The following is a 144,179-nucleotide window of genomic DNA, read 5'->3' as shown; positions in this document are numbered from 1 at the left end:
GCTGTTTTCCCCAGCTGCTTCTGCATTCACATTATTGACAATCAGTGGCAGCGCTGAAATGGCTTCCTTGAAGCTCCGTAAATAGATCTAGTACAAGTGAACAGGAAATACTGTTACAGTACCCAGGAACAAAACCAGTAGTAAAAAATTTTTGAATCCCACCACTAGGTTGAATTAGAGGACCTCCAAGGTCCCTTTCAACTCTATTATTCTATTATATTCTACCTCTTTGTCTAGAGAACTGGGTGGGAAATAGATAACACAACTGTTTTTGGCCCTGGGTCTATCATAATAAGCGGGTTGAGCAACTTCCCAGTGAATCACCATCATTCAAACATTGTCCAACATGTTCTGTTGTGAAACACCCTTTTGAAGCTGCCTCACAAACTAGTATAATCTCCCCCCTCCCCAGTTCTAAAAAACAAAGCAATATTGCAGCAGTCGGTATCTGTTTGGCTACTTTTAATCTTATTCTAGCTGGAATATGGATGTCCAACCTTTTGGCTTGCTTGGGCTGCACTGAGTGATGAGAAATTGGCTCGGGCCACATATATAATATATAATATTGTTAATGGCTGTGAGTTGGACATGCCTGAACTTAGAGCCTCTTTCCCAGTGGGGAATAAAACCTGTGGATTTCATTGAGACTGATTTCCTAATAGTCGTGCATAAACCTGTGCACTTAATAAAGGTGGTGAATCACAGAGCAATTTACCTGTGGCTCAGGGAACCTTTGCCATCCCATCCAACTTCAGAAAGGATCCTGGTGCCAGCGGTTTCTTCAATGGACTCTCTCTAACCACTGGGGGTGAAATAAAGACATCCATCATCCAGCAAGAGACAAGTTAGCATTGTACCAATAGACTAGACTAGAATACTTTATTGTCACTTTGAATGTACACTAATCATCATACATTAAAATGAAATTACATTGCTTACTCTAATTACTCTAATATAAACACAATATAAACACAAACATGACAACGTTGCTTACTCTAATTACTCTAATATAAACACAATATAAACACAAATATGACAGGATAAATAAATAAATACAAAATTATGCATGTACCCACATATATGACACAGAATAACAACACAGTCTACGCAAAAGAAACAAATATTGCAAGTTTACCAGACGGATGGCCTAGGGAACAAAGCTGCTACAGAATCTGAAAGTCCTGCTAGAAATACTTTGAAACCTCCTTCCAGAAGGGAGCAACATGAAATGGGTGTGTGGGATCTCTAAGAATGGTTTGAGCTCTAAGCACATAGCGCTTATAAGCAGTACCCTGAATGACAGAAAGCGAGCTTCCTATAATCTTCTTGGTTGTTCTTACTATTCTCTGAATGGACTTTCTATCCGAGGCAGTGCTACCACCAAACCAAACAGTGATGCAGTTTATTGAAACGCTCTCAATTGTGCCTCTGTAAAAAGTGGCCAGGATAGAAGGAGAAAGATGTGCTTTCCTCATCCAAGCAGGAAATGCAGATGCTGGTTTGCACGCTTCATTAAGGATGACGTGTGGCGAGACCAGTTCAGATTGTTAGTTATCTGCACCCCCAGATACTTAATATTATTGACCACTTCTACAGCTGCATCCTTGATACTGACCATGCTGGCTCTTTCTAAAACCAGAAAACTCCACATGAAAGAAGTGATGTATATATCCCCACCCAGCAGTGTGCAATTGTTGAAAACATGCATGGCACTAACATGTGTTTTTATTCCAGTTGCACCTGCAGGATGCCCCTCCCCCCATTTCAAAGGAAAACACTTAAGTTGCTGGCAGCTCTTTCTCTCTCTGTCTTTTCAGAACATGTGCATTTCTTCCTGCTTGTTTGCAAAAAATAAATACAATTTAAACCGCAACAAAAAATCTGAATGTTTGTAACAGGATGGAGATGCCTCACCACCAAACCACCATTCCTGCCTTAGTGAAGATCCCATTGGCAGCACTGAAGGTGGTGAGATTTCAAGTAATCAGTTCTAAAACCCGTCACTTTCCCTAATGCCCCTGGACCATGGCTCTGTGTTGCAGAGATAGCTGAAGTTTGAGAAAGGGAGCAATATGTTCCAAACAAAAGGCTATTTTTACGCAACCGGAACTTAGAAGAGGAAGGAAAAGAAAATTAACCCAAATAGGCAGGTGGGCTAAAAATGGACAAAACCCTCCTAAAGCAAGACAATGCAGGTAGCCCTCAAGGTAATATATGAGAATGTCCCTGGGAGCCAGGGGAAAGAGATGCTGCCTAGGGAACTATCAGATAAGAGCGGGCATAATCCACAGCTGCACCATGGGCAGGAAACAAAACTCAAACATGAATTCAGACTGAATCTCTACAGACTTTCAAAAATGAATTCTCCCCCTATCTTATCAGGCAGTAAAAAAAAGACAGTGGGAGATTTGTACGTTCAGACTTGTAAGATTCTGGTAATAGAGTCTGGTAAAATTAGCTCACCTGGTTGGTTTTCCTGGCTGGGAAGGCTGACACTCAATTCACCAATGGCCACTGAGACCAGGAACTCCATAGCTAAGCAATGTGATTGTAAGGTGTGACATCACACAACCCTGTTGACTTACAACAGTAATTGCAGTTAGGCAAATCCCAAACTGTGGTCCTTGCATCCCAGACTTAGGATTGTCATTTGAGACCTTCCCTATTGACTTTGCTTATCAGAAGCTGGCGGTAAAAGTTGCAAATGATGATGTTGTGGTGGCTGCAGGAGATGGCAACATCGTAATTGCAAACCAGAGGTTGTTCACCTGAACTGGATCATACGGTTGATGGGGTGCTGCAATGTCATAACTTTGAACGATTGAATGTTATATGAAATCTATCTGTATTCCCATTTTTCTCATGGCTGTAGACTCATAGAACAGGGATCCCCAACTGTTCTGACCCTGTTCTGACCCAGCTTCATCAAACTTAATAAAACACAAACTGAATTTAAAAGCAAAACCTATTTTAATGCAACGCTGGGAATTACTTGCATTCCCAGCCAAAACTCATTATACACAGTTCCTCCAGATAAGAGCACACTTTCAGTACTGTCGAATGCTGCCAAGAAATGGAAGTCCCATTAAGACTAACATAAACCAACCCAAAAACCTAGAAACAATCAACCAGAGTACAGAGCTTCAAGATGGATTTGGAGATTACTGAGCTGCTTTGCTTCCTGCAAAGCTCTTTGTCATTGAGGACTGACTTTTATCCCTTATGGGAGGGGCAATCACCTCCCAGCCTTACTTCCGAGTCCCCCCTTCTGCTTCAGCTGCTCTCGCCTTCTAACAGCTCTGTGCACATGCACTGGGAACAGGCTCCCCTGGGTCCTCTGCCTCACTGCTGCCAGACTCTGAAAGCTCCGAAGGCAGCACCCCATTCCCAGATGGTCCTGGCCCCATCCCTGCATTGGATGCAGGACCCTCATCCAAGTCCTCGCCAGACTCCCTGACTGGTTCTTTTTCATCCTCACTGTCCGATATCTCTGCCGTCCAACCGGCTGGCGGCGAACCACAACACCAACCTCCAGCCTCCAGCCCACTACTGGGCCATGAGCAACTGGGCTGCAGAAGAGGCAAGTGAGAGTACATGCGCATGTGTGCACATCCTCACTTGCATGAGTGGTGGGCGTGCATGCCCGCCACTTGTGCAAATGGAGCTACACGTGTGCATGTGCTTGCCAGCCACTTGCATGGAACCATTCCCTCTCCCTCCCAACCCCCCTCTCCCTCACAAAGCGGGAAAGTTTGGGGAACTCTGTCATAGAACCTCCACAGAATGATTGAAAGGGGTTGGAATGAGTTTTGGAGGTCATTTCCTCCAACACGGTATTCCTGGGGAAAAATAGTAAGCAAGCAAACTTTGCCTTAAATTCACCAAAGCCAAAAAGCGTTTGCTTTTATAATTTTGATTATTGCTGGAGTCAAAAATAAACTTAGCCAGCTGTGAAACGTAGCCAATATTGTAAGACCTTGGAGGTTTCATTCTGGATGGGGGAATCTTTACAGTATAAAGGAAGTACTGACACCCCTACTTTCTACTTAGAAAGTGCTGAATCAGTGTATGTCTACCTCTTGGAGGCCAAAGGTGAAGATGTTCATCCTGTGACCTGTTTCTCATTATTAATATTTTACTGCATAGAACCTACTTTCCTTCTTCCTTTCCTTGCCTTTGACTCAGTCTTGACTTCTGACAACCAGATAGACAAGTCCATGCAGTTTTCTAGTAATACAGGTTTCAAAAGAGTACAATAAATAACCCTGGATTATTTTCTCACATCAACTCATTCATGCCTACTAGCTTTTACTGGGCACTATTGATTCAAATGTCTATATTCAGCTTACAGAGAACTTACAGGATTGGCTGATTTTTCTTTTCCCACCCTACCAAATTTGTTGACCTGCAATAAAAGCAAAAATACCCTTCTACTAACCATGAAACAAAAACAAAGAGTTGGGTACCATTTGCATGGTTAAAGGAGTGAATAAAGCTTTTTTTTTAAACTTTTGCTGTCAAGCTAAAACGTGCCATTTGTTCTGCTGAGTTGGCAGAAACAGCTCAGCTTGGTGAATGAGCAGCTAATGAGAAATATTTCAAGCAGGAGTCAGCAGAATTCTAAAAGAATAAAATCCAAAAGGCCAGATTCTTTCTATCTTCTTAAATGCTCCAATAGATTTGCTGAAGTACATCAAACTCCTCTAACGTTAATCCAGAGAATGGTATACACTCACACTCATGTATGTGTGTATATATACACATGATCTGTGCTAAGGATACTTTTAGAAGGGTCACAAATACGTAATTGGGGTGGATAATTTCAGGAATTCTGTGTGGGAGATATGAGTGCAAAATAGGAATTGTTGGGCCACTGTTGATGATCCAGTGCCAACCTTGGCCCCTTCTTCTTCTAGAACTTCCTTTCACTTGATCAGAAGAACAAGAATAACTACTATTGACTATCTACTATTGACCTCACCCCTTTCCTAAGAGGTCTGTAGGGGGTGTGCATAAGCGCACCAATCGTGTCTGTCCTATTGTTGCTTTTATTTTTTTATTTTTCTTATATGTATCCATGTATTCATAACTATGTTTTTACTTATACCTATTATCTTGTAAGCAATTGACTGAAAGAAAGAAAGAAAGAAAGAAAGAAAGAAAAAGAAAGAAAGAAAGACTGACTGACTGAATGAATGAATGAATGAATGAATGAATGAATGATCGATCTTGGGGGGTCATAATTACTGAAAAGAGGCCAGGACAAATACTACCAGGCATCCTCAAACAGTTGTTTCTGGTTGGTGGTGTTAAAGAGGCAGCAGGAAAAGTCAGGGCTTGCCAAAATCCCAGGAATTTTGTATTATTGATCAACCTTAAACCAGTCAATTGGACCATTGCAAGCCCTTGGAATTAAGCAAATGTAATGGAACTATTTGCAACTTCTAAATCAGGGGTGTTCAAACTTGGCAACTTTAAGATTTGTGGGCTTCAACTCCCAGAATTCACCAGCCAGTCAGCCATGCAAGCTGGAGAATTCCAGAAGCTGAAGTCCACAAGTCTTAAAGTTGCCAAGTATGGAGACCCCTGCCCAGTGGTGGGATTCAAATATTTTTTACCACCGTTTTGGTGGATGTGGCTTGGTGGGCGCACTTTGTGCATGTGCACACACTTTGCATGCATGCACGCACACCAAATGCACACTTTGCACAGGCGCAGAGGCATTTCCACAGGCATAGAGGTGTTTGCCCAGATGCAGAGGCATTCCGACTCACCTCGTACAAGCCCGCACTCTCCCTGTCACTTCAGCAGCTGCTGCGCAGCATTCTGCTGTGCCGTGCAAAGGAGCTGCACTTCAAAAAGCAGGTAATAAAGGTGAGCATGGGAGACCAGGTGGGCAGGTGGGCCCAACAGCAGAGCCCGGAGAAAAGTAGTTCGGTCTCCACTGCTCATCGGTGCTACCAGTTTGGGAGAACCGGGTTGAACCGGTAGAATACCACCACTGCCCCTGGCCTAGAAGAATGCAAAAAAACATGGGTTAATTGTGCTCTAGTTCCCATTGTTGGGAAATTGTACATAGGTAGTCCTTGACTTACAATCATTCGTTTAGTGACTGTTCGAAATTACAATGGCACTGAAAAAACCGATGCGATCCAAATTTAGGCGCTTGGCAACTGGCATGTATTAACAACGGCTGCAGCGTTCTGAGGTCATGTGATCACCATTTACAAGCATCCAAGCCAGCTTCCAGCAAAGCCAATGGGGGAAGCTGGATTTGCTTAACCATCTGATTCACTCAACAACTGCACGGATTCACTTTTGTCAAGTGAAGGGGAAAACAGAGGTCCTTCACTTTTCCCCTTCTAACTTTATGATTCTAAGAATCTGCCTGTGGCTGGGCAGAGTTATGGCTGTATGTTGCTTTTGCTCTATTTCCACCACCCTCCACCCTGCATATTTTTTTCTCTCCAGATTTTCATTTTTGAATTCTTGCATTCAGGGTGTTACCAAGTGCTTTGTGTGTGCACGAACATGTCTAACTAGATTGCACTCCACCTCTGCTCCTCTTTTTCTAGAGGGCAGGTCTAGCTAAAGTCACACTGAATTTTGGAGGTGAGCAAAACCCTCCCCCCCTCTTCTGTCAGTCAGAGGATGAGAGGGGTGTCTTCTGTGTTGTCTCAGGAAAGCTACAACCTTCTGGAAAAGAGGAAGAAGGAGATAGCAGCAGACCGCTTGGCGTTAGCAATTAGATCACCACTTTACAATGCAGGGCTAATAAGCGAGGAGAAATGTAGCTCCTGTAGTTCAGAATTTTTTGCAGGAAGAAGAAATAGTCCTTGATTTATCAGCAGGGGTGGGATTCAAATTTTGTAACAACTGATTCTGTGGGCATGGCTAGGTGGGCATGTCCATGTGACTGGGTGGGTGTGCCCCCCCTTTTTTTGCAGCACAGCCCCCCCTCCCTCAGTTTTTGGGCCTTCTGGGCCTCAGGGAAGCCTCCTGTGGGGGTGTTTTTGCTCCCAGAAGGCTTTCCTGGGGCTCAGGAGGAAAAAAAACGGCTCCTGGAAGGGGCGCGCAGCATCCCCCTCCCATGCTCCGTTTTGGGCAGTGGTGGGATTCAAATAATTTAACAACTGGTTCTCTGCCAACAACCATTTTGACAAACTGCTCAGAAAGTTAACAACCGGTTCTACCTAAGTGGTGCGAACCGGCTGAATCCCATCACTGGTTTCGGGGCCTCCTGGGCCTCAGGGAATCCTCCCGGGGGGGCATTTTTGCTCCCAGAAAGCTTCCCTGGGGCCCAGGAAAGAAAAAAATGGAGAGGTTTTTTTTTCTGTGTTCCAAAAGCTCAAGAAACTAACAACACCTGTGTGATGGGACCCCTGCCCCACTTATGTTATGCACCATGCATGCACAATGCACATAAAAGGAGGAGGATCTTGAATAAAATGGGCACATGTTGACTTTTGACCCTCCTTCTTAGGGCCTATGGTTTTGCATCTCTGAGGGGATGCGAGGAGCATGTCAGAAACTCGGATGCCTGTCTTGATGTTTCTTTCCATTCCTCCCATCCTGCTTCTCTCTTTCTCTCCTTCCATTTCTTAAAACTGGGGACCCTGCAGGGTGTTTTTTTTTTTTTTTTTTTTGAGGGGAGCGGGGAGAAGCCTGAACCCTGCACTCATTCCTAGGGAATTATATAGCTTGAAACCTTCCTCGGGGACGTTTCTTTTCCTTGGTGCTCAGCTGCATTTCAGTTCTGTGTTTTGCTTCAGTTCCCATTCTCCCCTGATACTTCTGACTTCATTTACTCCGTTTCTTCACTTCTAATTGCAACTTTTCCTGAGGCGGAATTAAAGCAGATGTTGAATGTGTTGATGCAGCCTTCCGTTCGCCGTGCTGAGCTGTTTTCTTTTTCTTTTTCTTTTTTCTGTGACCTGCTTTTGAATTGTGCTGACGTAAAGATGATTTTCTTCTTGATGGGGGTTGTTTCGTTCACCCATTCAGCATTTAGTTACATCTTGAGACTCCTTCTCCTGGGTTGCTGATCAGGATGGGCTGTCAGACCTGGCTGCAAAAATCAAAGTGACCTCAAGATGGTGGCAAAGAGCCAGTTTGGGCCTAGTAGTGATTAAGGCAGCAGGTTAGAAACCAGGAGACAGGTTTCCTGCCTGAGCCAAACCTGGTTCCAAGAGAGCAAACATAAGACAAAGGCAGCAGCATAACCTTTTAATGTTTCATCTATGAATCCTGTTTCTTCACAGACAAAAGGCTGCTTATGACTAATTAGCTCTGAAAGAAAGAGCCTTGCCAAGTTTTTGCAAGGCTGCCAAAAAATAACAGATAAGAAATAGTTTACAATACAAGATAATATCAACTGTAATGTCCATGAGGCCGAGTTTCAAAACGTCTTTGCTTCCTACAAAGAATATTTGCTTCACAGCTGGCTTTTATCTTCTTGAAGGAGGGGCCATTACCTTGCAGCCTTACTCCTGAGTTGCCCATGCTGTTGTAACTGCTCTTTCCTCCGAGCAATCCTGCACGCACGCGCACTTGGCACAGGCTCCTCGGGAACCTCCTCATCACTGCTGCCAGCCCCCACAATCTCTGAAGGCAGCAGTCCACTCCCCAATGGTCCTGGCCCCTCATCTGAGTCCTCGCTCTCCTCAGCCATCCACACCTGCTGCCGGCTAACCACAACAAGAGGGTTGGACTACAAGACCTCCAAGGTCCCTTCCAGCTCTGTTATTCTGCTCATTAGAGGCCTGCTGAAATCTACTATTGAACATTCAGCGCCATCTGAGTCAATATGTCTTCTTTCAACTGTTTTCCGGGAAGGGCCTGTTTACCAGGGCTGCACTGAAGGTTTGAAAGCTAATTATTTGTGTGATTTATTTGCAGGCATGGCAGTTAAAAAAAAAGAAGAAAAAAAGCCTCGCAGCTTCTCTCATTTATGTCATGTGTCAACATTGTTAGGGCATGGCTAAAAAGGCATTCATCATCTCTTTCTGCCCCCTAGGCCCAGCCTTCCTCCTAATCTCATGCTTTCTAGATCTCTCAGATTAGACAAACCATTTGCAAGAGCAACCTGGGAGCTGTAGTCCAAGAGAATTTGGAGGGCACCAGGTGGGGGAAAGCCAACGCCTCCCTCTTCTTCGTTCTATTTGGTGGTAGAATCCTTTGATGTTGGTGTTGTTGCTTCCTCTTCCAGGTCTCCTTACATCCACCTTGTTTAATTGCACCCTCAAAAGCTCATTCAGAAAAGAGTCAAGCACAAGAGCTGGCAGGAAACGAGCAACATCGAATTCAGACCTAACAACAATACATTCCTGTCTCGATCAAAATTCGTGCTTTGCACTGCAGTCTGATTTGAATAAAACAGACTTTTAAGTTCTGGAGGTGGAAAAAAACATTGCATCCGTGTTGTAGTGGCTTAACGTTCAAAGTTTTTTTTTTAAACAACAGGAGTTGCATTGCAAAGCCCGGTCTCTTCCTCAGCCTCTCCTCCGTGAATCATCTTTTCTTCCTTTCATAGCTCCTGCCAATGGTGGCTTTGCATTCAGCTGAGCGCCTGGCCTCAAACAATGAAAAAAGGCAGATCGCAGTTGCAAATGACAGGAAAGGTTGAATTTCCAGCAGCGCACCAGGCTGTTTGTTTTGCAAAACTGCAGCTGGAGAAGAGTAACCTCTCCAGGAGGTGTTGCATTTGAGTCTACTTTTCTCCTGTGTTTAACTCAGTAACAGCTGGTAAAAACCTTGAGCAAGCGCTTCTTTTAATCACCCTGGGCCCTGGATGGCTCCAGCCACATGAATGAGCTGGCAAGGAATCCGAGAAGCAAGGGGTTATTTCTAACAGGTGGAAAGCCAATTGTACCGACAGAGGAGACTATCAGTAGCTCAGGGTTGAAATTGGTGGGGTGGGGTGATCCTTAGTGCTCTTTGAGCTTGTTTGTTTTGTGCACTGATGATGATGTTGCCTAATTTGGATAGATAACAACCAAGCTCAGAAAGCACCAAGGATCCCTCAAAGCGACTGTGGCTTACTGTGATACACACACCCCTCCATCATTTTTTCCTGTTCTTGCCAGAGCCCCCAAGACCAGAACATCAAAACTGTGTCTGTATGTGTGTGAGCATAATTACTAATAATTATAGTATGGTTTGGGGGTCATTTGCAACAAATAAGTGAGGTAGCATTGATCAACTTAATGAATACATGTATTAACACTAAAACGTAATCTTAGTTTCAATCCTTCAAGTCACTTTCTTGGGTCACCACTATGCTCCTTGCAGATCTTCACACAAACACACACCCAGAATTGATGGATCATTTAATAAATGTGTCTTCTGGCAGAAATTAAGTTTGTTCTCCCTGTTTTCTGCTAAAAGTATCAGCTTTTTCTCTCTCTCAAGACATTTCAATTCTCTCTCTCTCTCTCTCTCTCTCTCTCACACACACACACACACACACACACACACACTCATTTATTTATTATCTGTCTGTTGTCTTTTTCTGTTTAATTTTGCTTAATTAAATAAATGTGGATATTAAAACATACTTTACAGGTAATAAATAAATTGATGCAGCCTTTCAGCCTCGCCAGCTTAGGGCTGTGATGTATCCATCTCCCCAAAGCCTTTTTTCTAAATATTTTAAAAACATTTGTGAATTCAAAATTTCCTCCAAAACCAATACCATAATGCCTCCTTCAGATGAAAATGATGATGAAAGCTTTGTCATAATAAATGAATTATTTTTTAAAACTTCACTCTAGTCATTGATACAGGTTCATACAATATACTTACAATTGGGTTTACAAAATGCATTTCCTAGATCTACATAGTCTTGGGCCTAATCTATTAAGTCCACACAACATGTTGACCCATATATCACCCAAGACTAGGTTAGTCTAGGCCAGGGGTGTCAAACTCAAGGCTTAAATCTGGCCCACGGGGCCACCCTGGAAATAGCAAAGGACCCACCTGCAGTGCCTCTGCTAGCAAAAATGGAGTGGGGGGCAGAGGTGGCATTCAGCAGGTTCTGACCAGTTCTGGAGAACCGGTAGCAGAAGTTTTGAGTAGTTCGGAGAACTAGCAAATCCCACCTCTGACTGGCCCCGCCCCCATCTATTCTCTGCCTCCCAAGTAACAGCTGATCTGCTGGGTCTTCTTTTGTTGTCCTGCACAGGAGAACGGAGCTGGAAAGCAGGTTAGTGGGGTGGGGAGGGAATGGGGATTTTGCAGTATCCTTCCCCTGCCGTGCCAAGCCACACCCACTAAGCCACGCCTACCAAGCCATGCCCACAGAATTGGTAGTAAAACATTTTTGAATCCCACCATTGGTGGGGAGGGGGTGCCGCATTTTTGGCCTGGACAGCCTCCCGCAGCCCCCTGCCGGCCAAAATGGTTGACTCACTTAACAACATAAATTTTGGGCTCAATTGTGGTCATACATTGAGGACTACCTGTGAAGTGCTAATCGCAGAATAATGAGGTTGCTAAATATCTACAGCAGTGGCTTTGACTTACCTTGGAAAGTTAAGCAGAGTTGGGCAGCCTGGCCAGTTCCTGGTCGGAAAACTCTTAGAAAATCCCAGGGAAGTAGACTGCTTACACTGCAAAAACATATGGACGACACAACTCGACCAGGGCAAAGCAATAGACACAATCTACATAGACTTCTGTAAAGCCTTTGATTCAGTGGTACACGACAAACTACTCCTAAAAATAAAATCCTATGGTATCTCTGGACAACTGAATAACTGGATAGAAGCATTCCTGTCAAACAGACAACAAATGGTCAAAATCGGGAGCGTCCTATCAAATCCAGTACCTGTCAATAGTGGTGTCCCCCAGGGCAGTGTTCTAGGACCAACTCTCTTCATACTCTACATAAACGACCTCTGTGATCATATTAAGAGCAATTGCGTTCTCTTCGCTGATGATGTAAAGCTGTTCAATACCACAGACAATACTGCTACCCTACAAAAGATCTTGACTATGTATCTGAATGGTCAAACAAATGGCAACTTCAAATCTCAACAAATAAATGCTCTGTCTTACATATTGGCAAAAAAATCAGAAAATAAAATACAAGCTGAATAGTCAAGATCTTGTTGATGACCCAAGCTCTGTAAAGGACCTTGGAATACTCACCTCTAATGATCTAAGTGCTAGAGCCCACTGCAACTACATAGCCAAAAGGCATTAAGAGTTGTTAACCTAATCCTACGTAGCTTTTTCTCTGGTAATATCACACTACTAACCAGAGCATACAAAACATTTGCTAGACCAATACTCGAATACAGTTCATCAGTCTGGAACCCTCATTACGTATCTGATATTAGCACAATTGAGAAAGTCCAGAAATATTTCACAAGAAGAGTTCTCCACTCTTCTACTCGTTGCAGAATACCTTATGCCACCAGACTTGAAATTCTAGAACTAGAAAACCTTGAATTACGCCGTCTTCGGTCTGACTTAAGCATGGTATATAAAATCATACATTGTAATGTCCTACCTGTCAATGAATACTTCAGCTTCAACCATAACAACACAAGAGCACACAATAGATACAAACTCAAGGTTAACCGCACCAAACTTGATTGCAGGAAATACGACTTCAGCAATAGAGTGGTCAATGTCTGGAATACTCTACCCGACTCTGTAGTCTCTTCCCCAAACCCCAAAAACTTTAACCTTAGACTGTCTACTATTGACCTCACCCCTTTCCTAAGAGGTCTGTAGGGGGTGTGCATAAGCGCACCAACGTGCCTACCGTCCCTGTCCTATTGTTTCTCTTATTCTTTTATTTTTCTTATATGTACCCATTTCATGTATTCACAACTATGTATACACTTATACTTATTATCTTGTAAACAATTGGCAAATCAAATAAATAAATAAATAAAAATAAATAAAATAAATAAATAAATAGACTGGGGAGTTGGAAAAGAAAAACCTAGAAAAGGGCAAGAAGAAATAAGAACTTCAATATTGCTGCCATGAAAACTACATGGATACATCCAGGTGGCCATCAGGAATTGATCTTGACCTGAAGGGATCTTATCTTTTATTTGCATGTGGGATCTATGGATGTTTCCTGGCACTGCAAAGGTGGGGTTTGATAATGGGGCTTCTGTGAAATCACCTCCAAATGAATATCCCAAAGGTGCTTTTTCAAGAGGTAACTGGACTTTCTGTTTTTCTTTCTTTTGCTTCTCACCACAGCTGAAGAAGCTTCTTGGATGAGAAGCAAAATGTCTTCAAAACAAAACCAGAAAGTCCAGTTACCTCTTGAAATAGCACCTTTGGGACAACCATGACCTGGATGACTGAGAATCTCCATAAATACTCCAAAAGAGCCTGAAATCATTTTCAGCATTGTGAGAAATCCTTTCCCCTCTCACCTTGTGAAATGTTACCTCTTTTATGTATGATCTTGCAAAACTGCAATTTTTGCTAAGTCAGGCTTTCTGGACCAGAAAAATTGCCAACTATGAATGTTTTTCACTAGAAAATCAGGATAGAAAGACTTAGAATAAAACAATGTCAATGCCACTAGAGACTTTGAGAAATCAATTTTTCTCTGCACTGTAGTCTGCTGCTAATTTGAATTGAAACTTTTAAGAAGTACTCGTGCCCTGGATACTTTAAAACAATTCTTTAATTTATAGGATACCAACAAGATTAAATGGCTAGATGGTTGTAGAAAAAGATTGATAAAGGAAATACCACAGATTGACTGAATGGCTTCAGATGCAAGCAGGAAAAAAAGTGTTTATGAAATCAAAGCTGGGGAAAAAATAATAAGAGAGATAGAGAGAGTTAGGGATATTTTGAAGAAGATGGTTGCTGGGATTGATTGATATGCCAGCAAGTTGCTTTGGACTCCTAGCAATCACAGAAGTAGATTTTTCTCCATGACAATCTGTCCATAACCTGGTTCTTCAGCTCTTACAATGGTGTGTTATTATAACTTCATTTCCACCGCCACCCCTTCTCATTTCTCTTCCCTGGCATTACAGTCTCTACAAAAAGGAAGGACTTCAGTTGTGACATTGCTGCCTTCCAAATTTTTGACCTAAGAGAAGAGAATATTTGTAGCTTGTGGTTGATCTGTGGAGTCCCTGGTGCTTTCTGAGCTTAGTTGTTTTACTTGCAGACGTTTCATTACCCAGCTAGGTAACAGCTTCAGTGTTAGCACTGAAGATGTTACCTAATTGGGTAATGAAACGTCTGCAAGGAAATAACCAAGCTCAAAGAGCATCAAGCACAGATTTTGACCCCTCCTACAGATGTCCCTGGATGATTTGGGGAGGAGAAGGGAGCATATGGAAAACTACTGTATATCTAAGCTAATATATTCGAGAGAAATAGGCGTTCTCATTCATTCCGGTTTGATACAAAAGCATTTTTGTTGTCTTATCTATGTTGCCATTGAAACAAGCAAACAAACAAATGATGACAAGAATGCTTCAAAATGAGATTTTAATTTTAAAAAGCCATGCACTGGTGACCATATATTTCATCAGCTCCTTTTGATTTCAGAATGGAATAATGCTGCATTGAATGAATTCCTAATGTGGATCAAAATTGACTTTTTGTCAATGGCTGCACGTAGTATTTTCATGTGACGAACAGAATATCGTGGTGCTTGAAATTCATTTTTTGCAAAACCACACTCCTGTGTTTTAAAGAAAGCAGAGAGAAATAGCAGCTTTGAAATCAAGCATACCTAATTGTCCATTTTAAGTGTCCCAGCTTCCTTTGGGCTATTAAAACTTTATTAAAACTATTAAAATTCTAATCAGAAAGGATATGGCTCACTGTCAAGAATGTTACCATCAGTGATATTATTAGAAGCAGAACATGCCACAAAATGTGGCAGGATGAAGTCCTTGCCTTTAGCTATGTCTCCATCCAAAATATTCCATTACATTCTTCCATTTGCAAGTTTTCAGTGTAGATTCAACTTCTCTCAGCCACAAAGACAGTTTTGACTTCAGACCTTGTAGGTCATCCAAACATGTTGATATATAGTACATTATATTTGGGGCAGAATCATGGAGCCATTGGGACCAAGTACTATCTGCTACAATGTCCTACCAGTCAATGGCTACTTCAGCTTCAACCACAATAGTACAAGAGCACACAACAGATACAAACTCAATGTAAACTGCTTCAAACTTTATTGCAGAAAGTACGACTTCAGCAACAGAGAGTGGTCAATGTCTGGAATGCAGTACCTGACTCTGTTGTTACATCCTCAAACCCCCATTCCTTTAACCTCAAACTATCTACTATTGATCTCACCCATTCCTAAGAGGTCTGTAAAGGGCGTACATAAGTGCACCACCGTGCCTACCGTCCCTGTCCTATTGTCCCCATTTATTCGTACCTATTTATTCATATTCTTACTCATGTTTATACTTATACCTATTATCTTGTAAGCGATTTTATTTATTTTAAAATAAAATAAATACTATAAGGATCAAAAAACGAGTAATATATGGAAAGCAGAACCCACTATCATAGTTAGTTCTTGACTTGCAACCATTTGTTGAGTAACCATTTGAATTTAAGATCGCACTCAATTTGCAACCGTTTGTTTAGCGACCAAAGACCACGGTACTGAAAAAAGTGACTTATGACCATTTTCACACTTATAACTGTTGCGGCATATCACTTGATCAAAATTTGGACTTTTGGCAACTGGCATGTATTTATGATGGTTGCAAAATCCCTGTGGTCACTTTTTCGATCTTCTGACAAGCAAGGTTAATGGGGAAGCCAGATTCACTTAAAAACCAGGTTACTATCTTAACTACTGCAGGGATTTGCTTAACAACTTCAATCAGAATTGAGTTGGAAGGGAACTTTGATGAAGCAGCCACAACTTCTGGAGGCAAGCAGTTCCACTGGTTAATTGTCCTCACTGTTAGGAAGTTTCTCCTTAGTTCTATGTTGCTTCTGCCCTTGATAAGTTTCCATCCATTATTTTTGGTCTTCCTTCCGGTGCTTTGGTAAATAAGCTGACCGCCTTCTCTTTGTGGCAACTTCTCATTAATACTGGAATTCTGCTATTGTGTCACCCCTAGTCCTTCTGTCAGGATTCTGGCACTTAACCCCATTTAAATCATGAGTCTCGAGCCAAACTTCCAAAACTTCAGAAGGATTTATTGGGAGTTAACATGCTGGCACTGCCTGGGTGTAGCTGACTCTTGAGACCCATAATTCACTGTCACCCTTGACCCTGATTTTCTGTCCACCCCCTGGGTGTATCGTAATTCATATTCTCCAGTGGGACACATCCATAGCTAAGAGTCATCAATCACGCTCTCTAGTTAGAATTTTGCACGGCAGAAACTTCAGTCACCTAGCTACTATCTTTCAAAACATTTATGGAATGCAGTTTTGATTTTGCAAGCTGCCGCACTGCTCCCCCTTCCCTTTCTGTTGGTAACTCCAAAAGACCATAGAAATATTTTATGAGTTGACACCTTCTTTTCTCTAGACTAGGCAAACCCAACTCCTGCAACCATTCTTTTATAAGTTTAGGGTCTATGGTAAGAAAAAAATTCATAAAATGGAGCAAAACACACGTAACAACTGTCTTGCTTAGTAACAGAAATTTTGGCCTCAAGTTTGGTAAGTTGAGGACTATGTATCCAACAGTGCTGTCCGTACACTTACAACCCTTGCAGCCTTCCACTGTAACATCATCAAAGATCGGGCTGGGTTGTCTTGAATTGTGAACATGAAGCTTCTTTAACTGAGAATGACACGACAAGAAGAGACACAACCAAGTCTATAAACTCTGCAGAAAATGCCAGATTGCTGCATCTCACGAGGGAAGGGGGGAACAAGCAAGGAAAAAACAACTTGGGAGCATGGCCGGTTCCTCCCGATCCTTTTTACTCTTGCATGTAAATGATTAATGGGAGATATTGTGGAAGCAGATGTGGTTGCCACAGTAACCAAGGGGAGTTGAGAAAAAAAAAAAGCCATGCACAGAATACTAAGCTCGGCATGCTCCTTTGCAATGCAGTAATCTTAGGCATCCTGAGATCCTGGCTATCAACACCTAGTTGTCCTCACCCAAATGAGCACATTTAAGCATGTACATAGATCAAAAGCGGCCTAGTAGCACCTTTTCCAACCAACAGGTTTTGTTTCGAGGACTTTCCTGGGCTGCAGCTGACTTCATGAAATGCATAGAGCCAGGGTGTCAAACTGGATTTCTTCAAGGGTTGGACAGCACTGTGGTTCTTCTCCATGGGCCGGCTGGGGTGGGGTGGAGGAGACGGGACAGATGCCTCCTGCTGCACTTTGCCAGCCAAAGCGGCCCCATGCACCCCCGTTTTCAGCCTGGACGATCTCCTGCAGTACTCTGTTGGCCAAAATGGGGTGCAAGGTGGCCGCTTTGGGGTTCAGCAGGTTCTGATCAATTCTGGAGAACCAGTAGCAGAAACTTTGAGTAGTTCAGAGAACCGGCAAATACCACCTCTGACTGGCCCCATTAATTCTCTGCCTGCCGAGTCCCGGCTGATTGGCTGGGTCTTCTTTTGTTGCCCAGCACAGGAGAACAGAGCTGGAAACTAGGTGAGTGAGGTGGGGAGGGAATGGGGATTTTGTAGTATCCTTCCCCTTGGAGTGCGGATGGAATGGAGATTTTACAGTATCCTTCCCCTGCCACGCCCACCAAGCCAAGCCACGCCCACCAAGCCAAGCCACACCCACTGAGCCACGTCCACAGAACCGGTAGTCAAAATTTTTGAATCCCGCCACTGGTGCAGGGTGGCCTGTTTTTTGGCCTGGACTGCCTCCTGCAGCACTTTGCTGGCCAAAACAGGGTGCTGGGGTGTGTCGCGTGGCCCCCCTGGGTCCCATTTTGATCGCCAGAGCGCTGCAGGAGGCCCTCCAGCCAAAAATGGTGCACAGGAGGGGGGAGCCCTGCATGCAGCCCTGCCATGCCCCTTTTGGCTGCCAGAAGCACCCCAGGCCAGTCCTTTGCTATTTGCAGGCTAGCCCTGCAGGCTAGATTTAAGCAACCCGTGGGCTTGATCTGGCTCACAGGCCTTGAGTTTGACACCCCTAGCATAGAGGCCAGACTGGTGTAGGACTGGAATTGGGGTGAGGTGTAAGAGGGAGAGAGGGGAAGGGAGGTTGGTTTTGCAGAAGCAGGAACCTTGGATATGTATCCGTGCCTTTGAGTCAGTGTTGACTCCTTGTCTAGTTCCCGCAGTTTTCTTGGCAAGGTTTCAGGAGTGGTTTGTCACCATACCAAAAGGATGCAGAGAGAACAGCAAGAAAGACGATACAAGTTCTGGAGGCCGCATCGTATGACGGACAGTTGAGGGAGTTAGATATGTCTGGTCTATCAAAGAGGACAATTGCAGGGGACGTGACAGCTGTCTTCCAGTACTTGAGGGGCTGTCACGGAGAAGAGGGATTGGCTTATTCTGCAAAGCTCCAGAGGGCAGGACAATAAGGAATGGGTGGAAAGCTTGCTAAAGAGAGATCCAGCCTAGAAGTAAGGAGATTTTTAATGACAGGGAGAACACTTAATCAATGGAATAGTTTGCCTCCTGGAGCTGTGGGTGCTCCATCACTTGTGGTTTTCAAAAATAGATTGGACAATTATTTGACAGGGATGGTGTAAGGTCTCCTGCCTTGATCTGTGGTTGGAGTAGAAGACCTCCGTGGTCCGTTTCAACCTTAAGATTCTGTCTTCTATTGCCTTCTTCCTAGGGCTGAGAGAGAGAGGGACTGGCCCAAGATCCCCCACTTGGCTATGCCCAAAGAGGGACTAGAAGCCACCATCTCCCAGTTTCTAGCCTGCTGCCTCAACCACTACAAGTAGCCCTCAACTTACAACAGTTCGTTTCGTGACCTTTCAAAGTTTCAGCGGCACTGAAAAAGGTGACTTATGGCTGTTTTTCACAGTTACGACCTTTCCATCCTCCCCATGGTCATGTCATAAAAATTTGGATGCTTGGCAACTAACTCATATTTATGCCAGTTGCAGTATTCTGGAGTCACGTGATCCGTTTTTGTGACCTTCTGACAAACGAAGTCATTGGGAAAGTCGGATTCACTTAAACCAGGTTACTAACTTACCAACTGCGGCGATTCACTTAATAACGGAGCCAAACAAGGTCACAAAATGGGGCAAAATTCATTTCACAAATGTCTGACTAAACCACAGAAATTTTGGGCTCAGTTGTGGTTGTAAGTCGAGGATTATGTTCACACCAAATATAACCTTATATTTTCAAGTCAGTATTTATTCCTGGCAACGGACTGGACTAGTTGCTGCAGTTTTCTTGGCAAGGTTTCAGGAATGGTTTGGCATTTCCTGCTTCTTCCTCTGGCTGAGCAAGAGAGACTGGCTCAAGGTCACCAAACTGGTTTCATGAGTGAGGCTGGACTAGAACTCAGCAACTCTCTGATGTCCTAACTGTCAGAGTTTGCAGCAATCCAATCAGCACACAAGTAAATAATTCAGCAGGATTCATTTATATAAGAAACTTCTTTATATGCAATAACATAAAGTATGATGCATGTATACAGTACCCATGCAGCAGAAGCCAGAACCAGAACTCAGAATCTAGAAGTCATAATCACAGAAGCAATATATCACAGAGGCACTCAACTCGTGTGTGTGTGTGTGTGTGTGTGTGTGTGTGTGTGTGTATGAGAGGGGGGGAGAAAGAGAGGGAGGGAGGGAGAGAGAGAGAGTGAGAGTGAGAGTGAGAGAATGAATCTAAGCTATGCCCAGGCTCCGAGCCGTCTGGGTCACCAAACAGTCCCCATTGGCTGACCTGTTACCATGTCTATTCCTATTTATGAACCTTATACACTGACGCTAACCACTACACCAAACTGGCTCTACAAGTACCTTATCAGATGAGAATTGTAACATCTTAAAAACCTCACTGAGTTTATTGAGAACTTTGAGGATTGCCTGAAACCTTTTGATGGGTTTCAGTTCCGCAATCTATTGCTCAATGGTGCTGTTAAAGTCTCCTTTTTCCAACTTGGTCTCTTTGAGGTGTGCAACGGAAGGCTGAAATGCGGTGATATGACTGAGAATGAAATGGTCTGAAATTACTTTGTCCTAGTTCTGGATCCTGATGTCAATCTTGTGCCCATTACAGGTAGTCCTTGGTTAAAGATAGCACTAACAGTAGCACTTAGACTTGTATACCACTTTACAATGCTTTAGCTCTCTCTAAGCGGTTTACAGAGTCAGCCTCTTGCCCCCAACAATCTGGAATCTCATTTTACCCACATGGGAAAGAAGGAAGGCTGAGTCAACCTTGAGCCTGGTGAGATATGAACTGCCACATTGCAGGCAGTCAGCAGTCAGCAGAAGTAGCCTGCAGTACTGTACTCTAACCACTGCGCCACAGAGATCACAGAAAAGTCGCTGAATGACCACTCGTTCAGTGACTTTTCAAAATCATGAAGGTGCTGAACGAGGAGACTTGAATTTGAGAGTTGAAATCCACACGTTGCCAAGATTGTGAAACACAGCACTGTGAACCAGAATCCATTGTGAGTAAAAATGACATCATGGCTTCCAGGAATCTCCAAAGATTGGATTTAAATTATTCATTGAATTGATTGAGTTCAGGTGAATCAATTCAATTCAGGTCAAAAACTGTGTTGTTTCAGTTTCAAAGTTGATTGGGTTTGAAGAATCAGGTTGATTCTGAATTGCCAATTCAAATGGTTGAAGTGACTTGATTTTAAAAATGTGTGTTGAAGTGTGTGAACATTGAATTTTCAAACCTATTTAAGGCCACTTGTCTGATCTACTGAATCCATTTAACAATTTATTCAAAGTGGCTATTTGTAACTTTACACAAACTTAATAAATTCCTTATTTGTATGTGGTTTTTAGTGAAATTAACTGGATAATTAGTTGAATAAATTTAATTGGGTGGATTTTAATTGATAATAATTTTAATTTAGTGGAGTTTGGCAATTCGTCTTCTAGAAAAACCATAACGTGAAATTTTTATGCATCCAAGTAGCAATAGCAATGAGTCTACAGAGATTCTTATTCATCCAGTTCATAGTTGTCCCAAAGGTGCTTTTTCAGGAGGGAACTGGACTTTCTTGATTTTTCTTGGAAGACGTTTCACTTCTCATCCAAGAAGCTTGTTTCGCTCTGACTGGATGGTGGGGAATGGAAGGATTTACAGATCTTGCAGACAGCTGGTAATTTGCATCCTTTTAGAGGGTTGTTGAAGCTCTTGAAGGTTTATCTGTGCCCTCAGGGTTACCTGAGTAGTGCCAACCCATTCTCCACACCCATTTGCACTACCCAGGTAACCCTGAGGACACAGATAAACTTCCAAGTGGCCTGAACGACTCTCTAAAAAGGATGCAAATGACCAGCTGTCTGCAAGGAATATAAATCCTTCCATTCCCCACTATCCAGTCAGAGCTGAATAAGCTTCTTGGATGAGAAGCAAAACATTTTCAAAAGAAAAACCAAAAAAGTCCACAGCTGCCTCCTGAAAAAGCACCTTTGGGACAGCAAAAGCAATAGCACTTAGACCAGTGATGGCGAACCTTTTTATTGTGGTGTGCCGAAAGTGTGCGCACGTGCCAGCACTCACAATGCAATGCACCCCACCTGTGCATGTGCGTGCAATACCCCCACTTCGCCCCCTTACCTGCACTGCACATGCGTACACCTCCCAGGTAATTTTCTGCTGTTTGAGGCCGTTTTTGCCCTCCCGAGGAGCCTCAGGAGGCCGAAAACAGGCCTCCTGGAAATACCGGAAGTGCCTGTTTTCAGCCTCCAGAGGGCCTCTGGAGCTCGGGGGGAGGCTGTTTTCACCCTCCTGGAGGCTCAAGGGAAGCCTCTGGAGCCTGAAAATGGGCCCGTTTACAGCACTTCCAGTATTTCCGGAAGGCCTGTTTTTCAGTCTCCCAAGGCTGCTTAGACTTCCCTCGAGCCTCCGGGAGGGCGAAAACGGCCTCAAACAGGCAAAAAATCAGCCGGGAGGTGCGCGCATGCGCAGTGCAGGTAAGTTTGGCTGGGGCTCGCGTGCCTGCACAAATGGCTGTGCGTGCCGCCTGTGGCATGCATGCCATAGGTTCGCCATCACAGACTTAGACCGGCTTTTTTTTTTTTTTTGTTTTAAGATAAATAGTGAAAAAGGGGGGGGGGGGGGGGGGGGGGGGGGGGGGGGGGGGGGGGGGGTGGGACAGACTAGACGGGGGTTATATACTGCTTCGCAGTGCTTTATAGCACCCTCTAAGCAGTTTTCCATGTTGTTAGGGGAGCTACTGAAAAAAAGATAACTTGACTGGATTGAACTGTAAAGGAAACAGACCTAGTTCCCAAGCTGAGTCTTGGCCTGCTGCCCTCTTATTTTCTTGCAGCTCAGGAAGCCTCTTCTATCTTGCTTTTCGATCAGCTCCTTGCTCAAGGTGGCTTGAATGGAAACCTCTGTCCATGATAGTGGCATGGCTTTAGTGCTAGATAACAATTGGCCTTCATGGAAACGTTGACAGGCAGAGCAGGGTGCCAAGAAACAGCTCACATTGTCAGCAATGTCCTCACCTCCCCCATTGTTAAAACCAGGCAAACGTTCACCCCACCCACCAGACCCTTCCTGATTTTGATAATGGAGGAGATCTGGCAAATTTTATGCGGCTCTGTCGTTGCTCCTGGGTTGCCATCGTCATTCTCCTTCAACGTAAATCATGTCTTCCGCACTTCCTCATATTGCTAGTGGTTTCCTATTATTTCATTTCTGGTTTTTGGTAGGATCTCCAGCTGAAGTGCCCTCTTGAACCCGGTCATTTTTCTTTCCCTGGGAACTTCTGGGGCTTTCAGAAACCACAATAACAACACAAAATGTTACCTGGAAGAGTGTGGAATTCCCCCCCCCCACTTCTGTGGAATGTTAGGTGTCCTCAGGTTCAAGGAACACAACTTTCCAAGGATCTAGTCACACTTCCTTGTTCTCCTGAACCTTGTTTTGAAGATTTACTATTAATGGGGTGGTGCTGGATTCAGAGGATCTACAAATAAATGCCTTGATGGCCTGCATATTATCCTATCTTCTATCTATAGCTCATGCTTCAAAAGCAGATTTATGCAGCAGATTATGCATGAAGTATAATTCAGCCCACTGTCTTAGTGCTGGTCCTTCCTCCTCCCTTCCTTCCCCTTCCTCTTCTCCTTCTTTCTCCTTCTCCTCCTCCTCCTCCCCTCCCCTTCCCTTCCTCCTCCTCTCTTCCTTCCCCTTCCTCTTCCCCTTCTTTCTCCTTCTCCTCCCTTTCTTCTCCTTCCCCTTCTCCCTCTTTCTCCTCCTCCCCTTCTTCCTCCCTCCCTTCTCCTCCTACTGCTCCTCCTCCTCCTCCTTCTCCTTCCCCTTCCCCTTCATATGCAATGAGGCCCCCTTACTCAATTAGTATGTCATCTCCTGATTTTCCCATCAACTGGAAAGAGCTCCGAAACTTGCCCGCAGAGATGAGCCACTCAGTGTGCTAACAAAGGCCAGGTGGGGTGGAGGTGTTTCACGGACAATGGAATGATTGACATTTCTCTGTCAGTAGGCTGTTCTGCTCAGCTGCACCAGTGTCTTTTATATAGACAAGTGCATGCCTGCCTAAGAGAAACCTCACGGTTATCCCTCTGTCTAAATTTTCTTTCTTATTTACTGTATTGATTTCTCTGAACTCATTTGCCATGAACTGTAAATATGCTTCTAGTAAGGATCGAGGTTTCTCACAAACAAGCCCAGGTTAAATGCTTCTGTCTCTGGTTATGCAGCAATATGTTTCTGCTCCCCCCTCCACCAAAGTCTCTACTTATTATTATTTTTTTAAAAGAAACTCTTCAAAGAACCTAGTATTACTGGGCTAAAAAAAGGAGTGAAGAAACGGAAAAGACAAAAAAATGGCCCTGCAGAATGTAATTATAGATTACTGGCCTTCATTTGTTTGGATAATTACCTCAAAGATACAATAAATAGCAACATCCTACCTTATGTAAGTAGTCCTTGATTTACGAACGGTCATTTAGTTACAATGGCACTGGAAAAAGTGACATGATCAGGGTGGGATTCAAAAATCACAGCAACCAGTTCGCTGCTTGGTTGCTGGGTGGGCGTGGCCATGGTGGGCGTGACCTACTGCAACTTTTGGACGGGCTGTTTTTCACCTTCCTCAGAATCCGGAGGCTTCCCTCAGGCCTCTGGGAGGGTGAAAACAGCCTCCCCAGGGTCTGGAGGTGCTCCGTAAGCCGGAAACAGGTCTGTTTCCAGACTTCCGGAAGGCCCATTTTTCACCCTCCCAGAGCCTCCGTGCAGACCCTACACTTTCCTGCATCCAAAACAGGCCGTGTGGAGATTCCTGGGAGGGGCGCGGCGGGGCAGGACAGGTGGGGCAAGTCGGTCGGTTCAACAACCGGTTCGATGAACCAGATATAAATTTAACATCCGGTTCTGCCGAACTGGTCTGAACCGGCTGAATCCCACTCCTGATTTTGATGATCAAAATTCAGGGACTTGGCCATTGACTCATATTTATGACGGTTGCAATGTCCAGGGGGTCACGCGATCAACTTTGGCAACCTTCTGACAAGCAAAGTCAATGAGGAAGCCAGATTCACTTAACAACCATGTTGCTAATTGAACAACTGCAGTGATTCGCTTAAAAATGGGGGCAAGAAGATTTGTCAAATGGAGCAGAACTTACTTAAGGCTTAGCAAGAGAAAATTGGGGTTTCGTTGTGGTCGAGGACTACCTGGCATTAAAATAATTAAAAGATGTTGAGACTGTGGAAAAAGTGCAAAAAACCCCAAACTAAGATGATTAATTGATTGGAAACAAAAACATATGAGGAACGGTTGCAAGCATTGGGTATGGCCAGTCTAGAAAAAAGAAGGACTAGAGATGACATGATAGTATTTCGGTATTTGAGGGGCTGCCACAAAGAAGAAGGGGGGTCAATTTATTTTCTAAAGCACCAGAAGACAAGAAACAATGGATGGAAACTAACTTTCTTGTCCCAGGTAATCTTATCTTCCCAAAATTCCTGGGATAAGCAGCTAAACACTACAGAGGCTTCCATACAAAGTTTCTTTATTGGATTATATCAGGCATCCTCAAGGTTTAACTCACAGTTATGCTGATAATGTCCAATCTTTGCATTGTCGTCTTCATAGTGTAAAATGATAGTTATCTTCATCCCATAATGATACAGCAAGAGAAGACTCCAGCACGATGCTGGGGTTCAGGTAAGAATGACCAAAACTCCCCCCAACCCAACCAGAGATCAATTCAGTGACCAATCAGGATTTCAGATGTGACCACATGACATGAACTACATCTACCAAGAGGCATTAACTACATTTCCCATGAAGCATTCCTTTAGGGGGACAGCTCTCGTTCCCAAACTAACTATATACTGTCTAACCAGCACACTAACCAAGGAGAGAAGCAACTTAGAATTGAGAAATTTCCTAATAGTGAGAATAGTGAGAACAATAGTGAGAACTATTACAATTAACCAGTGTAACAGATTGCCTTCAGAAGTTGTAGATGCTTCATTACTGGAGGCTTTTAAGAAAAGACTGGACAACCACCTATCTGAAATGGCATACAGTCTCCTGCCTGAGCAGCGGGGGTGGACTAGAAGACCCCCAAGTTCCCTTCCAGCTCTATTTTGATTGATTAATCAGAACAGGCTATTAAACCTGTGTATGAGTTGGGGCCAACGTGGGCATTTTGACCCAGTCGATTGTTAGATAGGCAAGGAATAGTGCATTCCAGATAGGATGGGACAAAACTCCTTTTTCGACTGCACAGCCCCTTGGCGGTGAAAAAAAAATAGCCCGGAGTTAGTGGGAAAGTATTATCCCTGCCTGAGTCTTTGATGAAACCTTTGCAGGAAGCAAAGTTGTTCGTTCTGTTTGGATTAATCCTTGAAGCTCTGTGTGGACTTTGTACTTTGGTTGGTTTTTTTTATAATTCATTTGGCACTCTAGTTGTTGGCAGCAATTCAAAAGAAAGAAAGGTGGGTGCTTATCTCGAAGGGACTGCTTGGGACTCATTACTAGCTGGGAATGAAAATAATTCCCAGCGTTGAAATAAAACAAGATTTGTTTTAACTAAGTGTGTGCTTAATTACGGTCTCGGGAAGCCTTGGTCAGAACAGCAGGTAATCTTCAACTGGCAGCCATAATTTTGCCCTACTTAATGACCTCTCTTGTCACAGTTGTAGCAGCGAATCACAGTGTCCCTGGGGGTCATGGGATCCCCTTTTCTGACCTTCTGCCAAGCAAAGTCAATGAGGAAGCCAGATTCACTAAATAACCATGTCACTAACTTAACAATAGCAGTGATTCCCTTAACAACTGTGGCAAGAATGGTTGTAAAATGGGGCAAAACTCACTTAACACATGTCTCACTTAGCAACAGAAATTTTGGGCTCAATTGAGGTCGTAAGTTGAGAACCGCCTGTATTTTTCTCTCTCACTCTTATCTTTCTTATCTCTCTCTTTCTATTATCTATTTTCTATCTACACACACACACACACACACACACACACACGCGACTGAGTGATGTGCAATGTTAAAAACACAGAAAGGTAACAAAATAAAAAAAATCATTGAAAAAGGCATTAAAAACAATAAAAAGTAATATATAAATCCCATTCATTCAGATGAAAAGCATTGCCCTTGGTTTTTTTTTTGCAAAAGGATTAACAGGGTTGCATAATTCTCTTCTTAAACCATATATAATTATGATATGTTAATTTGAGAACAAATGTATATTGGTGGAATTTGATTCCTCTGTTCATTTTTTTAACCAGTTACACTTTTTTTTGTCCATGTTTGGCTTGTAAATAGCACCACTAATAGTGTAAGAAATCACTTCTCCATGTATCACTGGCACATTATTGATACTGCTTAGTTTTTAAAAAGGCAGGCCCCTCTATTGGTTGAAAAACATATTTCTTTGGTAAATGGTGAAACGATATACCCTCTCTGGTAGAAAAAGTGTGACTACATTCATAATTAACCAGGTCAGTTACAAGCGATATTTTTATATTATGCGAAGCTTAATTGATGTTAGCCTTGGTTAGGATTCTTGTGTTTTAAAATAATTTAATGCATTATGTGAATCCAAACAATTTAGTTCACTGAATGATGTATACACAAAAATGGGTTTAAAGAGTCAGGTTAATCAGATAAGTATTTGTTGTTGCTTGCACTATGATTTGTTGGATCTCTTTTCCAGTTCTTGTTTTTAAAAGTCTTCAAGATTCAGGATGCCACTCCACGCCTTTGGTGGGAATCCATTCTACTGAAGTGAGGGAGATTTGCTTTTGAGAACATCTGTATAAGATTGTACTGCAATAAAGACAGACCAGCAATCCGTTTCATTGCTTTCTATTTCATATGGAGGAGGTGGCGGAGGAAGAGGAGGAGGAGGAGGATGAGATGGAGGAGGAGGAACAGGAGGAGGAGGAGAAGAAAAAAAAGAAGAGGAGGAGTGGTAGAGGTAGGAGAAGTAGAAGGAGGAGGAGGAGGAAAAAAAAGAGGAGGAGGAGGAGGAGGAGGAAAGGGAGGAGGGGGAGGGGGAGAAGAAGTAGAAGAAAAAGAAGAAGAATAAGAAGAAGAGTAGGTAGAAGAGTAAGTGGAAGAGTAAGTGGAAGAGTAAGTGGAAGAGTCAGAAGAATATGAAGAAGAAGAGGATGATGAAGAGGAAAAGGAAGAGGAAAAGGAGGAAGAAGAGGAGGAAGAGGACGATGAAGAAGAGAAAGAGGAGGAAGAGGAGGAGGAGGAAGAGGAGGAAGAGGAAGAGGAGGAGGAAGAGGAAGAAGAGGAGGCAGAGGAGGAGGAGGAGGAAGAAGAGGAGGAAGAGGAAGCAGAAGAAGAGGAACCGGAGGAGGAGGAGGAAGAACCGGAGGAGGAGGAACCGGAGGAGGAGGAACCGGAGGAGGAGGAGGAGGAACCGGAGGAGGAGGAACCGGAGGAGGAGGAGGAGGAACCGGAGGAGGAGGAACCAGAGGAGGAGGAGGAACCGGAGGAGGAGGAGGAGGAGGAGGCAGAAGCAGAGGGGGAGGACATTTGGGGGCTTTTTGTTTCTGTCCATTCTTTTGCCATCCTCGGCGTATTGATCTAGCAGAGATTTTTCTTCAAGGAAATAATTTTGCAAGCATCCAGGATTGTATTTTCAAAAGTTTCCCAAAAGAATATAGTTCAGGCTTAGTGCATCTCCCTAGATGAAGAGATGTCTTCTAATGACCTCCGCAATATCAGATATCTCACCATAAAGGTTCAAGCATAGATATAAACACCTATGTAGGGGGGGAAAATAGATAATTTATCACAGGTCTTCTACTGCCTCTTTTGCAGCAAAGCCTGCCATGGAAATGGCATTTCTAAATAAGTCATGAGGGCTTCAGAGGCTAGCGGGGGGACAGAAGACAAAGGTTTTTCTCAAAAGAACTTTTTTTCAGGTTTCTCTCCTGGGGTGGCTACACATTCTGTGTTTCCAGGGACAATCTTGTAACCAGTGGTGGGATTCAGCCAGTTTGCACCAGTTTGGGAGAACCGGTTGTTAACTTTCTGAGCAATTTGGCAAACTGGTTGTTGGAAGAAATCATTAGGGCAGAGAATCGGTTGTTAAATTATTTGAATCCCACCACTGCTTGTAACCCCCCCTTTTTTTGAAGGGCTATGCAATCCAAAACAGGTTAAAGATGAAGAATTAGAATGAAAAGACAAGTAGAGTCCTTAAAACCGTTGATCAAGAGGTAGTATTTTTAGAGCCAACTTGATAGACAGGAGCATGAGTCAAATCACCCCGATCACAGTCCTTCTGCTAAAGTAAGGTATAATGTCTAAATATGCCTACCTAATCAACAATAATCCCTATTTATTCCTATAGCAGATAAGGTATGTACTAGCAAAAGAACTCCTAAGAACTTATAAGTAATGATGGAGGCACTATTAGCAGACTACAGTTTTAAAGATATCTGCAATGGCTGCAGGAAAGCAGAACATTACTCTTCCTCTTTTCTTTACTGACATTTTTTTTGGTGGGGGGAGTAGGGAAACAACTTTCCAACATCTTTTGGAAAAGAGGGGAATACATTACCAAGAAAACTGGGGGGAGGGGACTTGTCCAGGGAGTTGCCAGGAGTCAAGACTGACTTGAAGATATCAAAAAGTTTATGTGAGCTCACCAATCTGGGGATTAAAGCAGACAGGGTTATTAATCACTTGCAGATTCCTAGTATAATTCAAGTGTAGATTAACATTAAAATTTTAGCACCTCCCAATGTTTCAAGTTGTCATCCTTCTTCTTCTTCTTCTTCTTCTTCTTCTTCTTCTTCTTCTTCTTCTTCTTCTTCTTCTTCTTCTTCTTCTTCTTCTTCTTCTTCTTCTTCTTCTTCTTCTTCTTCTTCTTCTTCTTCTTCTTCTTCTCTCCTCCTCCTCCTCCTCCTCCTCCTCCTCCTCCTCCTCCTCCTCCTCCTCCTCCTCCTCCTCCTCCTCCTCCTCCTCCTCCTCCTCCTCCTCCATCTTCATCAGAATAGATCTGAAAGAGACTTGGAGGTCTTCTAATCCAACCCCCTACTCAAACAGGAGACCCTATATCATTTCAGACAGTCTTTTCTTAAAAACCTGCAGTGATGAAACACCTACAACTTCTGAAGGAAAGTTGTTTCACTGGTTAATTGTTTTCACTGTTGGGAAGTTTCCCCTTAATTTCAGGCTGCTTCCCTCCTTGATTAGTTTCTACCCATTGCTTCTTCTCTTCTTTTCTGGCGCTCTTCTTTGTGGCAGCCCCTCAAATACTGAAATACTTCTATCATGTCACCCCAGTCCTTTTTTTCTCCAAACTATCCATACCCAATTCCTGCAACCATTCTTCGTATGTTTTTGCCTCCAGGCCTTTAATTATCTTAGTTCCTCTTGTTTGAACTTTTTCCAAAGTCTCAACATCTTTTTTATAATGTGGTGACCCAAACTGGATGCAGTATTCCAGGTGTGGTCTTACTGAGGATTTATAAAGTGGTACTAATACTTCACGTGATTTTGATTCAGTGCCTCTGATTATACAACCAACGATTATATTAGTTGCTTTGGTTGCTGTTGCACACTCCTGGTTGCAGCCAAAAAAGCTAATACAATCCTCCTCCTTTTCCTCTCTCCTCCTTCCTTTATTATAGCAAAGGACCAGAATATTAAACAGTAGTAAACATAGTAAAAGAAACGTTAGATACCATCAAATTGGCTGACAAACAAACTAAATTATAGCTGTGGGAGAGCTTGCATTAATTGGTCCTTTGTCTTTACTGCTGCTATACAGTATAAGGCTATAGCATGAGTGATAAAATCAGAAAAAGTTAACTAGGGTATAAAAATATATCTTCTTCCAGGGAATTGATGTCAGTACTACAGATGTCTCACAGATACTACAAAAGAATAACACACATGTAGCTGTTTTAATTTCTCCAACTCTAATTTATAAAACACCTTCACCTTATCTGTTGGCACAGCTGCCATTGTCTACCCACATCCATTATCTGTTGTGTGCTTTCCTAACCCCCTGCCAAGAATTTCTCTGCAAAGGGGCGAAGATGGGATGTTTTCTGAACAAATTCCTGTAGACGGTTTTGCGTTGTAATTAGTATACGCCCAGCATTGGAGCATGGGGAGAAGGGCAAGCTAAAGGCAAGCTAATGAGGTCAGAAGATGGCAGGCTGCCATCCTGTGAATAAGGGGAACAAAAAGAGCAACGAGAAAGCCATCTGCCTAGAAACGTATCCCGGGGCTCTGGTGTCAAATGCAGATGGATTTTGTTGAAGAAGCCAGAGACTTGAAGATCCTTCGCTCTGTTTGTTGTTTCAGAGGCTAATTGGGTCAATGGAAAGCTTGTCAAATGAAGGCAGCCTTTTTGCCTTTGTCCAACTTAGGGCTAATACTTGAATGGCAAGAAGGCTATAAGTTGGCTTGAATTTGTTCCGCACAACTCTCCCTTTCCTTCTTAACCTTCCCTAATTAAGAGGCTTCGTCGATCATCCCATATGCCTTCAATGTCTTCTGGCATCACGTTCCACATATAAAATATCTATTTATTTAATATTTATTTGGAGTTCTTTTTAACGACTGTAGAGATTCTCAGTCATCCAGGTCATGGTTGTCCCAAAAGTGCTTTTTCAGGAGGCAACTGGACTTTCTTGCTTTTTTTTCTTTGAAGATATTTCGCTTCTCATCCAAGGAGCGAAACGTCTTCAAAGAAAAACAAAACAAGAAAGTCCTTTTGCCTCCTGAAAAAGCACCTTTGGGACAGTTGTTTTTTAAACCTGCCTTTATTATTTTTATAAATAACTCAAGGTGGTGAACATACCTCATATACCTTCTTCTTTCTCTTTTTCCCCACAACAACAACTCTGTGAGGTTTGTTGGGTTGATAGAGTCTGACCCAAAGTCACCCAGCTGGCTTTCATGCCAAAGGCGGGAATAGAACTCACAGTCTCCTGGTGATTGGCCCAAAGTCACCCAGCTGGCTTTTATGCCTAAAGCAGGACTAGAACTCACAGTCTCCTGGTGATTGGCCAAAGCCAACTAGCTAGCTTTTATACCTAAGGCAACTAGAACTCAGTCTCCTAGTGATTAGCCCAAAGTTACACAGCCAGCTTTCATGCCTAAAGTGGGACTAGAACTTATAGTCTCCCAGTCTCTAGCCAGAACATTATCCACTATATTCCACTCCTTGGCCTCTAATAATTTGCTAATAGTGACAAATTTAGAATGCCTTGGATCACAAGCTTTGGATCAGAAAAGGTAATTCTTAAGGTTGTTGGAGGAAGAATCAAAAAATATTTAGCTGGATGATATCTTTATTAGGACCATTTATTGTAATACAAATAGGATGTGTGAGAGGCAACACAAAACTTCCAAATTAGGCTTGATTGTGTAAACCATGAGGCCAGCTGGGCTCAAAACCAGTGCTCAAATCTATATTAAGGGCTGAATGGCTGTGTTTACATGTTTTAGTGCTATAAGCTGCCTGGAGTCACCACCAGTGGTGGGATTCAAAATACTACCAGTTCTGTGGGTGTGGCTTGGTGGGCGTGACAGGGGAAGGATACTGCAAAATTTCCATTCCCTCCCCACCCCACTAACCTGCTTTCCAGCTCCGTTCTCCTGTGCAGGGCAACCAAAGAAGACCCAGCCGATCAGCTGGGACTCAGGAGGCAGAGAATAGATGGGGTTGGCGGGGCCAGTCAGAGGTGGTATTTGGCAGTTCTCTGAACTACTCAAAATTTCTGCTACCGGTTCTCCAGAATAGGTCAGAACCTGCTGAATACCACCTCTGGCCACCATGTGTGAATTGGGCGGCCATGTAAATGTTTAGAATAAATGGATAGATGTTTAAATAAATCAACATTGCAGATGAACCAGATTTTGCATATCGCATAAATGCAGCTAATAGGTTTGTAACTGTCCATGATTTGGATACAGTACTTTTACGATACTGGAAAGCCCCTGTTAACTGTTGCTGGTATCTTTATAGCTATCCACAAGGACAGGAGAAATGTTTACTAATAAACCCTAAAGCTCAGTTCAGTAATCCACTGGTGAATGTATATTTCATTCTGTTTGGTGAATTTGTTCTTGCTGGACAAGACAGGACCCCAATTCTCAGTGCAGAAGACACTTAGCTTCATAATTGAATCTTAGTTAACTTCTAGCTATTAGTGTGTGCTTGGTGCTTGTTATATATAAAAATAATACAGGTGGGAAACAGGAGAGGAGAGGAGAGGAGAAGAGAAGAGAAAAGAAAAGAAAACCCAGAAGAAGATTCCTGCCAAAAATGACGTTATAAAGGACTTTTATTTATGATGCAGGAACAACAATGCCAAATGAATGTTTGGAAAAACGTCTCAAGAGCAAAATCACTTTTGGCCCTGCAGCCATTTTCCAAGGAAGGGTGTGGGCTTCTCTACATTGGATGATTATTTTCAAGTGGACATTTCATATAAGGAAATTCTCTGGAAGATGTTGTCAAGCAAAAATCACCTTAATTTAGGATTAAAAGTTATCTGGAAGTCATATCACTGAGCAGGGAAAATCTGCTAAATCCCAAAGTGATTGGAAACAGGTCATTCAAACATTGCCACAAACAATGAAGGGTCATCACAAAATCTGCATGGTCATGCCTTATTCATGATGATTGCAAGATCATTGTAAGAGGAAAAAACAAAGCTATTGTGTCACATAACCTTAATATAATTCACCTAGAAAATCCTATTCCAATTTATGGGTTGTTGGCATTCATGGGCTTCAAAGTTCTATGCCATGGCCATTGACCTTCCTTTTTTGACAAGCTGCCCAGAGACATTTTGAAGTTGGGTGGTCATAGATAGATGATAGATATATGATATATAGAAAATGATAGAAAGAAAGAAAAAGAAAGAAAGAAAGAAAGAAAGAAAGAACGAACGAACGAAAGAAAGAAGGGAGGGAGGGAGGGAGGGAGGGAGGAATGTAGATAGGGTAGGTATGTAGATGATAGATATATAGGCGTGATGGAAAACCTATTGCATGTGTGCCGGAAGTGGCATGCAAAGCCATCTCTCCAGGCATGCCAGCCATCGGCCATTGCTCTTCCGGGTTCCGGCGTGCATGCTGGTCTTCACACGCGTGAGAGTGCTGGAAACCAGAAGCTCAGATTCCCAACGTGCACATGTGTGCCAGGGAGCTGCTCTTCCAGTTTCTGGTGCTTTCCCCACACACGCGCACTCCCATTTTGGCACTCGGTGCTGTAAAGGTTTGCCCACACTGATATATAAGTAGGTAGGTAGGTAGATAGATAAGACAGATAGACATGCTTGCTGTCTATCACATTTGGATCTCTGGGCTAAGTCGAGAGGTGGGCTTAATGACCTCAAACACTCTTTCCAGCTCTAGGCTTCTGTCACTTGTGACCAGATTGACTGTCCTTTGTGGCTTTATTTGGGAGAGAGAAGAGTCTTGTTCAAAACTGCTTCGACAGAAGCCTCTTAAGAAAGAAGCACTGTGCCAATCTGCATTTCTAATCTGACATGGATAAAAAATTATTCCTAGAGAAATGGTGGATGACAGCCTACTTATTCTTTTCTCCTTAAGTAAGAGGCCCCCATCCCATATTGTCGCTTGGATAATGGGAAGGACGTTCTTTCCATTTCATTTCCTTCCTCATCACCAGCCTTTCCTTTTGTCTTGCCTCTCCTTTAGAAATGTTAATTCTAGCGGATCTATCGACAGTACTCATTTTCCTGCATTGTCATTTCCAAGAGAACTTGCGCTTTTATTTTTGCAAAAATAAATGAAAGGGAGAGAGAGAGAGAGAGAGAGAGAGAGAGAGAGAGAGAGAAAAGAAGAAGGCAGAATCGGCCAAAGCAGCTGCACTGCGGAAGGGAGGGCTACCAATAATGACTGGGATAATTAGAATAATAATAATTTCTTCAGGCGGCAGGGACGGGTGAGGGGGGAGAGTTGCTTGTAAACTACTGTTCTTGGAAGTTCGTGACTTGAGTACTTTCTGAAATGCAGAGTTAAAGATACAAAAAGAATGAGCGTGTTGGGCCTCATGTTGCTTCCACATTAGGAATTAGTGTCTTTTTGTTCAGTTTTTCTTTTTACTAGTGCATTGTTGCACAATCACACAAGGCCAGGCTTTTTTTTAAGGGGAGGGTGAGGAATTGTAGCCTGCATTAGCATGATATCTTTGTCTGGAGATTTTGAATACATCATGATTTCTTTCCCCATTAGCCTCCCTTCTCCTGTTTTTATTTTAGGGCTGACATCATATATAATATACAAGGAAAAGGGAAAAGAAGGTATAAAGAAGTAACCTGGTTTTCATTATAGCACTTACAAATAAATTTATCATCCATCCTCCCTCTTTACAGCTACAATTCCTTTCTTCCTATTTGAGGGCTGATGACCTATTGGTTTACAGATGACATGAAAAATGCAGAACTTACAGGCATCAGATATCGTGTTGAATCTTTCAGTCCTAACCAGTTATACAGCAGGCCAAGAATTGCTCTTTCTTTATTTCCTTCCTTCCTTCCTTCCTTCCTTCCTTCCTTCCTTCCTTCCTTCCTTCCTTCCTTCCTTCCTTCCTTCCTTCCTTCCTTCCTTCCTTCCTCTCTCCTCTTCTCATTCAAAATTATATGGCCACTCATCCCAAATACAGGTAGTCCTTGACCAGAGGTGGTATTCAGCAGGTTCTGACCAGTTCTGGAGAACTGGTAGCAGAAATTTTGAGTTCTTCAGAGAACCGGCAAATACCACCTCTGACTGGAGATTTTACAGTATCCTTCCCCTGCCACGCCCACCAAGCCACGCCCACAGAACCAGTAGTAAAAGAATTTGAATCCCACCACTGGTCCTTGACTCACGACCACAACTGACACAATTTCTGTGTGAGATGTTTATTAAATCAGTTTTGCACCATTTTACAACTTTCCTTGCCATCCTGGTTAAGTGAATCCCTGCAGTTGTTAAATTAGTAATATGGTTGTTAAGTGAATATGGCTTCCCCATTGACTTTGCTTGTCAGAAGGTTACAAAACTGGATCCCTTGACCCCAGGTCACTGTGATTGTCATAAGTCAGCTGCCAAACATCTGGATTTTGACCTCGTGACCATGGGAATGCTGCAACAGTTGTGAATGTGAAAAATGCTCATAAGTCCCTTTTTTCCAATGCTGTTGTAACTTTCAACAGGACTACCTGTACAGAATTACAAATCTGGTGGACCATTACATTCCACGAGAGTTTGGCTTCATCTTGAACTTCTCCCAGGTGCTCAGACATTAATTTGCTCTATTTCAACCTGGCCTTGAAGGTCATTTGGAGGTTTCAGCTAGGCGAGCAGATGGTTACCGAGTTAATTATAAGCACTCTGAGGATTGCCCATATAACACCACTACTATGACAGTTGTATTGTTCATCAGTTAGCTTCCAGATGGATATTTCTAAGACCACTTTCTCTGGGTTGAATTCATCTTGTGAATTCAAGGAGAAAATGGCTCGCTGAGGATCGCACTCTCATCTGCGCTGGATCTGAATGTCAGATCTTCTCACTAATGACACCTTCCCTTTGGAATAGTTTAAAAAAAACCTGTGAAAACTTTTAGGATCAGTGCAACTATAATGTCACCAAATGGTGGGGCATCAGGTTGGTAGCACTATGTTGAAATTTATTGCTAAACTTTTACATTTATTTATGCTGGTCTATAATAAGTGGGGGGTGGGGGGGGGACACAGAGGAAGCAAATCAGTAAATCAATCAATAAATTCTGTACATACCTAGTTGAAGTAAATAGAAATTGTGAACATAAATTTTCAGCAGCTGGAAGACTTTACATTTGGGAAGTACCGTATATACCGAGTATAAGTCGACCGAATATAAGCCGAGGCACCTAATTTTACACAAAAACCTGGGAAAACTTATTGACTCGAGTATAAGCCGAGGGTGGGAAATGCAGCAGCTACTGGTAAATTTAAAAATAAAAATAATTAATTTGGGAAACGATCTCACTATCATGAAAGGTTTAATTGATTCACTAACCCAAAAGAAGAGAAGATGATGATGACAGCGGGAGGCAGGAGTCACTCTCTTCCCCTCCCTCGGAGGCCCCTGAGTCAGGAGTCACTACCGCCGGCGCGCCCCAGTCCCGCCTGGGAAGGAAAGGCAAAGCGCTTTTTGCCTTCCCTTCCCGGGTTGGGGCTGTTGGGTCGCTGCCGCCGGAGGCCGCGACTCACACCATTTTTTTTTCAGAGGGATCTGACTCGAGTATAAGCAGGGGATTTTTCAGCACAAAAATGGGCTGAAAAACTAGGCTTATACTCGAGTATATACAGTATCTATGTTAGGAAAGATTGCTCTAGAGAATAATAGCACATCCATGCAGTAACACTTATACAGCATTAATCTTAATTTAAAAACCACAACAACCTCTTAATTCCTGCTTTTGCTGAAATTCTAGCCTCTATTATTAAAAAAGGTTCATTTTTTCCCCTTGCTTTTTGTAACAAGCTGTTCAAACACAATGCCTCCTGATGCCTGGGAAGTCCCTTTCAAATCTGTTTATTGTTTATAGTGAAAGGGCAGACTTCCAACCACTTTCCAAGGCAGAAGTCTCTCACAGTTGTAAACAAAGGGGCATCTCTTCTTAAGCAACTAGAAGAGAAAACCACCTGCTTTTTTCTTAGATCCAGCAAATAACATAGTTGGAAAGGATCTTGGAGGTCTTCAAATCCAACCTCCTGCTCAGGCAAGAAACCCTCAGCCTTATAAAATGATCTTGAATGTAGCCATTTAATTCATTAATTAACTTTTTAACCTTCTTTCCTCATGCATTTCACTAGTTTCCTCTTTGCTCATATCAAAACTTACATTTCAGCACTGTTTTTAGATATTATTTGATGCCACATTATTAGAAGTACATTATTTGGCGGACTTCTGCACTAAGCACTCAGCTACAATGTCCGTTCCCTGAATATGAGTTTGCTAAATCCTGATTATCATGAGGTTCCACCCCTCCTTCATCCGGAATGGCAAAGAATAAAATATACAGGAAGGAAGAGGAGAGAAATTTGCTGTAATTCACACTTTCTTGCTAGAAGAACAAAAGCATCTCATGGGGATAGTTGTGTGATCTTAAAAGGATTGGATTAGCCAGTTTTATACTATGCACATGGGACAAATTGCCTTCCAGCTAATTCAATCTCAGTTTCAGTTGACTTGCTGGTTAATTTGATCAAGAGACACAGAGCTAGCCATTTGCATACCCAGTATCAAGGCTTTGCTGCACTTTTGGATCCATGTGGCCATAATTCACTTTATACTAATATCTTAGTACAAGTAAGGGGGGGGGGGGAACCCGGTGTCTCATTTCTGGACTTGTTTGAGAGATCATCCGTTTCATCAGTAATATTTTCTGTAATTTGTTGGGATTATCTTTGAAAGCGACAACACTGGAGGCTTACAGTATTACTGTAGCATTTAAAAGCTGCAGAGTTTTTACAAAACCGTAGCTCAGTTTCTGAAATGTCCTAATCAGACAAGATAATTAGATGCCAGTAGAATTGCTGTGAAGTGGAGGAGACAGGAGTTTATGCAGTATTTTTAATATCAGTATTGTTAATAAATGGGTTTTTTAAAAAAAGGATCCCAAGATTGCAAAAAGAGTGTGGTTTTGGTTACATGGCTATGACCATGATCTTGACTTTTTTGACCGCGTTCTCCAAAAATGCTTCCAAAGGGCAGTTCAAGCATCTTTTTTTCAAGCATCTTCCAAGTGGTTGTTCAAGCATCTTTGATAGCAGATTCCTTCCTCCCTTGTGAATAGACATCGATCTGAACGCTCACTGACAGGCAACCTAACAGAGAAAATCCATTGGTTAGGAGACCTATAAGAGTGGAAAGGGCTTGGATCTCTGAAATGCTTCTAGAATGGTATAAGATACTGGTGAGGCAGTTCTGGCTGACAATTGAAATGCTTAGAAATGGCACGTCAGCTGGAACCATCAGGCCTCAGGAAACCAAGCAGGTGGAATGACTTCTGAACAGTTTTCTTTCTTGTTCCTCACTTGTAGACCAAAATCTTGCCAAAAGAAAGCAACTTATTTGCTTCACTTTAGATATCATTATTATTTATTAAATTAATTGACCACTTGTTTTACTACAAGCTAACTCTAGGTCAGTGGTCGCCAACCAGTGGGCCAGGGACCGCTGGTGGTCCGTGAGAAAATTTTGGTGGTCCGCAAAGAAATGATACCCCCAAAGCACCTCCCAAAGCAATTAAGACAGGTGACGCGGGAACACAAGGTTTGTGTCACTTGCATTGCGAACAACACAAGGTAGTGAGGGGAGGGGGAAAAGGGCGGAGGGGGGAAACTTGCCCCATGCACCTCACCTGGCCACTGGGCTGCTTCTTTCCATGTCTTTCTTCTTCTGCTTTTGGCTGCATGCAAGGAAAGCAGCAAAAGTCTTTCTTTCTCTCCCCCAAACTCCGCCAGAAATGAGTCTTTGGGACCCTGCAAGGCCTCCTGCTCCAAGAGGCTGTGCCAACAAAGACTCCTTTCGGAGGCTGTGCCGGCGGAGTTTGGGGGAGAGAAAGAAAGACTTCTGCTGCTTCTGCTGCTTTCCTTGCATGAAGCCAAAACTCACTCTCTCTCTCTCTCTCTCTCTCTCTCTCTCTCTCTCTCTCCTCGGGGACGGAGCTGGAAATGGTATCCTGCGATCCCAAATAAAGAATGATCGGTCGGTAGGCAAACGGGGTGGGGAATTTTCCTGCAGACTAACCCTAACCCTAACCCTAACCCTAACCTTAACCCTAACCCTAACCCTAACCCTAACCCTTGGTGGTCCCTGAGGTCCAAAAGATTGGCCACCCCGGCTCTAGGTGATTTACAATACTAAATATTATATACCCTGAGAATTACTAGGGAGGAGATTGTTAAATTCTCTTTTCCCCAATCAAACTATCAAAGCTTCACTATTACTTTGTCCTCTTGAATGAAGTCCCCCACCCCCAAAAATAAAAAGTTAAGTTATATTCAGGGGGCAGATTACTAGGAAATCCCAGGCTCTAGATTAACTTAGAAAGACATTTTCAGAAACCCTGGAAGGTTGATGGCTAACCACTTCTGTGGTAAAAAAAAACAAAAAAATGCAACATGGATACTTCCACATAGTACTGAAAGTAATATTCAGTTCTCTCTATACCTTTTCATGGGTCACCATCCCTGTCTCTGGAAATAGCAAATAACTAAGGAAAAGAGAAATCATTTGGTCCATTGAGTGACATGCCAACGTTTAAGGGCAAACAGTTTTCACAATCAGTTTCTCTCCCAAAGATCCTCAATTTCAAAGTAAAACCGAATGCATCAATTATCACATTAAACAAGAGGAAAACCTTCTAAGCACCAATTCCACCCGTGCTTTTTACAATTTTGTAAACAACAAACTAAAAGACTCAAGGTCTATCCCACCCTTGATAGGACCTGATGGTAAAGACTGCAACGAGTACACCACTAAAGCCAACATCTTTAACACATTCTTCGGCTCAGTATTTGTAAACAGCAATGGATCATGCCCAGTATTTCCTAGCCGTACCACAGATAACAACAATGATCTAATACATATCGATTTTACAGAAGACAATGTTGAAAAAGCACTAAGCAATCTAATACCATCTCTATCTATTGGACCGGATGGAATATGTGCCTACTTCTTAAAAAAGCTATCCACTGCCATAGCCAAACCTCTAAGCATAATCTTTGAAAATCTTTCAGGACCAGCTCCTTGCCTAACCTATGGTCACAAGCCACAGTCATCCCCATCTTCAAAAGGGAGACCCAAGCCTAGTTGAAAATTACAGACCAATCTCCTTATGCTAGCGCCACCTGTAAAGTCATGGAATCAATTATTAACCAATCCATCATCCTCCACTTAGAGACAAACAACCTACTCTCCAATAAACAATTTGGTTTCAGAAAAAAACTATCCTGTAATCTGCAACTCTTACACTGCAAAACATATGGACGACACAACTCACCAGGGCAAAGCAATAGACGCAATCACATAGACTTCTGTAAAGCCTTTGATTCAGTGGTACACGACAAACTACTCCTAAAAATAAAATCCTATGGTATCTCTGGACAACTGAATAACTGGATAGAAGCATTCCTGGCAAACAGACAACAAATGGTCAAAATTGGGAGCGTCCTATCAAATTCTGTACCTGTCAATAGTGGTGTCCCCCAAGGCAGTGTTCTAGGACCAACTCTCTTCATACTCTACATAAATGACCTCTGTGATCATATTAAGAGCAATTGCGTTCTTTTACGCTGATGATGTAAAGCTGTTCAATACCACAGACAATACTGCTACCCTACAAAAAGATCTTGACTATGTATCAGAATGGTCAAACAAATGGCAACTTCAAATCTCAACAAATAAATGCTCTGTCTTACATATTGGCAAAAAAATCAGAAAATAAAATACAAGCTGAATAGTCAAGATCTTGTTGATGACCCAAGCTCTGTAAAGGACCTTGGAATACTCACCTCTAATGATCTAAGTGCTAGAGCCCACTGCAACTACATAGCCAAAAAGGCATTAAGAGTTGTTAACCTAATCCTACGTAGCTTTTTCTCTGGTAATATCACACTACTAACCAGAGCATACAAAACATTTGTTAGACCAATACTCGGAATACAGTTCATCAGTCTGGAACCCACATTACGTATCTGATATTAGCACAATTGAGAAAGTCCAGAAATATTTCACAAGAAGAGTTCTCCACTCCTCTACTCGTTGTAGAATACCTTATGCCACCAGACTTGAAATTCTAGAACTAGAAAACCTTGAATTACGCCGTCTTCGGTCTGATTTAAGCATGGTATATAAAATCATACATTGCAATGTCCTACCTGTCAATGAATACTTCAGCTTCAACCATAACAACACAAGAGCACACAATAGATACAAACTCAAAGTTAACCGCACCAAACTTGATTGCAGGAAATACGACTTCAGCAACAGAGTGGTCAATGTCTGGAATATTCTACCCGACTCTGTAGTTTCTTCCCAAACCCCAAAAACTTTAACCTTAGACTGTCTACTATTGACCTCACCCCTTTCCTAAGAGGTCTGTAGGGGCGTGGTATAAACGCACCAACGTGCCTACCGTCCCTGTCCTATTGTTTCTCTTATTCTTCTTTTATTTTTCTTATATGTACCCATTTCATGTATTCACAACTATGTATACACTTATACTTATTATCTTGTAAACAATTGGCAAATAAAATAAAATAAATAAATAAATAAATAAAACGTGAACCTGTATAGGGCAAGTATTTCAACCTTCTTGCATTGGGCCAAATGACAGCTCTCTAGGGATGACACTTGGTGTTGTTAACCATGTTTCATGGATTCATTCTGACATCTAGTGGTCACATCCTCTATTTGCACACTTGTGTTGCACATCCATTATTTGCACAGAAAAGCAATGGCAGATTGTGTCAAGAAAAGTACACAAGATAGATGTGCCCATAAAAATCACCAGTAATGAAGCCTTTATGTTCCAGGGGAATGCCATAAACCTAACAGAGAAAATCCATTGGTTAGGAGACCTATAAGAGTGGAAAGGGCTTGGATCTCTGAAATCCTTTTAGAATGCTATAAGATTCTGGTGAGGCAGTTCTGGCTGACAATTGAAATGCTTAGAAATGGCATGTCAGCTGGAACCGTCAGGCCTCAGGAAACCAAGCAGGTGGAATGACTTCTGAACAGTTTTCTTTCTTGTTCCTCACTTGTAGACCAAAATCTTGCCAAAAGAAAGCAACTTATTTGCTTCACTTTAGATATTATTATTTATTAAATTAATTGACCACTTGTTTTACTACAAGCTAACTCTAGGTCAGTGGTCGCCAACCAGTGGGCCAGGGACCACTGGTGGTCCGTGAGAAAATTTTGGTGGTCCGCAAAGAAATGATACCCCCAAAGCACCTCCCAAAGCAATTAATCCAGGCAACGCGGGAACACAAGGTTTGTGTCACTTGCATTGCGAACAACACAAGGTAGTGAGGGGAGGGGGGAAAGGGCGGAGGGGGGAAACTTGCCCCACACACCTCACCTGGCCACTGGGCTGCTTCTTTCCATGTCTTTCTTCTTCTGCTTTTGGCTGCATGTAAGGAAAGCAGCAAAAGTCTTTCTTTCTCTCCCCCAAACTCCGCCAGAAATGAGTCTTTGGGACCCTGCAAGGCCTCCTGCTCCAAGTGGCTGTGCTGGCAAAGACTCCTTTCGGAGGCTGTGCCGGTGGAGTTTGGGTGAGAGAAAGAAAGACTTCTGCTGCTTCTGCTGCTTTCCTTGCATGAAGCCAAAACTCCCTCTCTCTCTCCCTCTCTGCCCCCCGCCCCCGGGGATGGAGCTGGAAATGGTATCCTGCGATCCCAAATAAAGAATGATTGATCGGTAGGCAAACGGGGTGGGGAATTTTCCTGCAGACTTTTTTGGGGATTTCCCCAGGGTCTCTGGTCCATGGAATTTAAAATTATGAGTTTGGTGGTCCCTGAGGTCCAAAAGATTGGCCACCCCGGCTCTAGGTGATTTACAATACTAAATATTATATACCCTGAGAATTACTAGGGTGGAGACTTTTAAATTCTCTTTTCCCCAATCAAACTATCAAAGCTTCACTATTACTTTGTCCTCTTGAATGAAGCCCCCCACCCCCAAAAATAAAAAGTTAAGTTATATTCAGGGGGCAGATTACTAGGAAATCCCAGGCTCTAAATTAACTTGGAAAGACGTTTTCAGAAACCCTGGAAGGTTGATGGCTAACCACTTCTGCGGTAAAAAAAAACGCAACATGGATACTTCCACATAGTACTGAAAGTAATATTCAGTTCTCTCTATACCTTTTCATGGGTCACCATCCCTGTCTCTGGAAATAGCAAATAACTAAGGAAAAGAGAAATCATTTGGTCCATTGAGTGACATGCCAACGTTTAAGGGCAAACAGTTTTCACAATCAGTTTCTCTCCCAAAGACCCTCAATTTCAAAGTAAAACGTGAACCTGTATAGGGCAAGTATTTCAACCTTCTTGCATTGGGCCAAATGACAGCTCTCTAGGGATGACACTTGGTGTTGTTAACCATGTTTCATGGATTCATTCTGACATCTAGTGGTCACATCCTCTATTTGCACACTTGTGTTGCACATCCATTATTTGCACAGAAAAGCAATGGCAGATTGTGTCAAGAAAAGTACACAAGATAGATGTGCCCATAAAAATCACCAGTAATGAAGCCTTTATGTTCCAGGGGAATGCCATAAACCTGATTCACACATCTAATCTAACATCCAAAGGAGCTCCTGATACTGTTCTACAGAGGAATTATTGAGTCTGTCATCTGCACTTCAGTAACTGTCTGGTTTGGTTTTGCAACCCAACAAGACAGACACAGAGTTCAGAGAGTAATTAGGACTGCAGAAAAAACAATGGCTACCAACCTGCCTTCAATCGAGAACCTGTATACTGCACGAGTCAAAAAGAGGACTGTGAAAATATTTACAGACCCCTCACATCCCGGACATAAACTGTTTCAACTCCTACCCTCAAAATGACGCTATAAAGCACTGCACACCAGAACAACTAGACACAAGGACAGTTTTTCCCCAAACACCATCACTCTGCTAAACAAATAATTCCCTCAACACTGTCCAACTATATACTAAACCTGCACTACTATTACTATTAATCCTCCCATCCTTCCTTTCACCCATCCCCTCTCACTTGTGACTGTATGACTGTAACTTTGTAGCTTGTATCTTTACGATTTTTACTGACTGTTTCCTAGTATGATATGATTGCTTATTCTACTCTATGACTATTATTAAGTGTTGTACCTGATGATTCTTGACGGATGTATCTTTTCTTTTATGTACACTGAGAGCATTTGCACCAAGACAAATTCCTCATATGTTTAATCACACTTGGTCAATCAAGAATTCTATCTAATGTGAACTTTGGTTTTAGCTCAACTCAGCATGTTATGTGAATGTGGCACTGTGGTTTATAAGTCAAGGTTTGTGCTTAGTATGTTGTATGAATCCAGTCAATTGTGCTTTCTTAAAAAAAATAATCAAGGTTAGGCACACAATAGCTTAGTGAAGTATAAAAAACCAAGCCATCTACTCTTGCCTCTAATGAGACTTGAAAACTAGCTTTAGACTTTAATCTGAAGAGAAAAGTGGAATAGCTCTAAAATAGCCTTGTTCAGTTGCTTCTGATTCTTCATGAGCTAACTGACAACAGATCAGCAGAATTTTATAACCCAAAGGGCTTCTCTGAGATCTCCTATTGGTGTTATCAAGGATAACATCTAGTCATCTTGTACTCTTTGGGTTTCTTTTTAGTTTGCCTTTGATTTTCCCATACATTAGGATCTACTCCAATAACTTTTGCCTTGCTTTCATATGGCCAGATATTTTAGGTTTAGCTTTATTATTCCTGTATCCAAAACCAGTCTGATTTCACCTCTTTTTGAATGAGTTCTTTTTTGAATCAAAGATACTCTCAACTGTTGTCTCTGGCACTACAGTCTAAAAGAGATTTTCAATCATCCAGGTCATGGTTGCTCCGAAGGTGCTTTTTCAAAAGGCAAGGATGATAACTGCAAGGAATATAAATCCTTCCATTACCCCAACATTTAATGAAAATTGAAGAAGCTTCTTAGAGAAGCAAAACATTTTCAAGGAAAAACAAAGAAAGTCCAATTGCCTTTTGGGATAATTCAAAGACATCTATTTTTCTGTATTCAGCATTTCTGATGTCCAGTATTCAGAGTCATTTGTTACAACTGGCAAAGGCACGAACTTAACAATATACTTCTTGTTCTCATTGTGATGTCTTCAATATTTTGTCTAGATCTGTCAGAGTAACAAACACCACTGTATTTCATGGCTACAATTACCATCTCTGTGAATTTTTGAGCCTAGAAAGATGAAACTTGTCCATTTTTAAATTTGTTCCACCTTTAAACATATCAGGTAAGGTTGACGATGTTAGGCTTTTTAATTTTAGGCAGCAAAGCACCTCAACAGAGCTTTTGTCTTCATCTGCTTCCTTTCTAAATGTGTGGCTATTTTTCTTCTTTAATAATGTCACAACTTTCAACCCATAATTCCTCAAGCAGTCAAATCTAATCAATTAAATGTTTCTTTCCCCTCATTTAGAAAATCTTATGAAAGCTGCAGACCTCTCACTTAATTATGTGCCATACAGTCTTTTTTTATTATTCCTAGGGACAGTTTAGATCAGTGTTTCTCAACCTTGCAAGCTTTAAGACCTGTGGGCTTCAACTCCCGGAATCCCCCAGCCAACTGTGTAGGGTTGGCGATTCTGGGAGTTGAAGTTCACATGTTTTAAAGTGGCCAAGGTTGAGAAACATTGACTTAGATTTCCTCTATGGTGGTCTGATCCAAGGGTGCATCCATTGCCACTGTAACTGAGTCCATCCATTTTACTGCTTGTCATCCTCTTCTTTCATCCATTTTACTGCTTGTCATCCTCTTCTTTCCCTCCAGCTTTCCTAGCCTTATAGTCTTTTCCAAGGAAGTCAGAGGTCCCAAAACTTGTGAACTTGTGAACTTTAACTCCCAGAATTCTCCAGCTGGCTGAAGAATTCTGGGAGTTGAAGTCCACAAGTCTTAAAAGTTACCAAGTTTGGGTGGGCCCTAAGTATGTCTTTGTATAATGTACCTGAAGTAAGATAGTTTGAGTGTAGTCATTATTGCCTAAAGTTATTGTATAAAAGTCCAACTTTCACTTTGATAGACTGTATTGCTATCTTTATTTTCATATACATGTGTGTGTGTGTGTGTGTATGTGTGTGCGTATTTTTATACATACACACACACTATCAGTTCCGCACGACAGAAAATCTTTGCTGGCAGGAGAAATATATGAACGAAAGTGACAGCGAGAGGATAGTGCAATATACACATAGATTCATTCATTCTGCTGTGTATAGATAAAACCAATACAAATATAAGAAAATAAAATGGTACAAATAATAATAACTCTTTATGGATTATCCCTTGGGCCATATCAAAATGCAAAGTTCCAGCAACAGTTTGTTACTAAAATTTAATAAAAGCAAATCAAAATAAAATTGGATAAACACATATATTCATTCATTCGGCTGTGTTCAACCTCGGTTTCTCGGAGACACGCCCACTCACCACGCCTCCTCCGGAAACCCCAGCCTATAGAAAACAACTTTGGGAAGAAGGCGGACCAACCGCGCTCTCCAAGTTAGCGCAGGCGTATAGACCCAATCCGAAAAAAAAAATGTATGTGTAAAATGCTTTTCCATCGCGCCCGCCCTCACTCCGCCCCGCCTTTCGCTCCGCCCTTCTCTCCCCCCCCTCCCCCGCCTCCAGCGTGCGTTTTAAGCGCGCGCGCGCGCCGGCTCCATGCGTTTGTACCTTTGATTTCGCCCCGGCCTCGCAAAGATTCTTCTCCAGACGCGGACGGGCTCTTTTTTTTCTTTTTCTTTTTCTTTTAAATTAAGAATAAAGCCTTGGGAGGGCTCCGCGTCCACGCGCCTGCGCAGTGGCCAGGACCGGTGGAGGGTCAGTATCGGGGGAGAGGAATTTGGGCGCGGGGGAGGGGGAGGGCTTTCCTGGGCCTGGCCCGGGAGGAGGGGGGAGGCTCTCGGGCAGCGGCTGTCAAACGCCAGAGCCGCCCTGCTTCGTGCTGGGATAACAGTAGCTGCACCGGGGCTGGCCTGACACGGCTACAAGAAGGGGGGGGCTCTTTTTCCTCCCCTCCCCCTCCTCGGACAACAAAGCCCAGAGTTCCCGGCTGCCTGCGCGGGGATGAGTCCGATCTTCGGGGCGGAGGGCGGGCGGGTGATAAAGCGGCTACCCTCGCTTGCCTTTCGGGGTCTCCCCCGATCCTTATGGGCGACCCCCGTTTGCCACGTGGACGGAGGAGGGGTGGCGGCTGCAGACGAGCGGTTTGCCCGGGTCTTTTGCTCGGGTTCTCACGGTGTGCAGCAAGACGTGCAGGCGGCTTGCTGGGTCAGCTCGGTTTCTTGGAAGCCCTTGCGCTGGGCCACCCCCCCGGTGGGGGGGAAACGTCCTTTCGGTCTGATTCCCTGCATGACCACTGCCTGGAAGTGGGTTTGCTGGGTAAACTGGGTGCAACTGGTCGTGGGAAAGCAGCCCTGGAGAAGTCAGCGGAGGCTCTTGAAAAAGCTCCAGGAGGTTTTTGCACTGGTGGCCCTAAATGCGGGGCTGCATTAAGGCAGCATCTGGGCACCCTCCATGCCTGGTATCTCCTAGTCCAGCTCTTCTGTCACTCGTTGGCCATCTTTCCTTTCCCTTAGCTGGCTTAGGACAGTCTTTCTTAAACTCTGGTCTCTCAAGACGCCTTCCTTCCTACTTTTAAGATGTATGTGTGTATGTATGTCTCTCCTCTCTCCCATCTCTCTCAACTCTCTCTCATCTCTATCTCTACCCCTCTCTACCTCTATCTATTTGTGTGTGTGTGTGTATGCTCAAATCAAAAGGTCTAAGGAGATTCTCAATCATCCAGGGCATGGTTGTCGCAAAGGTGCTTTTTTCAAGAAGCAACTGGACTTTTCTGGTTTTTCTTTGAAGACTTCTGACCACCCTCCAGTCAGAGCTGAAGAAGTTTCTTGGATGAGAAGTGAAACGTCTTCAAAGAAAAACCAGAAAGTCCAGTTGCCTCCTGAAAAGAGCACCTTTGGATGCTCAAGTCAAAAGGTTGACTCTGGCAAATGCCGTCCCTGCGGTTTTCGTGGCAAATGTTCAGAAGGGCTTTGCCATTGCTTGCTTCCTGGAGCTGAGTAAGACCGGCTGGCCCAAGATCCCCCCATCCCCGCTGGCTTAATGCCTAAAGCAGGATTGGAACTCCCAGCCTTTGCAATTTCTATCCCAGTGTCTTAAGCACTACACCAAATTGGGAGTTTAAAAAAGTATTTTTAGGGTGTTTTGATTTTGCAGACCTGAGAGGGTCTTGGGGACCCCCAGAGGTCCTCAGATCACATTTTTTTAAAAACTGGCTGAGGAGAATAACTTGGGTGAGGGAAAAACACCATGAAATCAGCAATGTGAAAATTAGCCTCAATTAAATGTAATGCATTTAATTATGCTCAGTCTTTCTCTTGTGTCTTTTTATTCATCCCCCCACCCGCAAATTGCAACCTTGGTTTTTAGTGAAATAGTCTATCTTATATTCAAACTCTTATTTCCAAATTCCTTTGTGGTTACCAGTTGGTAATTAACTGGGTTCTGTTCAGCAATGACCTGAAATATCTCTCTTATTTCTAATGATTGTAGTGGGGTTTGGTGTGGAGAAAGAAACTTGAGAGAAGAAAGACTTGAGTTTTTAAAAACGGACCACATTCATCTGGGACTTTGTGTGTGGGGGATGAAAATGCTCTCTGTTTTTCCCATTGCATCCCAATGGGAGAGGCAGGAAAGCAGTGACTCACTCAGGTTGTCATCACTGTTCCATTCTAAGGCTTCCCTTCTCCCTCTAGGCCACATGAGGCAAAGTGAAGCACATGCTGCCCACCCCATGCTTCCCAGTGCACACATGTATGCATAGTTATTGCTCCAGAAGAAGCTGCTGTTGGCCATGTATAACTTTTTGGCAGCCCTGTTAAGTTAGGGAGTAACAGACTGAAAAGTAGTGGAGATTTCAAGACTCAGGTTTGTCTGGTTCACCAAGTTACTTGCAATCACATTCTTGGTCACCAACTCTGCCTGAAGGTGTATCCCAGCCTTTATGGCAGGGGTGTCCAACCTTGGCAACTTTAAGACTTGTGGACTTCAACTCCCAGAATTCCTCAGCCAGCTTTGCTGGCTGAGGAATTCTGGGAGTTGAAGTCCACAAGTCTTAAAGTTGCCAAGGTTGGACACCCCTGCTTTATGGTGAGGCAAACATCTGGGAAATTCTAGAACATCTTCTTTTGGCAGGTCTTACCTTCTACACCCCCCTCTGATTTTTAATGGCAGCATTCATTCCTGTTTATTGAATTATTATATTGTTTTACTAAATCTTCATCCCTCTCATTTCTGATCTAAAATTTTTCTCTTCTCTTTTCCTGGCTATGCTTGGCAACAGTCCTTCAATAACCCTGTTAGTGTGTCCTCCCCAGCTGAATTGCTGCTTGTGCTTATATGAATTTTCCTTAGGTGAGGCCTCTTGCCATGATCAGCATGAAATAATTGTGCATCCTATATTGCTTTTTCCGTGGTTTCATTGAGAACATTATCTTATATCTCTAGAAGATCCTATATTATCTATCTGTTTGTCTGTCCATCCAATTGCTACACCACCTATCACACTTGAGCGACTCTAGGTGGTTTATATACTGAGGCTTCCTTATTTCAGAATTTTAATCTGAGGCAAAATATTTATTGCTGATGTCTTCTTAATCTTTCTCCTGATCCATTGTGCTCTTTGTTTATTTCAGTGTATATAATGGGCCCATCTTGTGTTCTTTTGTGGAATAAAAAGATATAAAATGAATTAGCAAATTGCTTCCATTTTCATTCTGTTCTTTAGTCTCATATTGATCTGGGAACCCGTGCATTTTGATGTCTCATGATCCTCTTAATAAAACATTGTTTTTCAACTTTGGTAGCTTTAAGATGTGTGTCAAGGTTGAAACACACTGTTTTAAAGAAAAGGAAGGATTGTAAATAGAACAATTTGCTCAAGTCTAGTTGTTCTGACCTCTGTCAAAGTGAGTAACTTGGTTATGTATTGTAGAGGCCACGAAGGGTGAAAGTACATTTGTTGCTAATTCCTTAAAAGTGCTAGTTTATAGGGAGAAGCAATAGTGGAAAGTGAGTCTGATTTTCATTAGTATCTTATTTATGAACTGGGAGCACGGTGCTTTATTAAACAGTACTGCATATATAGACAAAGTAGCTTGCAAAACATAAAGACAAGTGCAAAACAAGGTTAAAGTGAAAAGTTATATGGAAAACAAATGGACAGACAAAATCAATAACAATTTAAAATTGAATTGTGGCTTTAAATCTGCAGGATGTACAATAAATATAACCTTGTTTTATATTAAGAGATACGTATTGGTCAGCAAGACTGATCAAAGCCAAAAATAACAAATCAGTAGCTATATTTTATGAAATGTAACTTTTTTCTTTGTTTAGACATTGAAACAAATGAAGTACATTTTGGTAACAGGTGGTGTCATCTCTGGGATTGGAAAAGGAATCATTGCCAGCAGCGTTGGGACAATCCTCAAATCATGTGGATTACACGTCACTTCCATTAAAATTGACCCTTATATTAACATTGATGCAGGCACATTCTCTCCTTATGAGCACGGTAAGACAAGGTGAAAACCTCTTCTTAATGTAGCAGCAAGGACTGAGTATCTCCACATTCTAATTTTGAAGGTACATTTTGCAGAGTAGAGTAGAGCATAACAGTCGGAAGGGACCTTGTAGGCCATCTAATCCAACTTCCTGCTCAAGCAAGAGACCCTATACCAGGGGTCTTCAAAGTTGACAGCTTTAAGACTTGTGGACTTCAACTCCCAGAATTCCTCCCCCAGTCATGTTAGCTCAGGAATTCTGGGAGTTGAAGTCCACAAGTCTTAAACTTTTCAAGTTTGAAGACCCTTGCCCTATACCATTTCTGACAGATGATAGTCCAGTCTCTTATTTCTCTACTTAAAAAAACCACAACCAAATACGATATAGAGTGTCCAATCTGTGTATTGGGCTGCTTAAATTATTTATATTTATAATGTTTGCTTTTGTGTTTCTAATTTTATTTTCTTGAACCTCAGCTCCTCTCCTAGATGGGTAGAAAATGGGCAGCCATATACATGGCTTGAATGTGGGCAGAAAATGGGCAGCCATATACATGGCTTGAATGTGGACTTCAGTGTGTTGAAGTCCACTCATCTTAAAGATGCCAAGAGTGAGAAACACCGCTGTAGATTGTTCAGGCAACAAAAGTGACAGGCAGCAGAGTCCTTGTTGGGGTTTGGTCTACAGTGGGAAACATGTTGATTATCCTTCAGAAGGTTGTACAGTAGGTCCTAGGATGTTCAGCTACCCTTACCATTGCTAACCAATTGGGAATATGCTAGATGTTTTGGAGCAGGGGTCTCCAGCCTTGGCAACTTTAAGACTTGTGGACTCCAACTCCCAGAGTTCCTCAGCCAGCAAAGCTGGCTGAGGAACTCTGGGAGTTGAAGTCCACAAGTCTTAAAGTTGCCAAGGTTGGAGACCCCTGTTTTGGAGGATGCTTTCAGTACACAAACATGGCTATACGGAAGAAGGTGACAAAAAGCTTACCTGTGGTTGCCATTTTGTTTTAGGTGAGGTCTTTGTGTTGGATGATGGAGGAGAAGTGGATTTGGATCTGGGTAACTATGAACGGTTTCTTGATATCCGACTCACAAAGGACAATAATCTGACCACTGGAAAAATATACCAATATGTCATCAACAAGGAAAGGAAGGGAGACTACTTAGGTAAAACTGTGCAAGGTAAAGTATTAAACATGGATTCATTTTCCTTTGACTGCTGCCTTTGGCTGGAGACTTTGTTTAATTTCAACCATGAAGATCATGGCTACTAGTTTATGTTCTGTAGCTACTGTCTCTCCTGGTTGTTTTTATAACCTGGAGATGAGAAATTTGGGCACTTTGAGACACAATTGAAAACATTATTTAAAAAAAACATTTTTTCCAGTACTATAAATAAATAAAGAAGAGAGTAATTGTTAGAGCAATTCAAGGATGTTCAATTCAAGGATTTTTTTTAGGTTAAAAAAAAATTAAGATATCAGCCATGGTGAAACAAAGTTTCACAGTGTTCAATGCTTCATAATTTTTTATGTGTGTCATGTACATGGAGCTTCGATTGCATTGTTCAAGTCGCCATCTTGACTTTTTTGACCTTACTCTGCTGGCATCCCTGGAACACCTAATACTATTCTAGTTGTATTTGCATGTTGCTGTAAGCCAGAACACTGGAGAGTTTGGGATTTTCACTCAGGAACATGTTCACAAGAATGCAGTCACGCTAGCCAACAGGAATGATAAGGTATCCAGTAACCTTATTGGGTAAAATAGAATAGCCAAATTGGTTAGAGTTGGATAGCATCCAGATTGAATTCATAAAATCAAACCACCAGAAATTCACCAAGAAATGAATGTTCAGTGTTAATGAGATGATTCTGACTGAAACCAAGCATGTAGCCAGAAATTATTGAAACATTATCTTTTTTAAAAATGTTTTTACAGTTGTGCCCCACATTACTGATGCCATCCAGGAGTGGGTGATGAGACAGGCACGGATCCCAGTAGATGAAGATGGCATGGAGCCCCAAGTCTGTGTGATAGAGGTTGGTGTCCATGGCCTTCTATGTCTCCTGCCAGGATTTCACCTGTAAGATATTACTACCTGGGTGTTTTTAAAGATGCTTTACGGTTATTGCCATTACAATACTTTATGGTCATTAATCAGCACAAGAAAATTAATATGCAAATATTCAAAATATCCAAAGGTAAATTGATAATGTCAGGATGGCTGAGGGCAATATGCTGACTCTGTAAACCACTTAGAGAGGGCTGTAAACCACTATGAAGTGGTACATAAGTCCAAGTGCTGCTGTTACAGTTAAGAAAAGTACACGAAGGGATTTGGCTGAAATATTGCTAAACTTGAATATGGTAAAAAGGAGATTGGGGGGGGGGATTTGTGCTTTTAAGAAAAGAGCATTGCATTTAATTTTAGATGTCTGTATTTTAGCTCGGAGGAACGGTGGGAGATATTGAAAGCATGCCTTTCATTGAAGCATTCCGCCAATTTCAATTCAAAGTCAAGCGCGAGAACTTCTGTAATATTCACGTCAGTCTAGTTCCCCAGGTAAGATTCCGTAAGGCAGCTCCTTGTAGTGTTGGCCCTAGAGAACCAAGGTGGGTCTTTTTCTAAGGCTCTGGGGTTAGGACATCCAAAGGGTTGGGAATTGTTTTTCATCTTGTTTGTTCTGTTTTTAACCATATGAAGCTGTTTGTGGAATTGGGTGGCCTAGAAACTAGACAAATAAACAAATGAATAAACAGATTGCAGGAATGACCTGAGGGTTTTCAAAGAGATTGGAAAATGAATCTGATCTTAATTTGACACATTGTCTTCTTGTTTATATTTCTTGGCCTGGGTCTATTAGCCAAGTTCTACAGGGGAGCAGAAGACAAAACCTACTCAGAATAGTGTTCGTGAACTTCGGGGCCTGGGTCTATCACCAGATCTAGTAAGTTTTGCTATAATGTATGTTAAAATTACTGGCTGGATTTCAAACTGCTGTCAGGCTGAGGATGGGAAGATGTTATTCAGCTATTTGAGAAATATAAATTGCTATGAAAGAGATAATAATCTGTTCACAGCTGAGAAAGTATAATGTGGTTAATTGTTCTTCAGTGAGCTAACCAAATTCTGTTTGAAGGCTAGATTTAATCCTTGGACAAATCTTTTGAAGGTTTCACTATTTTCTTTACTAGATTGTGTGTAGATGTTCCACGCCCCTGGATACCTCAGTGAAAGAGAAAATTTCCATGTTTTGTCATGTAGAACCAGAACAGGTAAAGTTGCTTCATGTTAGCATAGTAACTTTGGACATATATATGTGTTTTCTGCAGACTTTTGATTTCATGTAATAGTTTCTGCATGCACAGAACAGATCAAACTCCTATGTAACATTAATTATCTAGAAAAAAAAAAAGAAATGCACACGGTGGATTCTCAGTCATTTATCACCATATCACGGTGGTGACGAATTGTAAAACAGGTGTTGAAGCATTGCCTGTAGGCTGCTGGTTGCCTATCTTCCCTTTTCATCAAAGCTCGGGAGACCCACATCTGGGTCAAATCAGAGAATTCGGTGTAGCAGATTTTATGTATGTAAGCCCCCTTTTTTCCAGTTAGCTGTGACTTGCAATGCACCTTATTTTGATCTTCTGTTTGCCAGAGCAGCAGTTAATTCTGTGCATCATTATGTGTATTTGCGGATATGGCTTGAAGATCTTAGTAATATTTGCTTAACCAAATAATTTGCTTTGCTTCAACAGGTAATCTGTGTCCATGATGTCTCTTCCATCTATCGGGTTCCTCTGTTGCTAGAGGAGCAAGGAGTGGTGGATTATTTTCGACACAGGCTCAACCTTCCCATTGAAAAGCAGCCCCAGAGAATGCTGATGAAATGGAAGGAGATGGCAGACAGGTGAGAGCTTCTTTGGGCAAGCAGTTATTCTGGTTACTTTCAAGCAATACAATAAAATAAACCTTTAAACCTAACACAACAAAGCACCATGGCTGTGCAGTTCGATATGCTAAAAAAAAGCATATTATTTTCTTGCAGTGATGGCCTGGTTACCCCAACCAGCTAAGACAACCACTGGACTCTCACAACAATGAACCATACAGCACCCAAACTTAGATTGCCGTAGTGTAGACCGCAACACTTCAGACCACAGATGAAAAGGAATCCCCTATTATAATGGTACAGCCATGGTGGTGCAGTGGTTAGAATGCAGTATTGCAGGCTGACTCTGCTCACTGCCAGAAGTTCAATGCCTTCAATCCTGAGTGGCTCAAGGTTGACTCAGCCTTCCATCCTTCTGAGGTCGATAAAATGAGGACCCAGATTGTTGGGGGAATAAGCTGGCTCTATAAACCGCTTAGAGAGGGCTGTAAAGCACTGAAGTGGTATATAAATGCTATTGCTGTTTTTTAAAAGGATCTTTTGGAGAGAGATCCTGGACTAGTACTGTGTTTTTGTTAGGAATATGAGTCACCTAACAGGTATTTGGGTTAGAAATATATAAACCAGGATAGACATTTTAATACTGTCTCTTTAAGAGCATGCTAAAAACTGGAATTGGGTATGGTTACTCAAACGGCCATAAGATGGAGCCAGAAACCTGGGTTGTTTTAGTCTTAGTCTTAGTCTCAGAAGAGAGTGTGTCTGAGTGAGTCTGTTTCCTTCTGTTGGAAAGTATTGCCGTTCCATTTTTCCTAATTGACTGATATTTCTGGATTTAATGTAAGTCTGATGCTGAACTGTTTTTTCACACTGGACTTTGATATTTGGATTATCCCTGGATTGAAAAACTGACTGATTTACCTGTGAATGACTTTTGGACTGCTTATCTTGAACTTTGCTTAAACTGTCTGGAAGTAAAAACCTACATTTACTGTACAGTGTATCTGTGTGCTGTATGTGTATTATTCAAACACTACTCTCAAATACGTCTCCCTGTATGCGCTCATTCTCCTAACGGGGAATTACCTCAACAGTTTTCCCCGAAAATAAGACCCTGTCTTATTTTATTTTTTTGCCACAAAAAAAGGCACCAGGTCTCAATTTTGGGGTGGGATGTTGTCCACAGATTCACTTCATTTGCATATGTCGCCCCCAGCTTCCTTTTCTCTGTCAGAGGCCTTCAGGAACTTCTGTGGCTGGCAAGGCTTTCCTGAAGATTTTTGCAGCTAATAACAGAGCTCTGGATTGATCCAAGCTCTGTTATTGGCTGCAGAGGCTTCAGGAAAACCTCGCCAGCTGCAGAAGAAATGGCTGTCAAGGCAGGTGTCAGAGTGTATGAGGCCTGGCTGCAATGGTCCAAAGGTAAGTAGTAGGGCAGCTCCAACCCCTATCCCCACCCTAGCTTAATTTTTACCCGTGCACCCTGGAGTGGGTGGGGTCTTCATTAGGGCTTATTTTGGAGGTAGGGCTTATATTGGGTGCACATATAAAAATCAAGCCAGGACTTAAATTTCAGGAGAGGTCGTATTTTCGGGGAAACGGGATATCTCCTGACTTGTAGACTCAATTTGTTTAGCTTGGTTCTGGCTAAGCTAAGTTTTAGTTGGCAGAACGTCTTTAATGAAGCCACCTCTGCATCCAAGTGCAGAGTGTACCTTTTTAGATGTTACAGTCTACTTGCTTTGGACAGAGAGATGGGGCAGCATATAAATTTAACAATAAATTTAGCAATGTTAATAATTTTCATTTTGTCCAATTTATTGAATGAGTGGGCTGGGCTTAAGTGGATTTTGATGGGGTGGTAATGGTGATAGTGCTTTGAGTTGGAATTGAGTCCTGGCAGCTACGTGGACACGTTTTTGTCATTTTTTAGGTAGCAGTTTCAGAAAGGGTTGCTCTGGCCTTCCTAGGATTGCGAGTCAGTCACCCAGCTATTTTTTTTGCCTATCCATGTTTCCCTGTTTCTGGTCCAGCATATTAACCACTAAACTGTCTTGTAAGATGATAATGTTAATATTGGCTTTCTCATTCCATACTTTTGATATTCACTTTTTAAAGACGTGGTTTTGGTTTTTTACACAGATATGATCGCTTATTGGAAACCTGTTCTATTGCCCTGGTTGGCAAATATACAAAGTTTTCAGATTCATATGCCTCTGTCATTAAAGCCTTGGAACATTCTGCTCTAGCAATCAATCACAAACTCGAGATAAAGGTATGCTTTTTCCACTGACTACCAAAAAAACCCAAACTTTCTTGCTTGGTTTAGTTTGAAACTTAAAGTCTATGGGTATCTGCTCTAAGTTCATAACTTCTATTGCATCTAAAATGCTACTTCTGGCAAAAATTCTATGTTTACCAACAACAACAAAAACCAGCCTGTCTCATATATTCCAGCAATGTTAGAAATTATGGAGCTTATTAATGTGATAACAACGATGCAAGCAATATGTAGGAAAATCTTTGTGATGTTGATATTGTGTCAATCCCTCATTTGGCTACTACTTTTCCATAGCTATAATAAACACAATGGGGAAAATGAATCAAAAGACACACTGTACAACAGCATTTCTTAGTGTGATTCAAAGGCTCCTGAGGGTCCTTCATTGAGGGCCGCATCAGGGTTGTGTTTGACCTGGGGGCGTAGCCAGCGTGTGTGTGGCCAGCTCGACATCACTCATGTCAGGGGTGCCTGTGGTGGCCTGAGTGCTCGTGGCCCTCTTGAGCTCCCTTTTCACTGGCAAAGGGTGGCAGGAGGGCATTGCAGCCAAAAACTTAGCTCGGGAGGACTGTGCGTGGCCCTCCCAAGCTGGCCAGCTCCGACTCCTGGGCCTTGAGTTTGACCCTCTTGGATGCACGAAGAACTATTTTCCAGATAGTGGAGATGTACGTAGAAATGTTAGACATATCAGTCTTAGTTTTTTATTTGTTAAAATAGCTTTTTCCTGAAAATACTTACGTTAATATGTTTAATATTATTTTTACATGATTCAACAAATAAATATTCTATGAATGTGTTAATTTTAATACAGTAGCAATCGACGTAACCCACACAAACAAATGCTCTTTTGGGGTCCTTCGTGATGTTTAAAAGTGAGAAGTGCTCCTGAGAGCGAAAAGTTAGAGATTGACATTGGGAATTTCTTCTGTTCCTCAAAAAAGGACTGAACCCTCTCTAAGAATGTTGATTGCTTTGAAGGCATCGTGATGATGTGATCATTTAAATGATCTTTTTTTAAAAAAAAAATCATCAGCTTCCTACAGCAATGTTTTTCATCGATTATTGAACTATTTTAAGATGAAAAACCTCCAAGGTCTATAACTTGGAACAGAAGTTTTTTTTTAAATCATAAGGATTAGGGATGAAAATCATTTGGTCAATATTTTGTCAGTTAACAGAGTAATGTAAGGCAATGATCAACAAACATTGACATTCAAGGTCTAAAATTAGACGATCTTTCTTTCTTTCCTTCCAGTATATTGATTCTGCTAATTTGGAACCAGTTACATTACAAGAAGAACCAGTTCGATACCACGAAGCCTGGCAGAAGCTTTGCAGTGCTGAGTAAGGCATTTGTCTTCCTTTCTACGATGAGAAAATGTCTCCTCATTTTATTGAAGCTGTTTTTGTACTTCTCCCAGAGATAACTTCATTTTTATTGTTGAGACAGTGTTTAAATACCTTCCTTTTATGAGTTAGGCCTTGATTTCTGTTTCTGAACAACAGGATGAAGTATATCAGAAACAAGTTTATATTGCGGGCTCTAATTCCAGGTGGTTTGGAATTTTATTTAACATATGGGGTGACATATAGCATAATAGGGTGAGAAAGAACCTTGGGGATCTTCCGGTCCAATTCTCTGCCCAAGGTAGAAATCTTCATTTCATCCAGGACAAATGGTTGTCAGTCTTTTCTTGAAGACTTTCAGTGATGGGGCACCCATAATTTCATGAAGCAGGCTGTTTCACTGCTTCATGGCTCCCTCAGACAGGAAATCCCTCCATATTGCAGGTTTGGTTCTCTCACAATTAAAATTCCACCCATTGCTTCTTGTCCATGCCTTCTTTCTTGTGACCCCCCTTCATGTTTTGGAATGCTGCTATCATAGCTCCCTCCTCTTCTTTAGGCTAAACATTAGCAAGCTCCTTTAACTGTTTTTGTTTTGTTTATAAATGTCATTATAAATAAACGCCATGGAGAAGTTCTCTGTTCACAAATCACATGCTGCAGATTGCCTCTGAGTGATGATCATATGATTCTGCCACAGAATGGACAAATGATATCCCGAGACTCTTGATACGGGTGGTAGGGGCTCTCTAAAGCTCAAATAGCACTTAGGCTTATATACCACTTCACCATGCATTTACAGCCCTCTCTAAGTGGTTTACAGAGTCAGCCTATTGTCCCCAACAATGCGGGTCCTCATTTTACCCACCTCGGAAGGATGGAAGGCTGAGTCAACCTTGAGCCTGGTGAGATTTGATCTGCCAAATTGCAGTCAGCCGGCCGTCAGCAGAAGTAGCTTGCAATACTGCATTCTAACCATTGCGCCACCGTGGTTCTTAGTTTTCCTAGAGGTTTCGAGAGGTTGAACTTTGGACAATCAACATTCAATAGAGGGGTTTAACTATCATCTTTCAAATTTCAGATGCAAATTCCTGCTTGGCTGAAACATCTTCATTCATGGTGATTTCCATGCTTGTTTTCATGAAGCCTCCTTAGTTCAAACTAGGCAGAGTGCATTGTGGTGTGTATTTTACTAGGTGAATGCAATTCATTTTCAGAGGACTAGGATAAAATATACTGCAAAAGTGAATGCTCAGGTTTATCTAATAGACTTCCTCCTTCTTTTGTTTAGTGGAGTCTTGGTTCCAGGTGGTTTTGGTGTTCGAGGCACAGAAGGAAAAATTCAAGCCATTTCTTGGGCAAGAAAGCAGAAGAAACCTTTCCTAGGTGAGAAAATGTGCTTGAATGTTATTTTTTGTATGGAGTAAGATATAGCAGAACTTTAGTTTACAAGGGGTTGGGTCTATTCTTTGAGAGATCTCTGTGTCCAACAGTTTCTGCCTGTCCAGTAGGACCAGTAGAATTGGGTGCCTTCCGGATCCTTTCTGGATGTCATCTCTTGAGAGCTAAGAAGGATGCCTTTTCTGTCACGTGACATGCCTTCTGGAAGAGCATCTCTACAGAGATTCATGTGACTCACCCTTATGATGTTCCCAAAATCTTTAAAGACTTGGCTTTGTTTCCAGGCCTGAGGATAGAGTGGTTGTTGAGTCCATTGAATGTTCTTTGGCAGGTTGATGTTTGTTTCCTCTGCCCATACATGATCTTTTCTCATAGTTCTTTATTACAGTATAAACTGTTGGGTGGCCTCTAAAGTTACTGCAATCAATTAGATAAATAATATTCAACTAATTGCTTTGAACGTGAACCAGAATTGAAATGGTCCTTTCTGTATCAGCTTGCTTGAAATGATAAGTTAAAGAAATATTGTTCAGTATTATCCCAAGAAACTGTATATGATGTCTTTGAAATCATGTGTGTCCAGACTGATGCATAATTGTAAGGCCATAAATTATCCCAAAGGTCCTCCTGTATCTGATCTTCAACTGCTCATGTAGAGTCTAATAAAGAAATAACGGGAATTCTGTTGGGTATATGATAATACCAGTGCATATTTTTTAATACATCTCCTGTCTCTGTTTTCTATAGGAGTCTGTCTGGGAATGCAGTTGGCCGTTGTGGAGTTTGCCCGCAATATACTTGGCTGGCAAGGTAAAAATGTGGGAAAATAAACATTTGGGCTTCTCTTTAAGGATTCTATTCCTTAAAATCGTTTGTAAGACCAGACCTAGAACACTGCATCCAGTTTTGGTCACCAGACAATAAAAAAGATGTTGAGACTCTAGAAAAAGTACAGAGAAGAGCAACCAGGATGATTAGGGGACTGGAGGCTGAAACATATGAAAAACAGTTGCAGGAACTGGGCATGGCTAGTCTAATGAAGAGAAGAACCAGGAGAGACATGATAGCAGTCTTCCAATATCTCAGGGGCTGCCACAGAGAGGAAGGCGTCTAGCTATTTTCTAAAGCACCCGAAGGCCAGACAAGGAATAATGGATGGAAACAGAACAAGGAGAGATTTAACCTGGAAATAAGGAGAAACTTTCTGACAGTGGAAACAATCAACCAACGGAACAGCTTGCCCTCGGAAGTTGTGGGAGCGCCATCACTTGAGACTTTCAAGAAGAGACTGGACTGCCATCTGTCAGAAATGGTGTAGGGTCTCTCCTGCTTGGGCAGGGGGTTGGATTAGATGACCTACAAGGTCCCTTCCAACTCTGATTATCTGTTATCTTTGTGATATAATTGCTGTAAGGTAGCAGTATACTGGGAATATTTAAACCTCAATAAAGCTTTTTATACACTTTAGGTAATTGTGCCTATTTCACTTTACCCAGTTTTTATAAGAGTTTCTAAAGGATTCTAAAGGATTTCTAATTGTTTGCAAATTAAAATATAAATCTCCATGTTTTTATTGCTTTATTTACTAGCCTAAGTGTAGAGGTCTTAATAAGAAAGCACTTATTTACAACATTCAAACTTAAGTAGTGGATTATTAAAATATACAACATGGTATGTTAATGACTTGGGTAGGACTGCATTGACCATGTTATGTGAAGCGTTTGCTCCAAGTCTTGGGTTACTTTGTCATTAATGCAAATTAATGGAAAAGCTGCTTTCTACTGGAAATGTAGATTTTTTTCTTAAGATCTGAGACTTTATGTGATCAAAGCCTATCATCCACAGATGCCAACTCTACAGAATTTGACCCCAAAACTACACACCCAGTGGTAAGTGTGATGATACTTTTTTAATCCATTGAGCTTTCTTTTCATGTATACCAAGAATATTTTTAACCCCCTTCTCACAATTATTTTCAAAGGAAATGTAAAAAATGGCCTAATTAGAATGAATTATAAGAATAATCAGACTTCCCCATAGTGCTACGATTCATTAACTTCTGTTAAAATGTTGTCTGATATTTGAAGTTAGTTGTTTCTCAGCCATTTTTTTTTGTAGATATGAAAGCCCATATTTATTTAATTTGGAGCCAGTGACTCTCAATTTGACCAAATAGGATGTGTGTTTTTATATTTACTTGACTTTCTATTGCTTTAGATACCGTAAAAATAAACTTTTGCATGTTTGTATATGTGTACGTGTATATTACATACACATATAATTTTACACATATGAATATACTCTAAAACTCACGTTAGACGTGAAAAATATTGTATTAGCAGTTAGAATGGGGTTTAACCCCTTCTGATGGATAACCAATGCCAGAAACCATTGTTTTGTTTTTAGATACTACTAAACCCATGGAAATGAAACAGCTTACAGATTTTGTTGCATACCTGCATACTTGTTTAACATCATTAGTTGTCTTAACTTCTTCTCCATCACATCATACTCTTCGATTTCTCAGGTAATTGACATGCCGGAACACAATCCAGGTCAAATGGGTGGAACCATGAGGCTGGGCAAGAGAAGAACTATCTTCCAAACCAAGAATTCAGTCATGAGTATGCTTTTCTTAGCCTTCCTTTTGTCCCCCCCCCCTCCTTCCTTCCTTTTGACTCCTGGTTATATTTTGATTATACAAATGCCTAAGCTGCCTTAAAGTATGGGAAATTATAGCTACCGTGTTTCTCACAAAATAAGGCCAGGCCTTATTTTTTTTTGACCAATGAAAAAACGGCTAGGCCGTCTTTTCAGGGGTGACTTAATTTCCTCCCCCACCTAGAGCGGCCCATACGCACGTACCTCGCCGCGAGGCCGCTTCTATCGGCAGACGAAAGCTCCCTGAAGGCAGAGTCCCCAGCTGCTTCAGGGTGTGGCGTGGCTGCCCATGTCCCCTCACCTTTAGGCAGTCTCTTTTGGGCAATGGAAGCTCCCCAAGTGCAGTGACCAGCCACTTTGATCGGCCGGTAGCGGCCTCGGGCGAGCGCACACACACTCCCTCGCCGCGAGGCTGCTTCTATCGGCAGACAGCTCCCTTGAAGGCAGAGTCCCCAGCCGCTTCAGGGCGGCGTGGCTGCCCATGTCCCTCGCCTTTAGGCAGTCTCTTTCGGGCGATGGAAGCTCCCCAAGTGCAGTCACCAGCCACTTCGATCGGCCGGTAGAAGCGGCCTCGTGGCGAGGGGAGTGTGTGTGCGCTTGCCCCGAGGCCGCTTCTACCGGCCGATCGAAGTGGCTGTTGACTGTATTTGGGAAGCTTCCATCGCCTGAAAGAGACTGCCTAAAGGCGAGGGGACATGGGCAGCTACGCCACGCCCTGAAGCGGCTGGGGACTCTGCCTTCAGGGAGCTTCTATCGGCTATCGGGGTATTCTAGCCTAGGCTACCTGCAGGGCACTCCTAAAGGCAAGTTTTCTCCCCATCCCCCCCCCCCCGCCCTTCTCCCGCCCATTTCTCTTCACCTCGTGTAGTTCTAACGAACGATGTGAGAAATGGCGGGGAAACACATGATTTAAATAGGCCTAAATTTGGGGGGCGGGGCTTCATTTCACCTCATGCCTTGAAATCATGCTGGGCCTTCCTATTGGTGGAGGCCGTATTGTTGGAGAAACATGGTAGCGCCAGTCCCACTTTCCTAGGCATTTGGGGCAACTTGATGACATTGGTAATAGCTCTACAAAGAAAAAAAAGATATACCTCAAACTTTGTATTATAAACTTAGGTATTTGCTAGACCACCTGTGAACCCATGTATCATAGTTTCAGAGATACTTCCTTACCAGATTCCTCAGTGCTTTGAGATTCTAGTGTGTACTTGAAAAGTTCTGTAAAATTCAGGGAAATGTTCAGAGATCATGTCTGTCTTGAAAGGCGTCCATGTTGAACAGCATAGCACAGTCAAACATCAGGAGCTGACTACAGGAAATGTTCTATGACATTTAGTATTAGGTCATAAAATGATTTATGATAATGTTTAGGTCACAAAATGTTATATAAATGTGGCCAAATTTCAATTCAGCGGGAGTCATGGATCCTGGATTTTAGATGCATTCTGTAAACTAGCTCATTTGAGGCACCTTGATTCAAAATGTTTTGCCGTACAATGCATTGTTTTGTCAATTAAAGATTACAGATGAAAGTTTTAGTATATAGATAACAGCAAGCTATTGTGATAGCTGCTTAGCAATTGAACACATTCACAGAGGAAAAGTCAGTTTGCAGTTGTTAATTGTAACATGAAACTCCAGGTATAGAGAGGGCATATGTCATCACTGAATAACAGCTGCTGTGGTATCACAGGTGGGAAAAGCTATTGTCTTCACACCATTGATGGACTTCTTGATGCCCTGGTTCAGATGAAAAGCTTAGAGATATAGCATATTTGAGAGCCAGTTTTGTCTAATGGTTTAAGGCACCAGGCTAGAAACAAGAGACAGTGAGTTCAAGTCCCGCCTTAGCTATGAAAGCCAACTGAGGTGACTTTGAGCCAACCTATCTCTCTCAGCCCAACTCACCTCACAGGGTTGTTGTGGAGAAATTAAGAAGAAGAAGGTTTGTTGGTTCACTGCCTTGAATTACTTATGAAAACGATAAAGGCGGGATGTAAGCAAATTACTAGAAGATAGGCTCCTGGATTCTTTCTTTGGTGGTATGTTGCTAAGCACAGGAACTGCTTTCTAATAAACTTTTCTGTAAGAAGAAGAAAATCAACATTATACAGGAAAAGGCAAGGGGAAAGTATGGTATTAATAAGTATGCTTCAAATAAGCAAATGGCCATTTGTTTTCTCCATCAATAGGAAAACTGTATGGCGATGGTGATTACTTGGAAGAAAGGCACAGGCACAGATTTGAGGTACGGCTACTTGTAGTAGAGAAAGGCAGGGGGAGGACCCCTTTTCTCCAAAGCCCAGTTTAAAAAGATGTGGTGTAATCTTCTCTTCATAGGTAAACCCAGAGCTGAAAAACTCATTTGAGGAGAAAGGTATGAAGTTTGTGGGCCAGGATGTGGAAGGAGAGCGAATGGAAGTGGTTGAGTTGGAAGGTGAGCACTGATCTGTCACAAGAAGGTTGCTATGGTTAATTGAGGAAAAGTTTTAGGGGTTTCTCTTGAGATTTGTGGAAGTGATCTTTCCTTAGATAAAAAAAACAAAACCCTGAGCATTGCTATATTAGTCCTTTAAAAAATGAATTTCAGCGATGGCTAACGTGAGGTCCTTGGTGCTCTCTGAGCTTGGTTTTCTTGTTGACATTTCATTACCAAACTGGGTAACACCAGTCTGCAAAAGAAAAAAAACGTCTCCAACCAAGCTCAGAGAGCACCAAGGACCCCACAGTTCAACCCTGAGTATAAATATTCTCTTCCATGGCTACACACCGGTAGTTTTTTATAGGATATTCATGCAGCCTTATGAATAGTTTTGGCCATTAAGCTAATTAAAGCATGCCTTATTTTCTCCTCTAGAGCATCCCTTTTTTGTGGGAGTTCAGTATCACCCAGAATTCCTATCCAGACCCATAAAACCTTCTCCTCCTTACTTTGGCCTCCTCCTGGCTTCTGCAGGAAGACTCTCACATTATCTCCAGAAAGGTTGCAGACTTTCTCCCAGGTAAGTCCAGCCTGCCGTACACCTTTGGAACGTGCTTTGGGAGTGTGCGAGCTCAAGGTTTACATCCACCTTTCACTGTAGCCTTCACGATACACCCTTTCCCCTTGCACCTGGACTAAAATATTAATGGTGCACCGTGAGGAAAGTAAGTACACGATCAAGGCCTCTATGCCCTGACTGCGTCTGGTTTGATTCTCTCTGAAAGATACATTAGTCTTTTAAAGATAAATTAGTCTTTTTCGGTGGTCATCAATGATGGCATGTTGATTATATATTTGGGAAGATTTAGGGCGCCGGTTCATGGTTAAAGGAAGGTCAGTTCTTTGATTATCCCTCTACTTTTTTTCCCATTGGCGTTAACAAAAAGCTTGGATCTCTCTCTGTTCCCAAGTCAGTTCTGGTTCTGTAAATTTGGCAAAGGATAAAAGTTATGACAAACCAGAAGCGGCTTCTTTGTCAAATTATATTAGAAAGGTTAAAGGAGGAAGAAAACTTCTCTCCCTCTCCTTCCTTCCTTCTTCCCCCGCCCCTTCCTCCCTTTCTCTCTCTTCTTCTCCCCTGTCCCTCCCTCTCCCTCTTCTCCCTCTCCCTGACTCTCCCTCCCTCTCTCCTTCTCCCTGTCCCTTCCTCTCCCTCTCTCCTCCCTCTCCCTCATCCCTCTCCCTTTTCTACTTCTCCCCGTCCCTCCCTCTCCCTTCCTTATCCCCGTCCCTTCCTTCCTCTCCCTGTCTCCCCTATCCCTCTCCCTCTTCTCCCTCTCCCTGACTCTCCCTCTCCCTCCTCCTTCTCCCTGTCCCTTCCTCTTCTCCCTCATCCCTCCCTTTCTACTTCTCCCGTCCCTCCCTCTCTCTTCTCCCGTCCCTTCCTTCCTCTCCCTGTCTCCCCTCATCCCTCTCCCTCTTTCCCTCTCCCTGACTCTCCCTCCCCTCCCTCTCTCCTTCTCCTGTCCCTCCCTCCCTCCTCTTCTCCTCATCCCTCTCCCTTTTCTACTTCTCCCCGTCCCTCCCTCTCCCTTCCTTCTCCCTCCCTTCTTCCTCTCCCTCTCTCCTATCCCTCTCCCTCCTCCTCTCCCTCCCTCTCTCCTCCCTGTCCCTCTCTCCCTCCCTCCCTCCCTCCCATACACACATGCATGTTCAAACTATGAATTCTAATTTACAATGTATTTTTCTGCCTTTTATGTTGATGTTTGAATTCCAAGCATTTTGTTTTCCGCAACTCATCAAAATAAGTTTCTTTCATGTACTCCCGTTTAAAAAATTAGCAAAAATGTTCAAGACCCTTGTGGCCTAGGGCCTAATGCTGAGTCATCCTGTAACAGATCATTATGTTACCAAACAAGAAGGGATCCCCACTATGTAAAGAGGTTTTTGTATAAATTCAGCCAAGCAACCTTATCTTCTGGAATGTTGAGGGTAGATCACAGTATGTTCTTTCTCTTGATTTTTCTTGCCTCAGTGGCCAGGAATTCTAGCTGAACCAGTAGACCAGGAACAGGGTTTGTTAATGTATATAAGAGAAATCCTGTTATTTTTCTAACAGCCTGAATTTTTCAGGGATACCTATAGTGACAGAAGTGGAAGTAGCTCCCCCGATTCTGAGATCACAGAACTGAAATTTACTGCAGTGAATCTTGAGTAAACTGCTGGTAAAATCTTACTTTTCATTTTCTGGGTTTTTAAAATGGTTCCTTTCCCTCTTTGCTTGCCTCACGTTTCCTGGGAACAGGGGATGGTGTGGGAGTCAAAATGACCAGGTTAAAGAATATTTTTCAAAATACCGATAAATTGGATATAAATATCTCTGATCTTCCTCTTTTTCTCTCTCTTCATCCCAACCAATCCAGGTGTTTGGAAATTCTTCACTGGACAACCCTACGTCCTGAGGATCTTGTAGATCATGTTATTATAATTGTTTTTATTTTTTGGGGGGGGGACACCTTGTCATTACTTTTATTTTATTTTTAAAAAGAAATTATTCCGAGAAACTGGCATTGCTGCTTACTCGTGCTCAGCGGTGAGCTTACAAACCTGAAGTGCGGAAGCTGAGGGGCAGGAAGAGACGTAAGGAGGACACGTAAAGGAGCTTTAACAGGCCAATGGAGATGCTCGCAGAAGAGGCCACGCAGAATCTCTCTTCAGGGTTTTGATTCTTCTCCAGTGCTGGAGGTGCACCGTGGCAGGCTACCCCCAAGCTTTTAAAAGTATTCTAAAACCAAACTGGTGCTACTAGACCTAACGTTGCTTATTAACCTTTCCCGAGAGTATGATTTTCCTGTTCACAAGATGCAGGGCACTCTGAGGCTAAGCAAGTCTGGACCCACATTTAAAGATGTTTTTGAAAATGCGAGTGTGTCAATTCCCCTCTCCCCTGCCATTTTACACATTCACTGGGGGCGTGGGGGAAGCATGGTTTTCTTTTAGTTCAGCTTCCTGAACTGATCCCAATTCCTTGCATCAAGGGGTGTGGGTGGCGGCGGGGGGGGGAGTACACGTGTATGAAAAAGTGACTTTTCAGAAGTTGCCTTTTGCACCTCTCGTGGAGAGCTTTGCCTTGGACTCGAAAGAAGCACTGAGGGTTTCGGGGAGAGACCTCCCTACATGGAACCGAAGCGCCTCTGTTGGTGTGTGGGCCGTCCCAGGCACTTGTCATTTACAGGGGGATGCACCTGCCCAGCGACACACAGGTGCAGCCTTAGGAGAGAGAAAGGATGAGCCTGCAGATGTGGAGGGTTTTTTTTTTTCTTTTTTGGAAGAAAATTGTGGTTTGAGATCTTTTCCCAGGGGCAGGTTCTAAACTTGGTTTTCCAGCAAGTTAGGTGAAACAGTGTGTTAGTGCAAACATATTGGATGTACAGATCCTTTTCAGTTCATTAAAACTTTGGGAAACAGTTGGTCTGCTCTGTCTGTTTATATAACTTGAAAACTCCCCCCCCATGCCCTCCCCATTTCTCTTATTTAAAGAGTGGGATTTCTTTTAAAATTACATCATATTGTCCTTCCTTCCTTCCTTCCTTCCTTCCTTCCTTCCTTCCTTCCTTCCTTCCTTCCTTCCCTTCCCTTCCCTTCCCTTCCCTTCCCTTCCCTTCCCTCCCTCCCTCCCTCCTGTCATTTAAATAGGGTTTAAAAGAAATACATCCCCCTTCCTTCCTTCATACAGATAGGGTTTAAAATAAATACCTTCCCCTTCCTTCCCTCCCTCCCTCCCTTTCTTCCTCCTTTCCTCCGTCCCTCTCTTCTTCCTTTTACCTTCTTCCTCCCTCTCTCCCTCCCTTCTTCCTTTCTTCCTCCCCTCCTTCCTCCCTCCCTCCCTACTTCTTCCTTCCCTCCCTCCCCTTTCTTCCTTCCTCCCTCCCGATTATTGCTGACATACCTGGAATACTACGGTAGAAAATGATGGTAGAAATAGTACCATCCCAACTCCACTGTCCCCAAATCACATTAAAGGGCCAACTGAAAACTTCCCAGGACCCATTGCCTAATGTTTACTCAAGGAATTAACTTAGCTGCTGTTCATTAACACATGGAAAGGAGGTCGCTATTATTTATAATCTGAAACATCCACCCATATAAATTCAAGTAGATGTCAGTTAAAGAATATTAGCCATAAGCCAGGTTTAGACTTGCTTGAACATCACTAGAATCCCAGCAGTAACCCTGTTTTTTTTTTCTTTCCCTTTTCTTAGGGGAGAATTGCCCATAGCAGTAATAGCCACATGGTGAAAAGTGGCAGAAGGAAGGGCAGGTTAGAGAAGGGGAATGATGCCGTGTTAATATAGTTGCAAATAATGTTTTTTTTCCCCTTTAAATACCCATAACATGAAATGTATTGATGCACAAGAGTGCATGTGCAAAAGGGGTGGGATTTCCTTCACATTCATCAACCTGACTGGTTGGATAACACACACATACATGCAGAGAGGAGGGGAAAATTGCTTTCTCCAATGTTGGTTGCCATAGGATATTCTACATGGATTGGAAAGAGGTAAGCCAAGCCCAATAACGGCCACCATACTCCTGGCACAAGATGACTGTAGGTAGATCCAAGCTTTTAACTGGGCCACGTTTTCTTTGCCCAGGTATGTGCTGTCCTCCAGCTGATGATGGACGGCATGGCTTAATGTTACAAGATGACGCAGCATTTCGTGCTGTTACTCTGCGAACGTATTTGCTGTTGCAGGTTTTCTTTCTCCTTCAGCAAGTCACCTGTTTTCACTTCCAGCTTCTTGATTTCCTGTGTCCATTTCTGGGAAATTTACAAAGTCATGGTCATTCCCTTCCCCATAATAGTGATGGTCCAATGACCACCTTGTTTTGCAAGTCGGACTCTGGTGATGGCATCAGGAAAGCCAGATAGTCTCTTAAAGGCGTAAGGAGATTATCTGGCTTGCCCTTCTTTCTTGCATGAGCCTAGCAGGAACAACGTGTTAGTTATTTCGGAGCACCTTAATCTTTATTCTGCAGAAGGCTCACTTCAAAGCACTGTAGCAGAAAAAAAAAATTGTCTTGAATATTTTAATTGCTGGGTTGCTAGAGAGAAGATTGACTCAGTGCTCATCAGTGGCTAAACTCTACCTATGATTTTAATTGGAAAGGATTTAGCAGTAAGATAAAACTGCTTCCTTCCAATGGCCTTTGAGAGCTTTAAACTTGCTTTTCAAGGATGAAAGTATTTATTCCTGAGAAAAAGCATCAATTCTGATACAAGCCTCCTCCTTCAACCCCCTCCCTCCAATTTTATATCTTGGGAAACTTTCAAATTTACTTCTTTATGTCATCATCATTTTTTAACTACCCCATAATCCCTTGCGGGATGGAGTCTGGGCAACTGAACGGAACTAGCAGAGCGTTTAATGGCCGTATGCCTTTCCTGTCACCAGTGTGGAGTTTTGTTCAGCAGATACGTTCTCACTGGGCCCAGAGAAATATCTGCCTCTACCTAGGATTGAACTCACAGCCTCACAGAACTCCACCTCTAGGCCTGTGTGTGTGAGTGTGCAACAGCTAGAACTTGGTTTGGTCCCCAAGCGCTTTATACAAGATACACAAAATCTGAACGTTACCTGCCGGCACCACTCTTGGATAGCGCTTCCAGAGAGGGGTCCTTGGATGCTGCCATCTCGCCTCAGGTACACCTCCCCCTGATCTGTTTCGTACAGGAGAGGTTCTGCATGCGGCTTGGGAGGATGGACGCTGAGCCGGATGACTTTGAGAAAGATGCCCGTGTCTTCTGCTTTGATAACTGGGACGAAGCTCAGCGTGTAGGCGGTGGGGAAAACCTGCGGCTTGAAGGTTTTTAAAAGAGAATCGGTCAGCAGGCGGATTCTGTCTTCTTCTTTGTGGTCGCATTTGACGCCACGCACCAAGCCGTTGTCCTCAACCCCCACGAAAAGACTGCCCCCTTCACTGTTGAGAAAAGCACAGGTGTACTTCCGCAAGTGATGCTTCAGCGTTGTCGTCAGGTATTCTCCGCTTCCTTGCTTGAATTCCACGTTCCGCGTCTCTCCACCAATGAAAGCTCCGTAGAACAGGCATTCTCTCCCAACAATCTCTCTGTGGACAATGGCACTGTCAGAGCGGGTGCTGTTCAGGAAAGTCACTGGCCAGTCGACCAGTCTCCAAGGGTAACGAACACTTTTTCTGAGGGGATTAGCTCTGTTGTCATTTGACAGTGACTTCCTTCTCTCAGGTCCCGAGGATCCTCCTAGGATTGCATCTGATCTGCTTCCCATGGAATCACTCTGTAGGCATGATGAGTAAAATTCAAGCGTATAGTCAAATGTCACCAGAAAAAGGACTTGCGGCTTTGCAAGAATGTAGGTTCCTGTTTTGGTTGAGCAATTGTGATAAAAATTACATACCTGCATTGATCCAATCTTTCCTGTTGTGCTTTATATACAAACATTGGTGTTTAAATGAGGAAGGAAGGGCTTAAATATTGGCTCTGATTGTTTTTGAATTCTAAAAGCTGAATGGCTCTCCCAAAGGTGATGTCATGCCCCTGTTGGAGTCTGAATCTTAGGAGGAAGACGAACAGCTGACAGGGAGCAGGAATGTGGCTCCATTGGCTGTGGAGGAAATGGGAAGAGCAAAGTCCGGCTGGGCAGAGCAGGGAAGAGGTAGAATAAGGGAGAGGGAGTTCAGAGGAAGACCCAGGCCCACCCCCTCTTCATCCTAGGGCACGGTGGGAACGGAGAAGAGAGCAACGTGGGTTGCATGGCTTACCGGGAGGAAAGGGCCCTGATTCCCTTCATTAGCCACATCTGGGAATGAGAGTTTAAAAGAACTGAATGCTGACTGCGGCAGCTGCTGGGAGCAAACAGGACTATCTTGTGTTGACTTTGGTTATCTGCGTTCCTGGCATCCTCCCAACCATGTTGAATTACTGTTGTTCCTTCATGTCTGAAATTCCTTCTCTTTCCCTGCCAGACTAATGATCTCATCTTGATTGGACTTATAGTTACAATTTTTGTTGACTACGTTTTCAACTTGATTCTCTGCAGCCAAAGGCTGTTCCTGGGAGAGTTTTTCTCCAGCCAGAAGGTAACCAGGATATTGGGGGGCAAAGTTGGAGCTAACAAAGGGACTCTACTGATTATCTGACTGTGTTGCCTTTGTGCCAAGCCCCAGGTCATCACAGGTGCTTTTTCAAAAGGCAACTGAATTTTATTTTTCCTTGAAGACTTTTTGCTCCTCATCCAAGCAGCTTTTTCAGTTCATGAACTAAAGAAGCTTCTTGGACGAGAAGCGAAATGTCTTCAGGGAAAAACAAAGTCCAGATGCCTTTTGAAACATCTTTGAGGCAACCATGACCTGGACGACCGAGAATCTCCATAGACACCGAATGGCTGTCGTTGATGAAAACTCTGAAACTAAGCAAGAGTTTATAATTCCAGATCTATACTGAGTTTGTCTCCTTTGTTGATTTAGAATAGCCAATTGTTAATATGTATAATACATAGGATACTTTGGGTCTCTGGTGAAGAATTATAATTGGCCTAGGATCTTAATATGCCATGGACATATTTCCCCCAAAATTTATGGCTAATAGGGGTCCCTTCCCCCCAAAATACAAGTTTCCTGGAGCTATATGGTTCAGCAATTATGAGTGTGACAATCCAATACATTTATATGATGTATTGATGTATCACATTGTTGGTGAGGCCTATATAAAATAAGTCAGTTTGAAATAACCATACCACATTTGTCTAAATTTCTTATTGCCTGTTGCCAATAATGTGCTCTGAAGCGTATTGCAATAACTTGGGAGTTATTTAGTCAAATGGAATCAACGTCTCCAGAGAACAAATCTGTTCTGTGTTAAATCCATTTGAACTGACACTTAAAAGCTGACTTTACCCTGCCTGCTGCAAATTAAACCTTGCTTAAGGGAACACAGAATTGTGGTGATAGACTTGAGAGAAGGTAGCTGGGTCCAGGCAACATGCTAAATCACAAATCTTTGGGGGGCTTTTTTAAACAAAAAACAATTGCTGCAAAAGGTACTGTCTGCAAACAATGCCTAGATTTACCGCGACATGCTTATTTTAAGTACCTGGTGGGTGCACAGTTAAGACTATTCTGCTTTAATATTATTTTAAAGGAACGTGGAAAAATATCTAGACGTGCTAGAAATATTTTGTAATACACGTCATAGTGAATTAGATTGGGTGCTATCGGTTTGCTGAGAGAGAAAAGAAAAAAGGGCTTATGTGGCAAGGAATAAATCCCTTATTAGAATAGCCAGGCTTCTCCTTGCTATTCTGGTGCAAGGGAATTTATTTCCTTGCAAGGGAGAGGAAAAAAGCAAAAGGTGTACATTTCATGCACCTTGCTTCTTACACATGTATGTATATCTTTCCCCTAGTGTGCTTGGAGAAGGGGAGGATTCCAAGAACTTTAAGTACCAGTAGCAGTTCACCAGTGGACTTGGACTTTTCCACTGTTCTGGCCTGCTTCAAGAATGCAACCTGATATTAAATACCTTTCATGGTTGATTTTAAATGGAAGTTCGTAGGGGAATTCTAAGTACAAGAATGCTCTAGCTGGTGCAGTTTGTGTGATTCTTGATTTCTTTCTTCTCAGTGTTGCATAGCTGGGAAGCTCTTATATATTCTCAAGACTTTAGTAGTATATAATGGCTATCCTGCTTTTCCCACATAGTGTGTAACGAATAGATAGTATAGCTTTCTGTCACCTTACCTCTCTGCTAATTCTGGTAGCAGGTGCAGGCTTTTTGCCTTGTCCCACAACAAGATTTTTCCCCTTCTGCACAAGCTCTTTGGAGAGGTTGTGTTCTGCCTCGGAAGCAAGCAGCAGTTGTTTGAGGACTTGCTCCAGGCTGATTTCTGTGGCCACCTGAACAAAAGCATAGGCCTGCTTACGTTTCTTGATCACTTCAATATCGTATCTTTGGAGTGTGACACTTGCCATACTGAGGGTGTCCTTCAACATACTGCAAAGATCTTCGCTGGAATGTTTGGGGTTTAAGTTTCCAACGTAAAGGAGATAGGTTTGGGTCTGACCAGAATGATCTTTCTCAGCTTTTGCTTCTTCCAAAGCTGCCTCTGGAACCTGATCGACATTGCCAGCTACTTCTTTGGCTTCTACTACGATTTCTGGAATTACATCCATTTCCATTTTCAGACCTTAACGAAAGGTTTGCATTTGGTTGTATTTCTCAGGGGTGGCTGGATGGAGCGCAGAAGAGCTTATTAGGTCATTCTACATTGGTCTTGCTTGAAGGTATCCGTAGTGCATGATTCAAGAATGACCTCTTCTTTTATGGCTTACTTCTGCGAAATAGAAACAGGATTTTGCTCTTACAAATGGCCAAGGGCATAACCTCTCTGTATGGAGATCAAAGCTTATGGGAGAAATAACCACCCCCCCACACACAAAATAACACTTAGGAGAATGAGGGGTGTTAGCATAGGAGATTGCTGCTGGTGTAATTTAACAGCTATCTCCCAAACAATAAAGAAAAGTTTACAATCAGATTTGACTTACTAGATCATATAATGAAGATTCAGATATTAGACTGATGCAATGATTTAATGATTTTTTTTTTTCAGTGACTATTCTATTGTTATTTTTCCACACTTCTGAGAAGTTTCTTCAGGATGAAGCCACTTCCCTCTCAGGGAGACATTAGTTGCAATTACTCCATTCTCCCAGGTAATTCTGATACTTCAGGGTTAGCTACAATTGTGATCGTGTCATCTATCCTAATTCCAGCTTGTACGTTTATTCTATCCTTGACTAGAATGTTGGGATCTATCTGCTTGTGGTTGTAAAAAGTGAAATATTATGAATTCAAGAATGGGTTGAACAGGAGTCAGTGTCATTCCTTATGTGCATCTGTTCGGATATTCTTTTCCTTCCCTTTCTCATCTTTCTTAATTTCACCAAAATCATCTGCGCCAGGTGAAGTCCTTCCTTTGTTGCTGTTTTTAAGATATTGGGAATGACAATTGTCCTGCTGCAAGCCACCCACTGCCTGTCTACCTGCCTTGTATCCACCCCACGTTTATCATATCTCATCATGGCCAAATATCAGGCTTGTTGTATGGTTGATGAAAAGAGATGGAAAGATAAAGACTGATGAAATGGCCTGAATAAATGGCAAAACTAACACAAGCCAGTTATTGTTACTATTACTGAGCTTGTAGCACAATTAACTTGACACGCCATCCAAAGCTGAACAAACTTTTGTCTTACCTTCAGTTTCACATCCTTAAAAACCTCGTGCCATATAAGGAGTTGGTTCTTATGCATTTCTTTAATAGCTCCAGGTTTCTTCAAAAATTGTGCTGCTGCTAGCCATGCTATTTCTCGGGCATATATTCCAAGTCTCTCTTAAGAGTTTAAATTATGAGGTCATAGATGTTCTTGTGACAATTCTAACATATTCACTTGAGCCCATAGTAGACTACATGGTTGGGAGGTATTTCCCCATATTAAAAGATGTCCTTTATTGGCTCCAGTCTGAATGTCTTAAAAAAAAAATCAATGTACAGAGATATTAGAACAATGGGAAAGTAATAGTAGTTGCTATTGAAACTAACCAGTTTTAAGACTGGTATTTAGGTGGTAAACAGTGTATAGCAAACCTGTGTCACAAATTGCTTCTGCTGTGGCCCTTAAGAAATTGGTAGTAATTAAGCAATCCTATTGTGTTAGCCATGGACTTTTGTTGCCAGACACTGGCCATAAACCCTGATTTCTGAAAGTAAGTTGTAAATTATGATCACGTGATCACAGAATGCTGCAAACAGTTGTAAATGCAGTCTGGTTGCTGAGCATCCAAAATGCGGACCAACCTTATCATGTATTTTGGGTCCAGATCAGCAGGTTCTGACCAGTTCTGGAGAACCGGTAGCAGAAACTTTGAGTTCTTCAGAGAATCGGCAAATACCACCTGTGTCTGGAGATTTTATAGTATCCTTCCCCTGCCACGCCCACCAAGCCACGCCCACAGAACCGGTAGTAAAATTTTTTGAATCCCACCACTGGTCCAGATGTAAGGTTTTTTTGGTGGGGAGGGAGGCAGGCGTTGTAACTTCAAATGGCTGCTGAGCAACTGGTAGTAAAGTTAAGGACTACCTGTAGTTATTCTGATCGGGAGCCATCCAAACTGGTGATAAGATGGGCAGCTAAATTAATGTTCTAAATAAATAAATTTATTGTGTATGTCCTGACAGTTCATGGGGTAGAAGTACAAAGCAATAATTCCCACCAATCCGAGACTATGCAGTTATCCCAGTAACATTGTTTTCCAACATTACTGGCTTACTGAAGTAACTTTAAAGGTCTATGGAGCTTAAGTCATCCAGGTCATGGTTGTCCCAAAGGTGCTTTTTCAAGAGGCAGCTAGACTTTCTGGTTTTTCTTTGAAAAGGTTTCACTTCTCACCCAAGAAGCTTCTTCAGAGGTTTTGGGATGAGAAACGAAATGCCTTCAAAGAAAAAAACAGAAAGTCCAGTTGCCTCTTGAAAAAGCACCTTTGAAGCAACTTTATCCTTCTTTTGAGCTGTAACATGAACTGGGATCTTGGAAGGCCTGCATTTAGTGTTTTGTGATTGACTTTGAGCTGACAGAAACCCACTCGTCTTTTTTAATTTTATTTATAAACAAAATCATCAGAGTAAGTGCAGAATAGAACACTGGCAGGATTCTCCTTGCTACCTGCCGTAGGCAGTGCTTACAGAAACGGTATTCTGCAACCAGGCAGTAATAGCAGAAACAGGTCGCTGGCCTGCCCCAGGGGGTTAAACTGGACAACCAAGATGGTGGCCGAGTCACTCCATTCCAGTACTAGTTGCAGTCATTGCTGGATCCTCCTTCCTGGAATTTATTTATTGCCTGTGAATTTTCATTCTTTGCTTTAGAGGCCCTCTTGCCTTGCCTTCTGGCCTGGCCTGCGGAGCTCCTCTTCCGGAAGTGTCTGGGAGAGAAAGAAGCGACCCTGGGAAAAAGCGGCGGAGTGTGTAACTTGGCAGAAAGAAATGCTATGAAAGGCTTGTACCTTTGCCTAGCCCATTTTTCCCAGTTCAGGAATCAGAGCAGGCGAACAGCCACGGGCAACTGAGTCTCAGCATTCATTTGTTTGCACCCCAAAGGACAAGCTGCTATGGTTATTCTGGAGGAATTTTTTTAAAAAAAGAGCATCACATACTTGCTTTCCAGACACAAAGCCCACTTCAAGGGGAGGGTCTGGAGAAAAAGCAGAATTGTGGGGCACCAGGTTACGACCTCCTCCTCCACTATTCTCACCAGCCAGCAGTAAAACCTCTCTTAACTACAGGACATTGGGGCCACCCACTCAAGTGCCATAAAAATAAATACATTATTTTCCAGCGTACACATACAATGATTCAGGTTTCCCTACTGGAATTGGTGGAGCCACGTGAAAAAAAAGGAGGCCCATTTCTGCATCTCTCTGCTATCCCATGTGCCTACCAGGTAGCGATCCAGGAAGCACCCGCCAGGGTGAAGTGGGAGGTATATCTAATGGTACCATGGTAGAAAGAGGAGACGTGGAATTCCCCAGGGGAAAAGTTAAAATGGTTGCCATCCCAAGAGCAAAGAGAAAAATTTCAAGATGGAGGGGAAGAGTGAGGGGAGAAACGGGGGGGTGAGGGTTGCTTAGTTGTTATGCCCTGGGCGACTTCAATGTAGGACCACATGCCTCCCATCTCCCTGGCTCACTTGTAGTGCTGGAATGGTAAACAGCACAAACGCAGAGCCGCCGCTGCTTGTGTCAAAATAAATATAAAGAATTGACTGCCCATCAGCCAGCAGGGTGTGTGTTGTGTGTGTGAAACAAAGCCAGAGTCCTCAATACAGGAAGAGATTAACAGCACCAAGTGAGAAGTAAGAAGAGTGATCTGCAGGCAGGGAGTAGAGTTGCTGGACGGGGCTCCTGCCCACCCCATCCCTGCATCCAAGGGACTGCATCGTCTGGAGAGCAGCAGCCCCTTGTCCTCCTCAGGTGGCTCCTAATCAGTCTCTTCTGTATGGCACAGAAAAGGGGCCTCTTGACGTCCTCCTCCTCCTCCTCCTGTGGCACAAAGAGGCTTCTCAAAGAGAGCAGCAAAAGAAGAGGGGTGTGATTACAAGAGATGGGCCATACAGCCGAGTCGAATGCGAGGGGTGGCCCTGCCACAGCTCCACCCACCCGAGGCGTCCTCGCCCCTGTCAGACACGGTCCCAGAGGCCACCAGCGGAGAGCTGAGGAAACCTCTCCCTTTGCGAGAATCCATCGGAAGCTTCATACGAGGATTGGAGGTGCCTAGGACCTTCCTCCTGCAGGAAGTCACCTTTCTCCCGCTGGTTAAGAAAGGTGTCCTAGGGATTCCGTGGACGTGGTGGCTGCAGAAGGGAGACACGTGTTTTACGCGCCTTTCGTGGAGAGCTGAGAGGGCCATGATTGTGCCAGGAAGAGTCTCTCTTTTTTTCTTTTCTTCAGAACTTGCCCTGTTTCAACTTATCAATGTGGTAGGTGAGTTTCAGCGCTGGCCCCAGCTTCAAGCCCATGTACTTCATCATCATGTCACTACGCAACAAGAGTAAGGCCTTGCCGTCAATCTCCTGTAGGCATAGAGCAGAAAGAGGCATGTTTGTGATGTGCCTGAAGTAAGAAGAGGCTGGAGGAGGGCGACTGCTGATCTATGAGGTGATACATGACAGGGCTGCCTCACTCCGAGACATCGGTTGCAGAGAAAAAAAAGAATTTCTTTCACGTGCCTTGACGCTAAGAGTGACACTATATCAAAAAACCCTTCATTTGCGTAAGCGTTACAGGGAGATTAGAGGCTTAAGGTTGGGCTTCTTTCTCAGCTACTTGGGGGAAAGTCTTTAAAAGTGGAATTCAGCCTTTTGATAATACTCCTCAAGTAAAGCTCCTGGGAACAGCTGTTTACATCTGCACTGTATCAGTCCGTCTCTCTACTTCAGGGGGGTCAAACTCATTTTCATGGAGGGCCGCAGGGTCATGGGGGAGGCAGGGGAGGCGTGGCCAGGGTGGGTGTGGCCAGCTCGACATCACTCATGGTGGCCTGAGCACTCTGCCAGTGAAAGGTGGCTCCCGAGCTCCGTTTTTGGCTGTGTCAACCTCCTGCAATCTTCTGCCAGCAAAAACGGAGCACAGGAGGGCCACATGCAACCCTCCCGAGCTCCATTTTTGCTGGCAGAGGCACCGCGGGCCAGTCCCTCGCTGCTTCCAGGGTGGCCTGATGGGTCAGATCTAAGCACCCCATGGGCTGGATCCAGCCTGCGGCGGGGCCTTGAGTTTGACACCCTGCTCTACTTCAAGTCTTACGTTAAGACTGATGGTCAAATATATTCATCCGACATTGCTCAAGTAATCCTGTTTACCGCTGGAAGACACTAAAGCTTTGCCTGCTCAGCGTGTCACCGAGAGACACTGACCTTCTCGGAGGGAAGAAAGCCCCACAGAATTATTAACAATGCAGGAACCATTTGCTAGGTGGCAGCACTTCCATCAGGAGGGAAGTACTACTCAAGCCAAGTCTGATGGCCCTGAAGTCATATTTACGTGCTTTCGGAAGAGATCTGCATGGGGTCCCAGCTGGGGGTCAGCGTCTCTTACAAACTGCATGACATCTTCTACTGTCCAGGCAGAGGGATCCCGGGTACCCAACCGTGAAGTGTCTCGAGAACTCAGGTATCTGTCAGAGCCTGAAGGCACAATGAAAAAAATACAAATAAACCCTGGCCGCAGAAGCTCAGGGATCCAATGCTATTGAAATAGCGATTTTTAAACATGCGGATTTTAAACCTGAACTGTTTCTATTGGGCATAATACCGGAAAAACGTGATAAGCAAACAATATATTTCATATTGCATGTCTTAACAACAGCGAGGATGACGTTTGGACAATATTGGAAAAACGAAGAAACACCGTGAGACGAAGAGATAATTAGGACGACCCTAGATTGTGCAGAAATGGACAGACTTGCATTGAAAATTACACAGAGAGAAGATACAGAATATGATCAAACATGGAATTTATTTTACCAGTGCCTGGAAAAAAGAGGTGGGGATTAAGAATGTAATCTGTATTAAGCAAATTAAATACCCAGACAACACGGTGCTTATTAAGCACTAACAAATGTAAACAACAGAAAATTAATAAAATGTATTAAAAAGAAATCGTGGTTTCTGGTGACACTTTTTAAAAACAACCACCACTCTGTTAAATTTAATGAATTACAGGTGGTCCTCGACTTATGACCACAATTGAGCCCAAAATTTATGTTGCTATGTGACACATTTGTTAAGTGAGTTTTGCCCCATTTTACAATCTTTCTTGCCACAGTTGTTAGAAGGAATCACTCCAGTTGCTAAGTTAGTGACATTAAGTGAATCTGGCTTCCCCGCTGACCAGGGATGGGCTGCTAGGGGTTTGCAGGGGTTCGGGAGAGCCCCTAGCTAAGATTCTGTGCAGTTCGGAGAACCCCCCCCCCCAATTCCCACTCCTGGCTGGCCCCGCCCACCTTGCCCCTCCCCTCCCAGGAGTCCCCACGCAGCCTGTTTTGGATGCAGGTAAGCGCAGGGCGCACCTGGAGGCTTGGGGAGGGCGAAAAACGGGCATCCCGGAAGTTCAGGAAGGCCAGAAATGGGCCTGTTCCCTGCTTCCAGAGAGACTCTGGAGCCCGGGGAGGCCGTTTTCGGTCCTCACAGAACTCGAGGAAAGCCTCCAGAGCCCAGGGAGGGCAAAAACGACCCCCTTCTGTGGCGCAGGAGACCGACTAGGCCACGCCCACCATGGCCACGCCCCACTCAGCAACCGGGCAGAGAACCCTTTGCTAAAATTTTTGAAGCCCACCCCTGCCACTGATTTTGCCTGTCAGAAGATCGCAGAACACTGCAACCGTCGTAAATATGGGTCAGTGGCCAAGCATCCAAATTATGATCACATGACCGTGGGGATGCTGCAAAGGTCACAAGCGTGAAAACAGTCACTTTTCGGTGCCACTGTAACTTCTAACAGTCACTAGACGAACGGTTGTTAAGTTGGGGATTTGCCTGCATTTGCACCAAACGCTTCTAGAGGGATAACAGGAGTGCCGCTTGCTGCCCAGGATTCATGAGGTCCCTGCCCACCTGTTAGTGGGCTAAAGGTAAAGCTAGACTGCTTCACAGAAGGAGGGTTTTGAGGCCTCTTACCCCCAGCACTCAGCCTATGCCCAGCAGGGGTACTGCACTGAGTGAGGCTGGAGGGCTGATGAAGGTGTCGGTATCCCTGAAGTCGGAAGTCCCTGGAGTTCCGAATGGGACTGGAAACGCTAACGGCATTCAAGGCTGAGTCGATCGGGTCCAAGCGAGGCTCCAGAGGACCAGGGAGACTGTCCTTCAAGACAAAGGTTTCACCTGGAAGACATAAACAACTGGTGAGAGAGATGCAAGCAACAGCGGTGGTGCTGCCATGTATACAAACATCTCCAGTTGTTAAGTCAACAACATGGAGCAAATTTACTCAGCTAGAAAGTTGGGGAGGAGGAATTATGTTCATCACTTTGTATCGAGTTCTTCGAGATCATTTCTTGAGCCGTGGTGGTGCGGTGCTTAAAGTGCAGTATTGCAGGCTACTTCTGCTGACTGCCAGCTGCCTTCAACTTGGCAGATCGAATCTCACCAGGCTCAAGGTTGATTCAGCCTTCCATCCTTCCGAGGTGGGTCAAATGAGGACCCAGATTGTTAGGGGCAATTATGCTGACTCTCTAAACCGCTTAGAGAGGGCTGTAAAAGCACAGTGAAGCGGTATATAAGTCTAAGGGCTATGGCTATTCTCCCTACGAAACCAAGTTCAGTCATTCTCTTCATGTCCTAGAAGTTCTTCTGCATGGAAAACAGCGTTCATCCTGGAGCACTCCTGAGATTTCTTTGAGCGGCAAATGCAGTGGACAGGCCAAATCTTTTCTTGTTAAAAGAGACCATCTTAGCATCCCCTAGGCATGTTATGGCAAGACTGCATTAAAACAGAGCACTAAAAACCCTATAACTTTGGTTCTACTTTTTCTTTTGAAATAGGAAGCTAGACATTCCTTCATCTAAATAGTGCTGCTCTTTTCGTATTCAGGTGCCAGCTCTTGGGCAGAATAAACACGGAGCATTATCTGGCACCCATTCCTCCTTTCATTCTGACAGGAAAGTAAATTGTGGCTAAAGAAGAAACTCTTCACAAACTCTGAAGTTCAGCACTGAAATATTCAAGCCAAATTCCAACAAACAGCCATTTCTTATGTGCTGCTGTTGGTTCAATGCTACATGAAGAATGCAGAGAACAGCTTGTGCCAGTAATGCTTCTGGACCATGTAAACCATCAAGCCCTCCCATCTTCTGTGTGTGAGATTTTGATCTGCTAAGCTATGGCATCATCTTTAAAACATCCCCAAAGGAGTGTCACACATTGGTCACCCAATGGCATCAGTGTGTGTGTTCATGGTTCAGTTAATGAGATAAGTTCAAGTCACTTTATTTTTTATTTTTTAAATCGCACCTTACTCGAGCTGCTCATCATAAGCTTTTCAAGATAGTAAACAAGCCACAGTCCATACAAACTTTTCCTTTGGTTATACAGAACAACAGAATTGGAAGGGAAATTAGAGATCTTCTAGTCCAGAGCTCTTCAAACTTGACAGCTTTAAGACTTGTGGACTTCAACTCCCAGAATTCCTCCCCCAGTCATGTTAGCTCAGGAATTCTGAGAGTTGGAATTTCACAAGTCTTAAAGCTGTCAAGTTTGAAGACCCTTGTTCTAGTCCAAGCCTTTCCTCAAGACTATACCTATACCATTTCAGACAAACGGCTGTCCTATCTTTTCTTGAAAACCTTCAGTGATGGAGCACCTACAATGTCTATGGCCAAGCCATTCCACTGATAAATTGTTCTGTCAGGAAAATTCTCCTTAGTTCTAGATTTCTTCTCTCCTTTTTTAGTTTCCATCCATTGCTTCCTGTCCTACCTTCAGGTGCTTTGGAGAATGGGTTGACTGCCCTATTCTTTGTGGCAGCCCCTCAAATATTGGAACACTGCTATTGTGTCATCCCTAGTCCTTCTATTCATTAGACTAGACATACCCAATTCCTGCAACATTTCTTCTTATGTTTTAACCTCCAGTCCCCTAATCATTTTTGTTGCTTTTTCTGCACTTCCCCCACTCCCCCCGAGTCTCAACATCTGGTTTATATGGTGGTGACCCAAACTGGATGCAATATTCCAAGTGTGGTTCTGTTTTCCTGGCACTTTCCTACTGAAAGCAAGGAAAATTACTGCAAGCATAAGAAAGCACTATTTTTCCTCCTGAAACAGTTGTAGAGGCTTATGTGTCCATCGTCCTATGGCAACATACATTCATAAACGAGAAGAAGTCTCTTCTCTTTTTACTGAGAAGAGACCATTTGCCGTTACTTGCCTGGAAGAAGATGAGGGGACTCTCAAAGAAGTAAGAGGTTACGGATGTTGAGGGCTCACTTACTGGTCTTAGTAAAGAAAGAAACAGCATTAACTAAGAGTTCAACTAGCTCAGAGACCTGTTCCATCCAATCATGAATCCTATTCCCAAGAATGTCCTTAGATGCTATCCGGGAAGCTAACTAGAAGATGAAGACGTTGTTCTTAATAGCTTGTATCCAAAGGCCCTTAAGAAACATGTTCCATACAGTTATACATGATGGATACATGAAATAGTGACAAAAAGTCATGGGCAACAGGCCTAATTTTGCCTTTCAAACCAGTAGGCATAAATGTCAGACGGGAACTGAACATTCACCTTCAGCCTACAAAACTTCTTGCAAGGAGATCCTTCTTGTGCTTGCTTGCACTGAGAAATAAGCTTGTACTAGAGAAGACCATTCACCCCAGCTTCACAGAAATGGTAGAACTGATCACATGCAAGAATCAAAAGGCATTTTGTCCATCTGAACACGACCGAATAACGCCTTGTATGGGGACAGGAGAGGCTGATATTTTATTTCAGGATATCGTGATTGCTAGAAGAGCCAGGGTGGCGCAGTGGTTAGAATGTAGTATTTGCAAGCTAACTCTGCCAACTGCCAGCAGTTCGATTTTGATTGGCTTAGCCTCCCATCTTTCTGAGGTCAGTAAAATGAGGACCCAGATTGTTGGGGGCAATATGCTGACCCTGTAACCCGCTTAGAGGGGGCTCTAAAGCACTAGTGAAGCGGTATATAAGTCTAAGTACTATCGCCATAATAGCATATTTTTTGGATGACATCTTTGCATCTTACAGTTTGAGGAAGTCGCACAACATTCTCAGAGACTCTTCCCATCCTGCTTACAATCTTTGTATCTTCTGGCAGAAGATTAGAACTCGGACCACACGTTTTCTGAATAGTTTTTATCCCAGAGCTATAATTGCACTTAACAATGAACTGAAGGACCACCATCAGTGAGTGTTGGATAGTATTACTTGGTCTGTTGTGTGGATACTTGTGTGTGTTTTTAGGGAGTGGGTGGGGGTGTGTTCGGGGATTGTCTTGTGTGTGTGTGTGTTGGGTCTGGTCTCTGGGTGTTATGTGAATTTCGTTTTATGTGTATATACGTACAATGGCAATAAATTATTGTTATTGTTATTATTATGTATAGAAAGAATCTCAGTTCTAGTAATTTAAATTTACAAATAGCTTTTGTTCTTATAGTTATGCACAGATAACGGGGAGCATAGGGATTAAGGAGCCCACCCAAGAAATTAGAAGGAAGGAAGGAAATGTGCTGCCTTGCTGTGGCCCACTGTCTGCAATCCAGCTTGACAAAGAGGAGCAGAAGGCCATGTCTACAGTGCACAGCTGGGCTAGGAATAGACCGCAGACATGAATTTCAACCTGTGCTGCTTGTTAAAGGAATAATATCAGCAAGGCTGGGAAAAGAGGCTGTGCTCACCTTCCAAAGGGTGACGGTCATTCTTTGGTAACTTGGGGGACAGAGGAGCACTGTATGGAAGGAACTCTTGGGAATACCTCTTTGTACCCCGGCCCGGTCCCTGCAGAGAGCCGTCTAACGAAATGCTCCTGTCTAGGAAGAGAGAACAAGCCCTGCTTAAGATCGGCACCTTCTTTGGGAAACGGGACATTCTGCCTCGTGTCAGCAGAATTGCCATAGATTGGCCATTGGCTGCCATAAAGATTCTTTGGCTTCTCTCAAATGGCCTATAGCAGCATCTATCACTCCACCAGCAGAAACGAAAACTCTGGGTGTTTCAACCAACCATCTCATTATTGGTTCTATACAATATTTGGAGAATTTTAGGAAAGGGACAGTGGCATTTCCAAGGCCAATAACTGCTTTATTTGGAGAGAACTTTTAATTTAAAAAAAAAAGTCTTTTTATTCTCCTGACTGAAAAATTGGTGTACCATTTCCCATATATCTTAATTCTTATACACGCGATGGGGAATCTATTGCATGCTCTTAATAGAGTTAAGGAATGACAAAATGCCTCTTTATTGTTAATTTGCTCCCCTCAGTTGTTTTGTGCAATTGCTGGTTTCAAGCTTCCTGCATGTCATTATTCTTTGATTGTTTGCAGTGGTGCTTTTCAAAGTGATTCTTAAATGTATTTTTGCTCATCACAGGGAAATTTCAGAGCCCTTTGTTTGGCTGACTGGGTAAGCTTCAGAATACGAAGCTAAATGGCAAGACAGCTATTTGTGAAAATTGTGTAAAGCTCAATATACAAATACACAAAAAAGCAACAAAATATTCAACATTTCCTTCTTCATGCAATGCCTACTTTTCTAACCTAAGTTTCTTAAGACTGGCACTGGTTGGTATTAAAACATATGGGACCCCCTCCCACCCAAGGACATTGATTAATTAGATTTAAGATTTACCAGTGGTTCTCTAAAAGAAGAAATCAATAATATTATACAGATCAATAATATTATACAACCTAGATATAATGCCTGGGTATCTGATGATTGGCCACCTCAACTGGTCAAATGTAATATCTCCAAGTCATTCTAATAACATAATCCTCAAGTATTATGTCAAGTTGCAACTGGGAAACTCACACACAAATTATTTCAAAAACCCACATATTACATCTTTGACACGTCAAAGATAATTCGAGGGAAAGCATTACTTTTCTGAAAGGGGTTCAAAAATAAGATAAATAAAGTGAAACTTCAACTTAATGGAACTTAATGGACTTTGGATGCAACAAATTTCCATCCAGAGATTCTTCTGAAATAACTGATAAATTTACTGTATCTGAAGTAGTCTGGACATTTATGTTCACGATGCAAGAGACACAATTGAAATAATTGCAATGAATGAGGTAAACTTCCATTTCCACAGATACTTGGAGTAATCAGCAGTCTCTTCCCCCCTCCCCAGCTGGTCTATTCAATCAAACTTTTATTATAACACGTTACTTTTTAGTTTTCAAGTGAGCTATCTGCCGTATTAATCATCATTGTCGCCACCAAAAACAACCCATGAACAATATTAAGTCTGTCATTGCATTTTTGTCTCAAGTAATGTACTTAGAACATAGAATCTGAGGCACTTAATATCATTAAGAAAGGCCCTATCAATATGTTCTGTGCTGTATCAAGTAAAATAATATGCATATAGTCCTTGACTTATGACTGGTTGCTTAGCAGCCATTCAAAGTTATGATGGAATCCCCCAAAGGTATTTATGACCTGATTCTAAAGTTCAGACTGGCAAACAGGAAGCCCCCCCCCCCCCACAAATAGTTGTGACCAGATGTCAGATACTCAGCATTGCATTGCAGCACATTTTACAACTTTTTTTTTTTTTTGCTAAAACTAGCATTTACTTCTGGTTTTCAGGAAAAAAACACCCCATAGCAAACAATGGGTTCATTTTACAACTAGGGTGTTTGCTTTTAAGATTCCAACAGTCATTTTAGGACCGTGGCATTTGCTTAACATCCGCTGCAAAAAAGGTCATAACATGAGGTCAGTCATGTGAGTGATCTGTTTTATGACTGTCGTGAGTTACAACTGAAATGGATGGGCTCTGTTATGGCCATAAGTTGAGAACTACCCATATAGCTTTGCTCCAAGTTTAAAAGAGGCACACAAGAATAGGCAGGTGGTAGGAATAGGTTCCAAATGATTAATGATGGACAACTGGTTTGGAATCTGTTTGGGAAACAGTGCATTCCACCTGCAGAGTTTTCTCTGCCCCAATCCTTACCGGGTAGGTATTTCTCATGGTCGTATTCCCTGGAATGATGCATGTGGTGCTGAGTGAAGGGCTGGTTCCCAAAGAGGTTGTCACCACGCAGGTTGTGGCAAAGTTTCTCAAGGAAACGGAGGACGTAAGTAATGCTATTCACTGCTGGTAAGTTTAGAGTGTGCTGCTCATGATCAAACACAGCTGGAAGAGGAAACCAACAAAGCCAAATACATAAAAATGTTACAGAGATGACCAGCAAAACTCACCCCCTTCTCCACCCTCAGCTATCTGCTTGTCACTCAGTGTAATAAAATGCCTTCCAGATTTTGTTGGGATTTCAATATTCCAGCCAGAATAAATTGGAACATTACTCTATTAGACTAGAAGATTACTCCAATGCAGGGGTGGACAATAAGGACCCCTTTACTACTTGTGGACTACAAGTCCCAGAATTCCTCAGGCAGCCAGAATTCTGGGAGTTGAAGCCAACAGGTTGAAAAAGGGCCACAGTTGCCCACCCTCGCTCCAAAGGTTTCTGAAAAGCACACGATGCTGCATTGCTACTATTAGAACCTCATGGCTAGATTGTGGCTAGCAGACATGTTTCCCAGGAGATATTTTCCCAACGAAGAAGGACAGATCGACATGCATGTTACCTGAAATAACCTCTCCTCCGTGGCCTTGCTTAAGGAATGAGAAGACAGTCTTCTGGTGGTAAGCACAGTCAATGCAAGCTTGGACTGCTTGCTGTAGGACTACGGACGCTCGAGCTGGACCGAAATGGTCAGGCAATTGCTGGATTTTCTTTTTGTCCAGATGAGGCCCGGGGCTGCCGTTTTTATTCAAGTAGATGCAAACTGGGGGAGGGGGGGGAATGGAGGGGAGAAAGGAGAAGCAAACACGTAAGAAGCCCCCAATACTTAATTTGAAAAAGCAGAGATAAATGTCTTGTAAACTCTAGATCAGGCAACAATCCCTTAATCTCTCTTTTCTGCAAATGAGTTCTCTAACCTGGCTGAGATCCAGAGAACAGATCCACATGCTGCATTAGTTTTTGAGAGTCTATACATCCTGAAAATTGCTCTTTTTTCTCTCCGTTATATAATTTAATTTGCCCAAAGCTGCTTGATAAACTACGAGGATGAGAGGATGAGACTCGAGCCGCAGATACGTGCTCTGTTTCTCAACCTTAGCAACTTTAAGAGGTGTGGACTTCAGTTCCCAGAATCCTTTCATCCAGCATCCCTCTGTAGTGAATGAAAAGCACTGCACCTGTATCTGCAAAACAGCCTTGCACCTTTTAATTGCGTAGGTCTCCTGGAGATTCTTCAGGGTGAGTGATCCTACGTAGCTATGTTTGGGAATCCATTCAGCAGACTCTAACAGAGATATTTAACCCCCACAGAATGGATTGTTCAACGTATGTCAAACGTTCAGATTCTGCTCCTTTATAATAGTGAAATTTATCCTTAATTGGTTGATTTATTCCAAATGCATGAACAGGTGTAAATACCATTATTTTTTTTAAAAAACAATGTTTTCTAGCCTATGCAACGAAGATATGTCTTTCTTCTTCTTTTTAACATGCTTATGAATTCATCTTGAAATGCTGTCTCACAATTCCTGGAAAAATTGTCCAGTTAAACAGTTCAACCACAAAACACTCCAATATTTCTAGTTTGATGCCAGTTACATGAACACAATGTGAAGACCCAAGGAAATAATTATTCTTTTGCCCTAATTGTTTTTTCCTCTATCATATTTGAAAGTTGCTACTTTCAAAAAAAAAATCTCCCTTATTAGGTTTATATATTTGTTCATTTGTTCAATTTCTAGTTCCATCCAAGTGCCAAATGACTCCAGGTGGCTTACAAAGAAAATGTCAAGATACTGTAATAAACCACAAAATCAAGATAGTAGAACAGCCACCCCAGAGGAAGAGAAAACTCAAAATACGCTGCCGTTGCCATAAGTTCACTAATCATCCCAGCAAAAGTGCCTGTGGGAGGAGCCAGTTTTTAAAGAAGATAGCAAGAACTTTCAGAATTAATAGGAGGCGGTTCTTTACCTGTAGGGGCCTGCATGGCAGAACTGGGAATAGTAGCTGCATCTTGGGGTACCGTACTTGTGTCAGGCTCAGGAGTGCTAGTTGTTGGGGAAGTGGGTGCCGGATTTAGTAACATTCGTTGCTTTCTCTGAAAGAAATAAAAAAAAAAAGTTCAATGGAGGAACAAAGTCTACTAGGTAAAAGGAAGAAGCTGTTCAGAAGTGATATTACTGCATCAAGGACAGGCTCTCGGGAACATAAAGAGGAAATGGTATCTCTGTGACAAAAGGGTACGAAGGCTAACCAGCAATAAAAATGTCTTGAGTCAACAGCAACCACCACAGGGACTGGCATAAATATTGTGATTTATAGCATTGATAAAAGATTTTAAGCAGTCGGCTGTCTTGGCTTCCTGATTTTCCTCTATGGAGCGTGAAAGCAGCCTACAAAGAACCCTGACCGGTACGCAGCCTGCTCAGCTTTAGAATTTAGAAGCTCTTTCAAAGGTTTCAGTCCTGGGGAGTCCTTCCAGTGATTTTAAGGTAGTAAGCAGGAGTACACAAAAAGTATATTGTATCTAATCAAATGTTTTTAATTAATTGATTGTTGGTCTGGTGGTTAAGGTGCTGGTCTAGAAACTAGGAAACCACGAGTTCTAGTCTTGCCTTAGGCATGAAAACCAGCTGGGTGATTTTGGACCAATCACCAGGAAACTGGCTTCTAGTTCTGCAATATGCAAATCAGCTGGGTGACTTTGGGCCAATCGCACACACTCTCTCTCTCTCTCTCACTCCAACCCACATCACAGGGTTGTTGTAGGAAAATTAGGAGGAGGAAAGAATATTAGATATGTTTGCCACCTTGAGTTATTTATAAAAAATAAAGTTGGGGTAATCAGCAAGCAAGCATTATTCTTCCATTGATGGACGTCCACTAATCTTGTTGCAGTGGCCATATTGAAGAGGGAGGCCTATGTCCGATAGTTCAGCCCTGCACATTGACCACCTACCTTCCCACCAGGCTTTGGCCCCCTCTTTTTTGGGAATTTTAAAGGCTCCGCTGCCTTGGAAGGGTTGGGGTTGGGGTGGCTGGTCAGCACCTTGGGTGTCCGGCCTCTTTTACGACCAGGTTTGCGGCCTCTTTGTCCAGGCAGATGTTCCAGGATATTCCTTGGGGTGTTGTGCATGGTGCTTTTTTCGGAGATCACGTCAGGGGCAGGGAACGGGGTCTTTGGAATGACAACTGGCATAAAAGAGGAAGGAGAGGAGACGGTCAAGGACCACCACAGCCTCATTCAAAAGACCGTCTGGAGGACCTAACATATACAATCATTCTGCTGGTGTGCTTGCAAGTAAGGTTTAAACTAGGGGTGTCCAACTTTGGCACCTTTTAAGACTGGTGGACTTCATTTCCAAGGACTGGTTGGAGAATTCTGGGAGTTGATGTCCACTGGTCTTAAAAGTTTCCGAAGTTGGATACCCCTGGTTAAACACTTTGATTTTTTTTTGAAATAATTACTTGTTTTGTACATGAGTAGTTCTTTTAATCTGTCTCAGTAAGTAAAGAAATGTGACAATTGGTTAAATCAGCAAAATGAATGGACCCCTTGAAATAATGTCACAGTTTTCCTGCATTTTCAACATGAATCCATGTTACAAACATGCACCCAGTGTTCACAGGGTCTAACAACAAGTTTTAGCTGTACAACTTTTTCCCACCCTTTTAATCCGTTTCCATTTAATGAGACCATCTGGAAGATTATTTTTCATGGGGCGGTTCAAAAACATGAAGTCACTCAACCTGAGATAGACTGTCTATATGAAAGGAGACTGAAGGAAATCCAGAATCAGAATATCCTCACAACATGTCCAGTCTCTGTTCAGGGAGCGGGAGACTCCATATTCTTCTAGGAAATGGTCTTTGCTATCACCTTATGTACTTTCAAGGGATTTCTCCTGATGTGCTACCCAAACTGCCTGAACATACTTAAAAGGGAGGATGCTAATGATTTGCACATGAAGTATCTCGCCATTATATAAACGCTGTCTCTTTTCAGCATGTACAAATACATATGGGATGTAAGCTAACACTCTGCAATCTGTACAGCATCAAAGTCTACTTTAAATAAGCCATAAAATGATTATGAGCTATCAGTATCTCCAACTCAATGCGAATATTATATTCCATGACTGCCACAAGACCAGGGTAAAGTTTAATCCCTATTTTCAGTCCCATATTAGTTATAGCGCATTAAATAATCCTCTGCCTTGCTTCCTGGAGAGTTAACAGACTTTATAGATATAAGAAAAGGCACCAGACAAGGCTGTTGTTTGTGTTAACACTGAAAGTGCTGAATAGGAACATCAGAGAAGAAAAAGAAATAAAAGGAATGAAAATTAAAAAAGAGTATAAATTACAAGCTTTTGCAGATGACCTGGTATTTATATTAGAGGATCCATTGGAGTCTGCACCTAAACTGATAGAAAAGATAGAAGAGTATGGGAAAGGAGCAGGTTTGAAAATAAAGATAAAACAAAGATTTTAGCAAAGAACACGTTAGTAAGACGAAAGAAAGAATTGGAGGAAGTTTTGGGGATCCAGGTTAAGTATTTAGGGATACATATAACACCAAGATGTAGCACACTTAAGGAGGACAATTATCTCAAACTTAAACAACAGATTGCGACAGATTTGATAAAATGGGAAAATTTACAATTATCACGGATTGGGAGAATATCTACAATTAAGATAAATGTATTGCCCAGAATCTTATACTTATTCCAGACAATTCCAATCAGATTAGGGAAAGAATTTTTTGAACATTTAAACAAAATAGTGCTAAAATACATTTGGCAGGGGAAGAAAGCGAGAATAAAACTTAAATTGTTACAAGATGCAAGAATAAGAGGAGGATTTGCTTTGCCCAATTGGGAATTATACTACCAAGCGACAAGTCTGATGTGGGTAAAGGAGTGGATAACATTAAGGAATACTAGACTTTTGAATTTAGAAGACTTGCTGTTAGGGTGGCATGCCTTCCTCTGGTATAAGGGAACTAAAATGCAGGGGTATTTTAGAAGACATTATATTCGAGAAGCATTGTTTCTAAACTGGGAGAAGATAAAAAAGCAATATTATTTAAAAATTCCACTATGGTTATCTACTATTGAAGCTTTTTCCTATCCAATAATATATAAAAAGGAACAAACAGTTAGATATGGTGAGATATTGAATGAAAAGTGTGAACTTAAATCTATGCAAGTATTGGAAGAACAAGGTGTAAAAATGAATTGGTTTTTATATTTGCAAATACAATCTAGATTTGATAAAGATGTTAAAACAGAAGGTATCTATGACAAGTTGACTGATTTAGATAAAATTTTGACAGGTACTGATGAAAAAGTAATCAAAAAACTTTATGGACATTTGCTAGAGTTTAAATTAGAGGAAGAACAAGTAAAAGAAACAATGATTGCGTGGGGGAAAAATTTCAGATATGGGATTGATTTAGATAAATGGCAAAAATTGTGGTCTCAAAATTATAAAATGACAATGTCAACTGCATATAAAGAAAATTTGTATAAGATGTTTTACAGGTGGCACTTACCCCCGACGAGAATTGCCAGGATGGTTCAAGGATAAATCGGATAAATCTTGGAAATGTCACCAAATATTTTTCTAAACCCAGGGTTTTACCTTTATCTATCCTCTAAAATGGAATTCTTTAACTTGAAACAGAACAATAGAAATCTCCCTGTCATAACTCTCTTGATGGTTGCTAAAATCTATGTTCTTTATTTCCAGAATGCATTGTTCCAAGCATCTAATTATTTCTTACCAAAATCTTAAGGGAAAGTTAGTACAAATTTATGGTTGAATTTGGAACGTTGCAATCCAACAATATCAAACCTACTGTTACTTCCATTATTTGGAACCGGATATTTGACTGATTATGGACCATCAAGTCATTTTTCAACTCATTTTTGATTCTCTCCATGACAATCTGTCCATATCTTGGTCTCTTAGGTCTTCCAACTATCACTCATCATCACTGTAATTGAATCCATCAACCTTGCTGCTGGTTGTTCTCTTCTTCACTTTCTTTCCACTGTTCTCAGCATTCAAGCCTTCTCTAGCGAGCTAGGTGTGGTAGTTTCAACCAACAGGAGGATGCGTATCTACTATGAACATATGACACCCACAAAACTAGTGCTTCTCAACCTGGGCAATTTTAAGAGATGTGGACTTCAACTCTCTGAATTCCCCAGTCAGCATTACTGACTAGTAATGCTGATTAGATGCCTGTGTAGACTATTATGGAATACAGAATGCACAACTCCAAAATAAACTAATGTTGAATTCTAGGGATTTTAATGATTTTATTTTTATTCATCAAATTTATATAGTTGCCCATTTCATACAAGGTGACTCTGGGCAGCATACAATAAAGCCAATTATCCAAACCGATTATCATCAATCATACCATCTAGACAAAGTAATGATAGTGGGCAAGCACATACTTTTAATATGCTGCCATATATTGCGTTTTATATTTTATGTTTCTATTTTTTAAATAATTGAAAGCTTTGCTGAACAGTGGTCTGGATAGCTTTTAAAAACAAGCCACAGAGAAAATGTGTAAAAATGTGCGAGATGAAAAGTACTTCATTTCAGAAGATACCTGTGGGTAGAGCATAGAGTCACCTAAGTCAACATAGTTATGCCTAAGAGCAAACTCACCACTCATACTCAGAAGCAAGCATTTTCCTGAAGCCGTAATACTCAACAGCAAAGGCTACAGAATGACTCTGGTCCCCGATTACATCTTCTGCCACTACACAATACAGTAAGATACCAAGTTTTCCATTCAACTTTCAAAACAGGCAGAGAACTGGGAAATGGTGAAGTCTAGATAGACAAATCTACAATTATGTCAGGGTTTATCTTCTGGCAATTCAACTGAATGAGGAGGAGGAATAGAGATACAGATCTTCTGACAGAGACATCATTCCTACCAATTTCTGCCTGAAGCTATTCTCCCTTCCAGCCCAAAGTATCAAAGCTGATTAAACCCTTAATCCGTTCACAATTATTTTTTTAAAAAAGGCTGACAAGTACGGGAAGAATTGTCAGGTGCCATTTAACACATAGCTATAGTAACTTTAAAAACAATTAACTTTTGCATGCCTGCTAAGCACAATAAAGTTGTTTGAATGGGTGACTGCATCAACCAGAACAAAGAAAACTGGGAAAGATGCCTGTAGTTGTGCTCCAGTGCTGTAACTTTCATTGCCCTTGGCACAGCAATGAAAAGAATGCATCTTTTTAAAAAGTCTCCTTTGCTTGGCAAGACCTCCCTGCGTCTCTGCCAGCTGGAAGGGTACCAAGGTTGAAACCCTACTCTTCACATTCCAGATCTCTTGATAATGCAGAAAATTGCCTTTAGCTCACAGCCTGTCCAAAGACAATTAACTCTTATCATCCTGTCTCCCAGCTGCTTCAGAATGCCAGGAAATCCAGCTTCATTAGTGTTGACTCTGAATCCAAAGAGTACAGCTTGATCCAGGGTGGTGCATGTTACAGTTAAAAATTCAGTACACGTCGATTTTTGCCAGTAATTTTTGAACATTTCTTTTTAATTACAGGTAGTCCTCAACTTACGACCACAATTGAGACCAACTTTTATCTGGCTAAGTGAGAGAATTGTTAAGTGAGTTTTGTTCCATTTTACGACCTTCCTTGCCACCTTTGTTAATCACTGCAGTTGTTAAGTTAGTGATGCAGTTGTTAGATGAATCTGGCTTCCCCACTGACTTTGCTTGTAAAAAGGTCACCCAAAGGCGATCACACGACCCTGGGATGCTGAATATGAATATAAATATAAATATGAGCCAGTTACGAAGCTTCTGAACTTCGATCATGTGACCAGGGGAATGCTGCGGTGGATATAAGTATGAAAATTGTTCAAAAGCCGCTTTTTTTCAGTATCACTGTAAACTTTGAATGGCGACTAAACAAACTGTTTTTCTGTAGAATTTCTCCATAACAAAGATTATTTGCCTGAGCTGTTCTTGCTGATAAAGGCATCCTCCTTTACGACTAACCATTCATTTTGCTCTCCATGATCTGGAAGATTTACAACAGGGCAACAAGCAGCACACAATCATTGCGTAAGTCCTAAAACCAAGACAGCAACGAAGATTACGCAGAAAGGCTCCATCTGAAAATGGCACCTCTTGCCAGCCAAGAGGCATGTGAAGGGATCATTAGCTGAGGCAAGATCAGTTGTTAGTCGACCACGCTAAAAAAATAGGAACCGAGAATCTGGCTTGCCAGTTTCTCACTCCCTGAAAAAAAAAAAAATCTTTGAAAATTAGATGCAAACAAAGAGAGAAGAATGAATCTTAATCCTTTTTTTAAAAAAAAAAGATGGTTAATTGTTCCTGTGATATGCATATATGTCCATAAAAATGTCATCAACATGTTGGAGTAATTATCAAAAACTGGTTAAATGTTGATAGGTAATTACAGATCCCCTGTTTCTCCAACAATACGGCCTCCCCCGATAGGAAGTCCCAGCATGTTTTATAGGCATGAAATGAAATTAAGCCCCTCCCCACAAATTAAGGCCTATATTAAAACATGCAAAATGGGGGGGAAATGGTCGGGGGGCTTGCCGTTAGGAAGTACTTTTGTTGCACACCTGGATATGGTGCTGCCTGCGTTGAACCCGATACAAAGTGCCCCACCAACGCCGAGGTCAACATCCAAGCCGTCGCCGCCCACCCAAAGATGCAAGGGGGGGAATTAAGTCACCCCGGAAAAGACGGCCTAGCCATTTTTTCGGGGCTCAAAAAAAAATAAGACCCGGCCTTATTATATGAGAAACACGGTAGTAAGAAGTAAAAAGCAAACTATAGAAGATTAATACATTTGCCATTTTCAATTTTCGACATTGGGATTTTTCTGAATTTCTCCATCAGCCCCCTGAAATACCGATTCACAGTTATTCTGATGGTTACTAAAACTGTGTGTACAGGATCACGAGGCAAGAATCCTTGAAATTAGAGCTTTGTTTTAAATGTTATTACATATATGAAGCTGGCAGCTCCTGCAAACTCAAGATTACCGAAGAGATAATCTGCTCCCTCTAGTGCTAAAGAAGCTAAAATGCTCCAGAGTTTTTTTGCTTCCAACTAGCCAAACTCTAGTCCTAAAATATCAGCATATACTCATTTTTCAACTATTTTCAAAGCTTGCATTATCAGTTGATATGCTTGAACAGTAATAACCAAAGAAGGACAATTTGCAGACTATAGATATCCGTGGAATAGTTGTCTTCAGCTCTCCCACACCTCCCATTATCCTCAACTAGCATGCCCAAGGGCATGGGGTTGTGTAAACTAACTAGGAGGACATCAGATTAGAGAAAACTCATATCATTGTAGGACACCACTGCCCATTTAAGCTTCTACTGTTGAACTGCAGTTAACCTTGGGATCTTTAGCATATAAAGCACATTTTCCACCACTAAGCTACAATCCAACTATAGATCGTTTCTTGCAATGGGTCAATAGCTGGGAAAATTAAGTATTGCTGCTGAAGGGATGGAATGGATTTACAAATTAATACAAAGAATGAGCTTGAACTACAATCTTCTAATTTACACGAGATCAGTTTTTAACATACACTGTAAACAGAACTAGTGGACATATTTATTTGATTTATTTACCTGAATTTAAAAGCCACCCAACTCCAACAGATTCCAAAGTTTTGCTTTCTAAAACAGTATCAAAACTTGCAATTTTGTTCGGTGGGCAACTCTAAGCCATATAGGGCCTCTGCCAGTGGTGGGATTTGATTTTTTTTTTTACTACCAGTTCTGTGGGCGTGGTGTGGCTTGGTGGGCGTGGCAGGGAAAGGATACTGTAAAATCCCCATTCCCTCCCCACTCCTGGGGGAAGGTTACTGCAAAATCCCATTCCCTCCCCGCCCCACTAACCTACTTTCCAGCTCCGTTCTCCTGTGCAGGGCAACAAAAGAAGACCCAGCCAATCAGCTGGGACTCGGGAAACAGAGAATAGATGGGGGCGGGGCCAGTCAGAGGTGGGATTTGCCGGTTTTCCGAACTATCCAACATTTCTGCTACCGGTTCTCCAGAACTAGTCAGAACCTGCTGAATACCGCCTCTGCTAAATCTTATGGTGATTTGAACAGACGAGGAAGATTTATCAGCACCGATAAAAGCAGCACAGCATCCCAGCAAAGTGCCAGAAGGTAATGGCATCTTCCTTTGCAATCCTGTATATTTTTGGGGGGAATATGTTTGCAATCTTGAGAAAAGAATGCTTTGGGCCCTTTATTATTGCACTTTGTCCTAGTCAAAAATTCTAGAAATTCCAGAAGAATATTCCACACCTGCTTCTAAACTCGGTGTATGTTCAAGGAATCAAGGAAAATGTGTGACTACATTGCTACTGCTTACTTCAGTGTTTGTGGTGGAATTGCCAGCACTCAGATCAGAGTTGCAATATATTGTTAGTATTATGGGGATCCAGCAACAGTCAACCTAAACAAAAATGAAAGGAAGCACTAATACATGGCAGTTGTTATTATTGATGCTAACTGGAGCAGGGTTTTGATTTCAAAGCATCTAATGGGGTGAGTACAAATGGAGATGAAGGCCAAAAGAGAAAAGGATGCAGAGAAGGAGCAGGACAGAGACAGGCAGTTCTTCAGTGGAGTCTTCAGTGGAATCTCTCACACTACCAAAATGTAGTGTGGTGCAGCAGTTAAAGTGCACTATTGCAAGCAAACTCTGCCCACAGCCTGGAGTTTGATCCTGACAGGGTTTCAAGGTTGACTCAGCCTTCCATCCTTTCTACGACCTCAAGAGGATCCAAATTTTGGGGGACAATATGCTGACTCTGTAAATCACTGAGAGAGGGTTGTAAAGCACTGTGAAGCGATATATATGTCTACATGCTAGTGCTATGTTCACTCAAAGCAATGCTCTTTAGTCTAAAGGCCTGTAAGCCACCTTTACAAATCCTAAATAGTTCCCTGGGAAGTTACAAATCATCTAACTCTGGGCAAGAGAAGACCACTAAGAGAAGTGGCCACTAATGCACTAGTGCAATAATGGGGACTTTTCAAAAGATAGATAAATGAGCAAACAAACATGTTCTTCACTAAAATTAGCTTGGTTTAACAAGTAACTTAGAGTGTAATAAACTATGTTCCATGGAACATTAGGGTTCCCTGGACAGCTTGCAGATCTTCTGCTGTCAAAGACACTGAAGGTATTATTATTCTTTCTGTCACCATATTTTATAAAACATGAATTTATAGCAATCATTACAACAGGAATGTTTACTGAAATAGGCTGAACATTACAACTATAAAATTTTCTCAATAATTCTTAATTCAGACACTGATGAAATATTAAGATTTGTAACCAATGCTATTAAGATTTGTAACCAATGCAATAAATACATTGAAAAATAAAAAAAATAAAATAAAAAACAGTTGTCTTCTAAAGGTAGAGAAAAGCTGATTTAATCCAAACCAGCAATGCTGTATTGGAGATATATATTCATTCTTGTGCCGTTCTTCCACTGCCATCTTTTTCTCCAGGGCTGTTAATTTATTGGATTTATACTCTGCCTTTCTACTCCGGCAAACAAAATCGAAAATGAAAAGAGAATACAAAAAATAAAAATACAGCAGAATGCTGGTAAGCTCTCTGATCAGGGAGGATTTCTACAAACCAGAGCCAACCCCTTGCCCTGTTCCTCAATCCTAGCTGGCTATGTGACAAAACAACCTGGCATACAAAGCTGGCAGAGAGGCACACTTCCCTTATATTTCAGTCAGGACTCTGGGACACATGGCAAGTTGGCACTTTCATCCAAGATTAAATTATGTCTAATAGAGATGTTTTACTAAAGGATCTGGAATTAAACAACCATTTTTAGCTTGGAGGAACCACCATCACTGTTGCTTTGTCTTCCTAGATTAGGTTACACCTGAAAGGAAGAGATGTCATTGGCTACCCTCTTTTTCCTAAAATGACCAAGGTGTAGCATCCTCTTATTAGGTAGTACTTTAAGGATTGGCCCAGGCCATTTTGAATGCCCCCCTCTCTGATTTTCTGATCAATCTCATAGAGATATGAGATATAGATGGGTGAACAGTGGTAGAAACTGTGATGGTGCACTTACCTTTTGTTCCAGGGGGCTGTAAATTGTCACCAGTCAGTGAGCACCAGCCAACGGGGAAGATGTCACGAGAATCATAGCGGCACCAGTAATCAAAGGCTCCCCTCCAGCCATCAAAAGTGATAAGGACTTCAGAACCCCGTACCTCACCAATAGTGGCTGGGCAGATGAAGTGTGGGTTCTTCCTGTCTACAGCCTCAAGTTTCATCCCCATCTTAAAGAAATTCTGGGATGGAGATGGTGGCTCCTAGGGGAGAAAGGTCCAGTAAGCATCCTTAAGTCAACCGTAGGTCCAGACTTGTCTAGTCATGTTTCTCAAAACATGCACAAGGCATGATAAAAGGTCAAGATTCTGCATCAGAATGACTCAAATGCTTCACAGCTCAATTTCAGATGCGTTGTGAAATTCTGGTTTTTTAAAAAAATCTGATTAGGTTCTACATCTGAGAAATAATAGACAGATACCATTTTTTTAAAAAAAAATTGACTTGATTTTAAGAAATCATGCTGCACAGGAGGCAGGCTATATCTGGGGAGATTTTATCTAAGTTCACTGAAAGGATAACTTAGTTCAAACCAAGGGATCCTGAATGGTGACAGAACAGAGATGTGCTGAAAAGTATCAGGTGCCCCATTTGAAAATTAGGGAGAACAGACATGTCACAGTATAATAAGAGAAACAGCATTCTGCTCTCTGAGCAGTATCTGTTCCATTGGGCAGCATTAAAGTAAGGGGGTTAAAAATACATCCTGGTTTTTTAAAAGGAGGCTTGAACATTATGACCGCAAGTCCAGACTTCCTGAAATAGCCAACCAACCCTCCCTCTTCTAACATTCCTTCCCTTTTCCTGTTGTCAGGAAATTTCTCCCAAATGTCAAGGTTGCTGTCAGACACCTGCAATAATTCTCACTAAAACCTGGCACACTCTAAGGAAATGTAGGACTCAACTTGATTATATAAATTTCCTTTGTTGCAGTTAAAGCAAGCCAAAAAGGATAAAGAGCAGTTTCTACCAAGCTAGACTCCAGTCATCTATATAAGCGTAACACAGCCTAACATCTTGGTTCCCACACCTGCACACCCCTAGATCCTCAATTGTTTGGTAGCCATTTTTTTCTCAAGTGTATCTCTTGCACCCACCTTAATCCTTAAATGGATTTTTCTATATTCAGCTTTCCCTCTTGTTAGCCTTTAATCTTAACACAAACGCGTTCACCCAGAATGAATCCCGACTTAACCCGATTCCATTTTATTGCCTACAGAGACACAGTTCTCCCAAGATTGATCTCTTCAGCCTACAGACATTACTCACAGGAACCTCATCCAGAAATCCCAGCAGCTGTCCAAATACAATTCAAGATGCTGATCGTACAAAAAGCGAGTAACTTAGGGCCAAGTTACTGGCGGGTCTGCTTCTCCCTGATGGGTTTCTGCCTGTCCCATCAAACTGGACAGTGGACGAGCTTTGGGCCCCAAATGAAACATGCCTTCTGTATCATGGCACTTGTCCTGGGGAACAGCCCCCTCCCAAATATGGACAACCAGACAGCCTTCCAGAAGCACTAGACCAGGGGGCTAACGGAGCCGTCATGTGGGTGCAGTTTAAACTGTTAAGTGCTAGTGAAATTTTTTTAGGGGCCTTGACTTGGTATTTTTTATGTAATGGATTGTGATGGTGTTTGGTTGTTTCCTGTTCTGTTTTTATGTGTGCCTCAGCAGATGGGCAACTGTATAAATATACCAAATAAATATATTTTTTCCAATGTGGTGTATCAAGCAGAAATAGCCAGACTTATTTCTCACAACAAATGGAACCAGGGATCAGAAAAAGGCTGCATGCTACAGTACCTTATGGAAAATCCGAATGGGAGCCATTTCCGCTCCGTTCAGAGTCTTCAGAAGAAACATAGGCCAAGAGGAAGCATTCAGACGAAAACCTGAAGTGGAGACGGAGGCTGTTAAAAGAGAAGCTGCAGTTGAGGGCATTCTAGCAGTCATCCTTCCATTATGAAGGCACCAATACAGCATTCAGTAATATTGATCTCCCAGTAACAAGGCTTAGTAAATCTTTCAACAGGGCATTAATCTATGGAAGTGTAAAGGAAGTACAGCATTTACAGACATGAGAAACAGAATAGAATAATCCTGACAAGAAAACTTTAGTGCAAAATGGAAAATTCATAACTATAATGGCAATAAACAAAGGGAGTCAAAGGAAGTGGTGCTGATGTAGTTCAATAAAACAGAACGATGACTCTTTAATTTTAACATATTCTACCACCAATTCCAATAGCACCACCCTTACTCAGATAAACAGTAAGAATTATATGAAAACACACTTCCAGACCAGTAAGTCAAATGTTCAAGGAATAATCAATTAGCTACATTCAGTGTCATGACCTACACTGGATCAAAAGCCTTTAAAATATTTAAATTTAGTTTAAACTGACTTTCGGACTAGCTGCTATCCTAGTTACATGTGATAAGAACAAAATGACGTAAGAACGAACAGACTAAGATCTTTTGCAATCAATACAGCAAACAAAAGAAAGTCCTTGAGATGGCTAAACAGTCCTCAGCTAATATGAGTTGACTTGCTTACAACTTGGGAAGTAATTCCTAAGAATCCACCACGGACAGCAAAGGGAAAGCAGAATTAACCTCAGCAAATTTAGGAATTGATAACAGAATGTGCTTTGCAGGAAGACAAAGCAAGACTCCTATAGAGTTCGTTTTCAGGAGTCTTCTGTTAGATATGGCAAAAGCACCAGGTGCTTGTGGTTTATTGAAGTCATGAGGGATTTTTTTCTCCTCTTCAGCATTAGCAGAAGCTAATAATAATAAGCAGGAGCTTTTCTGAAAATGGTGAGTGATTTATATAAAAGAGATGGGACTTCCTCTACCAACACTAACCACAACGAAGAGGCAGTTAGTAAAACTAGAGATCTCCTGGATTAGCAAACACCGTATTTAGAATAGAATAGAATAACAGAGTTGGAAGGGACCTTGGAGCTCTTCTAGTCCAACCCCCTGCTTAGGCAGGAAACCCTATAGCATTTCAGACAAATGGTTATCCAATCCCTTCTTAAAAACTTTCAGTGTTGGGAGTATTTACAACTTCAGGAGGCAAGTTGTTCCACTGTTAGGAATGTTCTTCGTCTAGGTTGCTTCTCTCCTTGATTAGTTTCCACCCATTACTTCTTCTCCTGCCTTCAGATGTTTTGGAGAATAGCTTGACTCTCTCTCCTCTGTGGCAGCCCCTGAGATATTGGAACAATGCTGTCATGTCACCCCTATTCCATCTTTTCATCAGACTAGACATACCCAGTTCCAGCAACCATTCTTTATGATTTATCTTCCAGTCCCCTAATCATCTTCGTTGCTCTTCTCTGCACTCTTTCCAGAGTCTCAACATCTTTTTTACATCATGGTGACCAAAGCTGGATGCAGTATTTCAAGTGTGGCCTTACCAAAGCATTATAAAGTAGTATTAATATTTCACATGATCGTGATTCTATCCCTCTGTTTATGCAGCTTAGAACTGTGTTGGCTTTTTTGGCAGCTGCAGCACAACACTGGTTGTTCCTGGTATTGATGAAAGCAGTAATCCTTTTTTGGGCCAAAGGAAGCTTCAGCTGGACATAAACTGTTTCAACTCCTACCCTCAAAACAACGCTATAGAGCACTGCACACCAGAACTAGACACAAGAACAGTTTTTCCCCGAACTCTGCTAAACAAATAATTCCCTCAACACTGTCAAACTATGTACTAAGTCTGAATTACTATTACTATTAATCCTCCCATCCTTCTTATCACCCATCTCCTCCCACTTATGACTGTATGACTGTAACCTCGTTGCTTGTATCCTAACGATTTTTATTGACTGTTTCCTAGTATGATTTGATTGCTTATTGTACCCTATAACTATTATTAAGTGTTGTACCTAATGATTCTTGACTCTTGATGAATTTATCTTTTCTTTTATGTACACTGAGAGCACCAAGAAAATTCCTTGTATGTCCAATCACACTTGGCCAATAAAGAATTCTATTCTATTCTATTCTATTCTATTCTATTCTATTCTATTCTAATTCTAATTCTAATTCTAATTCTAATTCTACTCACCTAAAGGAGGCTGGAGCATCCCTCCATTTTTTTCACAGTTGCCAATGGGCTGGATTTCTGCAGAATCTACCAGACGCCAGAAGTCGTTCTTGTTGTCACTGCCATCGAGACGTAATCGGAGACGGGCACCTGTCAGCCCCACCACAGTGGCAATACAAGTTGACGTGGTGTTTCTGGGGTCTTGGGCTTCTAACTTCATGCTGATCTTGAATTCATTGCTGGGTGGGGCATAAGACTGAGGAGAACAAGGCTTTTGGTCACACTTTGTCCTTTAGGCAGTTCATTTTATGCTTTCCCCAAACTCCTCTTCCTTCCTCCTCATTCAGAACAGCATTGTTCCTGGCATCTGAACATCAATAAAACTTTTGGGGCTTTGATTAACAATCAGTATGCCAAGAGATATAACAGAATAAGCAATGGGGGAAGAGAGGAAAATCCAACCATGAATGGAAGATTAATTCTCTTCCACTGAAGACATTAAAATCTAAACTTTTCCTCTTCCTTTTGTTCTTCAGTATCGCTTGAGGTAAAACAGACAGAATTTCATACTCCAACCAAACTGTCCCACTTTATTACTACTAAAACAGTTCCATGCTTACCTTCTTCATTAAACACTCCTGAGGTCATGGCAAGCTGCCTTATGCAAGCTGCCTTATGCAGACCATTTACCCAATTCCCATGATATTGCCTATTTGATCCCACTGAATGGAACAAGCGAGGAATTACCCCCAGTGCCTTTACAAGCATATTACATCTGATACTTCCACAGAACTCCAAAGTCTTTGCTTCTTGTACTTTCACTTTGCAAATGATATTAAAACAACGGGCATGCTAAGAATTATACATTGACTTTTTGGGGGGCAATTATTCCCTTTGGTTACTACAGTGCATTCCATCTATGCATAAATGGCTTTTATTTTAAAATTCTAGTCAAAGACAATACCCAGCAGGTCACATCTGAGCTCAGATATTATGACAATGTTAAAAACAAGTAAAAGCAGTGTGGAAAAAGAGGAGAGGGAGAGGTCACAAGTGGGAAGCAATAAGTCAATGAATTCCCTTTTCCTGGAATTATTTTGTAAGGAAAACACAGGAAATGTCTTATCTGGAAGTGCAGGTAGTCCTCAACTTACTACTACTCGTTTAGTGACCATTTGAAGTGACAACAGCACCAAAAAAGTGACTTACAGCTGGTGCTCACACAACCACTGCAGCATCTCCAGAGTCAAAATTTGGGCATGCAGAAACCAGCAAGTATTTACAACGGTTACAGCATTCTGGAGTCATGTAAACGCCACCTGCAATCTTCCCAGCTGGCTTCCAACAAGCAAAGTCAAGGGTGGAAGCTGGATTAATTTAATGATGGCATGATTCACTTAACAGCTGCAGTGATTCACTTAACAGCTGCAGTGATTCACTTAACAATTGTGGCAAAAAATATTGTAAAATTGAGCATGACTCAGCCTTTGGTTAGTAACAGAAATTCTGGTCCCAGTTGTAGTCGTAAGGTGATGACTACCTGTACCCGTAGGTACATACAGCCTATGTTAAATCAGCAATACCTGTGAACTAAGGTTCCTGAGCTATTTCATCAACTCTAGTACTTATAGTGCACCTTTTTTTTTTCAGTTCTGTTCTAGTATAGAATTTACAACCGGGTACCTGCTTTGTTTGTTCTTCTCCCACCAACAGAAGGCAGAGGAGTCTATTCCATACTTGTATATGAGCCGACTAGAAGCAGACCCCTTCATCCCAACTCTTTTAGAACATGGAATGCTCCATTACCTGCTTGAAGCAATGGGCAGGAGCTGGGATGGAACATGTCTCTTTCAAGTATTTATCCCAGGCAAAATGACCTGAAGAGAAGAGGGAGAACAAAGGCTGGCTGTGACAAAAGGTTTGGAGGCAAGTTTGGAAAAGCTGCTCAGTCTTCCATAAGCTTGTTGCCGGGCTGGTTATCCTTTTGGCCTCCTTGCAGAAAAAAAAAAATCAACTCTTTTTCAACAATTCTTGATCTGGATGGAGTCTGAGACATGCTAAATTACCTGGGCATTAGTCACAAAAGGATCAGCACAAGGGGAGAATGTTTAACCTAGCCAAAGCTTAAATCTAATTTAGCTTTTAGTTTATGTGCTGCCCTTATATTATGCTCCAGTTTCATTTTCCCAGGGACACACAGCAGTATATTTATTCTAACAAGTGGATTTTCTTTTGTAATGGAATCAGAGTACAATCACACTTGGCCAATAAAATAATTCTAATTCTGACATGCTTTTATATTCTTCTTCCTTTATTCTTCATAAAATGTTCTCCATGCCTTTGGAATCCCAGTATTATTGCATGTTGTTAAAAATATTGTTGCTTACTTTTTAACATTCTATCTCACTCTTAGCTAACAAGTCTCCCAAAGCAACTTGTAAATATCAGAAGTAAAGGCATTTCTGCCACAAACAGCTTCCTCCTCCAAACAAAGAATTCAAGATGGACTGTTAGGGTTGAATTACCTGTTATGATGTTTGAAATATGGCAATGTAAATGGCAGGCATGAATCAAGTCCCCTTCTCTAATGTGTACTTCAACGTACTGACATTTTACTGTTTTTGTATTATTATAACAAGATTTCCCTTGGCTCATCATTCCCAAGGATATGTTGATAGTACTGGTGTCAGGATATGGGATATCATGAATTCAAGAAGGAGAAGGGAACACTCAAACCTGACATTTTGGCAATATTCTCATGTTATCTAAAACAGGTATTGGCTAGTTTGGATATTTTGTATTTCAGACCATCACGTCAAACCCCAACATGATTTATTTAATGGGGCATAGGTTGTTGTATGGATAATCCTATTATATTTGATTCTTTGATTTACTATGGTGTATAAGCTGAGCCAGTATGAAAAGTCAAACGCTGTACTTTAAACAATATCCATCTCAAGTATAGAACTTCACACTTTAATTACATGACATTTTAATATAGGGGGAAAAAGGTTTTTCAGTTTATAAGAGGATTAACAAAACATCATTTGTTTTTATAGTTTTTCATGCAACAATTAGCTTCGTTACATTTTGATAATCATCCAACTGTTTTCAGTGGCAACCTGCCCTTTTTTCTCTAAGGGCTTGCTCATATTGCCAACTCCATATGGCTCATACTATGGGAATGCAGCAAAATTAACTCAAAAGAAAAGATGCAAACCAACTCACATAAACAGCATACACACACACACACACATATATAACATATACAAGCCAATTAATTAAACATATCCCGTCTAATCATGTCTCCACAGTAAATAAAATAAAAAGGCAATTTTCTTCCCTACTGTTGGTTCCGAATATTAGATATTAGTAGTAAAGGGGTCCTGGCTTAAGGGTTTCAGTTAGACATCATAGGCCAATAGTGATAAAAAAAGCCATCCCTCTAAGAATCCAATCCTCCTTTTGAAGTTATCTGGACTCATGACCACCACTTTATCAAAGTCAACAAGCTGAACAGTACGGCCTGCACAAAAGAAGGTCATCATCAGAAATTTGATAAGAGGGTTACATCCTTCCCATATATAAGCCCTGGAACCTTTAAAAAGCTTGAGCTTGTATGCTTAGAATAGAATAGAATGGGACAGAATAACAGAGTTAGAAGGGACCTTGGAGGTCTTCTAGTCCAACCTTCTGCTTAGGCAGGCATCCCTAAACCACTTCAGACAAATGGTTATCCAATCTCTTCTTAAAAACTTCCAGTGTTGGAGATTTACAACTTTGGAGGCAAGTTGTTCCACTGATTAATTGTTCTCTCAGTCAGGAAATTTCTCTTTAGTTCTAGATTGCTTCTCTCTTTGATTAGTTTCCACCCTTTGCTTCTTGTCCTGCCCTCAGGGGCTTTGGAGAATAGCTTGACTCCCTCTTCTTTGTGGCAGCCCTTGAGATATCAAAACACTGCTGTCATATCACCCCTAGTCCTTCTCTTCACTAGACTAGACATACCCAGTTCCAGCAACCGTTCTTCACATGTTTTAGCCTACAGTCCTCTAACCATCTTTGTTGCTCTTCTCTGCACTCTTCCTTATGCTTATATGCAAACATTGAGTTCTGAGTCCATCGGAGATATTGCACTCATTAGCTATATGTATCCCTTATTGTGGATCACAAACTGCATTTTTGCAAACTGCTTGCCCAGAACAGACGCCTATGATTATGATCTCTTTATCAGTACAGAGACCAAGATTCTTCAAGTAAAAGCATCTGTTCTATAAAGCCTTGGAGGTCTCTGGCATCTTTTCCTGAACTCTTTTAAAAGAGCTAAGGAAAGCCTCTACTTCAGTGGTGGCTAACCTTTTGGGGCTCCTGTGCCAAAAATTGTGCACGCACTTGCATGCTCACACTCGCGTGCCAGCACCCAGAAGGCAATGTGACCCCCCCACACCCCCTACGCATGCGTATGTAATCCCCACCCATTCACCCCCTTACCTGCACTGCGCCTCAAGCTGATTTTCAGTCAGTTTGAGGCCTTTTTCGGCCTCCCAAAGGCTTGAGGAAGGCTTCTGCAGGCCGAAAACTAGCTCCATTTCATCACTCCTGGTATTTTCAGAAAAACAGGAAGTGATGAAACCAGGCTAGTTTTCAGCCTGCAAAGCCTGCTGAAGTCTTCCTCAAGCCTTTGGGAGGCCAAAAAAGGCCTGAAACCGGCTGAAAACCAGCTGTGAGGCGTGTGCATGTCCAGTGAAGTAAGTTTTCCTGCAGCTCGTGTACCAGCACAAATGGCTCTGTGTGCAACCCGTGGCATGCGTGCCATAGGTTCGCCATCATGGCTCTACATGAAACTCTGGAGCTAGAATTCATTTTAATTCATCAAGTGAAGTATAACGCAGTCTTGTGGACACGTTAAATGAGATCATTTCATCTATTTGTCATTCCCTTTTCTTGAACAATTATGTCCTAATTCTCCTGCAAAGAAAACAAGAAAACAGAAGCATCCATACCTTGATACTGAGAAGTGGGTTCAGATAGTCGTCCATACTTGTGCTTTTTGCCATCTTTCCAATCTATTGCTAAGATCATTAAAAGCAAGTAGAAAGAAAATAACCACATATTAATCACGTAACAGTATTACAACTTTTATAGTTATAACAATATTATAACTTGTGACATGCCTTGGGGATTGCAAAGATACTTTGGTTTACTTTAATATAATTTAGATGTGCTTGGAAAGTAGCTATGTCATAACTGTTTAACATTTTGTTTGTTTCATTTGAGTGCCACATCATCTTCTAAAATTCTCAAGGGCTGCCACAAGACAGACATGTCCACGGGTATGTGGATAAATCTTCAGGATGGTGGGACAGAATCATGTCAGAAGTTCCACTCTGTGTGTGTGTATGGGGAGGAGAGAGGGGGGAGAGACAGACAGAGACAGACAGAGACAGAGAGCAAAGGAGGGAGTGAGAAAGAGAGAGAGAGACAGAGAGAAAAGGAGGAAGGGAGGGAGAGAGACAGAGAGATAGAGAAAGAAGGTTGCCATATGGGCTAAAGAGTTTTTGATTGTAATACTGTAGCTGACATTTTGCAAATGTATCCCTTCCCCCCACCCCAACGGGTTTGGGTTAGGCTGCCAAAACCAGGAATCCGCAATCAAATGCCTAGACACCATGGCATCCTTGGTCTAAATAAATAAATAAAAACACACATTCATTCATTCTCAATTAAATGCCAAACGAGACACAATGTTTCACAAGACCTTACAGTGTTTTCATCTGAAAATTCTAATACTCTCTAGACATTGTTTGGGAACTATTGACCTTTTGACTGCAGAAAACTATGGAGAAAAACTGCAGAACTGCCTTTTGACTGCAGAAAACTATGGAGAAAACTATCTCCTGGCTTTCAAAAGATGAAACTGTATTTGCAAGCTGTCACTGACTCCGAGAGAAACAAACCCTGATGAGGACAGATGTTTCAAAGTGAGAAAAGAGAAGCTGCTGCCAAAAAAACCCTGCGACAATGACAACAGCTGTATATACTGTATATCCTCCAAAGGCTTTCGAGAGAGACACGTGCATGGAGAACAAGCTGCCTGGTTAAAAACACAGGTGCTAGTTCTGAACTGTGTTTTACAGTAGTCATAACCAGAGACCACAGCAGCAGTTTCAGCTGAGGATTTGTACTCTGTGAAAACGATAAGAAACTGAGCACGAGGCTTACATCCCATTCGTGGAGGCCTGGTTGTGTCTTAACTAATCAAATAGCATCTTTACTATCCCTGGCTTCTCAGCAGGCTCACCTGGATTGCTCTCTTCCTCCATACGCTCTCATTTTAAGGGGCAAGAGGGAGGGGGGCTACCAATCCTGAGGGAGGAGCCATCAGAGACACCAAAGCAATTCAAAGCAGGAGGAAGGAAAAAGCGGAAAAGCAGCGAGCAGCAGCATAAACCAGGCATGAGAAATGGTTCCAAAAGCTACCCTACTTTCTGTAGTAAATGAAGAGTGACATTAGTGGAGAGCGGAACCCTGTGCTCTTCACTACAATCTCCTCTTATTTTATTCTGGGTAAATTTAGCAGAAAGCTACACAAACAAACAAACAAAATATTGGTTTAATCAGAAATATTTCTTCCCAAAGATGATTAGCTGTGGGGGTAGGAGGAGGCCGCAGCAAAAGAGAGCAGTTAACAAACAGAGTTTTAAGGAAAATCTGTCTGATGTGCATAGGTCACACAACCCAAGCATAATTTCTCTCGGAGAAGAAAAGATTACAGCCTCTAAGAGGAAAGTGCTGTGAGGTAGCCTGGTTGTTGGTTTCATGCTTCATTAAAAGGCAAGGAGGCATCTGCCAACATAGTTCTGGCTTGCACCATGCTGGGATTATAAGCATATGGTGCCAAAGAGGCAGTATAGGCTCAAAAGACCTCCCTTCAGCCCTTTCACAGAATGGCAATCTAGGACTACCTTAAAAATGAGAGGCAAAAGAAAAAGTCACTGATGAGCAAAAAGGTAGGGAGTTTGCAGGGGTGAAATCCAAAAGGCTGTCATTCACTACACACCCTAGGCAAAATAAGTGAATTGTCAGCATCACTAGCAGAGCATTCATTACAACACTGATCTTTAGTACTAGTTACACACATATAGGAGAGGATTACAGTATTTTTTTTAATTCCTGAGAACCAAGTAGAGCAGGGGTGTCAAACTGAAGGCCCGGGGCCTGGATCCGGCCCACAGGGCCACCCTGGAAACAGTGACGACTGGCCCATGGTGTCTCTGCCAGTGAAAACGGGGGCCTTCCTGAGCTCCATTTTCTCTGGCAGAGAGCTCAGGCCACCACAGGTGCCCCCGACATGAATGGTGTCTATCTGGCCACACCCACCCTGGCCACGCCCATTCCGGTATCCATCCCGTTTCCCGCCCCCGAGGTCAAACCCAACTCTGATGCAGTCCTCAATGAAATTCAGTTTGACACCCCTGCACTAGAGAACCACGGTGAGAAAGACTGCAGGATTAGACAGACCTGATTTGATCTAGAGAAGGGCCATGTTCTTATCAAAAGGGTTTTCACCATAAAGGTAAAATCTTATACAGTTTTACTTAGAGCAGCTCCTTGCCTTTAATGAGGCCAAAATATATATATTTATTGCAGGAATTAGGTTTGTCTAAGAGAGTCTCAGCATGTACGCAATAGAGGTAAAAAGGATGAAACAACAACTCAACAAAAGGCATGAAAGGAGAAAGGGATAAAAATCAACTTGAAGTGGTCTTCTAGCTTGCTGGTATTTAAAGTAACCCAATGTCCTTCTTGTCTGGATGTTTGCTTAAGAGCATACACTCCCTTCACCAATGGCCTTATTAATATGTCATTTCATCGAAGTGATTAACAAACAGAATGTCATGACTTACCTTTCTGAGGGCTTGGCTTCCGCATTATATTGCCTGATGCAGGGCCTCCCTCTGCAACTGGCTTAGGTTTACTAATCTGAAGAGGACTGGAAGTAAAAAGAACACACACACAAAACTGTCTTGAGAAGTGGTCAAGAATTTTAAGAAAGCCTACTGCAAATCAAGTTCTCTTTAATTCCAAACTTCAAACCAAATATTCTTTGCAAACATCTGTATTTTAGCTCCAGGGCTTATGAATGAAATCAATTATTTGTAACCATTCCATTCTGTTTTTTTGAAGTGTTTTTTTTTTGTAGGGGATAACTGTCTTCGCTGCTTTGATATTGTACTCCCTTTGAAGGAACAGGTTTATCATTCATAGATTTCTGTTTTTTTTAAAAAAAATAAATCTTTTTTTTCTTGATTTGTCAAGTGGCAACTATGGCTGAGAATCCTATTTGTCAGCCTCATAGTATATGCAATCTATGATTTCACCAGAAGCCAACAGGTGACTTATCAGTCAGACTTCCAGACTAGACTATGGTAAAGCAGACTATGTATAACCTCAACTCTAAAATGCCCTTTAACCTGAAATGAACATGTTTGGATGTCTTATGCAAAAATCAGATACTTTTGTTTTGATGTATAACATCCTAATTTGATGATTATGTTTTAATGTATACTTTTCAAATTCTTGCAACTCAATTAGATTTTCCTTTATATGACTTTAAGGATCAAAACAGAATCCTTTTATTCTGTTACCAAGAATATGCTCCCTAAGTTCAAAATACTTTTTTTTTTGGAGCACATGTGTCCAAGAAGATCCTATTAAAAATCTTTTGGAAAATAACCAGGATTTATATGTAGCACTATCCCATAGTCCCAGGAACTTCAGGGAATGTCCAGCAAGCCTTTCTTCCGAGTTGCTCCCATGCAGACTTCTTCCTGATGACTGGCCTCCTCTTAAAATTGCAAAATAACAAGGAAAACTGGAAGGCTAGTACAGGCCAAAACACTTCTGGCAAGCAGCCCGGTCAAGCCTGGAGCTAACAGACATGCCACGAGGCAGGGAGCAAATGCAATTTTCCTGGCTACTAAAAGTCTCTTGGCTATATCTTCTGCAAGGACAGAGAGAGGGGGACCCGTTGGGGAGATGGCAAGAAGGATCTTTGTCAGCAGAAGAGGGCTATACATTCTAAGAAAGGAAAACAAGTTTGGCTCCTTTCTCACTGTTGATGTTAAAGAATCAGATCACGGGCAAGATTCAGGACTAATGAGCTTTAATAAATTCCACTACAGCAATTATTGTGTGCACTTGGAAAGACCATCTCTCTGATCCTCTCTTCTCTCACTGTCAATTACCAACACCACATTAGGAGAAGCCCTGCTTTATGCCTGCTCACAACTTGCTCAATGGGGCAGCAACGAACAGTTCCAGCAATTCATTAATCAGTACAGTTCCCTAGATACAGTTATCACAAAGAACTAGGAGCCTCCTGTAATTTCTGGTGCAGAGTCAGATGCTCCAATAGTAGAGAAGCTGAGTGTGTGTGTGTGTGTGTGTGTGTGTGTGTGTACACATATTATTATTCTGAATGGTGGAAGACTAACATACTCACAGGGTCACGAAGGCCTATCAGCGTTGGAGGGTGAGGGGAACCACACAGCATGAAGAGATTCCTGGACTGCTTTGCTCTTGTAGACACAAGAGCAAAACAGAGCAGGAGCCAACTTTTTGAAAAAGTACAGCAGGAGAGAGAGAGGGAGGGAGGGACACACACACACACACACACACACACACACACACACTGACTAACCTCCAAGAGAGAATTCAATTTATTCCGATCACTAGAAGACACTACAGTTGTTAACCATTTTCAGATTAGAAATAGCCAGGGAAGTGAAAACTGAATTCTAATTAAACGCTCCCTTGTCTGCATATATTCTTGCAGATCAAGGATAGAAATGGTATGTGTGTAAAACACATCTTAAAAAGTTTGCCTTGTTCTGAGAAGAAGAAAAAAGCATTTTCTTCATGCCTGAATATCAAATACTCATTAAAAGTTCTAAGAATTTGTAAAAATATCTATATTTTGCTGAGCATTAGAAGAATCAAGGGAGAATGAACCCATTACTTCATTTGGACATTTTATATATATATATACATATACATATACATATACATATACATATATATAAATAAAATATATAAATAAATAATTTTTATATATATATAAAAAGTGATGGACCTCCCAAGATATTTCATCTCTAAATTTTACAGAAAGCAGAACGATTTTGCAACATCTAAAGCATCTCAGGAAAATCCATCAAAATATATATATACCAACCAGATATGCAGCCTTCAGCAACATTGCAAATGGCCAGTCTTAGGAGAGGAAGCCACACCCACTTCCTGTGACATGGAGACACAAAAGGGAAAGATACTTCACAATTAATGGGAAAGTGTTAAGTCTCATGTTTAGCAATTCAATTTATTCTCCTTTTCACTTTGCTTTCTGGATAAGAAAGCATCTTTGGAAGCCCCGAGTACTGAATCCTAAATCATGACCATCATTTCAACTATTGTCTATCCACTGCAGAATGAAGGCCTCTTCTGTGTGTGTCCAATCAATATAGTCCTGAGCTTTCCTTTGCCAATTGGACACACAATACTTGCTGATGTTGTTGATCCATCTTGTTTTAGGTCTCTTGTGTATGCTTTTTATCCATTCTATGACTGCCTTGGTCCACCTGCCCTCAGTTCTTCTTACTATGTGACCAGTCCATTTCCATTTCCATTCTTTTACTCTCTTGATGATATCATATACTTTTGTTTGTCCTCTAATCCATGTGCAGGTCTTTCTATCTTGTCTTGTAATGCTGAGCATGTATCTTTCCTATGGTATAAATACTGGGTTTGCAACGTTGAATCTTCCCTCTGGCTCTGCAGACTATCAGCGAAGCCACTGGAAGGCACAGAAGCATCTATTGTATATTAAAGTGAGATGTTTAAATATCTTGGGAGCTAGCTCATGGCTTATATGTAATCTCCACATACACATAGCCAGCCCCCCTGCCTTTTCTCTTATTGTGAATAGTTTGGAGATCATTCTTTTCCAGAAAGAATTTAATTCCCACCCCTAGCCCATTTCCCAATGCAACAGCTAGAGGTTATTTTTTAAAAACATCAATCACACGTTATCTCAAGCTATGTGACAAATGTTACATCTAACTTGGCTTAAACTGAGCACCTTTAAGTGCCACTTAATCAAGGTAGGATTCTTAGAGGTCATTCAAATAATGTTTCAACTATTTATGAATGCAAGAACATAAAACAGGAGATGGGGGAAAAATGCCAGACTTCTGGTGGATCTAATCCAGCTTTCTTTTTTGCATAGGAGACTGTCCAAATCTTCTTTGCTGTTTTCCTCACCAACCAGTGCAGAACCCATTAATGATTACAGCCAACAACCATAGACAATCCCGTCTCTGTGGATCTTTTTTTTAGAAGCAAGCCTCATTTGCCATGACTTACATTTATTGAATAATGCATTGTACAAAAAGGTAGTTTTGCTTGTCTTAAAAATTACTGTTTACTTGGTGACTAGTAGTTCTTTACTTAAAAAAAAAGCTTCCAGTTTACTTGGTGACTAGTAGTTCTTATATTATGAGAAAGAAAGGGAATTTTCTCTCTAGTAAGTTTCTGCAGCATGCTTATAATTGTGTACATTAAAGATGGACAATCTTGACTTCCAAGATTTTTTTGAATACACTTTCCATAATTTAACCATTTGCCAGATTGCTGTGGAAGTTCAATCCCAAAACCTCTGGAGAATGGTATACACAGGTGACAATTTTGCAATACTGCAATGTTCCCTGGTAGTGTTTCAGATTTAAACTCCCCACAAAGCCCATTCCAAGTAAATTTGAGCACTCACAGCCTTATATTAAAGACAGTTATTACTTTTGGGACAAGTAAACTATTTTGTGAGCTTAATTCCAAGAACAAAACAATCAGAATTGACACAAATCTACAGAATCACCTCAAGTCTAAACTAAATGCTAGAAACAGATACCTCAGCATTGTTTCGTTTAATCCAGGGATAAACTTTTATCTCTCTTTCCAATGTGAAATTAAATTATATAAGACGCAAGAGGCATTATAATAGCAAGGGCTTTAGGTAGTTTTATTTCAGCAAATGTAACCACAGCTACCTTCCAATATTTGGGCTCAGAAGGTAAGTCTTCCATCTCAGCATCTGTATCTTGTTCAAGATTTGCTTTTTCTTTTGAAAAATAAACCACAACTGAAAATCACAGCTTTTCTTGATGAAAAGATAGGGTTTCCATTGTCTTCTTTAAACTGCCCTTTCTTAAAGCAATTTCATTTTGAACTGTGCTTAGTGGTCTGGAAAACAAATTGTTCATTTTCTTCTTTCACAGCGTGATAGACGGAGTTCCACATTTTTTTTTTAAATCTCTCCTTATGGAATTTAAGGCAACCTACATAAGGTTTTCAGATAACCTCCCATTTATTTGCCAACCAGATTAAAACCTCTTATCTTCAGCAAGGCAGCTGCATCGGGTACCTCCAAACAATTCATAATTTTAAAAAATTCTATTTAGAGTGAGTGAAAAAAGCCGAGGGAAGATTTTGAGGAAAAAAATAGCCAGGCAAGGGAAAAGAGGATTTCTTCTTTATGCAAAATTTGAGAAATTTCATTATATCTTTTTTATAGATACATTTGGCACTTTAACTATATATTCACTGTGCATCACTAAATCAGAAAAAGGTTCAGTCATGCAATAGCATTTCAGCTTTATGCATCTGAACTACAAAATGGATGATTGTCCATCCAATTGTATGGTCTTCATTTCAGTAATATGGAATTGTCTGAGGAAAAATAGCTACCCCTTTAGGCCTCTTCTAATATTTATGTTTAGCCAACACCAATCCTTTTGTTGATAGATTACATGTACCCTGTTCTTGACAGGTAACCCAAATTTACAGTTGAATGAATAACCATCAAGACAGAGCAAATTAAAGGCCAAGCAGGTTTTAAAAATCAAAGGGACTATTAAATCTAGTCTATCAAGGGAATATACCACAGACCACTGTAATAAAGCTCTTTACCATAGACATACCCCAGACTTAAAATAGCTTTTGAAAAGTAAGGTCCCTTTCTATGTGGCTGAATTTAGAAACTTTATTTTGTATATCAATCTATTTCTAAAACAAAATACTGGCATTGATCAGTGATATTTTTGGTTGAAGTTCAAACATGTAAGCCACATTTAAAATTAAGCATCAGAAAAAAACATAATTTAAATTTCAAAAAGTAACCGTGATATGGGCACCAAAACTGTAACAACAGCATGCTTGCATGACAATCCGAAACATATGCACATACATCTGTAAACAAAATTGCTGAGTTCATACAACACATTTAAACAATTCTGTTCCAAACTAGCGCCTGGATTCATACAGCATGCTAAGCTTGGCTGCCTGTAATACTGATTAGTTTTCTGTAGATTAGTGTGTTTTGTTAACCCAGACCATTTGGTTAGTGGACAGTTGAAAATATTATGCAAAGCCATAAAATGGATTATCCTGTTTGTGAAGTAGCCAATTCAAGTTAAATCTGCAGAAGTGTATATGTGTGTGTGTGTGTGTGTGTGTGTGTGTGTGTGTGTGTGTGTGTGAGAGAGAGAGAGAGAGAGAGAGAGAGAGAGAGAGAGAGAGAGAGAGAGAAACTATTTATTTCAGTAAGTAGAATTGTTACTGTATCATTATTATTACATTTATTATGGCTGCCCACTGGAGACAATTCTGGGTGGCTTACAGTTGCCAAATGCCTCCCAAGAGGGAGACAATTTACCTAATAATAAAGTTGGATTTTTTTTTTTTAAAGAACCAAGTTAAAAAAATCATATATGCTCTATTTATACTTAGGATTTCTTTTTAGTCTGAAGCCAGCTTTCCATCATTTTAATCACAAGAAAGAAAGCCCAAAGCACCCATCTCACTATCCCAAATTGTTTTGGGGGAAAAACATCAAACAATTACTTAGGGAAGGTTTCTGATGAATCAGTGAGTAGTATTCCAGAGCCGAGTAGAGGACAAGAGAGGAACCAGAGGAAATCCTTATCAAGGAGGAACAAATCAGAAGCGGGAGGGGGAAGGATTCAAGGAATCTATTAGGAAGAGACAAATGGTCTTTAACTCCTGATTTCTGCAGCAGACAGAAAAGTGACCCCAGGAAGCCATGAAAAAGCTCCATGAAAAACAACTCCCCCCTGTCCTGCTCTCATGTCAGCCTCCCCTCCTCCCCCTGCTTTCCTGCTGCCCCTCACCCTGCGGACTCCATTTAGCAACCCTGGTCCACAGCTCCCCCCTGACTCCCCCCACCTCACAACCAGGCTCCTTTTCAAGACCCCTAAACCATCCTCCCCAAATTGCATCGCAGGACAGCCCCTTCCCACGTGCCTCCATTTGGAGGGGCCTCCAGGATGGGGCTGCCCCTTCAGACCCTCTCTGGGGTCTCCTTTGGAGAGCCTTCTCGTCTCCCCCTCCCTCCCTCCCCCCAGGAAAGGAGGCCATGGTGCCTCAGGCCGGAGGATGCTCCACAGAAGGCCAGGCGAGGAGGAAAGGCTCGGCTTCCTCCAAGACGAGGCGAAGGAGACAGACCAGACCCCACCCCGCCCGAGGAAGCGAGGGGCTGCCCCCGAGGAAGGGGCGCCCCCATCCCCTCACAACACACACACACACACACCACCCCATCTCTCAAGGGAGGGAAGCGCCCACCCCGTAGGCCCGTGCGCGGCGAAGGAGCCAAGCCCGCCGAAGAGAGAGCGGGCCGGCCGCTGTCACTCAGCCAGGATGGCCCGGGCTGCCCCAGGAGGGCCGGGCCTACGCGGGCGGAGGCGTCCCGTACCCGCCAGGCCTCCCCGCCCCCTGAGCTCGTCCTTCCCCCGCGCGGCGGCCTTCCCGCCCGCGGGCTCACCTGCGGCCGAGCGCCGGGCTGCTTCAGTCCCTCGCCGCCGTTATCGCCGTCGCCGCCGCCATGTTCCGAAGCGCAGGGAGGTGGGGAAGGGGAGGGACGGGGAAGGAAGCCTCCTGCCCGTCCCGACGCCGCCCCCTGCCGCCTGAGGAGGCGCTGGGGAGGCCGGCCTGAGGGATGTCAGGCCCGGGCCGCGGCGGGGCAGGCAAGCTCCGACAAGGGCCCGAACGGCCAAGCGGGATGGTCTCGTTTCCCCGTTCCTCTCGCTTTGGAAGAGCGAAAAGAGCGACCCGGGACTGGCTGCCCCGCTATTGTTCGCGGAGGCTCGGGAGAAGGCCGGGCCCCTTCTCGTTTGGGTCCCCCTTTTTTATTGTAATGTTATAAATCTCGATCCAAATGCAGATTTCAGCGCAGGATTGTGTATGTATATTTATATATATAAAATATATGAGAGAGAGAGAGTATGTGTGTGTCTGTGTGTAATACACACACACACATATCAGAGAGAGAGAGAGTGAGTGGGTTCTTTCCCCTTCCTCTTACTGTAACATTATAACTCTGTAATTGGATATTTCAGAGGAGATTTCAGTGCAAGAATATTTTAAGTTTAGGAGGGTTTTTTAAAAAAAATTGTAATGTTTATAAGGTTGATCCATTGCATTGCTTTAACGAAGGTTTCGATGCAGTAATATTTAAATTTGGCCTGGTCCCCCTCTTTTACTGAAATGTTATGCAGTGAATCTTGATCCATTGTATTATTTCAGGGCAGATTTTAACATTTAGGTTTGGTGATGTTTACCCCTTCCCTTTTTTATGTTATATAAATTGAGGTGTTATAAATCTCAATTCATTGTATTATTTCAGTACAGATTTCAGTCCAGGTATATTTACATTTGGTGGATTTGGGGTGGGGGGTGGGGGGAAGGGGAAGATCTGTAGATAGACTTCAATCTTGTATCTGTTGCCTTCCCTGTGTTTTCCCTGAACATACTTAAAACACCTTCCTCCTCCTTTTCCCCCCACAACAATAACCCTGTGAGGTGAGCTGGGCTGAGAGAGTGTGACTGGCCCAAAGTCACCCAACCTGCTTTCATGTCTAAGGCTAGACTAGAATTCACCGTCTCCCGGTTTCTTGCCTGGTGCCTTCATCACGAGACCTATGATGAGCCTAACATAAATTTGGGTCATCCCTGTCCATGATGGGTGGTCCAGAATCAGCTAAGGATGCTTGTATATGTACTGTACATCAACATGAATATAGGTGATCCTTCCATTAGCGGTATTCTGAATCGGTAGAATCAATGAGTTGCAAGAGTGACTGGCATCAAATTTTAGCCTTTATGTCTGCACATTGGGCTTTGAAAGGCCCTTTCTCCCAGGATTATGGTATCATTCCCTGCCCCAAGCTCATAGAGAAGACCTCAGGAAGTTCAACCCTCTGTTCAGTGCATGACCTGCTCAAGTTACTGAATACAGAACAAAAGATGGATGGTTTTGCTCTCTGGGAATTTGAAGAAAAAGTAATAGTTTTAAAACGGTTATATTTTTACTAAGTGGTGATTATAACATTGTCTTGGCAATAACTGACCTACTTGAGAGATGTTTGAAGTATTGATGTTAAAAATAAATCAATATTTCATATAGGGAAAATGCCTACATTGCTACATAACTGAAATAAACTTTACATGTGATTAGGGGAGAACATGATTAATTTATTGAATGATTAGATTTATATGCTGCCTTTCACGAGCTCAAGGCAGCATACATAGCACTTCCTCCTTACTTTCCTGTGAAGTAAATTGGGCTGAGAGAGAATAACTGGTCCAAAGTAAAAACTATAGTATATAGAAAACCAGTTCTATACCCGTGCTTCACTACAAAACTATGTGATATATAGTTTTGGGTGAGGGAAAAAAAAGGGAGGGGAAATTGTGCCTCTGCCTACCAGCATCCACTGGTATTCATCTGGCTAGCATCCTGTCAGTGTGTGAGAGAGTTGAGGGCTGTTTGGAAACTGAAACATGGAAACTGAAACAGTATTTGCTGTGTGAGCAAGAAGGAGATGGCAAGGAGCCTGGGTGTGGTTTAGCTCAACTGTTCTGTACTAAAGCTGCTTGGTGCTGTGAAAGCTGCTTGGTGCTGCTTGTATTTTGCATTTGGAACAGATTTCTTTTCAGGTGGGGAGGGGGAGTAGAACTCCTTAGCATTAGAGCATGTTAATAATAATATATGAAATACTAATGCTCTGATGGTCATTTTGAAAAATCCTTTCTTATTGAAGAAAGAAGAACCAAGAGGAACACATGTGCAAATTTCAAGTCTGTGGGCTTTATGGTTCTGGAGATTTTGTGATGACGTATGACTGGTATTTCGCTATATATGTGTGTGTGTGTGTGTGTGTGTGTGTGTGTGTGTGTATGTATTCTTAAGCTTTCGCGGGTACTTACATGTATGGTATTCAGCTTTGTTTGGGTATTTTCCCACGTCTGTGTTTGCTGTGTTCTGCTTGATTGGTGTTTCTAATATCTTCTGTCTGTTTTGTGGCTTTTTTTGTCCTGATTGGCTGGCAACATTGTGTTTCCTGTATTGGAGGCTTTTAGTGCGGCTTGGCTCCGAGTAAATGGATGGCTATCATTTATTAGGAAGCTAGGTTTCATCTGGGTGCCTGGTTGGGGTGTGTTTGAGCTGGAGGTATGGGGGGGAGGTGTCTGTTTGTGCCCAGGTGTTTGCCTGGCTTGTGGTGTGGAGATTTTTTTGTTTGTGAGTGCAGGCTTCCAAATAATTGACAGTCTGGCAGCAAACTCCAAGACCAATAAACACAGACCAAGACTCCCAACCAATCAGGATGAAGAAAAAACCATTCTGGCACAGCAGTAGGCTAGCCCCAAATTTAAAACAGAAACGGCTGTGAAAGTCTGACTCACAGACGAACACAATACAGAAGCCTGATGATGGCAGATGAGATTCTGCCGAAACATTGCTACAACTTTAAAAGCACAACTATAATGACATGGGAAAATACCCATATATATATATATATATGTGGATCTTTGGTTATTCAGGTTTTCTCCTGCGTAAAATTGGAAGTATCTAGGCAACGTTTCGATGAAGTCTCATTCATCATCTTCAGGCCTGTGTCTTCGGCTCTGTGCTTCTCGGAATTTTACACGGGAGAAAACCCGAATAACCAAAGATCCACATACAAATACCCGCGAAAACCTCAGAAAACACACACACACACACACACACACACACACCACACACACACACATATATATATTCATTAAGTGCATTTAATTTAATTTAAATAGCTTTTACATTAAAATGTAAAGTAATATTTGTCTGGCCCTGCCTGCTTTCTGAATCTATCAGAAAGGCAGCTCAGATACCATTAGGCCTTAAAACTTAGTTAAGTTAATAAGAAACCCCCAAATCACTTTCTACCACAACTCTGGAACGTACCTCATGATTTATGCAAGCACGTGGTTTTATAAAAATCATCCACTTTGACCTGTGTGTGTGTGTGTGTGTGTGTGTGTGTGTTCCACTATGGATCTGAGGAAGAAGGCAGTAATAAGCCACACTTTTTTTTAAGCTGTTGAAAACAAATCATGGTGATCCCTAAGTAATCATCGCTATGATCTGTTTAGGTCAAAGACCCATAATCAGAAGAACTAATTCACTTAACCACAAAAGAAACGGAAAAGAGCAATTTTTTTTTTTAAAAAATACAATTAAAATTAATCAATGGATATAAAATACTAAAAAAAAACCTCAAGCTAGTACACCCAGGAGCAGATGTAATCACTCATTAATGAGTCAAAGCCAGACTACAAGCCCCCTTACAGTGATTTCAGCTGAGCAAAACTTGGCTACCCTTCTTGAAATTTCAGTTCGACTGTTGTGAAATTCTCATTTGACCCATGCAGATGGTTAACCAGCAGAAGCATTAATATGTCTTCCCGTTTTGTAGGAGAGGCATCCCAATAGTGCACGGAAGACTGGTTCAATTGTCCGCTTTGGACAGGGGCAGGGTCAATCTTCTAAGCCCGTGTTCTGTCTGTTTTCTGCTCCTGGGAGGGCAGGGCTTTGAGGCTAGCCAGAGAAAAGGCTATTCTGCAAAGAACAGGATGGAATATTTGTAAGATAATTAGCAGGGGTGAAGGGTCTTCTGAGCAGTCCATCTTTATATTAATGAGTTTGCTTCCATGTCACCAGGCGATAGATATTTTGATATGCTTTTTATAGCGTTGCGCATTAAATGTGAAGCCCAAGAAGCTTAAAATGGAAGGGATACCTTCCTTATGCCGAAGATCTGACACGAAGGAAAGTCTTTATGTGCCATGTGTATATCTTGGTGCTGTTTGGGCTAGCACTTCCTAAGGAAAAGAGCATTTAGCAACAGCTGGGAAATCTGTTCCAGTCCCTTCCTGCTCAGCCTCCATCTGTGCTTGTAACTGTCGAGGGCCTGCAAATACATGCATGTGTGTGCGTGTGTGTGTATGGAGAGACACGTTTCAGTGCAAAAAAGCACACTGGGTAGCATTCTCCAACTGGGGTCTATTCCTGGCTTCTTTCTGCTGTCTTTTTGTGAGGCCCATGAAAAGAAAAAATAAAGGATATACGCATTGAATTTTATTCAGAGGCACCCCCCCCCCCAAGAATCTGTCTGCAACAGGGAGAAAATTATTCTGTTTATGTATCTTGAATCCAAGTGCTCCATATGGAAATATGTAATCACTGAGATTTACAGCTTGGTTGTCTCAGAGGCTTGCAAGTGAGTAAAAGTATTATACAAATAACCCTTGTCCCAAAGGAACAGAATCACAAGTAGCAAAAGAAAAGAGATAGTTTGTGTGTGTGTGTGTGTGTGTGTGTGTATGGGGGTGGGGGGCGGTGAACAAAAGAAAATAGGAAAAATGGAAAAATAAAGTAGTAGAATTAAAGTAGTTCCAGGTATTTCAGACAGCCATGAAGTCAAAGAGAATTTATAATTCTCTTTGTTTCACCCTCAGAAAATGTTTTCTGCTCTCCTGGGAATGTATATTTTAATGGCAAGCACAGATGTCCCTCATGCAGCAATTTTCTCTCACTTTCCAGAGATGTGTTAATTTTCTGCATTCATGGCCCTACTGTTAAATTAAAACTTGCAGCAAGACAAAAATTAGTTCTTAAAAATTAGCAGCTCCGTACCCCCACCCGCAGTACATGTTTTGGCTCCTTAGGAGAAGGTACTGAAATAACCAGGCATTCTGGATTGGCAGTCCTTCCTGTCAAAATTTCACTCCTGTCGGAGTTTATTCAACATTTAAAAGAAAAGCTTTTAAATGGTTGGTTTCACTTTTGTCACATTTTTGCAGCATCAGAAGAGGGAACATTGTATGCAAACCAGGGGTGGGATTCAAATTTTTTAACAACCGGTTCTGTGGGCGTGGCTTAGTTGGTGGGTGTGGCTTGGTGGTCATGTGACTGGCTGGGCGTGGCCAACTCAACATCACTCACATCGAGCCACGCATCTCTTCGCCTGGCCTCTCATGACTGTGGGAATGCTGCAACAGTCGTAAATGTCTTAAGTCACTTTTTTCAGTGCCACTGTAACTTTGAATGGTCACTCCACACAAGCAAAGTACCAGCAAAGGAGGAAAAAAAACTCCAGAGAGGTTCCTGAGATAGGAAGTCCATTCCTGCCAAGAACGTAATAAGGGTCAACGGAGAGGCAGTTTCTGCAAGCCACACCAGAATGTTTCCTTCCTGCCTTCCTTACAGGATTAGGCCAGTAGTTTCTTCTAACAACCGGTTCTCTGAACTGCTTGGAATGTTAACAACTGGTTCTAGCGAATAGGTGTGAACCTGTAGAATCCCATCCCTGATGCAAACCTCTATCCTACTTCTTCACCCTGGACTGAAATATTAGCTAGGATTCATGAACCAGAAGCAAGCAAACATTGAGGGAAAGTGGGCCCCGTTTGGATTTTCTAGATTATGTCACAGATTTCTACAATGGCTTCCACAGATAAATCTTACTTATTCCCAGAATGTTGGGTACAATCTGACATGAGCACCAAAAGGAAAACTGACATGCGCCAACTCAGAAAGCTCAAACTGCCCAAGGAGCTGCTGATCCAGTTCTACAGAGGAATTATTGAGTCTGTCATCTGCACCTCTATAACTGTCTGGTTTGGCTCTGCAGCCCAACAAGACAGACACAGACTTCAAAGAATAATTGGGACTGCAGAAAAAACAATTACTACCAACCTGCCTTCCATTGAGGACCTGTATACTGCATGAGTCCAAAAGAGGGCTGTGAAAATATTTACAGACCCCTCACATCCTGGACATAAACTATTTCAACTCCTTCCCTCAAAACGACGCTATAGAGCACTGCAAACCAGAATAACTAGACACAAGGACAGTTTTTTCCCCCGAACGCCATCCCTCTGCTAAACAAATAATTCCTCAACACTATTTACAAAGTCTGCACTACTATTACTATTAATCTTCTGATCACTCCTTATCACCCTCCCCCTCCCACTTGTGTTTGTATGACAGTAACTTTGTTGCTTGTATCCTTACGATTTATATTGACTGTTTCCTAGTATGATTTGATTGCTTATTGTACCCTATAACTATTATTAAGTGTTGTACCTAATGATTCTTGACTCTTGATGAATTTATCTTTTCTTTTATGTACACTGAGAGCATATCCACTAAGACAAATTCCTTGTGTGTCCAATCACACTTGTCCAATAAAGAATTATATTTATCTATCTATCTATCTATCTATCTATCTATCTATCTATCTATCTATCTATCTATCTATCATCTATAAAAAAAATTCTATGGTTGGTTCTCCTCTCTCCTTTGCCCCTAGTTTTTCAATCAAAATAAAGCTGGAAGGGACCACCATGGAGATCTTCTAATCCAACCCCCTGCTCAAGCAGGAGAGACCCTATTATGCCATTTCAGAGAGTCTCGGTGGCGCAGTGGTTAGAGTGCAATACTGCAAGCTACTCCCACTGCAAATTGGCAGATCGAATCCCACCAGGCTCAAGGTTGACTCAGCCTTCCATCCTTCCGAGGTGGGTAAAATGAGGACCCAAATTGTTGGGGGCAATAGGCTGACTCTGTAAACCGCTTTGAGAGGTCTGTAAAGCACTATAAAGTGGTATATAAGTCAAAGTGCTATTGCTATTTCAGACAAGTGACTGTCCAATCTCTTAAAAACATCCAGCAGTGAAGCACACACAACTTCTAATGGCAAGCGGTTCCACTGGTTAATTGTTCTCACTGTTAGTAATTTTCTCCTTAATTCCAGGTTGTTTCTCTCCTTGATTAGTTTTTCTCCATTGTTTCTTCTCCTGCCCTCTGGAAAATAAGTTGACCCTCTCCTCTTTTGAGAGACTGCCACAAATGCAACTATTTGTAGTTGCATTTGTATTTCTTTTTTCCTTCTGTGCAAGGCATTGAATTTCAACCCCAATTCGCTGTAACTACAGGTGATCTTGGAAAGTAACACAGAGGAAAACATGCATAGGATTTCATTGAAGTTTCATCAGAAGAAGCCAAGAAATTGATCTTTAGGCACCTTAGAAATGGATTGATTGTTCATTGCCAGATCCACTCAAACATCAGAAGAGACTATTTTCTACAAAACTGTCCTGAAATCATTATGCAACCCTATTGGGAATGTTAATTATGTTAGAAATCTTTCACATCTTACAAAACAAGAATTAAGATAGGGAATTTAAAGGTCAGGCATATCCCCAAATTCTGGGAATTGCACTTTTATGCATCTGGAAATAGATCTATGGAAAGGTAATTCTGTGCTATCGTGCCATCAGAAAGGGAAGAATGGATTAAAATTATCATTGTTAAATAAAATGAGCTGCAGTTACAATGGATGTACTCCTTGTAAGACGGTCTTTCCATTACATCTGAATACCATGTTTATTTGGTTTCTTAATTGGCTGAAATCTGAACGACAAATATAGACCTTGATCGTTAGTACCAGAAACTGATAGAAACAGTAGAACTCTATCATTGACTACTCTGTTTCTGCTTTTTGGTCTTTGCAGTAGGCTCATGATGAACTTAATCAGGACCAGAAGGTGAGTTTCAGTTTTCTACTGCTGTGGGTTATGTTTTGAAGATGTCCTTGTTAATTAAAAGTAACCATCATTTCCTCTGAGATGGGGCAGTAATAATTCATGTCCCAGTGAAATTTCCTTCAAATGCTTTTATACAGTTAATGGCACCCTGCAAAAACCCTTGGGTGGAATGCAATGCCTGTTTTGATCAAAATCATTCTTTGGCTTTAATGAATTAGTGCGCAAGCTGAGTTTGCCACCCGGACAAGGCTCACCATATTAGAAGTTATGGATGACTCTGAAATAAGATCACAGCTCCCTCAAGGATGCAACTGGACTTTCTTATTTTTCTTTTGAAGACGTTTCACTTCTCATCCAAGAAGCTTCTTCAGCTCTTAACAGGATAGTGGGGAATGGAAGGATTTAGATTCCTTGCAGACAGCTGGTCATTTGCATCCTTTTAGAGGGTGGTTGAAGCACCTGGAGGTTTATACACTGCTCAAAAAAATAAAGGGAACACAAAAATAAGACATCCTAGATCTGAATGAATGAAATATTCTTATTAAATACTTTGTTCATTACATAGTTGAATGTGCTGACAACAAAATCACACAAAAATTATCAGTGGAAATCAAATTTAGCAACCCATGGACGCCTGGATTTGGAGTTACACTCAAAATTAAAGTGGAAAAAAACACTACAGCCTGATCCAACTTTGATGTAATGTCCTTAAAACAAGTCAAAATGAGGCTCAGTAGTATGTGTGGCCTCCATGTGCCTGTATGACCTCCCTACAATGCCTGGGCATGCTCCTGATGAGATGGCGGATGGTCTCCTGAGGGATCTCCTCCCACACCTGGACTAAAGCATCCCCCAACTCCTGGACAGTCTGTGGTGCAACGTGGCATTGGTGGATGGAGCGAGACATGATGTCCCAGATGTGCTCAATTGGATTCAGGTCTGGGGAATGGGCGGGCCAGTCCATAGCATCAATGCCTTCATCTTGCAGGAACTGCTGACACACTTCAGCCACATGAGGTCTAGCATTGTCTTGCATTAGGAGGAACCCAGGGCCAACTGCACCAGCATATGGTCTCACAAGGGGTCTGAGGATCTCATCTCGGTACCTAATGGCAGTCAGGCTACCTCTGGTGAGCACATGGAGGGCTGTGCGGCCCCGTAAAGAAATGCCACCCCACACCATTACTGACCCACTGCCAAACCGGTCATGCTGGAAGATGTTGCAGGCAGCAGAAGGTTCTCCACGGCATATCCAGACCTTGTCACATCTGTCACATGTGCTCAGTGTGAACTTGCTTTCATCTGTGAAGAGCACATGGCACCAGTGGTAAATTTGCCAATCTTGGTGTTCTCTGGCAAATGCCAAATGTCCTGCACGGTGTTGGGCTGTAAGCACAACCCCCACCTGTGGACATTGGGCCCTCATACCACCCTCTTGGAGTTTGTTTCTGACCGTTTGAGCAGCCACATGCACATTTGTGGCCCACTGGAGGTCATTTTGCAGTGCTCTGGCAGTGCTCCTCCTGTCCCTCCTTGCACAAAGGTGGAGGTAGCAGTCCTGATGCTGGGTTGTTGCTCTCCTACGGCCTCCTCCACATCTCCTGATGTACTGGCCTGTCTCCTGGTAGTGCCTCCATGCTCTGGACACTACGCTGACAGACACAGCAAACCTTCTTGCCACAGTTTGCATTGATGTGCCATCCTGGATGAGCTACACTACCTGAGTCACTTTTGTGGGTTGTACACTCTGTCTCATGCTACCACTAGAGTGAAAGCACCGCCAGCATTCAAAAGTGACCAAACCATCAGCCAGAAAGCATAGGAACTGAGAAGTGGTCTGTGGTCACCACCTGCAGAACCACTCCTTTATTGGGGATGTCTTGCTAACTGCCTATGCTTTCCACCTGTTGTCTATTCCATTTGCACAACAGCATGTGAAATTGATTGTCAATCAGTGTTGCTACCTAAGTGGACAGTTTGATTTCACAGAAGTGTGATTGACTTGGAGTTACATTGTATTGTTTAAGTGTTCCCTTTATTTTTTTTGAGAAGTGTATATGTCCTCAGGGTCATCTGAGTAGTGCTAATGGTTTCTGTAGTCTGCAATTTTTTTCCTGTTTTTCTTTCTGGAAATCCATTTCTACCCCCACTCCATTCAAAGGGTATTCATCCCAAATTGTATAGCTAAGTCTGTAGAGATTCTCAGTCATCCAGATCATAGTTGACCTGGATAACTGAGAATCTACAAACTCTCTTAAAAATACACTCCACCATATAGTGTATTTGTTAATTCACCTGTTCTAGATGAATTTTTCTTAAGATTGATGTAGTTTCAGGCTTTGGTCATGGGAGAATTAGTTCATACCTTGTGGAATGCAAGGATGCAAATTCCAAAACAAAAATTGGCAATCAGTGGCTTTCCAGTTTTGGCTGAATGCTAATTCCCATAACCTCTAACCAAAATGGCCAATAGTGTGGGATAATAAATTAAGCTACCCAGAGTCACTTGGATAGTGAATTGAGTGGCATATAAATTTAATCAATAAATGAATGAAAAATATTCGTAATATCTGAAGGATTGCAAATGTTCCACTACTGGTCTGCCTTTAAAGAAGGCAACAAATATGCTTCTGTCCTTATAAAGATGGTTCTTGCTTCCTGTGGAAATTGCAATTAGATATTTGATGAAGCATTTTTTCAAAGGAGCAACAGCTCTTCTCTGGACAACCCCGTTTTCTCCTGCAGAGTTTGTGTTTGCTGCCAAATGTCAGCCTGCAGTTTAATTTAATATTAGTTCACAGCCCAGTCCTGCTGTAGAATGAAGGTGAGTGTGACAGCTGACTAAATGAATTTGTGCAGCATGGGAAAGGTGGAACAAACCTTTCGCTGCCTGAGTTTATTAGCATGTTTCATGTCTCAGTTCCCCAATCTTCCCTCTCAAGCAATAAGAAAATTTTCAGTGACTCAAGGAGTTTCCTACATGGAAAAGTAGATATAAGGCAGTTTGTTCCAATAGACTGTTTCACTAATCCTAGGACTTGTCATTTCTCTCCTCAAGAGAAATGCTACTTGTGAACATGATGCCATGTGCTCTGTCCTGCAATTAGCCATTTGCTCCTGTCATTCTAACCAAAAACAAACCAAACCACAGAAAGCTAAAATCAGTGTAAGCCACAGTGTATTGAAAAGAGGAAGGGAGAAGGTTTTTTTTTAAAAAAAAATACAATATTAGCAATATTAAACAGTAGAGATATCAGTCGTCTTTACAGTAGAGCTGCGTTGAAAATTCATGCATTCTTATAAAATGTTGCATTCCCCCCCACCAACTTTCCAGTTCAGTAGTAAAACAAAGCAAAACAAAACAAAACCTCCTTAAGATTTTCTTCCTCTCAGAGAAGAAGAAAAGAGGAATGTGGAACGTAAGAATTGGAAGGGAGTTTGGAGACCATCTGTTTCAACCCTCAGACATGCTGGAATCCACCTCTGCTGTCTCATTTGCAGCTGGCTCTTTGGCTTTTATTTAAATTGGCCATGGTGAGTTATCCCCTTCAGTGAAAAGAATCTACCACCTATCAAGTCAATCTTTTTCACTGTTGAACAGCTCATACTATTAGGCATGCTTTTTCCTTCTAAATCCATTTTTTGTTCTGTCTTCAGGAATAACAAACACTGCTCTGTGTTCTATAGGAAGACAGTTGTCAGGTCTCCAAATTAAAGGTACCCAGCATCTTCAACCATTCACCACAGATACTTTTGGATGTACTACAATTTGTCGGTGTCCTTCCTAAAATGCATAGCTCTGAAGAGGACACAATATACTAGATGCATATGCCTAATGTAGAATAGAGAGGAACAGTGGGTGACAATGATCTGTTGTGTGTGATGTGTGCACATAACATTAATGCAGGCGAGGAAAGCAAATACTTGAAACTAGTGCTATCCCAAAGAATGACTATGTTGCAGTATATTAGTCAAGGCTTTTGGTCATTTATGACAAATCTGGAGCAACATGACTCCAATGGAATTTTTAGGAATTAATTCTTCTGTGGTGTCAGATCTTGCATTTGCCATATGGGCATTAGGAAATGTATATTTGTCCATCTTTTATCACAAACAACAGAAGACTTGGCTGGTGAGACCATACCCTGAGTACTTGGTCTGGTTCTGACCAAGACATTTCAAGAAGGATATTTAATAGAGTTAAGAGGAGAGCAACAAAATTAGAAGGACCTGAATCCATTCCCACATGAAGATAAACTGAAAGAACACAGGAAGAACATGAAGAAAAGAAGGCTTGGTGGAAACCCAAGAGCTGTGTTCAAGTACACAAAGCAAACTCCAAGGAAATTTTCTACAGCTACAGAAGCTAGGACCAGAAATAATGAATATAAATTGCAGCTGCCAAGATTTTGCTTAAATAGTGTATAAATGAAAACCACTTGATATTGAGATGTGTACAAGAGTGAAACAGTTTACTTATGGAAGCTGTAGGTTTCTCATCTCTGGGCGTTTTTAAGAAGAGACTGGACAGCCACTCTCCAAGATGGCTTAATAATTGATTTTCCTATGCATCGCAAACATTTGGACTAGATGATACTTGGGTCTCTTTGAATTCTACCATTACATGATTATTCTATGAGATGTCTTGCTGCCTAAATTTAGGCTAGATTGCCAGTTGCAAATGCCCTAAAGCAGGATGTGGTACAAGAGGTTCATGTAGAGCAGGGCTGTCCAACCTTGGCAATTGTAAGATCTGTGGACTTCAACTCCCAGAATTCCCCAGCCAGCATGGCAGGCTGGGTGAATTTGGGAGTTAAAGTCCACAAGTGGTAAAGTTGCCGAGGTTGGACACCCCTGATGTAGAGTATAGCAGTTTCATGTGCTGTCGCTGTCCATTTCCTGGTGCTGAAGTGAGATTCATCTGATACTCTGGTTGTCTTTCATAGGTATGTAGAATAAAAGAGACATCTTAGCCCTTTTTTCCATGCAGGAAAATGACATGAGTTGGCTATGACAATTATTCCTGCTTACTAGCCCACAGGTTTCTCAACGAGTAAGCAGAAATACAACCGACCAGTCAATTAATCTATTAATCAAGAATACCCCTCGCCCAGAGTTATGTGCCTATTACCAGTATTGTAATTTTTCTAGCACCAAAAATAATATATTTTAACAGATACTTTATTAATCTATTTTAAAATTATCAAACAAATATACAAATTGGTCTGATGCAATTTATTAAACTGATTCATCAATCTGTTTTGATTTAGAAAGCTGAACTGAATTAATGATGATTAATTTGGTTATTTTTTTTTCATCTGTTTGATTTAGAGAGTTATTTTGATTTGGAGAACAGATCTACGTGACTGAACTGTAGTGCTAGATGTGACATATTCTTCATCACCATCACTATCAATTTTGAGTTGTTGTATTTTGTATTTTACTTTATTTTACTATATGTATATTTACTTTATTTACTATATTATTACTTGTACATGAGATAGAATATAATCTTTGATACTCTAGAAGTATAATGAGAACTGTTTCCAAACCAGCTGTATGAGGCAGCAGTTCCTTTTAGACCAGGGGTGTCCAACCTTGACAACTTTAAGACTTGTGGACTTCAACTCCCAGAATTCCTCAGCCAGCTTTGCTGGCTGAGGAATTCTGGGAGTTGAAGTCCACAAGTCTTAAAGTTGTCAAGGTTGGACACCCCTGTTTTAGACTAATGTTAGTTGGTCTTATTAACTTTCTAGAAATCAGGATTTAACACAGATTCCCAGTCTTCAATCCATGGCCTAGTCTGCATGTTAAATAAATGGAAGCCCCATTAGGTAGACCAGACCAAAAATCAACTCCACAGGGAAAAAAATTAGAATATACTTAGTTTATTGAGAAATGTTACAATAGCAGAATCTTGCAAGTCTCCTTATAGCTCAGTGATTTAGGGAGATGTCTTCTTGAACTGTTTCTGAATGTTATCTCTTTGCTCTGGATTTAAAAGAAAGAAAGGAAAGCCCCTTTTGCCTAAGTAATGGTTTCTGCATACTTTTCTCAAGATCATCCCCCTTATTCTCTACGTTAAACCACAGTTTCTTTAAGAATGGCTTATTTATTAAGTCGTGATTGGCTTCAGACATTAGACAACATCATAAATCATGGTTGGCAAGTCACAGTGGTTGGATTCTTAAAACATACGAACTCAAAGCAAAGCATACGTCTTTTTATGATGCCTGAACTTAGTCTGGTAGGTCCCCCCTTTTATCAGTGTTGAAGTTATGTTTGAAATGAACTTGAGAACTTGGCTTCAGCCTACAGCACTGCTCGCAAATATGTCTTTGCTGCATGTCTAATGAATAGCACATACATGTCATTAGCCTGATATGGTACCCATGTATTTTGTATTTGAAATTCTGTGTTCAAATGTAATAAAATCTTTTTTGAGGACCCAACATGGTCTAAAGGATCTGTGTGCATTTTATGAGCAGCTGCGAATGGCTTTTCAGAGCTTCTGAATCATAGATCAAGTCGGTTACCATTTCCCCCACACTACATGCTTCAGTCCTGCTCCAGAGCCTGATACACAGAGGGGTAACACTGCCAAAGTAAATGTGCATAACACGATAAAGAGCAGAGCGCACGGTTTCCTTGGCAACTGAATCTTTCAGGTAATTTGAGCACTTTGGTGCTTCCAAGAGTAAGATGTGTATATTTTTTCTCCAGTGGAGGGTGCTAGATGTTTACTTGATAGTAGGAGCTTCCTGATCCTCTCCTATAAAATCTGGAAGCACGTCCAGTTATTATAAAGAAATGTCTACCAGGTGCAGCTGGATTGAGTTTTAACTTGCTGCAGGTCTGTAGAGTGGATGAAACCTGCAAATAATTGCTGTTAACTAACCTGGCATGAGCCAATTAATCCTAGGCTTGGTGATTACTTAAACAAATTCAATCCTATGTGTTTATTTCTATTGTGCTTCCTTTCAATTGGTAGCTGGGATAGCATATCTAAAAAAGAAAACAAACATTGGCATTAAAACATATTGCTCTAAATATCTTTTTTAAAAGGGAGAGATTAAAATTACACTTCTATCAAGACTGTCATCTCATCTATATCAGTCTTCTCCAATCAATTTCCCATACAAAGAAATGAAGTTCTGTCATTTGCCAATCAGCATAGACACACTGAATTCTTTCAACTGTAGTAGTCCATGACTTCAGTAGCAAATTCATTATGGTCAGCTGGGTTTCCACAACATGCCAAGATAAACTACAGTTTTCCAATCATAATGGCTGAGTTCCTAAAGCACGCAAAACCCCAAATCCCACATGTTGAATGGCAAATGTATGCCACTAACCTGATCCGATTATAACTGCATTTTGTAGTTGGAATCCTGTGCTCAGATGTAATAAAATCTTTTTTGAGAACCTGGGCTCTGAAACCTGGGGGCTGTCTAAAGATTTTGTGCATCCTATGAAGAACGGTGGGTGGCTTTCGAGGCCTCTGAGTCATAGCTCACCCCTAGAATCTAGTTGCTGTCTCTCAACACCCCCTGTTCATGGGCTTAAATTTGGCACCTAAATAGCGGAATTTTAGTGGTACATTTTCATACCTTTTGCGGGAGCTGGAAGGATGATGGAGCCTAATCTAACTCAAACAAGCATAAACCTAAACCAGAGGTGGTAATCAGCAGGTTCTGACCAGGTCTGGAGAACTGGTAGCGGAAATTTTGAGTAGTTTGGAGAACCGGCAAATGCCACCCCTGACTGGCCCCGCCCCATCTATTCTCCGCCTCCCGAGTCCCAGCTGATTGGCTGGGTCTTCTTTGGTTGCCCTGCACAGGAGAATGGAGCTGGAAAGCAGGTTAGTGGGGTGAGGAGGGAATGGGGATTTTGCAGTATCCTTTCTCTGCCATGCCAACCAAGCCATGCAATGTCCACTAAGCCACGCCCACAGAATGGTAGTAAATTTTTTTGACTCCCACCACAGACCTAAACAAGATGCATTTAGCAGTAGGTAACCTGTTTTCTTTTGTGATATTATAGCATCATTGGATCACTTTCTGTGGTGTTCAAGGGGATTAAAAAACCCAGTTCCCCAAGAAGTGCCCAAACTTTTCAATGGGTTTACTTTTCTTTTCAAAGGCAATGCAGGATCCATGCATATGTTGACTGACTGCCGTTGATTCTTACAACTTATTCCTATGAATTTTAGCTGAACTAGCAGTTGTATTTGCAGAATATTTGCACAAGAGTAAGAATATGGAAAAAAAATCTGAAGCAACTGGCATGTTGCTTTAACTGGATAAACCGGAGGATCAAGAAATGGAATGGGCTATTTTGATAATGCTGGGACCATTTTCTTTGCAGGGTCTCACCTCCTTATTAGCATTATTTTCCCATGCACTTTTCCATTTTGTCAGCAACCGATAGCAAAACAGAGACTTCTTCCCAGGGGAAAAAAAAGATACTTTGACGTGTCAGTCTGGTTCTGTTCTCACTCATGAATTCAAACTCTCTCTGATCATGACAGAGCGAGCCTCCTATTGAGGGGAAGTTGCACTATTTTTTTTTTAAATGCAGCATATATTACAAATGTCCCATCTCAGCATTTCAGGGGTCCTTTGCTCCTTTCAAAGCCAGTGCTAACATTGTTTGGAGAAGCCTTCCATTTTATGGATCTTCCACTTTATACCATTAAGATTGAACTCTGGTTCACTTATCAGCGGGACATTCTGCCACCTCAGCAGAAAAAGTGACAAGGCAGCAAATGTCTCCGAGGATCCTACTGAGGTTTTCTTCCGACGGCCTGCATTGCTTGAGAATGTTTTAAGGCAGCTTTTGAAAGGTACAGTATGAAGCAGGATGGCCTCAAAACTGAGCCACCTGAAGATGGAAGGAGATTTAAGGTTTTTCACACTGCTCCATAGCACAAGGCTTTCTTCTTTAGTTTGTTTCCGATAGAATAGTTCTGTCTTATCTGCTCCAGTGGTGGGATTATTTTTTCCCCCTACCGGTTCTGTGGGTGTTGCTTGGTGGGCATGGCATTGCTTGGTGAGTGTGGCTTGGTGGGCGTGGCAGGGAAAGGTTACTGTAAAACCCCCATTCCCTCCCCACCTCACTAACCTGCTTTCCAGCTCCGTTCTCCTGTGCAGGGCAACCAAAGAAGACCCAGCTGATCAGCTGGGACTTGGGAGGCGGAGAATAGATGGGGGGGGGGAGGGGTGCCAGTCAGAAGTCGTATTTGCTGGTTCTCCGAATTACTCAAAATTTCTGCTCCTGGCTCTCCAGAACTGGTCAGAACCTGCTGAATACCACCTCTGCTCTGCTCCCATAGGACAAGGACAGAAAAGTCAGAGATTCCAGCTTTCTGTGAAATAAAGTTGACTCGATCTTTTGGAGTTCAAGTGTTTGTCTTAAGGAGCTGGGTTCAGCTCCGATGGATTTGCTCTGTTCGATGCAAACCCAATGAATAAATCAGAGGATTCCAGGCAGGAGTCCAACATTCTCCCTCTGGCAAAGTCACAATAATATTTGCTTGATTATGGCTATTAGGGGAATACAACCATTGTGCTTTAGTCAACAAACCACGACTTGGTGTGAAGTGTGAACCAGCCTCTACTTAGATTGACTTTTCCAGATTTCATGCAGGGAAGGCTTCCCAGATTTCTGTGAAAATGCCAAGAACCTTGAGATATAGGAACTTCATGCAAAAGGTAAACTTTATCATTAAATATCTGCTCTGGCCATGTTGCAATTAGATTCACACTGTTTGGAGGTTGTTCTAATATACACGGACACATTCCCTTTGGTTCAGTGGTGAGATTCTACCAGTTTCCCTACTGGTTTGGTGATCGCGCACTTTGTGCGCATGCAGCTTTCCAAATACCAGTTGAGGCACTGCCGCGTCAATCAGCGGAGAGGATAAAGTACAGAAAAGTGCAGGGGCATTTGGGAGAGCCAATCCAGTGCTTTCTCTTCCTTCTCCTCTCAGCTGATCGTTGGAGCTTTTTTACTACCAGTTCGGCCCAATTGGTAGCAATTTTTGCTACCAGTTCAGTTGAACCGTGCCAAACCGGTAGCATGTCACCACTGCTTTAGTTGCTTCCTGGTGGAGATCTCCTGCTCATAATAGCTAACCCTATTTTTATATTTTTTTCCCTTAAGAATAGAGGGGGAAGATAGAAACCTGGGAGGAATAGAAGTTAAGTCAAAGTCACCTACCCATTCCAGTAACATTTTATGAAAGGGGAAGAGCATCTTTTCACGGTATTCTGGTAACACACTGAACCTTGTCAATTCAGATATATTCCCAATACACACTTTACTTTGATTTTATAAAATTCTTTTGTGGTTTAGGTTGTTGTTAAACCCAGAAATGACTTCATTTCAACACCCAATGAAGATGGTTGTGTGAACTCAGCCTTTCTCTGCGCCCCATATGTGCAGTAGAGCAGCTATACACAAATCTAACAAACTTGGGTGCTTTTCCCCCTCACAGCAAAAACATGACTTATTGTAATAGTACAACTTTGCCTACAGAGGGACCCAACGACCAGCCAAATTCGAAGAACAGAAACCTGGGTGACTGAACGAAATGAAAAAGTCAAAGTCTTAATTCACATTTCAAATTCCTCTACCGGAAAGCATGAGAAAGGTTCATTGTGGTTCAACTTTACAAGGAGTTAGCAAGGACATATCAGATGGGTGTAATAAACCAGCATTCCCTGTCTTTGGATTCAGTTTAAAACATCATTGCCTTGCTAATTTTTGCAATTTTTAAATACTCAAATTGAATAGAAAGATGAGGTGTAAATCAGTCAATTGACCAACCACTCAGTTTTGAAGCAGAGGAACGTTTATGATTTGAGTTTAATTTTTCTGAGACTTCTGGCTAACTTTTTGGAAGAATTAAGGGGGGAAAATTCTTTCATTTTGGCAATTAAGTGGTTAAATGGAATCTTGTCAAATAGGGGAAGTGGTTTTAATATCGGAAATGGGGGATATAGTAAATAGAGAGAGAAGTGTTGAATAAATGTCCTGCTAACCACTTCCTGATCTTAAATGAGCCTGATCTCTAGCATAAAACAGGATTATAATTTAGGTGTGGTCAAAGACAGTCTCCTAATATGAAGACCATGCTAAGAACTGCATTGTAAAAGGAGGCTTGGTGACATACTTTTAAAAGCAGCAATGAGAGTTAAACATATTAAATAAAAATATTTTACATTCTTGCTCAAATTATGCATGCATTTACCATGGGTCTTATCAACATCTTTTAACCAGGTTTATGTATTTGTTTATAAGCTGTACATCCTGTCTTTCCTTCAGGAATTTAGGGTAGTTATAGGATTCAGTACTTTGATCCGCATGGGTAAGGCATGCACTGTTGCAACTTAAGATTGCCTCTTTTGTAAGTTGAGGTAGTGCACAAAACAAACAAATAAAAACAAACGGAACTGTGATCTGACCAAACAGCAAGATTGACAGAACAGCCTTATAGCAGAATGTCGGCATCTCAGCACCCACTTTTCTGACGGTGGGAGATTCTGGGAGTTGAAGTCCATACATCTTAAAATTGCTGAGGTTGAAAAACATCATTCTAGAATATTAGAAATATCTGGTTAATCCTTGCCATCACAGCACAATTGATTGATTTACGCTCCACTTTATTTATACAACACACAATCACTCAGCGTGGTCCAGTTCATGTTATGCATGCAGCTCTTGACATGCCAAATAAAACTATCTGCAAAAGCCATTATCCCCAGTCAGACTTATTGTAACCCATAGAATTTGTCATTTGCAGGACACTAGTTTCTCTGGTGTTATATACCCCCATCTTCTACAAAATGGTTGGATAAATGCGAGTGACTGTCGAAGGCACATAATGGTTAACTAGGATTATTACCAACAGTTATGAATTCACAGTCAAACCTTTGTGGGTTCATATATTTTGTTGATCCATCATGTATCCTTGGTTTTCACTTAGTGTGAAATCTGCACCTGACCACTGTGATTTGCAAACCGTGGCTTGTCCCATATTATGATCTATTCCAGAATCTATAGTTAACTCCCTTCCAGTACCTTAGTGCAAAATGTGAGTGTCAGGATTCCAGCAATTGCTCTAATTAAATCCTGATTCTTGAGTCAAACTTCAAAAAATTTCGAAGGATCTATTAAGGCGACATACTGGCACTGCTCTGTATGTTGCCTCTAATAGATCCTTTGAAGTTTTTTGAAGTTTGGCTTGAGAATCATGATTCCCCACTCCCCCCAGGGTGTCTCATAAACCAGATTCTCCAATTGAGTACGTTCATGGGCTGGGTGTCATAATTCAGGTTCTCCAATTAAATATATTTGCAGGCAAAAGCTCTGGTATTTTAGTTACAATATTTTAAAGGTAAGAGTTGGAATGTACTTTCACTTTCAAGCTGCTGCACTGCTCTTCCAGATTTCCCTCCCCACTTTTTTGTGGCAACTACTAAAATAGGCATATGAATGGTTTACGAGTTGACATTGAGTATAGCCTATATTTATCTAATCCTTGCTTCAAGGCAACGGATCCTTCCTGGGCAAATTTATTAGCAGCCATCTTGCTTCAAAGTAAAAATAAAAATAAGGGCAGTCAAGCCATCAACCCAGGATGATCAAACCCATGTTGCTGCATCCAGGCATATCTAAATGAGATATGTACTGTGCCCTTGAGTCCCATGAAAAAAAGAATACAGATAGTCCTTGACTTAAAACCATTCGTTTAGTGACTGTTTGAAGTTACAGAGGTACTGAAGTGATTTATGACCATTTTCACACTTACGACCGTTGCAGCATCAATTGATCAAAATTCGGATGCTTGGTCACTGGCATGTAATTTGCAATGTGTTGGGGTCACATGATCGCATTTGCGGTCTTCCGACAAGCAAACTCAATGGGGAAAGCCAGATTCAACAACTGTAGTGCTAACATAACAACTGCAATGATTCACTGAACACTTGCGGCAAGGAAGATCCTAACAACGGGGCAAAATTCACTTAACATTCACTGTCTTGCTTAGCCATGGAGATTTGGGGCTCATTTGCAGTTGTCAGTCAAGAATGACCAGTAGAACATCAATGTAAAAAAGGGGAAAGATTAGCAAGGAAAAAAAAAGTGCTCTACCCTGGATATATAAATGGAAGGAAGGAAAGAAAAGGAGTCCCTGCGGATTTTATTCCGCTAATCATTCCTGACTATAGGAGGCGGCACTCATCTCTCCTATTCAAGACCACAAGTCTGCACTGTTGGAAGATGTTAAGGTGGTCCTGTGCCCAGGATGACCTCATGGAGCATTGTTTCCCCACCACCACCAAAGTGGTACCTAGCCACTTCTTTTGGATGATTGTGACTGCGAGTATTATGAGAGAGGGAGAAAAATGAAATTCTACGCTTGTCATTATTTATTAACATCATTCATTATCTTCTGATCGCTTTTCTCTAATAAGTTAATTGTGCGTGTGAATTGTAGAACTAGAATGCACTTATATTCACACTTACTGTATGACACATTGAAGCAGATACTATATTTTGGCTTGACTGATCCCACTAGGTCGACCAGGCCTCAAAATCAATTACATAAGAAGTTTAAATCTAATTTTATCAAGACTGGCTATAATAACAGAAGCTTGCAAATCTCACGGTGCTGTATCTCTTTCCCTCTTCAGTGAATTAGGGAGGTATCTATCTGAGCCATTTCCAAGCATTATCTAGGCAATCTGGACTTTAAAAAGGTTTCATCCCTTGTTGCCTTGGCAACAGATTTTGCATATCTCCTTCCAAGTCATCTTCCTTACAGTCTATAAAACCGAACCCATGTGGTTAGTTTCTGGTTCAGGATGTTGTGCAAACTCAGAAAACTAAATTAGTAGAACTTGATTAAGTTAACTGTGCGTAAGCTTGTTGTGTGTATTGTTAAACTGTAATCCTTGGGGCAAACTTCCTGACTTCCATATATGTTTGGCATATATAGAATAGAATAGAAATCTTTATTGGCCAAGTGTGATTGGACACACAGGGAAATTGTCTTGGTGCAAATGCTCTCAGTGTACATAAAAGAAAAGATACATTCGTCAAGAGTCAATAATCATCAGGTACAACATTTAATAATAGTCATAGGGTACAATATGTAATCAAATCATACTAGGAAACAGTCAATATAAATTATAAGGATACAAGTGACAAAGTTACAGTCATACAGTCACAAGTGGGATGGGATGGGTGATAAGGAGTGATGAGAAGATTAATAGTAATAATAATGCAGACTTTGTAAATAGTTGGACAGTGTTGAGGGAATTATTTGTTTAGCAGAGTGATGGCATTCGGTTAAAAAAAAATGTCCTTGTGTCTAGTTGTTCTGGTGTGCAGTGCTCTGTAGCATCGTTTTGAGGGTAGGAGTTGAAATAATTTATGTCCAGGATGTGAGGGGGTCTGTAAATATTTTCACAGCCCTCTTTTTGACTCGTGCTGTATATAGGTCCTCGATTGAAGGCAGGTTGGTAGAAATTGTTTTTTTCTGCAGTCCTAATTACTCTCTGAAGTCTGTGTCTGTCTTGTTGGGTTGCAGAACCAAACCAGACAGTTCTAGTGGTGCAGATGACAGACAGATGTATTATATACATTCAAATATATTTGCATAGAGCAAATATATATACTTCAGGGCATATTCTCTGAAATAAAGTAAACTCTGGTAAAAATACCTAAGGATTTCCCCCTTTAAGAAAGTGGAGATTACCCCAGCAGTACAGTATGTTGGTTTTCCCAATTTCAGATTTGTAAATCCGATTCAGATTTTGGTTCCAGATTTTACTGACTGGATCATACATCATGCTAAGTTATAATCTGATTTGTTTCATTTTGGCCTCAGTGTGCAGTGAAACCCATGTGGTTTGTAAATTATGATTATGGCTTAGCATGATGTGAAAACCCAGGGAAACTAAGCAGGGGTGGGCCTGACTAATATTTGAATGAGGAAGCATTAGGGAATTTCAGGAAAAGAAAGTAGACCAGGAAATTAAAAGGAAGAAAAAGAATAAGGCCGTGACAAACCACCTCCATACTTGGCTAAGAAAAATTCAGAGATAGGTCTTGAAACCACCAGGAGACTTAAACAAAAATAACTCTTAACCCCTCTCCTAAGCATTAATCAGGCTCCCAAATATAATATTTTGATCTTTTTCCAGAGTTTGTTGAACATTTAGCTTTTTCTAAGCTTCTTTGCAGACATTTGGAAAAGCTAACCATGGAGACAGGATGGAGGATATATTTTGTGCTTTCCCCTGCATTCTAAACTCCTCCTGTTGGTAAGACATTTTTTTTCAAGGAGTTCAGTGTAGGTAGTCCTCAACTTATGACTACAATTAAGCCCAACATTTCCGTTGTTAAGTGATTCCCCCCCCCATTTTACAACCTTTCTTGCCACAGCTGCTAAGTGAATCACTGCAGCTGTTGGTAACACAGTTGTTAAGTGAATCTGGCTTCCCCACTGAAGGTCAGAAGGTCACAAAAGGTGATCTGCAACCATTATAAATATGAACCAGTTGCCAAGCATCCAAATGAAGATGCTGCAATGGTCGTAAGTATGAAAAAAGGCCATAAGTCACCTTTTTTCAGTGCATTGTAACTTTGAACAACCACTAAACAAATAGCAATAGCGCTTAGACTTATATACCGCTTCACAGTGCTTTACAGCCCTCTCTAAGCAGAGTCAGCCTATTGGCCCCAACAATCTGGGTCCTCATTTTATCCATCTTCAAAAGATGGAAGGCTGAGTCAAACTTGAGCCTGGTGAGATATGAACTGCCAAATTGCAGGCAGCCGGCAGTCAGCAGAAGTAGCCTGCAGAACTGCACTCTAACCACTGCGCCACTGAGGCTTACAAATAGTCTTAAGTCAAGGACCACCTGTAACCTTGTGCCAACAAAACCTGTGCAATCTCATCCTGGTGGAAGAAGAATGGAGCCAGCCCTCCTCTCTTTTTCTATTGGTGGCTTGATTTTCTACATCCTGAAGGGCTTTGGTCTCCCCTGATGCTCTGCTGATCTGTGAACATGTGGATAAATAGTGTTCTTCAGAGGCATGTTTTGTAAATATAGGGCAGCACAGCAGTGGCTCAGCGGTTAAGACGCTGGGCTTGTTGGCTGGAAAGCCTGCAGCCCAGGTTTGAGACCTGAGCGCCATGCTGACAGGGGTGAGCTCCCCTCTTCTTCCCAGCTCCTGCCAACCTAGCAGCCCAAAAGCATGCAAATGTGAGTAGATAAATAGGTACCACTTTGGTGGGAAGCTAACAGTGTCCCATGATATCATGCTGGCCATGGAAAAGTCTTCGGACAACACTGGCTGAGTAGCCTTGAAATGGAGATGAGCACTGAATTGGTAACGACTAGTGGAGTAAAATCCACGGGATGCCTTTTGTTTTTGCAAACATAGCTGTGGTTTTTCTCATGCCTGGCGCAGGCATGGTTTGCTTTAAAAAAAGGACGAGGAGACCAGAGTGAGGGCACCGAGACTGAGGCATGCTATTCTCAAACAAATGGAGGCAGCAGAGGCAAGATAATACAATCCCCAGCGGAGAGGAGGCTGCCCGGTCACCTCTCAAAATGCTCATCCCACCGGACCCTCCTCACCTGAAATCCTTTGCTCATCCCAGGTCACGTTGCACAACTGGCCTCTTAATAATATCATTAAGATTCCTTTTCTGGCGCCTCCATAATAAGCGAAGGCGGGGATGCTGTGATTAATGGAGGTTTGATGGATGAAGCCCCCCTGTCACCATTTAATACCTGTAACAATGGATTCATTAACTGGGATTAGTTTCAGACATAAGCTTTTCTATACCCATGGCTATTACTCACTCAGTTCATTAACGGGACAGCATTAGTTCTGCTACCTTTGAGCGGGGATACATCCTGCATACCAATTACATTTGCTCTCTTCACTTTCATGGATTTGGAAGCAGTTCTATAAAAAGCTGGAATATCTTAATTCAGAGCTGTCAAGGAACACTGTCTGGCTTTCGTTCCCCACCCCACTCCACTTGCTCTCCCCTTAATTCCTAAGGGGTAGGATGTTAAGTTAGGTGCCAAATGGAAAAAGGAGGTTCTTGCATGCCCTTGGCTCTTCTTTTTGAAGGGGAGGATTGTATTAACAATTCCTGCCTGCCAGTGGTGGGATTCAAATTGCTTTCCCACAAGTTCGGTGGGCGTGGCTTGGTGGGCGTGCTTTGCCTAACGCTGGTGCACAGCTTTCCCCACACCAACTGAGACCTGCAGCACCAATCAGTTGAGAGGATAAAGAAGAGAAAAGCGCAGGGGCGGGTGGGAGGACCGATCCTGCCCTTTTCTCTTCTTTTTCTTCTCAGCTGATCATCGGAAGATTTTTTTGTTCCCTTTTCAGCTGATCGTGGGCTTTTTTTACTACTGGTTCGGCCAAACCGGTGCGAACCGGTAGCATACCACCACTGCTGCCTGCTTAAAAGGCACCCTCAGCTACCTGCTTACAGACTCTAGGACAACTCATCATGGCCAATTCGCCACAGCCAACTCACCATGG

At 42.0% G+C, this 144,179-nt stretch overlaps 3 protein-coding genes and 1 long non-coding RNA gene across 20 annotated transcripts in view; 1 reads left to right on the top strand and 3 right to left on the bottom strand.

The window, feature by feature from the left end:
- LOC148129903 (uncharacterized) overlaps positions 1-2,533 on the bottom strand; it is a 19,334-nt gene extending 16,801 nt beyond the window's left edge. Inside the window, exons 1-2 of the long non-coding RNA XR_015750414.1 lie at positions 2,464-2,533; positions 716-802 (exon numbers count right to left, since the gene is read on the bottom strand). This is a non-coding gene — a long non-coding RNA (uncharacterized LOC148129903). The remainder of the gene's footprint in view (positions 1-715; positions 803-2,463) is intronic.
- Positions 2,534-47,003: 44,470 nt separating this feature from the next.
- CTPS1 (CTP synthase 1) lies at positions 47,004-68,433 on the top strand. The gene is made up of 18 exons (XM_087970843.1): positions 47,004-47,200; positions 50,780-50,957; positions 51,961-52,131; positions 52,891-52,991; positions 53,399-53,515; positions 53,817-53,900; positions 54,148-54,228; positions 54,715-54,866; positions 56,991-57,123; positions 58,385-58,473; positions 59,768-59,862; positions 60,625-60,687; positions 61,723-61,766; positions 62,405-62,501; positions 64,734-64,789; positions 64,882-64,978; positions 65,399-65,543; positions 67,097-68,433. The coding sequence occupies exons 2-18, from the start codon at positions 50,792-50,794 to the stop codon at positions 67,179-67,181; spliced, it is 1,776 nt and encodes a 591-aa protein (XP_087826969.1). The 5' UTR covers positions 47,004-47,200; positions 50,780-50,791; the 3' UTR covers positions 67,182-68,433.
- Positions 68,434-69,309: 876 nt separating this feature from the next.
- On the bottom strand, positions 69,310-74,311 carry SLFNL1 (schlafen like 1). Of its 2 annotated transcripts, XM_026679452.2 has the most exons (3): positions 73,742-74,311; positions 70,603-71,280; positions 69,310-69,785 (listed from the first exon to the last, which is right to left on the bottom strand). In XM_026679452.2, the coding sequence occupies exons 1-3, from the start codon at positions 74,177-74,179 to the stop codon at positions 69,663-69,665; spliced, it is 1,239 nt and encodes a 412-aa protein (XP_026535237.2). In that variant the 5' UTR covers positions 74,180-74,311; the 3' UTR covers positions 69,310-69,662. The 2 variants fall into 2 exon arrangements, with proteins under 2 accessions (XP_026535237.2, XP_087826968.1); XM_087970842.1 differs by lacking the exon at positions 69,310-69,785 and having other exon boundaries at positions 70,318-71,280.
- Positions 74,312-76,646: 2,335 nt separating this feature from the next.
- Positions 76,647-118,605, bottom strand: SCMH1 (Scm polycomb group protein homolog 1). 16 transcript variants are annotated; one of them, XM_026679451.2, is made up of 16 exons: positions 118,495-118,605; positions 113,839-113,903; positions 111,512-111,597; positions 108,608-108,676; positions 105,291-105,484; positions 103,629-103,863; positions 101,351-101,439; positions 99,505-99,748; positions 90,291-90,523; positions 89,303-89,429; positions 87,891-88,091; positions 87,253-87,435; positions 84,968-85,099; positions 81,233-81,436; positions 79,599-79,741; positions 76,647-78,631 (listed from the first exon to the last, which is right to left on the bottom strand). In XM_026679451.2, the coding sequence occupies exons 6-16, from the start codon at positions 103,825-103,827 to the stop codon at positions 78,506-78,508; spliced, it is 1,881 nt and encodes a 626-aa protein (XP_026535236.2). In that variant the 5' UTR covers positions 103,828-103,863; positions 105,291-105,484; positions 108,608-108,676; positions 111,512-111,597; positions 113,839-113,903; positions 118,495-118,605; the 3' UTR covers positions 76,647-78,505. The 16 variants fall into 16 exon arrangements, with proteins under 16 accessions (XP_026535236.2, XP_087826964.1, XP_087826954.1 ...); XM_087970838.1 differs by having other exon boundaries at positions 90,381-90,523; XM_087970828.1 differs by having other exon boundaries at positions 101,351-101,457; positions 105,414-105,484.
- Positions 118,606-144,179: the final 25,574 nt, after the last annotated feature.

This window comes from Notechis scutatus, chromosome 8, assembly GCF_049901735.1.
Source record: "Notechis scutatus isolate UNSWTSFEM ecotype Mainland chromosome 8, rNotScu1.2, whole genome shotgun sequence".
NCBI classification, from domain to species: Eukaryota; Metazoa; Chordata; class Lepidosauria; order Squamata; family Elapidae; genus Notechis; species Notechis scutatus.
Note: the sequence above shows the minus strand (reverse complement) of the source record. Positions and strands in the feature narration are given on the sequence as shown.

Bases quoted from the DNA above. Each gene is read 5' to 3' on its own strand.
- SLFNL1 (XM_087970842.1), bottom strand. From the start codon at position 74,179: ATGGAAATGGATGTAATTCCAGAAATCGTAGTAGAAGCCAAAGAAGTA. The intron at 71,281-73,741 runs GTAAGGTGACAG...TCATGCCTACAG, and splicing joins CTACCAGAATTAGCAGAGAG to AGTGATTCCATGGGAAGCAG.
- CTPS1 (XM_087970843.1), top strand. From the start codon at position 50,792: ATGAAGTACATTTTGGTAACAGGTGGTGTCATCTCTGGGATTGGAAAA. The intron at 54,229-54,714 runs GTAAAGTTGCTT...TTGCTTCAACAG, and splicing joins GTCATGTAGAACCAGAACAG to GTAATCTGTGTCCATGATGT. The intron at 59,863-60,624 runs GTGAGAAAATGT...TGTTTTCTATAG, and splicing joins GCAGAAGAAACCTTTCCTAG to GAGTCTGTCTGGGAATGCAG.
- SCMH1 (XM_087970828.1), bottom strand. From the start codon at position 111,536: ATGCGGAAGCCAAGCCCTCAGAAAG. The intron at 105,485-108,607 runs GTATGGATGCTT...TCTTCTCTTCAG, and splicing joins ACCCACTTCTCAGTATCAAG to GTCATTTTGCCTGGGATAAA. The intron at 99,749-101,350 runs GTACTGTAGCAT...TTTCTCCCCTAG, and splicing joins CCATTCGGATTTTCCATAAG to GAGCCACCATCTCCATCCCA.